Genomic DNA, 144,179 nt, shown 5'->3' on the forward strand with positions numbered 1-144,179 from the left:
GAGACTGCGAAGAATTTTTGGAGATTGTGTGGAGGGAACCTTTTTTATAAGTTTTCAGGCATGATTTTTGCCAAAAAGTGGACTCGCAGGCTTGTACTGACCTCTTGGCACCCCCATGGGAAACTTTTCTTCTAGGTCACGCATTCATTTATAGCCTTAGATGCTTTTTTCATCCTTTTTAATGGCAGTTTACATGTATTTTGTTTAACTAGTATATTTGCCAAGTAAAAGGTTTTATGAGATTGCATTAAGAGTGGCTTATGTCTCCTTTTGGTATAATGGATGCTTTTTTTTGGCCCTCATGCCCATGAGTTTAGTACACTTTTCTAGGGAAACTCTCCCAATTGTTCTAGTCAGCACTTTGTTCAATGCACAAACACAGTCAGTTCTATCTTTGGTGGAAGTGGGCAGGATTTGTGTGTGAAGCATTGTGTTGGTGATTATCACCAAATTTGGAGTTTTTTAAGGCACTAACTTTGTTGGTTTTGGCATAATCTTGGGTTCCTCCTCTTGACTTCCACTTCAAAAGAGCATTTTTTGGCAATGCGACCGGTCCCTACCAAGTCTACACTTTGTGGCTTCTTGTTTGGGCAAATCTTTAGGTCTTTGGAGATTGGCAAAATTACTCGAACCCATGCATGTAAGGACATGTTAGCACCTTGTGATCCCTCCATGACTGGCAGTCTTCATGAATGGTGGTTTAACTTCTGCTTGTATTTGGCTCCAGCTTCAGGCTCGCGCTCCTCCCTCCCTGCGCTATGTGATCTGTGGCAGTTTTTTTTTTCAAATGGTTTGGTGGTTGATGGGCACGTCAACTCATGATGCTTTATTTGCATTCAGATTGTTGGAGCCTGGTTCTATTTTTCACTAGTTGAGGTATTCAATTGTATGTTGATAAAGGACATCACCAATCTGTAGTCTAATACAGATTTCTTGCAAACATTGGCTGACTTACATGGTAGTAGACTGGGAAGACCTCATTTCTGGAAAGAAGTAGTTGATGCATATGCGACATTTCTTCATGTCTTGGCACCATTGACTGCATTTTTTTGGGTGTGCTATAGTAGTTTCTTTTCAGCTGTCGGTATGGGAATCTTCAAGGTTTGTGTGGAGATATTTGTAGATGATGGGGTTACACCCATTTGGATGGCTATTTATCTTCTCATCTCTCTCATTGAGTCAATTTTCCATTCCCTCCATGCAGATTGAGAGTCATGGTGATTTAGGAGCTCTTGCAATTAAACTTTGGTGGTAATTGTAAATGGATGGCATTGTACTGGGCCACCCTTGTTTTCGACACTAGACCAATCCTTCTGACTTTCATGCACTTATTGTGTTTTATTTTGGGGAGACACCTTGTATTTTTACTCTCAATGTGCTTTGTATTGTGGGGTTGTGGTGAAAAATGCTTCGACTACCTTCACATCAGTATTTTGTGTTAGCAATTATTGATGGATTTCCTTGTTATGATTTTATTTTTAAATCACAGGCAGTTATTTGTTTTTGCTAAAACAAATGATTTATTAAAAACAAATTATTTGTTGGCCACTGGTTTTTAATCCGGCACCAGCCCTTTGATCGACTTTTATCTTCGGTGGTTGGACTTTTTCTCCAACAGGGGTCATTTTTATGGCACTTTTTTGCCTCGACAGTCATTTGACCATCAACTTTGGGCTCATCCTTTGCTGATTTCATCACCATGTCACGACTGCATCACTACCTGTCACCTCCTCAGCCTCTGTTTGGACCTATCTTCGATTTTTTGCTCATATCTTGGGCATACAGACTCCTTTTTTGCAATCAAGATATCACTGAAAAGCTGGTTCTGAGTCTGTCATAGTGGTATAGTTAGCTTATAGTTTTGATGCTATTTTGATGGCCTTTTTTGTTATCAAAGTCCAAAGTTCAGTTTTGCACTCTAGGAGGCATATCTTGACCATCTGATCTCCGATTTGGGACTTCTTTATATCATTGGAAAGCTATTTTTGCGCTCTTTCTAGTGATGTTGGTCATTGTTCCAGATTCTGTTCTAGGCACATTCTATTTACTCTTCTATTTTTTTGCATTCTAGTGGATATCCTGGTTGTTTCAGGTTTGAGGATCGATTTTGTTGCTTCACATGATTTGTCATGAATTGTACTATATTTAGTATCAGTCTTATGTCTCTTTTGGCCTATTTAGACATCATTTTTATGCATTCTTACAAACACATTGAGATAAAGTGTCATACTACATATGTATTTTTGTTTCAATTGTTTGCCTTGTTTTGTCCTCTTATTGGAGCAGTGTCATCTTAGGACACTCGTATAGATTATTGTATTCTTGGGATTCATTATGTCTTTTGCCTTATTGTACATGCACTACTCTGATAAAGTGCCATGGTGGGGGGGGGTTGATGTTTTGCCTTTGTTTGCCATCTTCCTTTGTCTAAGTGAGTGTCCTTCTGTGACATTAGCCTCATGATGTGTCTGAGATTGATCACCTCAGTACACATTTATGTATTTTTTTGTGCATCTTGATCGTGGTTCCTTGACTTGCAGTTCTTTTTGGTCCACTTTCTCAGTTGCCTGTCACCTCACCCTTGTTTGCATTGTGGGGGGGGGGGGGGGGGGGGGGTTCTTCTATTGTTTCTCATGCTTCCTTGGTTCGATTGATCAGCTCTTGAGGCTTTGGTATTTCATGCCATCTGTATCTTCAAGTTCAGTTGTTTGCCTTTGTGTGCCTACTGATTCGATATAGATTACAGTCTTCTCTACCTGGTCAGGTTCTATTTCAGTGGATGTTCTTTAGATCAACAGTTACTTTTGACAAAGTTTTGTAGCTTCTACATGCTTCAGTGGTGTTCTACATGATCATCTTTGTTCCTATCTTTTGGGACATTCCCTAGTTTGGAGGCTTCTTCAATCCTTCACTAGTTTCTTTCAGCATGTTTTTCCATCTCTTTTTGGAGTAGAGTTTTTCCCATGTGGTTTTCTCTATTTCTCCTCTTTACAGAGATTTGGTTGTGCTTGGGTACCTCATCGGGCTTTGTTTGCCAGGACCCATTTCTACTTTTAGCAGTAGTTTCTAGGTTTGTAGCTACTCCCTAAGTTTATCTTAAGGGGGGGTGTTAGAGTAATTAGATATTTCCTAATTAACTCTAGTTGTTTAAGCTAAACTTTAGGCATCTAATAATTAATTATTTTATTAATTATTTTGATGCAACCTAGGTTAGACCTTTTTTAGGGTTTCAATCTCCTTTATAAGGATAATCTCTCATTGTAAACATTAACTTGAGATAATTCACTTTTGATTGTAGCAATCTCTTTTTTGCTCATCAAGAATGTCTCATCTATGGATCTGGAAATTCTTGCCTTCATAGCTTTTTGCCTCTCTCTTTTGTAAAAGGTGTTTGCATGCAGTTGATTCTTGGGAGTTGTGGGGTTGATTGTTCATCAACTTCAACAATCAGGCCATGTTGTTAGGACCCAAGTTTTCTTTTAGCATTGTTGTTTCCTTTCTTTTCTTGCATTGTTTGTAGTTGCATTATTGCTCATCTTGGGGGGGGGGGGTGGGGTGGAGGGGGGTGGTGGTGTTAGAATAAAGTAATATCTTAATTATTAAGTTACCTTGACTTCATCATTAATTAATTTTACTTCTCTCTTAAGATATCACTTTATGCATTAGTGACATTTAATAATAATATTAATTATTAAATGATTATCTTCTAGGGTTTCTTATTTTAGGTTACCAAATATTCTATACTAGAATTGATCATTATATACTTTATTTAGTCATTTGATTTGATACTATAATCTTTCATATTTTAATAGCCCAAACCCTTACTTTGTTATTTCATTCTTCCTGGTAACAACTTATCTTTGGATGCAGATGATCTTCGATTCATGAAGTTGGATTAACAACTTCTACAAATTCATGATAGTTTAGAGAGAAACCTATATTTTCTTGAAATCCTCCTCAATCTTAGAAAACCTATCCCATAATATTACTTGAGATTTTTAATGGCGGGGGAATCCACAATAGTGGGTTACACTTTTTCAGAGGAAGCAAATCCTCCAAAATTGCACAACCAAAATTGTTTTTCTTCAAAGTTTTGATAGAAACTTATTAATTTCTATCGAAACAAAAAAATGACATAGTTTTGATAGAAACTATTACCTTTTTTTAGTTTTGATCGAAACTATTAAGTATAGTTTCAATCAAAACTAAAACCCTAAACCCATGGTCAAGCTTTAAAAGTTTTGATTGAAACTATACTTAATAGTTTTAATTGAAACTATTAAGTATAGTTTCGATCAAAACTATGAAAAGCAAAAAGCTCACTCGCCCGACCGCAATCTGTCATTTTCGTCAATGTGGAGTTTCGATCGGAAGCGAGTTCAGAGAAAGGACATTCGAAATTTGACCTTTGAAAAAGGTATGGTTTTGATTTTATACGTTTTTTTTTTTTTTTTTAACGATTTTAGTTACATTTTATATGTTTTTGCTTCAATTTATATATATATATATATATATATATATATATATATATATATATATATATATATATATATATACATACATACATATATGTCACATGTATATATATGGATATGCATATATACATGACATATATATATGTCATGTATATATGCATATATGTCATTTATATATGCATATGCATATATACATGACATATATATCATGTATGAATATATGTTATGTGCATATATATATATATATATATATACATTCAACATATATACATACATGATATATATCATGTATATATATATATCATGATATATGTCATGATATATATATATTCAACATATATACATACATGATATATGTCATGTATATATATATATATATATATATCATAGTTACATGAACATATTGTGGATAGGTACACATATGTATTTAAATTTGTAATGTACACACATTCAAACAATGTAATATATTAAAATTTAAGTTCCTATACATGTATGGGCGCGTGAGTGTGTATGTGTTTCTGTTTTTAAATCCTCACCAAGTTACCTTCAATAATTTAATTTCAATGAATTAACCCTTTAACATTAGTTGGACAATGGTTACCTGTCATGTGTGTGTGTATATATATATGAACCCTAATTTATAAACTTCACCTTGACCTCCTCACCCTAATCTTGAAAGTCTAATTAAACTTTGACTAAATTTAACCTAATATAATTTAAATAAATATAATTGTGCAATCATAACCCTAGAAATGTCATGTAACACAATGCTAATCCACATGTAAATTTAATCCTAATCTTAGCTCTAATTCAAACTCATGTTATATATTTACCCTAGAATTAAGACAGGTTGATAGAATAACCATGTAAGTTCCATAAATTATAAGTTACTCTAGAAACATAAACCTTTAAACATAAAGTTATATCATTTTAACCCAAAAGTTATCACTAAACTTAAGCATGAATATTAATTTTCTAACTTTAAATTTTTACCTAGCACGATCCTCACTTCTTAACCCTAAAAAAAAGGCTAATTTATGAATTTCCTAACTAAAAACTTTAAGATTTAGAGATTTGTAAACTAACCCTAAACATTTAATCCTAAAGATCCCTAAACATTATATATTAACTTTCTAGGCAACATTTCAATCATGATTCTACATCAACATAAAACACTATTCTGAACACACGCTCCTTTAACCCTAGGAGCCAAGTAAATATTTACCTCAAGAATGTTGAAACCCTAATCAAATTAATTTAACCTAACCAAGTAATGTTTTAACTTTAAGCGTAACCCTAAAATTAACTCTAAATTCTTAGCACTAACTAGATAGAGTTAGATAACAATTTTATAGTTCACTAACCCTAAGAAAACACACTTGGACTTTAACCCTACAACCCTAGATATTTTCCTAACCCTAACTTAATGAAAATTTACCAAGTAACCCTAAACTTAACCTTATAACCATACATAATATAAGTTTCATAATCATGATAAAACATTAACCTCAAGAATGTCAACCCTAATCAAATTAATTTAACCTAGCCAAATAACATTTTAACATTAAACACGTGTGTATTATTTAATTAATGTTCACACATGTAGTACTGTACATGTATATATGTTATGTTCGAACTTCATGTTTGCACGTTTTATATATATTAGTTTCTTAAATGTCCTTGTACTTAATAAATTTCAAGTTTATTAAAAATGTCATATTTAATTTTAATTTCAGGTTTACACATTATATAGATGCAGGCATAGTACATACATTGACCGTCACATGGCAGATCAAGAGCCTCATATCCCCCCTAAGTAGCAGCCTCCTATCCCCCTCAAGCAACAACCTCCTATCCCCCCGAGTAGCCTCCTATCCCCCCCGAGTAGCAACCTGTCCCCCCCAGCAGTGCGCTATTCCCACAAATCAGCAACCTATCCCACCTGACATGCTCTACGAGCGCACTAACCAAGAGATTCATAGACTTCATGAATCCTTGCTAGTGGCACACGTTCTAGTGTGTATAGTAGTACATGTTAGTGCATCTTATAGAGTCTCACATATATTAGAGATGAGATTCATGGTGTTGCTCCATATTCTGCACATACTATATAGATTGTCCTTGACAGTAAGAGAGGAGAGGTCTCTTCAGGGCTCTCACTGCAGTAGGTACGAGGCTTAGTGTCCAAAGAGACATTGAAGAGGGAATGTTTCCCTCATTACTTCCACTAAAGTATGTGAAGGGTTATTCTCCCCTTAAGTGTACAGATCCATAGATGGCTTCACTTATATACCCACACTTCCTTGTTGCTCATGGTTGTTATCCAAATAATGACAAAATTCCACTCTATTTTGCATGACATCTTTATGTTGACGTTCCCTTATGTAGGGTAGTGAACTACATTGATTTACCATTGCATTTAGGACAAGGGCATGGTAGACTAGTTGATAGGTAGCTAGGTCATCCACCACTGACACATAGGTTGATTGTGGGAGAGAGGACACCTGCTATTTCCCCTATATTAGGTCTATTAGTTGATGAGGCCATGCATAGCACATAGTTGTGGGGGGTGATTTAGGGAGTTGGAGACATTGTCGCAGCTATCATATCTATTTCCATTGATGAGGTTGGCTAGTATTTGATGTCACGTCAACATTCCAGATCATCACCTGGTGCTTCATCTTCAAGAGACTTGTATAATGCAGTAGGCATCCCTTCACTGACTAGCTTAGAGGGTGTCATTGGAGTGTTGGCATGAGATACTATGAGTAGTCTTGCTAAGGATCTATTATATTCATATAGATTTATATTAGAGCATCTTGGCATACCCATATCAAATGTTCGTCATCGTGTCCATGGTGGTATTAGGTCACATCCTCAACCACATTCCTCTCCTTGATCAGGTGGTGCTCATGGTGGCAGTACACAACATGATCCACCCACTGACCACTCTTTTACTACAGAGGGACATATACATAGTAGTACTGACCCTTCAGCTAGTGTAGGACATGGTCAGAGTTCAGATGCGGGGCTTAATGATGTTGACTTCAGCTTGTCGACCATAGGATGGATGGACTTGTTGACACGGTGATTCTACTTCTATGCCATCTCATATAGTCAGTCCACTTGGATCGTATTTATTAGGACATGTGCTAGCCACCAGTCATGCTAGCATAGATGCAGTGATGGAGCTAGATGAGGCCTAGAAAAATCTAGATAAATTGGTGGACACGATCGATGCTAGGTAGTCTAAGTATTATTAGATGCCAACATCTGCATAGGTAAATCTATAGTTTTTTTACATTCATGTTAAAATTTCAATTTCAAGCATTTGTTCAACTAATAATTTATACACATGTACATGTTTTAATATGATTTGTTGCACACATGTATGTATGTATGTATTATAGGGGACATTCCTATTTTTACTCCATTTTTTATGCCCGATCATGTACATCATTGAGACTCATTTGATGATGTCAGTAGTGGACAGGTGAGTTTTAATTTTTTGAATTAGACACATGTGAGTTTTAAATGTGATATTTAAATTGCATGCAATTCAAGTAAATTTAAAAGAGATTAAATTAAATCTGAAATTATGTACATTGATTTTACTTTCTATTTAATATATATAGGGGTCAAAACATCCTAGTGAGCATCCAAGTGATAGTCAGTCTTCAAACCGCACTATGAGGAGACGTCATGATGATAGTCCTGCACCTGATGATCCATAGTTTTTTTATTATTATAGATTATTTGATCTAGACTTTCATCCAGATTTTACATGTTTGATGATTGACATGTACATATATAGTTATGTTCTTATATGTCACATTATGTTGGATTATGTTAGACTACATTCTTTTACATATTAGATTATGTTGTTTAGATAATGTTCTATTATATTGGATATTATGTTAGATTAAATACATTAGATTATGTTGGCTTATGTTATCTACTACATGTTATATTATGCTGGATAATGTTATATTATGTTGGATAATTTTCTAGTTATGTTGGAAATTATGCTAGATTAAAAGGATTATGTTGGATTATGTTCTTTGACATGTTATATTATGTCAAGGATGATGTTGTGCTCTCTTGGAAATTATGTTAGATTATGATAGATTATGTTGGATTATGTTAGATTATGATTATGTTAGGATTATGGTTAGGTAATTAACTTTACATAATTAATTGCATACAAGTACCTAATTTAAATATAATTAGTTATGAATCACAATTTAAACTGAAAACAAGTTAAATGAAAGAGTAAAAGTAATATATAATTAGTTACAAGTCCTAATTTCATCCTCTTAAGACGCAAGTCCTTATTTGATCTCCCTAAGACAATTGTTCAAATTTCTTCCCCTCGAGGCACATGTCCTAATTAGTTGCATACAAGTACCTAATTGAACTATAATTAGTTACAAATCACAACTTAAACTGAACACAAGTTAAATGAAAGAGTAAAAGTAATATATAATTAGTTACAAGTCCTAATTTCATCCCCTTAAGACAATTGTTCAAATTTCTTCCCCTCGAGGCACATGTCCTAATTAGTTGCATACAAGTACCTAATTGAACTATAATTAGTTATGAATCACAATTTAAACTGAACACAAGATAAATGAAAGAGTCCAAGTAGTATATAATTAGTTACAAGTCCTAATTTCATCCCCTTAAGACACAAGTCCTAATTTGATCCCCTTAAGACAATTGTTCAAATTTCCTCCCCTTGAGGCACATATCCTAAATAGTTGCATACAGGTACCTAATTGAACTATAATTAGTTATGAATCACAATTTAAACTAACTCACAAGTTAAATGAAAGAGTAAAAGCAATATATAATAAGTTACAAGTCCCAATTTCATCCCCTTAAGACACAAGTCCTAATTTGATCCCCTTAAGACAATTGTTCGAATTTCTTCCCCTCAAGGCACATGTCCTAATTAGTTTCATACAAGTACCTAATTGAACTAGATAATTAGTTACCAATCACAATTTAAACTAAATAAAAGTTAAATGAAAGAGTAAAAGTAATATATAATTAGTCACAGGTCCTAATTTCATCCCCTTAAGACAATTGTTCAAATTTTTTCCCCTTGAGGCACATGTCCTAATTAGTTGCATACAAGTATCTAATTGAACTAGATAATTAGTTATGAATCACAATTTAAACTAAACACAAGTTAAATGAAAGAACAAAATTTTAATATATAATTAGTTATAAGTCCTAATTTCGTCCCCTTAAGACACAATTCCTAATTTCAACCAAATTTCAAATTGTTGAACCAAAGTTTAGATTTCAAAATTACTTCAGCCAAATTTTAGATTTCAAATAGTTCAACAAGTTGTTTCTAGCTCATATCAAGTGGGTCAGCTCGTTGTTGGATAACATTTAATATTTTCATGTGATCGTCAATATCGAGCCTCCACTTATGTATTCCAGGTCCTTTGACTGGATGAAGAGTTCAACCAGTAGCAATAACATGGTTACTATACTAATATACCTTATTGTTAAATTGATAATCAGTGAAATGAATCCCATTCTTAAGTGTTTTATTTTGCTTCAAATATGTTCCCTGTGCAACAACAAAACCTGTATACAGGTCAATCAAATAAGTCAAATTCTGCCATGATTACAAAAACATTGCCTACACAAAATATATGTATATAAATTCCACGTGTCATGTACATGAGTATATATATATAATAAATTAACAAAAATTATGAAATACATACCAACTCTGATCAATCCTAAAATATGGTCATAATCAATGGAAATCAATGGAATATCATCATAGTTTTCGTCCTCAAACTCATTCATATTGATAACATCTAGTGGCACCAAAGTCCATTCACCCACATATCCACGTTCTTGATTAATGCAACCATCATAGTTTCCATCAACGCAATCAGAACAAAAACATGAGTATTCTCTTGTGTACAATGACCACACATTACTATCTATACTCATAACTGAATGCAACGATCACGTCTTCTCTACCCTCTTGCATGCATGCATTGATCTTCTATTGACACCTGAATGTAAGGTCCATAAATACATATACAAAATGAGTTTTAAATATGTGTGTATGTACCATAATTTAGTTACGACATAATGAATTAAATTTATAAAATTGATCCAATTAAATAATATTTAAAAATTAATTTATACCTAATACCTCCCAAAACACTCTGAATGGTATGACTCGCTTCACTTGTGATGACTCGTTATCTGTATTTGTTGGCACTGTAAAATGTGTTTTACACCACTCAACCACATCATGAGCATTATTAATGTGATATCCTCTATATTCCATTTGATACTTTCTTAAAGAATGTTTGATACAAGCTCCTGCACCATCATGCTCACCCTTTCCATGTTCACTCTAAAAAAAACTCCAAATGTGTGTTATATTAAGGTATCGATGATATCTACATAATGCATAAAATGGTCTTGTTGATTTAAATTGTGTTGCATATCCATCTGAACATACAAAATGTTTTTCCATTTTTATGCCTTTGTTTTTCAAATAATCAAAAAATGTCTTAAAACAATGTTCCACAAAGTGTGTGTCGCATTCTTCGTCATCACTAATGTAAAAGTGATACTCTATTTTTATGACTCATGCTTGATCTGTACTTTCCACACCATCCAAATCAATTTGTGCATGTTGATAAGACGCTTGAACCATAATAGTAACCTGCTCTATATAGTAGTATTCCGCTTGAAGTTGTTTTTGAGAAATGAATGAGTAATACTCTGCAAAGTCAACAATAGATAAAATTGTCCCGAGTGGGAAAGTTTTTGTTAGTGTTTGAAACTTTTCTGCTTGCGAGTTAGAAAAATAAGCATGATGTATATATGGTTGAATCAATTTATGAAAACTTGACATAAATTCTCTAGTAGGTGTGTCATCCTCAACATATTCTAACCTTGTTGATTCTTTTCCAACTTTTGTTTCTGACTTTATGTACTTGTATCTCTTACATTTTACTATCCTCTTCATATCAATATCTTCATCTCTCAAAGGAAATTTGGTTAGGTTACCACATGTTTCACAAGTTCCTCTTATGTAATCTATTTCACATATTGCATGATCATTTGGTTTGTCACATAAGATTGATGTTATGAATTGGCGCGATTGTTTATGATTTTTTTTTTTGAGAACCACCACTTTCTTCTATCATCTTTTTGAATCCTTGATCTATTTATCTTCACAAAATAGGCTTTCAATCTTTCAAACATTATTTGTCTAATCTTCACATCGAGATTTAAATTACAAAATGAGAGATACAATTCATGTTGTGTGACATCCAACCAATGTTTTGCGTGTTGAAGATACTCCTTAGGTCCAATCCTCTACTTGATGATATCTCTTCTATTTGGTTAAGGATGAGTATTATCAATCTAAAATTGAATGACTAAGTTCTTAATTGTTTCCACAATCCTATCAAATCGAGGAACTCTATACATTAGCGCCCAATTTCCTTCAAATGTATTATAATCCAAATTGTTTCTCCTTTTCAAATAATGTAATATTTTCTTTTGACTAGATCCAATATGAGATGACAATGAAGAGATTTGTCTTTTTTACCATAATTTCTTATTTAAAAAGATGTTAGTATCATTCTTCGTGCAATGGATTTATCTACAGATCTAGATTTTTTCCCAATGGAGTGTAACCCTTCCTTAACACTTTCAACAATATCTTTTTGTAGTTTAGAAGTATTCCTCTTTTTTACACTTGTATCTATACCCAATAGTTTCAATGGATCTTTTAATTCATCTTTAAGAAGTGAAATTGATAATAGTTGAGTTTTCTCTACTATATCAAGATTCTCAAATTGTGCACTTATTTCTTTAGACTTTTTATTCAATTTCCTCTTCATAGTTTGTGTAGGTTGACTAGCATATTCTCTCAATTTTTCCACATCCATTTCAATTAGATGATCTATGTTTCAATGATTAATTTTTCTCTTCATACTTTGAGCTAGATTAACATTCTCATTTGTTGTTTGATCTCGAGCTGCAAGAAAAATTAAAATAAAGACTTAAGAAACAACTTTTCTTTAGTGTCCACATATGTGTATATATAACATAACAAATGAACTATTAAATACAATTTTATCTAACCTTCAAATGGTCCTTCTTTGATATCCATTGCTTCATCTTCAATTTCCTCGTGTCCAACATTTTCATCATCTACTACTGCATGTGCACAATATAACAAATAAAATCAAGCAAATTTGTACTTGGGGATTTGTCTTTAAAATTAAAAATCAAAGATATAAAGTTTTCCTCTGCACCTAGGTAGAAATCTAAAATTTCTAAAGATTATAAGTTTGCGAGAGATGTGTGCATACATACATGTTTGAACTTGGGATGAACCTTCTCCAATCTCAGTAGGTTGTCCTATTTTACTATGTCCTAAATAAATTCATAATTTATAAAACCATAATTAAAATGTACCCAAATTCTAAATATATATTCATAATTAAAAAACCATAATGTAAGAAACCCTAATTCTAAATATTCATAATTTAAAAACCATAATGTAATAAACCCTAATTGTAAATATTCATAATTTAAAAACCATTTAATCTAATAAACCTAATTGTAAATATTCATAATTTAAAAACCATAATGTAATAAACCCTAATTGTAAATATTCATAATTTAAAAACCATAATGTAATAAATCCTAAAATTGTAAATATTCATAATTTAAAAACCATAATCTAACAAACCCTAGTAGGACTAAATATTCATAATTTAATAAAACCTAATGCTAAATATTCATAATTCAATAAACCATTAATATTAAGTTAATAGTAACCCTAAGTTTATATTTACTATATTCCTAATTGGATAAACACTAATTCTAATTGGATAAACCCTAATCCTAACTATATACATAAAAAAAATCTATAATACGATAGCACACTGTATGAACTAAATATGCATTGGAAAAATATATTGCACATGTACATACCTTGCCTCCTATAATATCTTGCTAAAGTTTTTCAACGATTTTCTTCTTCTTGTTCGTCAATTCTTCTTTGTGAATATTTACTCACCCTTTTACCTTTGTTGCCCATGTTGTAAATTACTTTTCCAAAACTTGAAAATAAAAGTTGGAAAATACTTCCTCCCTCCTAATTGAAGTGTGAATTATTTGAGTGGATTTGATTGTTAGAATTAAAAATAAATAAAAATTTGTTTATATGACAATTAGAGCTGGCCCCGACTCTAGTTTTGAAACTAGAGTCAGCCCCGATCGATCGAAACTAGAGCCAGCCACCTTAACCCACATGGTTAAGGTTTCTAATTTCGATCAGAACTAGAAACTTTAGTTTCTATCAAAACCGATAATTTTTGTTTCTATCAAAACTAAGAAGACTATGGTTTTTTTTAAGTGGGAGAAGTTTTACTATGATTTCATGGCTTCCAGGCTCCATTACCAGGTTCAAATGGAGCACTAAAGTCATGTATTTTTGCATGATAGAAGTACTTTGAATGAACTTTCTAATAACTATGAATTTGCTACATTTTGAATTTTTTAGATATATGTTTTTGCACGTGAATTGAACAGAGGTTTGTTATAAAAATAAACCTATATATTGGACGCTCATGGAAAAATAGTAACTAAGAGATTAAAAAAAATTGAAAAATAACTACGGTCTTCATATTCGAGTCCTCTTTCAATAAAAAAATTAATAAATTTGAAATCGGATAAATATATAATAAGTTACATGTATCAAAAGCCATGTATGTCCAAATTAGTGTTAGGTCAACTTTAAACTCTAATAAAATATGAAATAGGATAAAGACATCATATCACCTCCATGGTTTTGGTATGGATGTTAACAAACTAAATTCGAAAGAATCGCGTTGATATCTACTGTAGAAAAAAAGTTGTGTGTCGAAAACAATGTCACTTTTTAAAAATCAGGTTTTTGATAACATACCAATTTTCGTGGGAGAAAAAATAATTCAATCAAATCAATTAAAAAAAATTAAAAATATATTTTTCTTTAACACAGAAAATCCTAAAGACTCTAATTTACTTCATCTTCAAATTCCTAACCGCTAAATGACAATTTGCATCTGAAAGTGAAAGTTTTCTTGAAAATTCACAGTTCAGTGTCAGTTTAGGCAAAAAAGTATAACCCATTATTGTGGGTTCATAAGGTTATCTTGAGGTAATCAACAACTAAAACCTTTTCAACCTCTATCCACTAAACAAAGCTAACTTGTTGGCTAGTAGTAGAAGGAACCTCTTCAATATTCTTGCCTTGTACAAAAGATTCCATCACTTCTATCTTACTATACATTACTCTATGTTTTACTTATAATCCCTTCAACTTATGAAATACCCATTTAAACATACTAAATAACCTTAAAGTGTTCTCTATGGTCATCCCGATGACATCTAATAGTTTCTCACACTCAACACCAAGGAGATTAAATTTAAGGTTTTCTAGGGTCTTAGCATCAGCCACATCCACATCCACTTCCCCTAAAAAAGTTTGTTGGAAGCATGGGAAGGCGTGGAAACATGATAATGATGTAGGGAAAGGAAGGAGAATCACCAAAGGAGATATACAAACCCCCAGCAAATAACCACACAATGGAAACACAACAACAAAGCAACAAAAAGACAATATATGATAACAAATCACAACTCTTTATTCATAAATAACTCATTACATGCAATATGCCCGGCTATAAGGCCTTCAGGGTTAGGGCCAAATACAAACAACAATTACAATACTAGTTTTGCAAGATCCCATAAGATCTAATTACCACACACTAATTCCAGCTAGTCTAGATCCACAACTAGATAAGAACACCAAGAAGAATTTCACACTTGAACCCTTAGGTCCATCAAGAAATCCTCTAGTTCCTAAGCCACAACCCTAGCTCTTCAAAATTTGCATCTACACTTCATCCCCTTTTCCAAGCTGGAATGAATCATCATACCAAAAGACTCTACAAGATCCCTTCTTATACCCAACTAAGCCACAAGTCATCCCAATTCATTACAAACTAAATTAAATCCCTTACATTAAATGTAGGTCAAGCCACAAGTCGGCTACAACACTAAATCAACTACCCATACATAAATTGAATGCCAAAAGTTGGCTCACAAACAACTTGGCACCAACAAAAACCAAGATCGATTGGAGTGTCAGCAAAACCAAGCCAAACACTAGTAAATTCCCAAGCATTTCTTAGCTCTAGAGACCATGTCGAGTTCTAGAGACCATGCCAAGTTTCAAAGACCATGTTGAGTTCCAGAGACCACACCGAGTTCTAGAGACCATGTTGAGCAACCAAAGACCATGATGAGAAACACAGTGTATGCTAAGCTCCCAAAGATGTCGAGCTCCCAAGCATAAATTGTGTCCAATAGAGCCCAAGTCCACAACCAAAAATAAGAATTTCTCCAACATGCAGGATTGCAAGAAAGCCTAGGATGCTCCTGCATCGGATACCCTAGGTTTGAAAAGATGTTCTTAGTAGCTAGGAGACCATTATTTGAAATTCAACACATAAACCCCAAATTGGTTCTTCATAATCATAACCTCCAATTCTTCAACTTGTACATTCTTTCCCTTGCTCTTCTTCTACTTCTTTACATCCATTCTTAGTGTGCTACAAGTTTTCTTTCCATGTTGATCTCTAGCCTTCTCAGAATCTGCCAACTCAACTTGGCTACCAATACTTAGGTTCCTCCTACCGAGTTCTTCATTCTACAAAGGAATTAGGGAAAACTTCCTGCCACCTTTCTCAATAGTAAACATATTCTTGACACAATCATGCACAACCCTGCAATCATACTGATAAGGTTTACCAAGTAACACATGACAACTGTTTATGTCCACAATATCTTGCAACACTTGATCCTTATACTGCCCAATCTAGAAATCAACAAGGCACTGCTCCCTCACTTCCAAAGCATGTTGACCTTGTAATCAACCAATCCTATAAGGATAAGGATGTCTCGCACTATTTTCAAACCAAGTTTCTAAACCATCTCCTTAGCAACAAGATTATCTATACTACCACCATCCATAATCACCTTGCAGACTTTACCACCAGACTTACAACAAGTCCTAAAAAAACTAGTCCTCTGACAAGAATCCAATGCTCTCTAACCAATTAGTACTCATCAAGCTATCAAACTCTCTCCTTGCTCAAGTTGATTGTCTTGGACCACAACCTCATTCACAATAGAAGTTGTCTTACCAATCAAACATTCAAAAGATCTATGCCCTTCTTTACCACATTTGAAACAATTACCTCTAAATCCACCTCCACCTGTCCTCCTTTTCTGATCAACAAGTTTTGGTTCACCTTCTGCACTTGGTTTAGCTTGTGTCAAGCTATCTTGCTTCTCCTTCCCTCTAGCATTACTTTGACTTTTCCTTTTCAACTTATCTTCTGCCTTCAAAGCATACTGATAAACATACTCAACTGAAGAAATATTTAGCATACCAACCTTATCCTGAATATTGAATCTCAAACCATTAATGTACCGAGACACCTTCTCCTTTGACAATTCTCTATGCCCAGACCAAATAGTCAACTTGTAGAACTCCTCGGTATAATCCTTTATAGACATGTCTTTCTGTTTCAAATTTTGTAACCTCTTAAACAACTCAAGTTCATAATTAGTAGGAATGAGCTTAGCCTTCAATTTAGTCACCATCAACCTCCATCTAGTGATCTTCATTTCACCTTCTTCTTCTCTATCTCTTTGCAATTCTTTCCACCAAAGAGTAGCATGTCCCTTCAACTTAGTCTGTGACAACCTCACTCTCAATGGATCCTCAATATCCTCAAGCCCAAAGTAGTCTTCCAACTCACCAATCCAATCAATTAGGTCTTCAGGAGTCAAAGTACCTGAGAATTAGAAACCTCCATCTTATGCTTCAACTTCAACTGAGATCTAGGTCTAGCAAACTGACTAGCCCTAGTTCCAATAAGTCTCTCCACATGATCAGTTTTGTCCTCACCACTAGATCCAGTAACTTCAAAGTCCTCAGTAACTTCCTCATAACTTCCTTCAGTACCCACATGCCTAGGTACACCACCTAAAGCACTTACAATTTCAGCAATCATATCACTCTTCATCAATGCAATCTCAGATATGAACTCTACTCTAATCTTCTTTGAGATCCTTTCTTCCTGTTGCCCACTTTTTACCATAGTCCAATGTTGCAAAGTGGAGGATTTAACTCGTATTATGTATAAATTGGTGGAGTCAGTTGTTTCTTCTTTTCTCCAAGTGTTAAGTTACTCCATCGGGTTTCATCTTTTGTCTTTTCCTGCATTATATAGTCGGGTGGGTATTCCTTTTGTCATGAGTCATACGGGCAGTCTAGATCCTTACTTGATGGAGATTCTTGAGTAATTCTACATCAAATGGATTTACTTGCAAGTCATTTTGTTCCAAACTTATAGAAAGTTGGATTGGTGGAAAATCTAGTTCTATTTTCTCCTTGGCGATTTTCGCACCCCGAAGGTGAAATTCCGTCGAGATTCCTAAATGTGATTCTTGAGCTTAAATGAAGAGAATCAAATTATATTATGGATAAATCACTTGATTGTTGCCATGTTTTCACTACGGGAACCTTTCAAAACTCACTAAGATGATTAAAAAGGGGAACAACGAAAACCTTAGAAACGGCTTCTCCTCTACGGGTTTCGAACCAAGAAGTAAGTTTTCTGAAAAGGTGTATGTAAAAGAATAAAGTGAGCCAGTGGGTCCCACCTCTCACTTGCGAAGTCGATTTTATATTTTTTGAAGGCTTAAATTAAAGTGAATAGGGCAGAGAAAGTAAAACAATGGGCATTGGGAGAAAATCAAGTTTCTTCTTCTCCATAGCGGGTTTTGGCACCCAGAAGGTGAAACTCCACAGGGATCCATAAATGCTATTTGTAGGCTAAAACAAGGAAAGGTAAGCCATATTATGGATGAATCATTCAAATATTATCATGTTTTCGTAGTGGAAATTACTCATAACTCATCAGGATGATCAGGATAAGCATCAACGAAAAACTTAGAAATAGCTTCTCCTTTGGCAGGCCTCGAACCAAGAAGTAAGTTTTTCGCAAAGGCCTAAATAGAAGGGTAAAGTTACTAGCCAGCCCCATTTTTTGCTTGCGAAGCCTCTTTTATGTTTTCTGAGGGCTTCTAGTAAAGTGCTTAGGGTAGAAAAGGTAAAGTGAAAGCTTAAGCGAAAAAATGGAAATTGCCTTCTCCCTTGCGGGCTTTCTACCCTCGAAACCAATGTTCTGCATCTGATGAAAAATCACTACTGCAAGCATGGTACGTGTTTGAATTGAGCACAAGATGTGTTGGGACAAAAATTGAAGAAAATTAGTTAAATTTGTAAGGATGTTTTGAGCAGAATCTAGTCAAGCAAATTTTTCTCGAAGGAGTACTTCGTTCTTATTTTTTCACAACTTGGTGGAAAATGGGAAAGTAAGCTGTAATAAAGGAAAATAACCGTTGGGCCAACATAAGCAGTGAAAAGACAAGAAAGAATCCGTTGCAACTTCCACATTTACTAATCTAACGGATTTATCATTTAAGTCATTTGTGTGGTGTGGATTTTAAAGATTAACGGGTGGATTGGAGTTTCTATATAGAGATGAACATAATGGATTTTCAAACTACTGCTTACTCATTTGAACTGTTATGTTGTTAAATTGATTATTGAAATCCCCACAGTTACAAACTTCTTCTCTCTATCTTATTTCGAGTTTTAAGATTTCCAATTATCTCTATCTCAATCTAAATGGCAACAAGGTTTGCTGGATTTGATGGATTGGGTGGAATCAAGTCCACATGGCAAAATATTTCAAACACTTCACTCCGTTTCTTTGACATGCAAGATTTCCAAAGAAGGTTGAGGGCATAACCAGTTCATCCCATAATAGAGAAACTCTGAAGAAGTGGGTTGGTAGAAGCAGCAGGATTTCTCATAGCAGTGCAAGCCCCGGAGTTGATTATTGAATGTATTAATCACTATAACCCAGATACAAAGCAAATCTTGCTACCTGATCAAATAGTGTTAATCTCAATTGATAGGCAAGCAGTAGTTAATTGCCTGCGAATTCCAAAAAGAGAGGAGTTCTCTGAATTAACAATCAGTGTCCCTAAAGAAGATGGTGTGGTAGAAGGAGATCATGGGTTCCTGGTTCCAAAAGCCCAGAGGGGCAAAGAGTAAGGTCCCTAAAACTCTGTTTGGCATGGATCTTAAGCCCAAAATTGTGGATATTTTGGTCCTCTTGCATCGACTAAAAGGTGAGGTAGAAACATTCAATTTTATAGAACAATACTTCTTTATGGTGCAAATTATATGCTCAGACACACAATATGTTGATTGGGCATATGAAGTTAGTGAACATCTTTCTAGGGCTCTTAGTGCAGCTAAGTTTTACAATTCATTTTATATGTCATCTTTCTTGATATATATGTTGGCTTCCCTACAATTGTGGCCAGGACTCCCCAGAATAGAGAATTTTCTCGAAAATGTAAAAAGTTATGAGTTTTATCCATGCTTGCAGTTACAAAATAGTTATGCGGAGTATATCCGGGTTAATGATGCATTTACTATGAGAATCTGTAGGGAACTTCAAGGGTGTCCGGAGCGGAGGTTCAGCCTAGAAGCAATGGCATTCATCAGCCAGTTTGGCTATTATTTTATTCAATTCTCATCCTTTTCTTATTTGCGTCTTGCAGCATTTGACGAATTTCCCCTAAAGCTGCCCAGATATCCGGATGATATGATTGTGCTCATCGAGGTCATCAAGATTCAAGTAAATGTGGTGAGCACCAATTTGAAGAAAAAGGGATATGAATTTCCCATAAAAGTTGGAGCATACAGTTGTGAGTCTCGATCAGATGCTAAGAACATGCTCAAAGCATTCGAGAGAAAATATAGACTAATAGAGTATGAAGTGATAAGGCCCATGTTTGATCCAAATGGGTATGTTAGAGATGTGCTTCAAATTGGAAGTGTCATCAAACATGTAACTACTATAGAAGATTACTGGGCTAATTGAAAGATGAGCTAGGGAGCCGAGACCGTGCCTTTGATAGACTCACAATAGAAAAAATAAAGACATATGACATTAACTTAGAGGTGGAAGGCCTATAAGATGACGGGCAAAATATGTATAGTAATACATACTTGACCAAATTGAGAAATACTCCAATCAGTTCTGAGCCATATGTTGATGTGGAGGAAGACCTTGATGTTGTGATGGCTCAGATTATCAAAAGAACTAGGAAATGGGTCGAGTGGATAGCAAAAAAGGGTCAAAGTAGGAGCAAGACTACTCAAGCTTCACCAACCGCTACTACTCCCACTTCTTCTCAAAGTGCCACGCCTAGTGCTACAACTTCAACTGCTCCAACACTTGCTCAATCTGCAGGAGGAGGTGATCAACCCTCGGAGAAGAATATTCTGATAGCTCCAACTTTCCAAGGAGGTTCCCTACCAGTGATTGGAGCCCAAGTTGGTACTGAAGAAAAAGGGACAGAAGAGCCGAAGGATGGAACAACCATTCCAGCTTCGCCTCCTCATGTGGCTATTCTAGCTTTGCCTCCTCATGTGGTTGCTCCAGCTTCACCTCCTCATGTGGCTGCTACTCCATCTCCTCATCATAGCCTTGCTCCATCTGCAAGCGCTCCCCTTTTGAAGCCAACTAGTTCCTCCATTTTGATAGTAGAGATCAGGGATGAACAGAGCAGTAGCAGCGAATCCACTGAATCTAATGAAGCTGCAAGGAAAACTCAAGAGCAAGAGAAAGTCCCGAGTTCTTCTATGCTTCTATTTCAGGATCCTAAGAATCCATTTTTTGCTACTTCAACGCCAGTGACTTCGGTGAGGAAGAAGATGTTTAGCATAGAATCACTTGGGGTTGCTTCTAAAGTAATTAGCACAGAATCCTAGCTAGAAGATACTCTAGAAAGGAAAAGAAAGAGGAAAGAGGAGAGTATCCCTACAAATGATACTATGTCTCAAGCAGTTCACCCTAGATCTACAGTAGCAAAAGCTAAGAAGCAGAAGACTTTATCAATACTTGGGCAAGATCCAGAAACAAGACACTTGACAATGGAGGTAGCAAAGCCAAATAAAGCAGGGAGAATTGAGGACATGACACCTTAAGATTTCACTCTACATTCGATTGATCTCGGAGAAGCCAGGCACGATACAAAGGTGGGCCTATGGAGATCAAGTAACGAGGTGATAGAAGAACAATTGGAGAACCTCAAATTGTCAAAAATCAGAATGAAAGCTGAGATTGAAGAACTGAAAAGATTTATCAGGCAACTAGTTGTTCCATTGGCAACCATTACTGGTGTGCCTGCTACTGAGAACCCTACTGCAAAAGAAGTGCAAGCCTTCATCTCACAGCTTCAAAAGGATAGGCATTTTGGCCAAATTGAAAAAGAATGGATTGAGAAACTCAATGCAGATGGAGCTGTTCTGATTGATCAAATTGGGAATGTTATCCTTTGGTTAGAAATTGAGAAGGATAATATTACTTCTAATCACAACACTTTGGCCACAGAAAAGGAAAGGTGTGACGAATGTATTTCTCTCCTAAATATGGTCATCCAAATGAAGGCAAAAGAGGTAGTTGAAGCGAATATTCTGAAGAAGGGTACTGAGCCTCTATTCGAATGGCTTCAAAACATGCAATTCAAGCAGGAGATGATTCAAGAGGCTGAAGAAGGACTCATAGAAACAAAGGAAAAGGTGAAGAAGATCCAAGACAGAACATTTGAAATCATGCAAGGATTACACACTAACCCACAAAAAAATGGGCAAGGAAAAGCTCTCATTGGGATAAAAGTAATGAAAAATAACTTCTCCACATACTTGAGTAATGTATCTGGAATGACTTCAAGCGGTCAAAACAGAGTGGTAGAGTTGCAGACGCTGGGTGGATACGTACATGTGGTAGATGGAGAATTGACAAGTCATTTAAATGCAGTAAAGGAGTTGGCTCGGGAACATTCAAAGTGGCTCTTAAGATTCACTAATGTACATGTGCCTAGTCACGAAGAAATGATCCCAATTATAGTGGTTGCCAAAACATATAGGGCAAAAACTGAAAAGGGAAAGAAGTCTAAGTAATTCATTTGACACTCCCTTTTCGTTCTCTGATGTAAATTTTGCAAATTTTGTAAATTTTGTAAAACGACAAACTGGCATCTTGCCATTTGTCATCCTTAGAAGATGAATCGATTAAAATTCCTATTGTAACGGTCATCTCTCAACTCTATATGTATGAAGTTGAATGATTAATGAAAGGTTGACAAATTTTGGTGTGAAGTACTATTTGTTGCAAAGACGATTGAATGGTATTTTGTTTCAATCATTTTTCCATTCCAGTGGATATTGTTATTAGTTAGTATTTCCTTTCTGTATTACAGAGAACTAAGGAAGAATAGAGTTTCATTTCCCTTGTTTTGCAAAATACAAATGAATGTAATAAGTATTGTTATAATTCATTTGACGAAAGGATTTTGTTAGTTTTTCCCAATTTATCAGTCATAGTTTAGATTTGAATTTCAACTCATTCTAGTTTTATGCGAATAGATTTATGGATTCATATGAGGTGTGGATAAGTGAATTTGTTTCAGTATTTAGAAGTATTTTCTTGCCTAAATTAAGTTCTAGTTAGGCTTAATTTGGTTTGCCTCTTTTGCTCTTGGGTTAAGAGCATACCCCACATTAGTTTTAGGAATAAAACACAAATTCCTTAAACATCATTCACACAGGGAGCTGTACCTACCAATTCAGAGAGAAGCTAGTAATCAGAGAATGGCTTTTCAACTATTGTAAATAGATATTGTTCATCATTCAAGCGTTAAGAGTCATATCTTCACAAGAAACAAGAGAGGACAAATCTGTTTACCAACACTTCCACAACATCACTAATATGCTCAATTGCCCTAAAATCTAATCTTCTTGGAGGCATCTTCCAAAATTTTCGTAAACCCTCAGCAATAGATCCATAAATCTAGAAGATCAATTGACTCCACAAGATCAACCTTCTCCAACGCAAGATCCTAATGCCAACTACCTCAGCTTTGGTGATTTTTCAACACACACAAGAACCAACCTTCACTTTGATACCACTCGACACAGTGCAAGGAAGGAGAATTCCCAAAGGAGATGTCCAAACTCTCAACAAATAACTACACAACGGAAACACAACAACAAGACAATATCTGATACCAAATCACAACTCTTTATTCATAAATAATTGATTGCATACAATATGCCCAATTGTAAGGCTTTCTGGGTTAGGGCCAAATACCAACAACAATTACAATACAGTTCTGCAAGATCCCACTATTAGAGTAAATAATTAATTAATTATTAATTATTTATTCTATTACTTAAGCTTACTTAGGTTAATGCATTTATTTAATATTTAGTAGTTAATAGTTGTAGTGATGAGTTGTTGACAACATGGGAGTTTGTTCCCTTCTAGCATGTTCCACCCTTTTGTGGATGCTTAGTTGTGAACCTTATCTTCTACCACTTTCTAGCTTGTTCTACAAGCTTCCTTGAGGCCTTTATATTCAGTCTCTCTCATTGTAAAATCATCCATGCACATAGCAATTTCATTTTCCTATTGTGAAATATTTTCTCTTGCATTGTTTGCTTCAAGCTCTTGCTCTTTTGGTTTCTCTTCAGCAAGCTATTTGCATGCAGGTGATCTTGGTGAGCTGTGGAGTTGGATTTTATCAACTCTTACATGGTATCAGAGCCTCCCTGCTACTTCTTGTTCGAAGGATTTTTTTAAGCCGCGATTTGGAGACACAAATCCTAGTTTGTTTGTGATTTTTTCTTCAATTGGGAGGAAGACCATTTTTTCAGTATTTGGAGAAAAAGGAGAAAGAGGGTTTGACATAACAGATCTGATATTTTTTGGGCTTTTTTGTTTATTTTTTAGAGGTGCGACGACGATGATTCAGAAAAAATAATTGTAGAGGTGATTTTCAAACAACGATATCTCCCTCATATAGACTCGTTTGTTTGAGCAATTTTTGTTTTGTTTTGGGGTAGGATTTCGTGATCTACACATTGGTGCAGATGATTTGAGATCATTGTTCTTGAATTTTTTTGGAACTCACAATTCCCAATTTTTGCCACTTCAAATGTTTAGTACAGGCTCATCTGGACACATAATCAGGTTATATTTTTTTTGAAAGTGTATATTTTTTTGTCTACTTTCCAGATCTATAGTTAGATTATAGGTTTTGTAGATAGAAATACTACTTTCAGAAATAGGCCCTAAATTGGCTATTGTAATCGCACTAAGTAAAGAGTGCCCAATTTATACATTGTGGGGGGGAGCATTTTCTTTTCTATAATTTACTTCAGAATAAGACCCTTCTACTTTTGTCTTCTTCTCTCTCAATGGCGGATCCATTAGTGACCTGTCTCACACCACACAACTATCACACCTGGAAGGCACAAATGACTAGACTTCTCATGTCAAGGGGCTTGTGGTCATGTTTGGATGAGAATCAACCTATTCTTACACACCCTTTTGAGGTTGTTTAGCACAGGAATAAAATGGATGAGGCCATGGGATTGATTGCACTGAATATTTCAGACAGTATACTATTTCACTTGGATGCTTTGACCACTCCACGGGCTTATTGGCTCAAATTTCAGACTTTGTTTGACATAGTGAATGAGTTCTGGGCACTTTAGCTTGATGCAGAGTTGACTTCTTTGACACCTGACAACTTTCCCACCATTGAGGACTTCTTGATGAAATTCAAATCTTTGCATACACTTTTGTAGGGATGTGGGAAAACCAAGACAGATGATGAGTATATCTTTTTGATACTCTCAAAGTTGAGGGGACAGTATCAGATCTTCTCTTCTACTTTCTACTCCACTATGGATGCCTTGGGTGATAGACACAAGATGACTTCATTTGAGATATTTTATGATCAGTTAACTCATGAATAGTCCAAGATCACTCAGATGGATTCACTTTTAGGTTCATAGTCACAGGCATTGCTTGCCAAGGATACATAGGAGCAGAAGCCAAAGTCGATATCAGATTCCTCTTCTACTGGTTCATCATCTTCTTCTAAGAAGAAGGAGAAAAAGAAGACTGAGACTCCTACCTGTTCCTATTATCAGAAAGGATCTCATGATGAGGCACATAATTTTCAGAAGATATTTGATGGCTATGAGAAACAAATTGCAGATTTGCAAGCTCTTCTTCAGAAGAACACTATTTCTTCTCCATCCTCTTCTACCTCACAAGGTTCTACCTTTCAGTCTTCTTCCACATCTTCGCCATCTACATTAGATCTTGGAAAGGGTCATGCATAGTAGGCTTCCATTACATCTCCTTCACAGGTTCCTTGGATACTGGATTCAGGTGCTTCTCACCATATGACATCTTCTCACGGTGTCTTCTCTACTCTTGAGGCTTCTCCCATTCCTCATATTTGCATGGGGAATAACACTGCCCTACCAGTTTGTGGGAAAGGTTCAGTTAGCATTTAGGATGGCACCTTCAACGATGTATTGTGTGTTCCATCTCTATCTGCCAACCTTCTCTCAATTTCTCATATTACACGCAGTGGATTAGGGAATATAGTTGAGTTCACAACAAATTCAGTCTTCATTCAGGATTGTGCAATAGGAGGTCTTATTGCTACAAGGGCAGTTGATCCTTCCACCCGTCTCTACACCTTCTCACACTTTGGTCCACCATCTCCATTGTTGGAGCACACTACTTCTTTTTTACAGGAGCATCATGTGGTGCAGTCAGGATACTTGAACCTTTGTATTGTTCCTGAGATCCCTGTTTTGATTGCCACACCATAACCAATTGAGGGCTTTTCTCCTCTGCAAGATTCTTCTTTCACTCTACTTGATCCTCCAGCTTCATTGATTGAGACTATAGGTGCACTTGTTGTGGATACTACAGTGGACATTCATGATAGTGTCATCACACCTGCCTGAGGGATTTCATTTCCAGATCCTCATGCTTGTTCCTTTGGGCATCAACTAGGCCTTCTAGTTTTCCCTCTCATTCAGGGGTTCCCTTGTTTTTTCCCTTGTTTACCCCATATTGGAGTTTCATTAGTTTCAATAATTTCTACAGGAGCTCCATCATTCTGGGGGGCTTTGATGTCTATTATCATGGGGGGGTTGGTTGTACTTATGGTTTTGAGAGAGTCTCTTAAAACATTTCTAGTGGAAGTTGTCCTTGGGGGGTCTTATTGAGGTCTTCCTTCCTTCTTTCCTTCATTTTTTCAGCATGTTTGTACTTACCTCTTTTTGGGGGAGGATTTTTCCCATGAGGTTTTCCCTCTTGCCTAGTTTTCAGAGGTTGCATCTCTTTGCATTGTACATGGGTACCTAACATGGCCTCGTTGCTGGGACCCATTCTGCATTTCATCTTAGTTTTGTGAGCTTAAGGCATTCCCCTAAGTTGCACTTAAGGGGGGGGGGGGGGGAGGTGTTAGAGTAAATAATTAATTATTTATTCTATTACTTAAGCTTACTTAGGTTAATGCATTTACTTAATATTTAGTAGTTAATAGTTGTAGTGACGAGTTGTTGACAACATGAGAGTTTGTTCCCTTCTAGCATGTTCCAACCATTTGCGGATGCTTAGTTGTCAACCTTATCTTCTACCACTTTCCAGCTTGTTCTACAAGCTTCCTTGAGGCCTTTATATTCAGTCTCTCTCTCTCTCTCTCATTGTAAAATCATCCATTCACATAGCAATTTCATTTTCCTATTGTGAAATATTTTCTCTTGCATTATTTGCTTCAAGCTCTTGCTCCTTCGGTTTCTCTTTAGCAAGCTATTTGCATGCAGGTGATCTTGGCGAGCTGTGGAGTTGGATTTCATCAACTCCTACACCCACAAGAACTAATTACCACACACCAATTCCAACTAGTCTAGATCCACAACTGGATAAGAACACAAAGAACACACTTGTACCCTCAAGTTCATCAAGCAATCCTCTGGTTCCTAAGTTGCAACCCTAGCTCCTCAAAATTTGCATCTACACTTCATCCCCTTCTTTGAGTTGGAATGAATCATCGTACCAAAAGACTCTACAAGACCCCTTCTTATACCCAACAAAGCCACAAGTCGACCGAACTCAATATAAACTAAATTAAATCCCTTACATTAAATATAAGTTGAGCCACAAGTCAGCTACAACATTAAATTAAATACCCATACATATATTAAATGCCAAAAGTCAGCTCACAGACAACTCGACATCAATCGAAACAAAGACCAAGCCGACTGTCAACAAAACCAAGTCGAACACCAGTAAATTCCCAAGCATTGCTAAGCTCCAGAGACCATGCCAAGTTTCAAAGACCATGCCGAGTTCCACAGACCATGCTGAGTTCCAAAGACAATGTTGAGTTCCAGAGACCATATCAAGTTCTAGAGATCATGCCGAGCAACACAGTGTATGCCCAGCTCCCAAAGTATGTCAAGCTCCTAGGCATAAACTATGCCCAATAGTGACCGAGTCCACAACCACAAACCATAATTTCTCCAACATGAAGGATTGCAAGAAATCCTAGGATGCTCCTGTATTAGATAACCAAGGCTAGGAGTGAGATGCATAATAATCTCAAGACTTTGTACAACACTTTTAGCTTTACCCTTCCCTTTTATTTGGGAGTTTGGAGGTTGGGGGGTGATAACTTACACATATTCTCTATATTATAAACAAGTGTAGAAGTGGAAGAAACCATACTTTTCCTCTTATCTTTCCCTTTAGTAGCAAGGCCTTTAGCAACCTTCTTGAGTATAACCCCCCCTTAGGTTTCTTGGAGGGGGAAAACTCTTCCATCTTAGTATTAATGCACTCTTTCCCTTCTGACTCACCACTAGTTTACCCACACTAGTATCCCCCCCCTCCTTGAAATATGAATAAAATTTGAAGGAGAAATGAGAGCCTTGAAATGGTCATCGATTAAACAAGAAAACCCTCATGTAAAATAGGGCACTTTCTCGAGTTCTCCCTATGATTTTTGATACTTGCAGTAAGAGAAGTTGATAGATAGTAGGGGAGAGGAACCTTAGTATAATGCCTAAAATAATTCAAAAACACAAAGTGGTGACTAAAGGCCTTAATGAAATGACCATCAAAGGTTAGATATTCCACTAAGCACTTGCCTCCAAATGCTCCAACTCTCTATTTTGTGCTCAAACATCTCTCACTCTTTCATTGTTCTAGGAAATTTTTGCAACACGAGATTAGAGTACTAATGGTTCTTGTAAAACTTCATGCCTTCTAAGGATAGTCCCATCACCTCCTCAATTAGCTTCTCATCAACCATAACCTTCCTCCCATGCAAGGTGATGCAACCATCCTTCCAGTGCTCAACAAAATACTTTGTTACTCTCTTATTTGAGCCACAAAACCTTTGATTATATGGGTCAAGCCCACCCCTCTTCACAATACACCAAATGGTGGGCTTCTTTTTCCATTTATTGTAGTCCAAGGGTTCCACTTTGCATCTATCACCACCCATTTTCAAATCTTTCACACTATAGAGATTAGAAATAATAGAGGAAATAAAGAAACAAATAAGAAGAAAAATCTAGTCATGTATCCAAAATGCCCACAAGGCTTGTGAGTGATAATGAACATGACATACTTCTAAAGGGGAAATGCACTACACATCCTTATTGTGGATAATATCACCATTACTTAGTAATGTCACTTCAATCTCCCCCATGGGTTATGTCATAACAAAGGAGGGTTGTGATGTCAACCTCCAACTTGTCCCCAATCTTCCACTTAAGACTCCCATTATTGATGACCCCCTAATTGGGATAATAATCAGTAACCATATTCCCCTCCCTATAACCACAAGAGAGAATATATTTATCAAATGATGTATCTTCTTAGACAAATTAATCCATTTTTCTATGGTCCATTGATGATTACCCTCAAGTCATTAAGTTATGTTCTCAGAGTCCCCTTCCAACCATACAAACTTGAACTTGTGTTGTTGGGCCAAATCAAGACCCTGGAAAACACCTATGGCTTCAACCATGTAGTTTGGTTGACTACCCAAGGGGACTGGCATGATCAAAATTAAAACAAATTTGATCTTGCTAGTAATAAAATTGTTAAGGTGATTTGATAAAGTAAAAGTCTTAATTTCTGATATTGCTCTCAGGATTCAACTATGTAGTTCTTGAGTAAAACTCATTGGCTTAGATGTAATGAGTGCTGAGTGTTCCATTCATTCTTATGAGAGATGAGTTATTGTAAACCACTCTACTCATGAAACACGGGTCAGTGACAATTTGACTTATTGTGGAAAATATCTCGTACTTATCAAGAGTCATAGCTTTTTATCCTAGTAATAATATATATAAACATGACTCATTGACTATTAGAAAAATTAGAGGTAATGAAGATTCTAGAATCAAACTAGATATTTTTATCAAGAATATATATATTTTCATGCCTCGTGCACTATTTGATCATTGAATTGTCACTATGCTCATAGAATTTTAGACAGAAATTTCTGACATATTATGTAATCTCCTAAACTAATTTTAAAAACGTGTAAATTTGAAATAATTTGTCAATGGAAGTCTTTATTTCCTTGACGAATATAAATAATAAAAATCCCATGTTCCTATGACATGCTCCGTATTTGAGCTTCCCCGCTCTAGTGTAAGGTAACAAGCCAGATCGAGGAAGACTATTTGATGTGGTCATAGAGCATACAGAAAGGATTTCCAGACCAACAAATTCGGGCTCTGGTGTTCAAAAGTAAAACCAAGCGACTGGCAGTTTAATGCACGATGAAATTTGCTGGAGTACACTGAGAAAATCTTAAAAACTGAAGGCAAATAGAAAAGGACAACGATGGTTTGGGGATGGACGAAAAAGGAGAGTGCAGAGCAATCACAATCGCCTGAAAGTGATGATCAAATTCATAAGGATGTGCTTTTAGCTGGACGAGATGCTTGTTATAAGGTTACACCCACTATTTCCATGCATCTTATATAATTTCTATTTCCATGCATTTTATATAATTTCTAAATTATGCCACTACTGAATATCGTTTATTAAACAATGAATGAATAAATAAATATATGTTTCTTTCATGATGGATTGGGTTTTTGGTCTGCATTTGTTTGATTGTGCTTGGTTCAGGCTCGTGACATGTTCTACGCTTGTGTGGAGAAGAATGTGAAGAGTAAACCCACAGAAATTGCATCAGTGGGTCTCCTTTATCCCGCGGAATGCAAGCGTGCCAGAATCGAGTTTGAAAAACAATGCCGACCCACATGGGTAAGTTCTAAACCTACAGCTTAATTAGAAACAAGAAAGGAAGTGGCGGGTCCGAAATTAATTTGGGTATAGCTAGAATTTCAAATGAGTGCAGACAAATTTCAACTTGGAATAACCTCACGAACCCGCACGATTCAAACTTTAGAATATTTGGTAAGGAAAAATGGTTGGGAAACAGATTTTGACAATTCCGAGCCTGTATTTATTAGGGATTACATGAAAAATGTCTGAAACTCTTTGTAATGGTATTGGAATAAGTATTTATCAGGAAGCCGAGTATAATGGGAAATTTCTACAATCTTTTAGAGATAGCTCAGCATTTTTGGCAAACGGAGATTTTTTCTGGTAGCCTTGGTATGGAACATGTTTTGGAAATCCAGAAAGTATTTCTGTGATCTAGATTATTTTGATAAAAAGTAAATTCAAAAGTCAATCTAATTCAGTGTCTTTCGTGTTCATGTGGAGCCTTGTTAAACTTGTTGGCAGTGGGCCAGTGTCTCTTGTGGGGTTCGCAACATATCTTATCAGTCTCATGTGGCTCTATATGACTATTGGTTGTATTGGGCATTGATAAGTTGATCTTTTGGTGCAACAACCTTGACCATTCTAACAAGTGGTATCAGAATTTAGTTGCAAGTTCGAATCCACGCAGACTGCGACAAGTGACGCTGAGAGGGGGATTGTTGGCAGTGGGTCAGCATCTCTCACAGGGTTTGGGACATGGCTTAACGGCCTCTTGTGGTTCTATAAGACTATTGGTTGTATTAGGCATTGATAGGTCAATTTTTTAGTGCAATGATAACCCTGACCATTCTAACAAAACTGGTAAGAACAAAAAATAACATATAATTACTGAGCACCTTTTTCTTTTTTGAATGGTAAGAGGTCGAAGCCAAGGTTAATCATTATTATTTAAGCTTGAGTAGATTCAAACCCAAGACCTCCCAGATAAGAGGCTCACAATTTACTGTTGTGTTGTAGGCTCTTGCCTTAAGAACCGAGCACTTTATGCTCTATTAAACACTAATTTTTTTTCTCGCATGTTGTAAAGGTTGCTTGATCAGCTGTTATGTAATGACAATTTGATCTAATGGTCATCCAAAACTGGACCATACTTCATTCTAACATAGTTTTCTAGAGCTCTGAAATAATATATTAAAAGCTTATATTGATTAATCAGTCTGATCAAAGCAGATTGATATTTTTTTTTTGTGTCACTCTCCTTATCTCTGATATCGAAACTGTAAGTTCCCATTCTTTAACATCAAATGTCTCAATATCATTAGATTGTGGAAGATCACAGACGGCATGAAAGGTGAATGTGTATGTGAAACCTTTCTTATTATCTGAAGAAGATGCATGGTACAATAACCTATTGCATACTTTAGCTCTTGAAAAAAACTGTAAGAACCCTGTTGGTTCTACCTCTGTTCAACTGGCTCTGCTAGAAGGCGTTTTTGCAAATTTGTATTGTTTTTTGGTATTTTTGAGTTTTACTTGCAATTAAAAACCTGGAAGGAAATCACAGCTTTGAATTTTTACTCCAATTTGATGGCAGCTTGCAATGATGGAAAGATTTCCCTAGGTGGCTGAACTGTGATCAAATTTATGTTCTCAAATCTCACACGTGCCTTCTTGAACATTAGATGTCACCTTCTAAACTCATGTTGCCTCTCTAATAGGGTGCAGCTGCCTCAAGAATGCCAAACGCTGAATTCCATAGTCTGCAATTCGGTAATTAGCTGTTCCTTCAACCTCTGCATACAATCTGAAATAAAATTATGATAGCGATTCCCAAATTCATCACTTTCTAAACATTCATGACCTTTGTATGAAGGCATACCTCAATTGCTCAGTATCATTGGGTCTTTCACCAATTCAAAGTGCTCAAAGACCAGAAGAATTCACAGTTCTCTGGGAAAATGCAGAAACCCTTGGATAGAATGCTCAATTCCCACTTCTTGGTAACTCATGCCAAAGTCAAGACAAATAACAAATGCATAATAATTCGACTTTGCATTTTTGTCCTTTAATATCCTCTCACACCAAATACTTGCCTTTGATTTTAATTCATTAAATGCATTTCCATTTTTCCCTATGGTCATGTTGACTTGGGAAAACATTTAAATAATTGATCTCCTTTAATAAATGTTATTAAAAAGGCTAAAAGCATATAACTCAAGTCATTTTGGCCCTTCCATTAGAAATGACTTTATAAATTGTTGGATATTTGCCCAGAAAATAAATAAACAGCAATAAGGAACAACCAAAAATAGATACAAGAAACACACAAAATTACCTTGGAAAAACCCTTGCAAAATTGAAGAGAAAAACCTAGCCACACAATAAAATTCACTTTATTGATCATGAAATGTTCAAGTGTACAATGCCTTTCGCTAGATGTGATATATATAACACATAGAGAGAGTCTTTACATTACAACCAAATGTCTTTTGAATTTTTCAAAACACGACTGTTCATATTTCAAATACACAACTCTTTGAATTTCCATGCCTCAGCGCATGTCATATGACACATGCCTTTATATTTAATATTACAATTATTATCATAAATGTCCTCTTTAGCTGAAGGTGACCATAATGATAATAACGTCCATATTTCTAGAGATAAAGATCTCTAACACAGCTACAATCTCCAACACTCCCTCTTAGCGGGAGAGAGATCTTTAGCTAAACAATCACACAAGGCTGCACCAAAAAATGTCAGTAATAAATTTTGATCACATAGATCCAAAACATAATTCATGGAATCACTCAACATGAAAAACCTGCAAGAATCATAATCAGCTTTCATCACAGATTCGCTCAATGTGATGTTGTCATGGAATCTCTCAACATGACAAACCTGCAAGAATTATAATCAACTTTCCTCATAGACTCACTCAATGTGATGTTGTTATGAAATCTTCCAACATGACAAATCTACAAGAATCATAATCAACTTTTATCACATACTCGTTCAATGTGATGTTGTCATGAAATCTCTCAACATGACAAACCTGTAAGGTTTACAACAAGCATTTTATCTCAGATTTTCTCAACGTGATAAAATCATGGACTCTCTCAACATGGCTTCCAACTCCCATCGTAGAATCTCTCGACTTGATGGCATCGTGGACTCTCTCTACATAATGCTCACTATGAATTTCTCATAAGAGAAAGATTTATCAGGTTGTCTTACACATTAATAAGAACTCATAATCGACAAGAAATCACAACTGAGACTTGTTTCCAACAAGAGTCTCAAAACTCTACAATATCATTATCTTATCATAGAGAAGAAAACTCATTAGCAACATGTATAAAAATTATTGAGATACTTTCTCAACAACATAGATAAGAAAAGACGGGGATCTCATAAAGACTCCCTCTCAACAGAAATAATTTTGACAGCAGATGAACCCTCCCTCTGAAGCTGAGACATCTCCCTCTGTCACGTAATATACTTATCTGAATTTTTTGTGTCATCAATTCAGTTCCATGACTGTAAGAAATTTTTCCTTGCCTTCGCACGTACTCTCTTATCATCCCATTGCTTCTCGATTCATTTTGAAAGCAAAAAATAGTTCACAAAATCAAAATATTCATGAAGAGATCAGTGCAAGAGGTATATACTATTCTCAGAATAGATTAATATCAATATTCAGGATAAAATACTTATCCCTTGCACAAGCTGGGCTGAACAAATTCAGAAACTTTGATGGAAAACACTCCCCCTCTAAAGTCATGACCAACTAGAATCATCATAGAAATCTGCCAGAGGCCTCACATACAAAAAACTCGCAATTTTATTTGAATCTGCAGAATCTATTCCAGAACCAGTAAGATCAGCAACCCGTGTCTTCTAATGTGGCCGTGGTTTTGTACCAAGCATCATGGTAATCTTCAGAAATTTTCAACTGCGAATATGTAGAATGATAACTAACTATTGTTACAGCCATACTAGAAATGTCATCAGCCCCAAACTAACTCTATCGTTTTCTCCCATGGTAAGGCAAATTAAAGTGGAGACCTCCAAGTCCGAGGCACTGCCCACTTGTGAACAGATTGAGAGACGGAGGCGTGGAGTTCAATGGACAAGACAAAAAGCAGTCTCCCAAGGAGGAGAATGCTACCATTACATTTCGTTCCTTCAAAAGGTTGAAAAACTTCTAAATGTTGTTACAGAGGAAGTCGACAGAAGAATTTTTTAGACTTTTCAAGGAGGAACAATTCAGAGACCTGTGCAATTATTTGCTAGATTCCTCACACGATCCAAGCAAAGGGGCACAATATCCTTTCTCACAGTATAATGACCATGAACAAAATTGTTGGCAACTTCTTCCATCCATGGTTCAGTTGCTCAGGATAATACGGTTGCTCATAGCCCCATTGTTTGATCCTCATCAATAATTGGTCCCAGATTCACACACACAATCCGGGGTATATGCTTCCTTTTAATCCGTCCGCTAATAGTTTTCATTCCTCGGGATCACAAAAAAATCTTTTCGCCACAATATAAAAGTCTTTGATCAAGTATTTCTTCCACTTGATCCTTGAAAATATATCTAACACACAGAAATGCCAAGAGATGGGGAACCTAAAATCATAATGAATTTTAATCACTGTCAGCAGTTATTGCAAATTGACGTTAAAAATTGAATATGACAAATATTTCCTTAAATTGCAGCAGAAGATCCCAAAATCTTTAGTGAATCTTGAGTCACTGACGTGTTGATCTCCTTCTCCTCTTGAAAGAAAGGCTACGATTACTTGTACAAAGAGCAAGTAATAAACAGACGAACTTTCAAAATATGAATCGTAGAGCCCAAAACTGAAACTGACAAGAAGCAAGATGACACCAAGTTAGCGAACACAAGAAGACGAAAGGAAGAGCAATGCATCTAATTCCCAGAAAATCGAGGATGACAACTTCATTGCTAGCTTCAATTCAACATGCTTTTTTGAAGCCCTAGACGCCCATTGAACGCTACTTCTGTAACTCGGTCGACATACCTCACCTCAAAATGCTGTGTGTAAGAGTAGCCTGGAATGTCTTCGTGCATAAATGTTTTCAATGTACCATCAATCAACAGGGCACGTACTGGTGAATTACCGAGGGCTTACGATTCAAGCAACTAAGGAAGCTAGATAAAGAGAAGGGAGTCGAGCTCTGCCATTCTATTAGAGAATTGGCCAAAGAAAAGAAATAAAAAAACCATATGCGATTCACTTGGAACTCCCAAAAAATTTCACTCCTCAAACTCCCTTATATGGTGTTATATAACCTTGCTTTGATACCATGTTGGATATTTGCCCAAAAAATAAACAAACAACAATAATGAACAACAATCTCCAACATAAATAACCTTTATAATTGCTCTTGTTGTCAACCATTAGTTATAACGTGATAAAGGTGTAACATTTAATAATATATAATGACCCACACTTAAAAGTCACTTTATAAAGTAAAATAATAACTTTATAATATAACCATCAATCATCAATAGTATTAATTCCATTATAAACTTTAATATCTCCTTAATAGCTCATCGTCTCTTCATCATCTCTGAACTTGGGGATCAACTGTAATTCCCACCACACATCCAACTAAATTACTAAAAATAGGAAGGGTCTCTCTCAAAAAGAACTAACTTAATATAAATAGTAGTTACCTCAAAATAATGCTAGAAACCTCTGAATAACCTAGCCTCAAAACATAAGAAAGATTTGGGGATGTAATGGCTGACAATTGCCACTTGAAAAGCTTTGTAATGCCCAATCTTGACCCTCTAAACAACTCCATTAGCCTATGAGGGTCAGGAAATAGATCAATCATTTGAAAGTTGATGTTGACAAAAATGGGGACAAAACAATCCGCCCTTCTTCAAATTGCTTGTCTTCAAGCAATCTCAAAAACAAAGAAAACACCAATTGATAAGTAGGAGTTATTTTCCACAACAAGTCAAATTGTGATATTGCTATCAGGATTTAACTGTGTAGTTTTTGAGTCAAACTCATTGACCCATATATCATGAATAGTAATTCAGACATGAATCCATATCTCATGAGAATAAATGGAACAACACTTATTCCATTTATTCTCATGAGTAGTGTTCCATTTATTCTCACGAGAGATGGATTCATGTCTGAATCACTACTCATGATATATGGGTCAATGAGTTTGACTAAAAAACTATACAGTTAAATCCTAATAGCAATATCACAATTTGACTTGCTACGGAAAATACTTCCTACTTATCAATTGATGAGCTTAAGGTGCTTTCTAACGATTGGTTCATAAGGCACAACACTTGGTGAAGGTTTTGCAAATGGGGTTGCAAGCAGAGTGAGTTTAACCATGGAGGGAACTTCGTGTTAAGCGCACTTGGGCTGGAGTAGTACTGGGACGGTTGACCTCCCAGGAAGTCCTGGTGCTTCACCTCTGTGAGCATCACCTAGATCCAGTGAGTGCTATGTGTTCCATTTATTCTCATGAGAGATGGATTCATGTTTGAATCACTACTCATGATATATGGGTCAATGAGTTTGACTCAAAAACTACACAGTCAAATCTTGATAGCAATATCACAAACGAAACAACAATCTACCCAGATTCCAAGGGTAGAATTGTGTAATGCCCTTGTGATTATCAACTAGCTCTTGTAGTATCATCACCAATACAAGTGATATGACCTACCAAACTAAATATAAGAGTGAATATCTCATGGGGAAGCAACTCGGAAGGCTGACATAGCTTGCTTCCAAAAGTGCACAAATTGAGATGTCATACGCAGTCTATAACATGCATAACCAAACTATGCAACTGGAAGGGTTCATGCATAGGATGATCAAAAGGAAAAACTGTAGGCACTCCTCACTGTGTAAACTCTTGAAAACTCCTCAGTGAGCTCTGTTTGAAATTTTGATATAGTGGAAGGATCCTAAACCTAGAATAGAAGTTGGCCAAGAAGAGCATCCTCAAACTTTTGATACTCAATTTTGAATTCAACTTCATCGTGCTCAACGTGGTGAAGCGAATCAATGAGACTCGCATGAACTGTTGTGATAACCCTATCAACACTCAGGTCCCAAAGTAAACTAAACTCACATCCATTTGCTATGTGGAGATACGAATCACGCGAAGTGTTTAAGTGACAATTCGATCTATATAAATCATTTCTTATGATATAATAATTATGCATGTTAATCTCATATAAATAGAACAAGTGTCAAACACTTAGAGCTTTGACTTGTAAGAAGTATCCAATCTTATTCTCTATCTATGTATAGATTCCTCTTTTATAATTGCACAGATCTTTCATACATCTATTCAGTTTCTTCTTTACAATTGTATCTTTATGTGATTATTATTGAAATGCTCTTTCTAACCATTATACAATCACGCTACCTTTTATGTCATTATTGATAGTCACCTATCTTATATAAGAAATATTCACGGTATTGAATATGATCTCACTATTTGTCCATACACTTTTATCTCAACTTTAATTATCATCAGGTATTTGTGTTTGGGTAGTCAAAAGTAGTGATCCATATAGTAGTATTCAAGTCGTTAATGATTGTTACTTACTACTTTTGATGGTAAGCAACTGGTTAAAGAATTCATACCACCATTATTTACCTAGGTAGTATGAGTCGGTTCACTAATAATGAAATCAAGTAGTAACAATTGTCTTCCCACTAATCAGTGTGTAATGAAGGACATATTCATGTAATATTAAAGTTGACTTATGAGAACATAATGTAACTTAATTAAAAGGGGTTAGTTTAATACTATAAAATGGGCAAAAGTGACAAAAGGAGGAATAAAATGAAAAGACAAGAGAAGGCAGCTAAAGAGTCACTATTTTGAGTGTTAAAGAAGGAAAGTCCCTTTCATTTCAGAATGCTTGGATATTGATTTATTTGAGGTTTCTCTTGGAGAAATTAAGGAAGCTTCAGCTTCTTTTTAGGATCTGAGGACCCAGACCCTCAGGTTCTTCTTGGGTCGATTGCACATAGCCTCGATTCATCTTCTGTGGTGAATTCACCTTGGAGTTCATAATTGCATTTCAGGTTCTTTTCTGATTATCCAATTTCACTGCTAACCCTGTTTTTACGATTGGATTGTTATTGTATTACTGTTTTATAATGCAATAACAAAATCTGGAGTATTTGCTGGTTATTTACTGGTTAATGTTGCTGGTTATTATTGCACAAATTCTCTGTTTATGTTTCTGAAATTTATTTGAGAAAAAATGGAAAAAAATATCCGAGGAGGACATTACGGCGGTATCAGAGCATTGACCTTGCCATCCTGTTGGGTACAATCTGAGGTTTCATAGAAACATATTTACAAAAGGGTTTCGCAGAAATTAAGGCTTTTATTAGATGATTTTAATGGTTAGATTTTGAGCACAACTCTATCGAAAGTGTTATTCTCAATTCTGGAATGAAAAAAAGTGCTCTTTGGTTGAATATATTAAACCGAACTTTGGGGGATAAAAAATTCTTAGTATTGGTGGCTTCTGGTTTATAGTTTTGGGAAATAATGGAACCTGGCTGTGAGTTTCCGCTCTCTAAAGACTGAAATATTCCATTATTTAAGCCATAATCTAAGATTGGGTACAAATATTATTGTGGGGCTCCATATTAGTTCTGGAAAGGACTTATAAGGGAGGCACGACTGCAATAATTTATAAAGATTTAATAATTTGAGTGTATGTTTGCGCAAGTCTTTGTGGGTCCTGTTTCAATATTGGCATATTAATATATAGTTCGACTAAATATTGGTGTGTAGTATTATAGCCATTTCTGAAGTTGCATGGAGAAATATAAATTCATTTATGGGACGTCATATAAAGTTGGAGATGAGCATTTTAATGGAGGATCCTAAGATGTGGCTTCCAGACATTTAAATATGACTGCCGGGACTATAGTTGGGAACTATGGAAGATATTACATGAAATAAAATGATATAGCTTAAGCGCAATGTTATTTGCCATTGAAGTTCGAGATTATGAGATAGAATAAACATTTGGTGGTCGAAGATACAATTCTTTCTCATCTTTAGACATATTTTATGGTGTGTTGAATCCACTATTGGGGAAAATTTACTTGCTGAAGAGCATTTGTGCATACAATATTGTTTTGTGAGAACCTATGAATATTAGTGTATTTCCTTTGCCACAATCATTTCTATTTTTGTTATCCATGTATAAAACTTGTTATAGGAACCCACTATTAGGGAAATGCAAGGAGAAAGACAGGGGTTGTGAGCGGCATCCATAGCACAAGAAGGCTGAAGATAGTAAATGTATTGTGTGGGTCACTTGTAGTCTGTAAACTTCTGATATATGCTTAGTGTGAGATCTTTAGGATGCTATTCTTAGTAGCTTCCAGAATTCTGAATTCTGGGCATTGTATGGCTAGCTTCTCACGCAGGTTGTAAGCATTTGATAGAGAGACTTTCATATTCTATAACGACAATAGCAAGCAATGCAATCCAGAGTATTCTTTGAGATTTGTGGTGAGCTAATTCGGAGAGGGAATATATTTTAAATATTTACTGGACTGTCGAAGGATTTAGAAATTCTAATTGCATTATTTCCTTGTGTGGGGCTGCAGACGAATATTAAAGTTTGGCGATTAATATATAAATTTTTGGGCGGGACACATTTTTCCTAACAAAAAAAGTAGATGTGGAGTGTTATTTTGCCATGAATTTCTAATGAATGAAGGGAATAATAGTATATAGTTTGGAGCCAAATATTAAAATAACCACGGGAAGACAACTATTATAGGGCTTGCTAAATTATTCCGAATAATATTAAAGAGGATCGAACCATTGGCCCATGTATCAAGGTTGAAGTTGAGTCGTCCTTGAGCCAGGTAGAGCAAGCGATTTACACCGCCACGACTCTTCCAAATTGGATGTTACAGTGTACACTGATTGTGATCAGCAACAGGTGCAAAGGAAGTCTGCTATTGACCTGGAGATGCGACTGAGTGACAGTTCTTATCTGTTATTTGTTTGAGAAGACAGTGTTGTTTTCGGGAGATTGGGTAATGTTTGTGGCAGTTCCAAGTAACATAGCAGGGGAGCTTATTATAGGTGCAGACTGACCCATGTGAAGAATATAAGACCGGGAATTACAATTTCTGAAGCAGTTCTGCAGCCTCTCCAATTCCTTAAAAAATCACAGTGAAACCAATTGTTCTTTTTTGTGTTATGAAACTGACAGATTCCTGGTTTTTGGTGCAAAGTGGACCTCTTATGACTGGTGCACAATATTTCCTGAGAATATATATGTATTGAAACATATTGTCAGTGAAAAACTTCTGGAGTACAAACATGAACTGTCATAGAAGAATGTAGATAGGTGAACTATGTTGGGTGGTTGAAGGTTACAGTGCACGTGCAGGAGTTATGTTGCAGCATCTAAAATATAACCGGTCCAAGGTATAGAATTGTTGACTTCTTCCAGAAGCTTTGCAGAAGCTGCTTTGAGGTCAAATTGGATAATACTCTGATTAAGAGGTGATTTGAAATTGTTGCACTAATACTGAAAACAATTTCCTAGTCGAATGAAACATTGCAGTTATAATTTGGCACTATTGAATTACAGAGGCAGGAGTAACGTGATTGAAAATAGTTCAAGCCAGCCCTTATATGCACCAGAGCAACATTGAGCAGTTATCTGTCATGCTCTTGAGTTCTTGGAGTCGTTAGAAGACATAGATATACCTTCTTGTCAAGCTTGGATTCAAGTAGTTGGTGGAGGGAATATTTCTTTTTCCCTCTGAAGCAAATGGGTCCTAGTCATCTGTAATCTGAGAGTTTTGCGTGAGATTGCCTTGGGTGTTCGGTTTTCTTATCTCGACTCTACATTTTCCAATGACAGGAAATTGAAACTAAATATTTTGAAGATTAGTGGGCACTGAACTACATTTAAAGGGGAACCTTCGAAAAACAAACTTCTATCATTCTAAAAGAAATATACTAGCAGACAAACATCTTGCATGAATAGCTCCCAACGATGATAAATGGGAACCAAAAAGGTTGTTCTTTGCAAAGAAGATAGAAGAATATTAAATACTTTTGTTATTTTCTGAAGAGTGAAAATTAAGTATAAAATATTACTAACTGAAGTCATTCTTCACTTCTCAAGTTCTTTGGAGAGAACTCTTTCTGTGTAGAATGTTTGAACATAATAATACCATTCTTTGTGCACTTTCGGTCCTAGACATGCAGCCAAAAAACTACGGCAGTGAGGACAAACTTGGGCATTATTTCTAGACATTCAAGGGTCTTTGGAAGACATGTCTTGCTGTTTCAGTATGACTGATAATCTCTTGCATCACAGATTTATTTTCTAGACCATTCCTTAAAAGGAGTACGTAACAGGGGAAACTTAGTTGACGAATTGAAGCAGCTCTTGGTAATTGATAAAATCAAATAATAATGTGCAGATTTCAGTAGTGGCTCAAGCTGAGTTGATTGTGGCTAATTCAGGTTACTTGGGGGTGTTGCTGATTGAAGGGACTTCTTTAATAGAGGCCTGCCAACTGTTTGCCAGAACTCTCTAATTGAAATTGTGGTGTAAATCCTTGCAGTTGGTGGAGATTTAGTTTGGAATGATTTGGTAGAAACATGTAGAGGCAGATACCAAAATTTATTGCCAAGGACAAGGAACAAATCAAAGCTTAGATTACTTTGTGAATTGGATCACGTGAAAAATGTTTACCTATGATAGAACAACTAAGTTCTAAGAGTAAACAAGTGAACATCCTATTGGGCGGATATTTTGCAACCGACAGATTTGGGTAAAATCCAGTCGCAAAATAGGATGACCAGCTATAGTGTGTGAGACAGAGTCTCTCCTACCTTAAAGGGAAGGCTTCCCCTTCTCACCGTTCCTTGAATCAACTCAAGTTAAGCAAGAAGTTGAGAGATTTTGTAAGGGGTGTTACCAATATTTTTTCCTCTTAGCTTCCAGGAAAGAATCCACTTACCCGCAGAGCGAGTAATGGGCAAGATTAAATCTCTTAACTACACTTCTATCTATTAGCTGGAAACGGTGATATCAATAAACTAACATTAACTCAAAAGCTAGCTAAAACTGTACCGAGTTGGCTCTAAGTCCGGTCGTAATCTATTCTATAAGAATAAGCTTTACTATTGGGGCACAAAGACTTCTAGAAGTAAAGGATTCTAACTATTTTGTGAATCAAGACAGAGATATAAGCTAAGTCAAAGCTTCTAGTCTATATATCTTTATAACCGCTCCCAGTTAAAGCTTTGGTGCCAATTGCTTCCTAATTCTTTTTATACTCAATTATCAAATATGCAAAACAACACTTGAATCAAAGATAACAAATGCAAATCATAGTGAAAGCTTCCAATTTGCACAAGCAACAATTGCACTCAATCAAAGTTCAGCTTTAGTTGGATCTTTGTATTCACTTTTCTTTCAAAATGGCGCTACACAATCAAAGTTATGCTTGCACAATTTCTCCAGAGCTCTCTTGTATACAATAAAAGATAGATTTTACAATAAGAGAACACTCCTTTATATAGGCAAAGTAGTTGAGAAAAAGATGGAGGAAAAAGTGGGAGCAACTAAACCAACTTTGATCTAGTTTAACTGAAAGAGAAATTATTGGATTACATGTCACTACACATGCAAATCGTATTACATGTAATTACAAAATTTCATGCAATACATCCTCTTCGATCTACAAACATAAAAACAAAATAACAATCTTAAAGATTGTTCTATAGTGCCTTGAATTTGATGATGACATCACACATTGTAGGAAGATCAGAAATATCCATTGTCTTTGATATGGCTTCTATTGTTATTGCATCGGCATATGCTGATTTCACAATCTTGGAATTTGCCGATAGAGAATGTCGTAAGTGCTTTGCTAAAGATTTGTACAAAGCAAACCTATTCATTGTATGAGAACCAAAATCTTCAGAATCTAAATCAGCATTGATCCTGACTGTATATTTTGAAGTCATCCCTTCAATTGCAACCAAGTTACCATGTTCATCAAGAATTTGGCATCTCATTTGTTCCAAGTCATACGCGATTCTAGAATGTCGTAAGTGCTTTGCTAAAGATTTGTACAAAGCAAACCTATTCATTGTATGAGAACCAAAATCTTCAAAATCTAAATCAGCATTGATCCTGACTGTATATTTTGAAGTTATCCCTTCAATTGCAACCAAGTTACTACGTTCATCAAGAATTTGGCATCTCATTTGTTCCAAGTCATACGCAATTCTAGTTTCTATTGCTTGGCAATCTTCTAAGTTGGCTTGCAACTTTTCAATGAGCTTTCTTAGTGTCTCTTCTTTGTAACCCATGAGTCCATGGCATCTGTAGAACATTTCACAAGATGGAAGAATGTCACATGTGACCATGGCATCTAGATTAGATTTGGTGATCTCATCCCAATCATTCATAATTTCTTTCAAAGTATTAGCCTCCTAAGCCAAAGATGCAATCAAATCATGTACCATTTCTTCAACACTTTTGATACGTCCAAGAACTTTGGTCGAATCTGCAATGCCTTGTACTCCTTCAGAAATGACTTCTCCCATCCAAGACTTTGCAGCTTCTACAATCCCCCTCTTTTTAGGTGTCTGAGATACAACAACTGCATGTTGTGAGGATTGTTGTCGAATAACCTCATTCAAGCGAGCAACCTCCTACTTGAGCTGATTTTTCTTTTCCCATAATTCATGATTGTTCTTTGACACATTAGCAAGTGCGTCTTGAGCATCTTGTAACCAACCTAGTCATGACTGCTTTCCAATTTCCACTTTAGTGAACTTATAATCAGAATGAGTAAGTTCTTCAACTGGCTTGTCCACCAATTACTCAGCAATCTTTACAAACTTAGTCTTTTTAGAATCAACTAAGATCCTTGAAACAATCTTATCTTTCAAAGATTTGGACTAAGTTTTCTTAATAGGAAGGTCATTTGGGGGTACGACAACCTTTCTTCTCTTCAATGTAATCTTGCTCAACCATGCAAGCAAATTGAAATTTTCATCTGCGGAAACAGTTTCAGTGGAGACCATTGGCATTGATCTTGATTGTATCTCTGTTGTGACCGAGCATGATTCAGTTTGTACAGCTGAATTCATAGGTGCATGATAGGAGGATTCTATTATGAACAACTCAAAACCAGTTAGGGATGTATCAAGTTGAGAAACTTAACCTTCTATGAGGGTTGGAAAATCGTTGAACATATTCCCTAAGTGTTCGCATTGTTCAACTGTTAAAAGTGGAGGAGTTGCTAAAGATATAGGAAGAGCCGATGTATTTACTTCTGAGGTCGGGATGGAAGGTGTGAAAACAGTGGAGAGTGAATCCACATCATCATTATCTATCACACCCAAAAAAGGTGGTTCCTGCATTAGTGGTCCCTGAGTTTGTGTAGGCCATGGGGGAGATATGATCACGACTTCTCCTTCTTCCTCCTCATCTTCTTCATCAAGTTCTTCATCTTATTCTCCTTCTGACTCTTGAACTTGTTCAGGTGTCTGAGATAATTTTAATCCCTTTCCACCTTTCAATTTGAATTTGAGCAATTTCTTTATATCAGAGTAAGATGCACCATCTTTGCCTACAATTTCTAATTGTGACTTCCTTCCAGGCAGACCAAAACTTCCACAATCCAAACCCAACTTTGTATTGACCCTTTTGAGACCTTTGATTTTCAATCACTTGTTGGTGTTTGCTAGAATAGATTGAAATCGATCAAGAATAGAAGTACCTTCTTTTTGCTGCCATTGAATGGAAAAAGGGCATCGTTTATCAAAACTAGCCCGATGATATTCTAGATCAAGAATATTACCATCATCTTCAATTTGAAAATCAGATGGAATCTCAAGTATATTAAGATCAATAATCTGCTGCAATGTTAATCTGCAGTAGTCCATTTTCATGATATCCAACTCTGTTCACATATGAATCCAAATATCTTCTATTCGATGAACATGACTAAATGCTCTCTTGATTTTTGAATTCATTTCTTTGTAATCAAAATCATATCTGGCTTTGAACTTCTTCAAAGTAATCAACTGAAGTTCTTCTTCCATGGCTTTTGCTTTGTAGAAATGATCATATAATGACCGATCACCAAGGGTTTGACAGAAGAAATACCAAAACTTGGTCTATGCATAGTATGTTGATCAGATTGAACCTTTATGAGTTGTCTGGCCAATTCCATTAGAATGATGATCCTATCAGTAGCATACCTAGGTAAGGTATATGGTTTTCTTTTGAAATACCCAACTCTTAAATAGGTAAAAGTTGGAAATTGAATAAAGATGCAACCTTATTGATTAACCTTATCCCAAGCCTCATCAGACACTCTTTTGATAGACAACTACTTACCAAACGAGCATCGAAAACGCATCTTGAACTCTCCTATAGTGATACTTACTATTTGTCAAAGTAATCTGATCATAATACTCCCAAACTGGAACTTGAAGATGGTCTCCTTTGGTAGAAAGTCTTGCGAAAGATCCCATAGTAGCAACCATATAGACAAGATAAGAATTCATGTAGAATGGTGCCAATGTTCCTACTTTGAGTAGTTGCTCACAAAGTGCAGTGTTGATAAGCTCTCCCCAAAAGATATGCTCTTTATTATTAATGAATTGGAAAATGAACTTATACATCCATGGTTCAAAATCATTGGAATCCTTGAGACCACATATTCTACTGAGAAGGATAATTAGGTCTTTGTATTCTGGCTTAAAATTGGATCTGCGAATGTTTTTAGGCCATCTTGAGAAATTACTTCTCTTGGAATCCAACCAATACTAATTAACATATTTATGATAATTTCCCTTATTTGCATTTCATATCTCCAAAGATGTTGCGCTTGTCAAATCCACACACTTTGCACTCTGCTTAACTTTGAAAATCTGTTCAATAACCTCAGGATCAAGGCTAATAATGACATTACCATCCACATCGTTGATCGTTTTAGACTTCGGACTGAAATGCTTTGCACATCCTAGAAAAAATTCCAGTTCTAGGGCAGCCATAGGGAATGAAGGCACCAAATGAACATTACTCTTTTGATGTGTTTCATTTCATGATTAGCAGGAGCTTCTATCCTTTGCAATAAATCAATCATACCCACATGCTTGATCTCTGTATTTGACACACTATCAAGAATAGACGTGACTTGGGATGGAGTTGCATGGGCCAACTCTTTATCATATTGATATTTCATTTTGCCTTTCGATTTTGTAGATGAGGGCATTCCTTGTGCTTGTGCTGCAACATGAAAATTGCTAAATGTGAACACATCATCAAAGAAATTTGCTTCCATAAAAACTTTGATTCTTGATCAACAACAAAGTATTGGAGTATGGATTAGATACTTCAAGGATCTAATGCAATGGTGAGGAGATAGCATGCATACGCAAAGGCTGAAATATGACTTGAGAAAATGAAAACATGAGGTAGAAGTGAGTTTTTATGAATATGCTTTAAGTCATGAAAGCTGAATGCGCAGGAATGCGTGCAAATGAAATTTTGACTTTTAAAGAATGATTTTAAGCCAAAAATGGGTTTTCAAGATGTCATTGCACAAAAAGTGAATTACATGTATATGTGACATGTGATTGGGAACGAAAAGTGAGATTGCATGTAAATGCGGATGGAAGATGAGTTTACATGTAATTGCATGTAGAGAATGAGATGCAATGTGTTATGACATAAAAAGTGGAATTACATGTAATTGCTCATGAAGTGTAATTGCATATGAAAGGAATGGATGAAATGTGCCTTGGCATGTGATGGCGAATATGGAATGAAAAGAAGCACTTGCATGTGATGATGGAAGGTGGAGTGAAGTGAAACATGCTCAAGTTCGTGGGAAAGAATTTGTAACTTTCTTTCAAATGAATAAAAACGAAAAAGCAAGCAAACAAACAACAAAAACAAGCACAAAAGAAACATGTACCTTCAAACATGTCAACAAGCAAGATACTTCAACTTGCAAACTCGAATTTGGAATTTGGGAAAAAAAATCAAAAGTATGAAAATGAGACTTTTCATTGTTTTAAAGAGAAAATGCACTTTTTATGGCATCTACATCAACAAGTGTGTAACATCAAGCCAAAACATGCATCAAAACAACAAGATAAGTGTGAATTGATTAGCAAAATGGAAAATGTCCACTTACTTGAAGATTAATGTGCCAAGAATTAAGGGAAAGAAGTTCCAACTTTGAAAAATTGTTAAACAAACTTGGACCTCTTCAACCTTTCAATGATCGATTCAAAATGAGCATTCAATGAGGCATTTTTGGATAAGAATGCCCAAAACGTGCCCTACAATCCCTCAAGACACCAATGTTTTTAATAAATGCAAGCTTATGGGACCTTTTTCATCAAAAATGCGTTTCCAATCTGCCCCAAAGTGAATCCTTTTTGCAAATGAAGGGCAAAAATGTGTTTGCCAATAGCAAGATCATGTAGGGAAACTCCAAAACGCCCCTTCCTTAGCTGAAAACGTGATCAAAATTACCCAAGAATTGACGTTTTTGCCAAAAACGTGGCTTCAAATCTTCATGAAATGCAAAGATTTCTTCATGGATTTGGACGCCATATGAATGCATTCAAATGCAAAAACAACGCTAGGTAGAAGATTTCCTCGACTTGGAATGAAGAAATTTGGAGATCTCAAGCAAAAACGTGTTCTTGGAGGGCAAGTGCATTATTTTTTCCCTTCAATCTTCAAAATCGGGTTTCTTGAAGACAAATACATGCATTCGAGGACAAATCGCACCTTTTGGGTGTCATTACATGTTCTAAAATCTTCAAAAATGACTCTACAGGCAAAATTGCACCTTTTGGCTGCAAACACATGTTTTAAAAACATGTAATAGAGTCCAAGAGCAAAATCACATCTTTGGAGGTCACTGCATGTTTTGAAAACACACAAATATGCATGTCTCACCTTTTGGGAGTCATTGCATATTTTAAAACACATGTAATGACATGTTTTATGTGGTTTCAAATGACATTTTCATTCAAAATCGCACTTTCTGGGTGCAATTGCATATTTTGATGAAAATGTGCTTATAGACATGTTATGCACAACTTTAAGTGATGAATTAAACACATGTCAATTTAATTTTTGAAGAAATATTACTTAAATGGGTCATAAATAATATTTACACTATATAGTTCATATAGTATGTGCAAATATCATCTTGAAAGTAATATTTATTAAGATGTTTTAATTTAAAATTGAAAAATTAAATTAAATTATATAGTTAATATAGTCACTTTAGTGAAAAATTAAAAAACAACTCAACTTGAAAATATAACATAAAGTGCTCTATAGTTACTTTAAGTGAAAATTGAAATGATAAAGTAACTTAAAACGTATTTTTCAAAAAGTGAATGTCAACTTCAAAATATAACATGGTATTTTAATTCGTGCAGTTGCATTTAAAAGGTCCACTTTTTGAGCACTAAAATGGTCATATCTTTTGATTGCCAACTCTGATTAAGCCCTAAGATCAAATCAAAGGGAAAATTGAAAGCAATGACTTGAGCAAAACCAAAGGACCAAAAATTAACAAATACACACTGAAAAATGAGAAAAAGAACGTTGAAAGCTTAAAAATTTAAGTATAGGCTCAATAACAGAAAAAACCAAAAAGACTTGACGAAAACCCTAAGTGAAAGGATTCATTATATCAATTGGGGTCGATTGATTGATCAATACTAACTAATTAAATAATGAAATAAATTCAGAGAAATGTGAAACTAAATTGAAAAAGTTTCGAATTGTTATCTACATTTTGTAGTGGCAAAATGCAGGACAACACATCCTTATTGTTGTGATTCCATTGGTTAGACTCGTGTTGTTGAGACATCCTGATAGAGAGGTAAGACTTGCAGTTACTCAATGTATTTTTCAGATTATGAGGATAACAACACCACAAGATCCATACAACAGGGAAGTGATGAAAGAGGTATTCCACTTGATAGTAGAAAGTTTTCAAGGATTAAGTCATACCAATAATCCATCCTTTGGTAAGGTAGTTCAAATTTTAGAATTGATTGCAAGACTTATAGCTTGTGTGATAATGATAGATATTGGTTGTGAAGACTTAATTCTTGATATGTTCCATCAGTTTCTGATGGCTAGTAAAAAGAACTACAAGCAAAATGTTCTACCTTTTATGCAGTCGATTATGTCTTTGATCATTGAGGAAAGTGATGAATCACCACATCTCTTATCTGCCATATTGGCTGATTTGAAACAAACACATGTTACTTCTTTTGATGCGTGTAGTTTGGTTACCATTGTCATCAAACAATGTGATCAAAAAGTTAAAAATTGAAACCATTCTTAATGGGACAAAGTTGAGGGAGGAAGGAAAGAAGATTTGCTTCAGCCTAGAGATAGGGATGAAATGAAAGATAAAACTCAGTCATAAGGGAAGCTTAGTAGGGATGAAGCTAATTGTTTCATAAATCAGCCACCTGGGAATTCAAGAGAGTCTTGTTAGATTATGACACCATGTCCTTGGGTTGGTGACTATAGGGGTGATGAGGCATCCTTTGGATCAATTATTTGTGCAACAACACCTGAGGATAGGCATGAGGGAATTCACTTTTATGATGGTAATCATTGAGCCATCATAACGTTGATTGGATGAAACATAATAATTCACTTTTTTGGATGGATGTTGATTGGATATTTGAGAATCCCCTATTTGTATTGGATGATGGAATAAATCTTGGAATTGATCAAGAGTCTCAGAGGGATAGTGATTGTAACAAACAAGTGGTAACCTTGTCACATTTGACCGAGGGACACAACACTGACTACAAATCGGCCTTGGATAGAGACTTGGCTAACAGTATGTGCAAGAGCATAAGAAAGGAGAGTGCAAATGAGTTTGCATTAATTTATTCTTCTCATTTATCTAGACGTACATTTATTCTATTATCATAGGTGTTGAGCATGATGATAGTACTGGGATGGAGTCTACTCAGTATGCAATGGTTGAGTTTGGTATACCTGATAGTGTGACTTCTTCACATAAGGAGGTGCATTGTATGGCTCCTTGTATAGAAAGACAATTATGAAATTTGAGTGTTGATTCGGGATTCCTAAAGGAGTTGGTTTTCATGCATATTGGAGATATTTGGAGATATTGTTGGCATGGGTAGAGTGTTATACTTGTGCAATTAGAAGACACAGAGGGATCATGGATGAATGGACCACCATTTCTGCTCACAAGATCAGATGGGTAGACTTGTTTGAGATCTCAGTGTTGACAGGATAGGAGCTATTCCTTTCAAGGATCAAAATGAATGGGTTCACAGCTTGAGACAAAGAGCAGTTGGGTTCAGAGTAGCACAACAGGTAGAAGCAACAATATCTCTCAAGATGACATGGGATATAGGGATCAAAGTGATAGATGCATTTCATTCTTATTTTTGGTACCACAAAATTTTTGGTCACAAAGATTCTAGCAAATGGATAAGGGATCTTGGTATTGGCTTATGGCCTCATGATTGCTTGAGGACAAGCAATCTCAAGGAGGGAAGACTGTAATGTCCCCTTTTTGGGACATAGGGATTTAAGGACATATTCATGTAATATTAACATTGACTTTTGAGAACATAATGTAACTTAATTAAGAGGGGTTAATTTTATATTATAAATTGGGCAAAAGTGACAAAAGGATGAATAAGACGAAAAGACAATAGAAGGCAGCTGAAGTCACCGTTTGAGCATTAAAGGAGGAAAGTCCCATTCATTTCAGCATGCTTGGATATTGATTTGGTCTAAGTTGCCGGTTCGGATTCTAGTTCGTAGTGGGTTCGACATTCGGCTTCGAAATTGCCCAATTTTTTTTTGGCTAGGTTCAGGTTTTTTTTTGGGTTCGTCAATACAAGATTTTAAAAATAAAACTATTTATAAATGTAAAAATATGCTGCAGCAAATAAGTTCATACACCACTATGCTAATATTAAAGTAATTTAGCAAAATACACGCATGACAAAATGTCAAAATACACCATATTATTATAAAGGATATTCATTTAAGTTGTGTAATGTCCTCGGATCTGAGGACACAAACCCTCAAGATATTAAAGGAGGAAAGTCCCATTCATTTCAGCATCCGAGGACATTACACAACATTCAAATAATATTTAATCTTAGAATGTTGATGTTTTCTTCCTGTTGTTTCTTTATGTGCTCATTAGATATGAATGCCTTTCTTTGACTGTTAGTTCTTGATGCATTATGGTCTCCTATAAGTATTGCTAATGTTTGAGAATTGTTGACTATACACGGTTACGCTAATTGTGTTTGTTGACTAGTCACCTACTCCCTTGTAATGTGGACTATATATAACTTTCCAGAACGTCCATATTATAGACTATATATGTATTAACCCGGGAATGAGTCTGGTTGTCTTTTAACCATACTAAGGCTCCATGTTATCTATAAATATATTTAAATCCTCACATGCCAATTCATGGGCAATATAAGGCATTGTTACAAAAAATTGTTCAATAACCAATGTGTTGATCAAGCATTTTTGCTGTTGTATGTCGATGTTGAATATGCTTATGAGTTTATCTGATCGTTCTTTGTGGCTATATCTCATGCTGTGCTTCAAATTTATTCAATACAAAATTGTTACATTTGTTTGATGAGGATCTAAGATGTTTTTTTTTTCTTGTTTGTTTGTTTCTTTTCTTTCCATTTCATGCCAAGTCCAATGTTGAATATGTATGTGGTATCTCCCTTTGCAATGTGATCTTTGGTCAGCTATAAATAAATTTAAATCTTCACATGCCAGTTTATGGGCAATATAAGGCATTGTTGCAAAAATTTGTTCAATAACCAATGTATTGATCAATCATTTTTGCTGTTTTATGTCGATGTTGAGCATGCTTATGAGTTTATTTGATCATTCTTTGTGGCTATATCTCATGCTATGCTTCAAATTTATTGAATACGAAGTTGTTACATTTGTTTCATGAGGATCTAAGATGTTTTTTTTTGGGTTATTCTTCCCCTTTCATGCGAAGTCCAATGTTGAATATGTAAATGGTATCTCCCTTTGCAAACACGATCTTTGGTTGCTACTTTTAGTTTGGAGGTATTTAAACTTACTTATTTAATGATAATCTATCGAGTTTGGTATATGGAAGCTTAGTAAGGATATGATTGTAGCCATTCATTAAAATATAAAATTCAATTGAAATAATATCTCATCTTAATTATTTTAATAATATAATTTATTTTATAATTTGTATTATTATATTCATATCTTATATATAATATTACTTATTATAATTATTCAGATAATAATATAATAAAATATGTAATTAAATTAAATTAATGGAATTGTAAATATATATATATATATATATATATATATATATATATATATTGATAAGTAGGAGATAATTTCCACAGCAAGTCAAATTGAGATATTGCTACCAGGATTTAATTGTGATATATTATTTCATTATTTATTCTTATTGTAATTCTATACTATTACTAAACTTTGTTCTAGAGAGGGTACTTTATCCTACTCACAATAATTAGCCTAAGAGGGACACCATAATTTGCTAATATTTCTAACTTTGATGCTCATGAAATGGGGACATTATAGTTCACCCTTCCTAAAATTGCTTGTCCCCAACCAATCGTGTTTGCAAAGAAACTCCACTGCACCAAAGGTCCAAATGAAATCTGTGATATGCCCCACACTTCAAAAACACTGTTGAAGCACTAGAATAACTACAAGTGCACAAAAATGAACAACCCATTTGTCCAATCTCTATGCAGTGGATTTGTGCATAGGTGGATAAACCGTAGACTACTTGCCTAGCAGGTAAAACTCACCGAGTTTTCCAGAGAAAAACTCACAAGTTAAGGAAGGCGAGTTTTTAGAAAATCTCTCCAGAAACTCATTGAAATATTAGTGAGTTTTAAGTAAAAACTCGCGAGTTCTTGTAAAAAACTCTCACCATTGTTTCTTTCAACGTTTAAAAGCAAAAATTATCATTTTTGAAGCTCATTTCTTATTTGCAGGAGGATTTAGTCATTGCTTCAGCTCAGGGGTAGGAGGATCAATATAACTGTTTAACATTTAAGTATAAGTTTATGTTTAAGTTATATTTGTATAAATCTGGCAGGATGCTTGAGATAGGTTTCAGCTTCATAGAAGTTAAAACACAAATTCTAGATTTTGTGGGCTTTCGAAAAATTCTAGGGTTAGCCAAATTTCAGTACTCAACATGCCTTTAACAATGTTACCTCCCACAACTTGTCTTGGCTATTTGAGGTCAAGTTGACGTTGGAACAAGGATTTTCTAATGATTTTAACCCATTTTCTCACAATTCGCTTGGCTTCAATTCTATATTCTAGAGTCTTGACAAACTTAGCTTAACCACTTGCTCACACCCAAGACAAGCATTACTTTCCAGTAGGCCATAATTGCTCAAACTCACTCCTAGACTATTTTGCTATGTTGTATTTACTTCTAGTTTTGTAGAAACCATTTACTATGATGTATTTACTTCTAGTTTTATAGGAAACTAGCTGCGATGATGTATTTACTTCTAGTTTTATAGAAACTATTTTCTATTTTTCTTCTTGTCATTAGCATTTCGCATAAGAATGCAAATTTGCATTTATATATATCTAAACTCTGCTTGTTTCTTTTGTGTTCTCATTAATGAACTCATTGGATGCATCTTCTCATTGAATTTTGCAAAAAAAAATAATATTTTAAATAAAATTTAAGTTGTTTTCAGGTTCTTGATTTTTTTAAAAACTAGCTGAATTGTTCCCGATATTTTTTTTTGGGCTTGGTGAGTTTTTTTTGAGTGAGTTTTCCATGTATGGGATTGTGCATCGTGTACAATAATGCACATGAGATTCACAAATGAAATTGCAAATAATCCATACTATGTAATAATGTATAGAAGGCAATATATCCCATTGAACTTTGACTAAAATATACTTGAATCCCGTATCCTAAATCCATGCTTTCCAGAAGAATAACCCTTGACTTCTACCACATTGATTTTATCACACTATCACCATGTTGATAGTGGTGAAGCAATCCAATAGGATCCATCCAACTTGCAGTGCTAACTTTATCACCAACTAGATCCCAATATAAACAAAATTCACATCCATCCATCATAAGAAGGTAAGGTTATCTAAAAGCATCTATTTCATTAGATCTCCTCTACACTCTACCAGTCCACGGGTTTGGAATCCAACTATATGACGAAGATAACAACTCCCAAGGGTGTTTGTGTCACAACCACGATATCCATCCTCCTCCAAGTTGCCATGGATGTGTTGACTCTACAAGTGACCCAACTTTCAACTACTAATCCCATCTTTTGTAGATGACAAATACTCATCTCCCAAAGGATGGTACAACCTTTGAACCAATCCATATTGGTGCATCATCATATCCTTTGTGTGTGGATCAGTAAAGTGTTGAGAACTCCTTATAAAAAGCTTACACCTCAGTCAAGCATTGACTGTCATAGCTCTCAATATAGTCTTTGTAATCTGAGTCACCACCATCCACACTTGCAGTGGATGTAACTGTTGACACAAAAGTCTGCACCCTTGCCCGACATGTTATACCCAGGCGACCTTGTGTAACATGGAAACAATCTCAAAGTGTGGGACTTGGAATTAAAGATTGAATCTCTGGAGAAGGTCTACTTCCTCACTATCAGGGTGCACCCAAATTAAGACTTGGAAGGAAATGGGAGAAAGATTACAAAAATTAAAATGCTGAAGGGAAATACAATGATGCACCAAATGGTTTTTTGATTCCTGTGGATGCACATAACAACAATCTTTCTAATCTATCATCAAAGGACTCATATGTAGGTCAAAGCCAATGAGGTGTTACAAGGAAACAAGATTCGCAATGCAACATCCATAGACCAGATTGAGACAACGTATAAATATAAAGAATATAAAAGAAACATTTAGCAACATGCATAAAATATACACAAATAACTAAATGGGAGAAAAGATAATTTTTTTTTATTGATGCATGGCAAGACAAAGTTACAGTTGTAGAGAAAAGATTTTTGCAAAAGAACCAAAAGAAGAACCCAAAAAATATTTACAATTTTTGCCTATATAGATTGGGCATAACTTAGATGTTTACATGAAGTTCAAACCCCAACTAGAGTGGAGTTAGATTATAGAGGTGAGCAATTAAGAAATATCGGAAAGAAATCTGATCTTTGAAACAACTTGCGCATAGAAGTGACAGGAAAGACCCAAATGAATGCACTTAGCATATATAAAGATAAATGTAATCCTTGCAAGCAAGTATGAGGGATGGGAATACTTTGGCGTCAGGGTATAGGGCCCAAAAGGTCACCTGACATTAAAGAATTGGCCTTGGAAATGTGTGGTGGACACAAACAATCGGATCATGCTCCTGCCATAAAACGCAGGAAGGGATAACACAAAATGTTAACCCACCTGCGTACACCTGTAGAGTTGACCCGCATGGTAAAGATCTAATCTGCCAAGAAAAAGATGAATCGTTGATGAAGATGATTCTATTTGAAATGGATGGCTTAGATGCAACAAAAGATCTCCCAATGAGTGATTAAAACACAACTGTTGATGAGGAAATCCTTTAATTTTGATGGTTGGCGCAGTGTGCAACAAATTGTGGAAGAACCAACAAAACATTTCACCATTTCGCAAGCTGCCAAAATGACTTACTGTAAAATAGCGAAATGGGTTAACACGAAGGTTAACCCCCCTGCCACATGGCACAACCCATCGGTCCAATAGAAGGAGAACACATGGAACATTCATACTGACCTAGTATTGCTATTTTGCAAAGGATCAAAGACTCTTGTGAAATAGTGAAACAATGGAAGGTTTTGCTATTTTGCAAAGGCAAAATAATGACCTCTGCGAAATAACGAAATGCGGATAATGGGAAGGTTAGCCAAAAATCAGACATGTTAACCCACAATGAAAGAATTCAACCCATTAAAGATCTCGTAGATCGGTTATCTATGATGGGCTGAATGGGGGCAAAAATATCCAACGTTTCTGGTGACTCAAAGGTATGCCTGTCTTCTTAGCATAAAGGGCCTTAAGCAATCCATTGGGCATGGAGTCACCAAAAGGTAATGACTTGTTAGCCCACCTGTAACTTCACAAAATCTGCAACCTCAGCAAAAAACAAAACTCCAAAACTTGCTATCCCCAGGAGGGAATAGTTGTGCGCATGCACTTCTTTGAAAGCTGAAAAACCTCTAACCTTCTCTGAACAAACATTTACAAACAGAAATGAAATGAAGCCATTAATTGACTCATTGAAATAGCTCCCTTTCCTCCTCATCTTGGAGTACTTAACATGTCCAAGTACCATCCTCCCACCATCACTCAGCTGGCTCATCAAGGAGAGTACCATTCATGTTTTTAGGACTAATCATGTAAGGCTCTACATGATTGATGGAAAATGGTTTAGCTTCTATTGAAGTGTTTGTGCCATATCTAGTTCTAAAAAACATGCGGGACCAATCAGCCACATTGTAACCACCACTTATTGTAGCAGTGAAATTTCTAGATAAGCAAATGGAAAATTGTACAGGAGGTCTATTATAGATATGTCTTGTAAAATAGTGTAGCCAAGTGTTGTCCAAGTTTCAATTCATATCTTTTTGCTTTAGGGTTTTGAGTCAAGTCAAGCGTCAATGTCTTGAGTTTGAGTCTAGATTGCCCATAGGATGGCCTTTCTTCTCATCATTCCTTTGAAGCTAACCTAATGTGGGAAATCATATGAGCAATGCACCAGTCCAATGGTTAGGTGATTAGGTTTTGGAGGGTCTGTTATGCGTTTCCCTGATGAGAAGAAGGTCTGGATATTCGGTTGAGTCATCTTTCTTTGTTCCTAATCATGTTGAAGACAAGGATTCATGTTGTGTACTAGTTTTTTATTGAAGATATTGCAGAGGATCAAGATCGAATGCAAGAGAAGCAAATAAATCATTAGAAATGGTGAAAGAACCCGGTAAAAGGTGGTATGACTTTTTGAAATGAAATCGATGGTTAATTTCCAATCCGCGTGTATATGTTGCAAAGTGGACAAGTCAAATGGCTCAGAGACTAAATCCAGATCGTCGGATGAAGACCAGATCAACGAATGATGTTTTAATGATGGAAATATAAGTATTCAACAATGCATCTCCTCAACCATTAGATAAAAAATAAATCAATGCTCGTCGTCGCTATAGAGAGTTGCGGGAAGAATAACCAAAGCGACATAACGATAGCATGACATGTGGAACAGGTGGGAACTCCTTTCAGTCATGCATAGTAATTAAGAAACACAACGAGGATCGTTGATCTCAAGACAAATCTATAGCTATCGCTTTGTTGTTATGGAAAGATGGGGATGTTTTAATCTATGTGACATAACAATAGAGCAACACGTGTCATGATGGGCCCATCACATTCCATGAGATATAGTTTGAACCTAGTCACGAAGTGCCATGAAGCAAAGTAGGTCAATGTCAGATTGTCCAACAAATGAAATAGTGCCACCTATTTGCCACAATGTGCATAGCTGGAAAGTGGACCCACATCGCAAAGTAAACAAAGGGTTAAGATCTTTTATCGCCACCGTCAGATCAAAAATAGATCAACGCTTGTTGTTATGTCGCTATAAAGAGTTGTGCAAAGAATAATCATAGCGACATAATGACAATTTGACACGTGTACACGAAGGGAACCATGGAGGAAAATGCAAAGGAAGAAACAAAAAGATTTATAATGATTTAATCTTGACTGTTGATTTGAGATTAACGATGGAAATTCAAAACTACAGTGACTGTTGTATTATGAATTATACAGACTTGGTGCGAAACAGTAGAATATGAAGAAAACAATGATTTTCTACAGGATTCCTGAGATTGCATGAAGTTGAACAGTCATCGTGTGTTTTTAGAAGTATGATGGATTCATAATTATTGATCGAAAAGATGCCATGTGTTTGTATCATTGGATAATTTCATATTTTATTTTCTTTTCTAGTTTGTGACTGTTGCTTTGCTGTACTGAGGGATGACAAAAAACTATAAATGTAATCTCATTTGACAATACAAAGGTTGGCAAACTTGATGGTGAATTGGACCTGTAATTCCATTTACCCTATTTGCTTGTCATGTTTTGTTGCCTCTGCATAGATTAGTTCTGCATTAAGAGTTGAAAGACAATCATATGTGATTCCGTGATAATCATATTGATTCTATTTCATTTTTGTAATTACAGTAAAGGTGATTCCATTTACTTTCTTCATATATGGTTATGTTTCCTCTCTTGCTGGTTTCATAACATGTTAGATAGTTTCATTGGGAAGTGAAGGATAAATGTGTATGAATCTATTAGTTACTTGTTGGATTCCATTTCAGTCAAGGCTGATAGTTAAAAACAATTTCACTTTTCTTCATATGCATTTCTTCTTCCATTCCTCTTCTGCATTTAGATGGTTAATCTACATTTAGAATAGAAGTAAGAGTCAGAAATCTCAAGATAATGTACTACAACCATTCCATTGGGTGTGATAGGTTATTCAAATATATTTTGCCTGAATTGTTTGTGTCTACAAACAATTTGGTTATCCTTTACTGCTCTCGGGTTAAGAGCTTATAATGCCAAAACTTCTGATCTCATAAAAACATATTCATTGTATATCATTGCAAATCATAAGGGAGCTGTACCTAATTCAGAGGGTAGTGATAGAATACATACACTGACCCATTTATTGGTAAACATCCTTTTGTCCCTCCCAAACATTGGGTATCAAAGTGTCAGGTTATAAAATCTAATAGAAGGACAAACTGCTAACCAACACCAAGACATGCATGCAGGGCCCATTTCAAATCTTTCAATATCCCTATGGTCTTGCAAGACTAGCCATGTAATTGAGTAACCCCTTGAGTCACAGGCTGATACTTTATGCCCAACTGATCAATAACCCGCTTAGGCATGATTGAGGTACTAGAACGGAAGTCTATCAAGTAATTATGAACTATTTTATCTCCTATGACTAAGAGATATAAATGGGAGGTGGCTTTATTTCTTACTTTGATTTTCCTCCTCGTTGGGTTGTGTAGGGATGGCTGGATCTGATGGTCCTTTTTTCATTGATATAGGAGCAACCTTCGACTCCTCTAGCTTCTTGCAGCTGTGCACTTTATTCTGATTCTGAACTGGGGCAGATGATATATTCAATGTCCTTGGGGTCGTGGCATCTATGACTGCAGCACTATTGCTCTCTTGGTTTCTACCACAAAAATCCTTCCTACCAAAAACAGCATGAGAAGCACTTCCATGCACTTGAGCTTGATATCCAACCTCGAACTGATTTGTATCATACTGCTGTCCTAAAGTTGTTGGTTCCCCTTGCAATGTTAGAGCTTGAGGAAAGGAATCCTGATCATGAGATTGACAACCAGGTATGTACCCTCCTTGCTCTTGGGCAAGATTATCTTGGGAAACAAGTGCCTTGGTCTGATTTGGGACTGCATGGGGCACATTATTGAAAGATTTTTTTCTGGCCCCATGAAGCTTGCACTTGATGTGGTCGCCTATTTGATGGTAAATTCTGATTGTAAGGTTGAGGGGGCCTACTAATTTGAGCTTGTTGTTCTCTGAGTGTTTTCACTTTATTCCCAAGGGTTTGCATTCGCTGCACCAGAGTCTCTAATATGGTTTCAATATTACTATTTGAAGATGCAGAGCTTGGTGGAGCAGAAATAAGAGGTTAACTTGTAGACTCATGGAATAGGAGCCACAACAAGCTGATGTGTAGAAATATCTGGAAATAAAGGCTTTGGAGACCTTGGTGTTGATTCCCCACCTTGTATCAGACAATTTTTAGCCTCTATGGCTATATCGTATGCAACTAGTAGAGTATCTCCACACATTGTTTGTAATGTAGTTGCAATATGACTAACAAAAGCTTTGATATAATGCAAGAAAGCATTGCCAGGAAGAGGTTTCAGTGCAACAGGAATTCTATCCCATGTTTTCTGAAGTCTGTCATGCACTGATGGGGTGCTCTTTTAATTGTAGTCAGCTGCTTCAAAAGTTAGAAATGGTCACTTTTGTCTTCAAAATGTTTGCAGTTGCACAGTCTTTCACCTAACTCATCCCAGCTATGGATGGAGTTGTGTGGTAATCCTCTGTATCATTGCAAAGCCTTTCCTTTTAACAATGAAGCCAAAAGTCTAATAACATCATCATCCTCTGTGATACCATCAATATTATAGACATTTGAAATTTCTTGAATATGCTCTATGGGGGAAATGGAGGCTTCACTAGTAAAATCTTGTATACTTTTAAGTGCAGCTATTGGTAAATCATGCCTTTGAACCAATATGAGAGGGGTGCCGCCATTAAAGGTGCCAAAAACTTGATTTCTACGGACAACCATGTGAAATAATTATCTATTCCAATGAATGGATGGAACTCTAGGCTGTGATCTAACAATTGGAGGAGTAGAGAGAGATCTAGGAGATAAGGCAGTTATTTCTATACCTCTTTATGGTGATAAAGAAAGTCTATTTCTTCGTCTTCTAGAGCTTTGAAATGAGAGTCTTGTATACTGAAAATCACCTCTAGAAGACTCCCTTGTTTGAATTATGGGCATGAATCATAGCAAATCTGGTCTGAAAATCAAGATGTAGAGATAGAGTCGCCAAGTGCTTAGATGTGAGGCTCTTGAAGGCTGAAATGCTAAGAGGAACACTATCTTCTTAGCATCGAAGTTGAAGTCCTTTAATTGACATTAACAAACCAATAGATTTCTTAGTAAGCTTGAATGTAGTCCCACTAGGTATGCCAAAAACCGTTGACACAAAAGTTTGCGCCCCTGCCCGACGTATTATCCTCGGGCAACCTTGTGTAACATGGAAACAGTCTCAAAGTGTGGGTCTTGGAATTAGAGATTGAGTCTCTGGAGAAGGCCGACTTCCTCACTATTAGGATGTACCTAAACTAAGACTTGGAAGGAAAAGGGAGAAGGATTACAAAAATTAAAATGAAGGGAAATACGATGATGCACCAAATAGATTTTTTGATTCTTCCTTGCCTTTGGATGCACAAAAGAACAATAAGCACTCGAACGAATACAAACCTCACTCTAATCTATCCTCTAAGGACTCATATGTAGGTCAAAGCCAATGAGGTGTCCTAAGGAAACAAGATTCACAATGCAACATCCATATACCAGATTGACACAACATATAAACTTGAAGAATATAAAAGAAACATTTAGCAACAGGCAAGAAATATGCATAGATAACTAAATAGGAGAAAACAAAGATTTTATTGATGCATGGCAAGACAAAGTTATAGTTGCAGAGCAAAGATTTATACAAAAGAACCAAAAGAAGAACCTAGAAAATATTTACAACTTTTTCCTTTATAGATCAGGCATAATTTAGATGTTTACATGAAGTTAAAACCCAAACTAGATTGGAGTTAGATTACAGAGGTGGGCAATCAAGAAATATTAGAAAGAAATCTGATCTTTGAAGCAACTTGTCCATAGAAGTGACAAGAAAGACCCAAATGAATGCACGTAGCACATAGAAAGATAGATCTAAAAGATTTGATCCTTGCAAGCAATAAAGAGGCATGGGAATACATTGACGTTTGCTACAAGGCCTAAAAGGATACTCGACATTAAAGAATTGACCTTGGAAACGTGTGGTGGATGCAAACAATTAGATCACGCCGCTGTCGTAAAACGCGAGAAAGGATAACACGAAGTTTTAACTCACCTACGTACACTTGTAGAGCTGACTCGGGTGGAAAAGGATTTGATCCACTAGGATAAAGATGATCCATTGATGAAGATCTTTCTATTTGAAATGGATGGCATTCACAACTTCTTGTGAAATAGTGAAATGGATTAACACAAAGGTTAACCACCCTGCCACGTGGCACAACTCGTCGGTCCGACAGAAGGAAAACACGTTGAATGTTCAAGCTGAATTGGTGTCGCTATTTCACAAACGGTCAAGGACTCCTGTGAAATGGTGTAACAATGGAAGGTTTCACTATTACGTAAAGGCAGAAAAGTGACCTTGCGAAATAATGAAACTCTGATAATGCGAAGGTTAGCCGCAAATATGATGTGTTAACCCACTGTGAAAGAATTCAGCCCATTGAAGATCTCTTTGATCGGTCATTTGTGGTGGGCTGAATGGGGGCAAAAATAGTCAACAATAACCATAGGAGAACCTGGTGCAACATCTAGATCTTTGCTACTCCCTACAGATGCACTCATCTAAACTATATCAATTGCACCCATGATAATGATAAGTGTGGCTACATCCTCAAGTGACTCATAACTAGAACCCATGGGTATAAGGTCATTGCCTACCCGAACTGTTGAGAATTGCTCTTGACCTATAGTCGGTGAAGACTGTGCCCAACTCAACTCCACAATAAGCTTCTCAATCTACGGTGAAGACTCTTGAAGAGGCAACTGGGTGCTCTCTAATATGATTGAAATTACCTCAAGCTTATGAGTGAGCTCATCTACTTCCTCTTCCTTTCCCCTCAATGCATCATAGCAAGTGCAACCCCACTCGAGAACGTAATCTCTGTTAGCCAATAGTCGTGTTTCATTATTCTGATGGCTTCATAGAGTGTATGAAACTTTGTAAGGAAAAAAATGCCATCATAGTGCTCATCTATCACAAGAGTGCCCCAACCATAGGTGGCTAACATTTGGTTAGTAATGTCAAAATGCTCAATGGCTGTAGCAACTTGACTGTCATCCTCTATAAACTGCCCAACCAATTGATGTCTGTGAAATACATGACACTTGAAAGTTTTTTAAATCCAAATCCACACTATGAAAGGAAGTTGTTTCACAACTTTCATCTCATGATCAACATCATGTGTGCTATCATCATCACACACATCAACAAACAAGGTACTGCTGCTAAGAACCTCAACAAGTGGCTCGTTTGATAAAGTGGGAACCACTGCTTCAACAATCTCCTCGCACATTCCCACTTACCATGCATCTGCAAGTCCTTGCAAGTCACGATCGTGGGACCAAACGCCAACCAATGAATTCTATGAATCGTTTTCCTAAATCTCATATGAAAAATCAGATTTGCTATAGAATGAGTCTTCCTCATAAATTACATCAGTAGTAACTGAATCATGAGTAGCAACATCATTCACCTGTAAACCCTTTGCTATCTCTTGATGATGCAAATACAACCCACTTCTGTCATAGAAATCAGAACTGTTATAGCATGTATTTTCCAGGCAATCCTCATACATGACTCTCTCATTGTGTGAGTCAACGTTGAAGGATTCTCCACACTTGCCAGGAATCATCACCATCATTAGGCTCAAACTAGGAATTGCTGTCATAAAATGTAGTACCTTTATCATCACTATCTTCATGACTAGTAATGGATGCAGAGCTGCCATAAATGGTGGATATCTTATCATTAGTTTTCTCATGAAAATGATGGGACTTCCTACAACTTTCCTCAAACGAACCAATAATAACATCATTCCTTTGTGAAGAGTCTCCTTCATCATACATATAAGACATACTATTCATTGAGTAAAGTCTCAACAACCACATCTACTTCTTATCCCATTGTTTCTTTTGCACGAACAAAATCAGTAGAATACGATGTTGCGTTTTCCTTCCAATCCAACAAGGGATATGGAATCTCTGGATGTTAAAGAAGCCTATATAAATTTCAATTGTAATCCTGAAAGGCTTATGATAATTTCGTAAGGCATGCATGAGCTGTGGCATAAGAACCTGTATGCATTTTGTCTTACCCATGTTTTACACAAACCCTCTGTTGCCTCCCCCACAGGATGGCAGAAAACCACTGTGATACCACTGTAATATCCCACACTTGGATATTGTCTCAATTCTGTTTTATGTTTTCAATTTTGGTTGCTTGACATTTTATCAAACACTTTGTATGCAAACTAATGAAGCTGGTTTCACCAATAATCTGATTTTTTTTAATGAGAATGACTTGGAAACAGCTATGCAATATCATTCAACTTGCTCAATATTCAACATGGCATTTTGTCAAACACTTGGCAAACATACTACAATACATAAGTTCAAACCATCTTTGCAACATCATATAAATATGTCCTTCAATTTTAATTGTGCAAATGAAATTCATTCATCAACTAATATAATAAGGAGAAAACTTATTGTGTTAGGGAAACCTGTAGTAGTAATGCAGCTATGAATTCATTGTCTCAGAATGATTGCAACTTAACCTGTCAATACATATCCTTAGACGCCAAGGAAGGGAGGGGCCATTGGCACTCAGAAAAGCTCTAAATGTGCCTGCCCCAACACTCACGTCGAGATTTCATATGTTCACACAGCTTCTTGAATCCATGCAACTGCCCTATGTGATTTATCTGCTGGTCTTGATAGCTATGATTTTGTATTTCTAGCTGATTCTTAACCTCTGCAAATTCAATTTTTTGTAAATAAAATTCAAACCCAACTAAATTCAATTCTAGTCGAGCACAAAAGTAATCTTTGGATGAGATTATTCTTAACACTCTTCACCTGGCCTTTTACAGGCTCAAAGTGCTATAAAAATCTGGAAGAATTTCCAATTCTTCAAATCAATCTTCCTAAACCCTCGACTCTAAGCCTGAGGCAAGTCAATGAGGAAATAAAAAGCATCAAGGAGGAATTAATCTTTGAATTGAATGCATTTATAATATCCTAGGAAAATCGGCTGTAAGCTTCAAGTTTGCTCTCTGCATCACATTAAGAACATATGTGCTTTTGTTACAAAGTCTGAAACATAATAATTTATTATATTTCCCTCCATTTGGTGCACAACTAAATAATAAAAAGCCTATCTTAACAAACACATAGGCCTCTCTTTAAATTGACACTTCACATTATTCCTCATACGCACTTTATAATCATTAAATAATCCCTTCTCATGATGTGCACTTTTGATTATGCATTAATGAAGTAATACTTTATTAATAATTAAATGTCATAACTCCAAAAGTACTCATAAATTTGATGAAGCATCTGAACCAGAGAGTCAACCACTGTATCCTCTGTTCATATGACAGCCTTGCTAAAATTAAAAAGTGCCTATGTCTATCAACCTCAGACTCACTATAGATAGTAATATGAAATTCAGCCCAAAAAAAGTCCAATCTGACCCAAGCAAAGACCAAACTTGAACATACCGAATCTGGAGAAGACAAGAATCTCGATTAACCAAGCCTCTGCCTCAAAAGACCCTCTATTCACAATAATTAGCGTACGAGGGACACAATAATTGGCTAATCCCTCAAACTCTGATGCTCATGAAAATGGGGACATTACAAAGTGTGGTTGATTATCATTTTCTTCTCTACATGCAGATTTACGGGTTGCTTCTTCCGTGGATGGAAACCTGTTGAAGTAGAGAGCTCGTAGATGTAAAGCCATAAGCACTGTATGAATAATGGATGGTAACCCTTGTTCACAGGGGACATCCTCACTCTGAGGTTGTATTTGGGCCGAGGGAGAAATGGTGGCTTTGTATTGCTGCTTTTATAGTTTTCAGGTTTATTTTATGTGTTGTTCGGGGTGGTTTTGAAGCATTGTTTGTGTTTTTTCTGTTGAGTGAGCCTTATAAATATGTTATAGCAGCATGCTGCTGTAATTGAGTATATAATCAGTCCTTTGAATTGCCATTTTCATTTGATGAACAAGCAATTACTGTTGGAGAAGTTTGGAGTAGAATGAAAATATTGTTTTTCGTATAATTTGGTGGTTTGTGTAAAGGAGCTTGTTGTATAAAGCCATAATTTGATTTTCTGTTATACATATAAGTCTCAGATCTGAATTCTATTTCTAAATCTTTGAAGACAAGGACATTACAATGTCATGCTTCTAATCCTCTTCTCAATAAATGGGATGTTCACCATCTAGATACCATAAAAGGTTGTTGATGCATAACCTTACTGATTGGCACTTTATAAATGCTAGGGGAACTGAAAAATAGTTGATGGAATCATTTGCCTGTACTTTCACTTATTATAATTGAGACCTCGAGTGCTTGCAAGAGAAAAACACCAATACTTTTTGAACCTTTGATTCCTTTGTAACAAGATTTTACAGGGATGACCGAAATGCTATGACAAGGAGAATTTAGAAAAACAAGTATTTTATAAGTATTGAAAATTTGAAGCTTTAAAATCTCAAAATTCCTGAACTGGGTTGACTCATAAACTGGCCACATTGCATAAACATCAAGATTGGTCCTATAAACAGATTTAACAAATTGATTTGTAGTTTTCAAGATATAACCTTTTTTATACTTTTCGTTGACTCAGGAGGATGCTTATGACGCTATCTAGAAACACCTGAAGTGCACATTTGTAAACTTGACTCAGGAATTGAATCATGTGCAAGATGTTCGACAAAACAACTAGTTGACTTCTGTTGGATTTCTTATCTTTCATTTTGACTGTCTTGGTATCAAAGTTTGAGAAGTTTCAGCCCCTTGGACAAGAAGATGTCTAACGTTCTCTCAAATAGGCGTCAACCTAGATGGCGTTTAGATGAGTTTGATATATTAGAACGTATTTGACATGTCTAGAGGGAAGCACTTCCCATCATCTTTCAATATGGACGTGAACTTGAAGCCTTGGAGAAAGCTAGATGACGGCAGTATCAACATCGACATCATTTTTAGTGTTGAAGATTGTACGTGCGATAGAGATCTTTATCTCTGATTTTATGAAATATAACTATGTTTGTTATGAGTCATGATCATTATGGTCATCTTCAGCTGAAAGAGACATTTGTAATAATATTTAAAGATAATATTATGTAAAAAGACACTTGTCATGCATCATGCGAAGAGGCATGCGTATGGAAATTTGAAATGTTGAATATTTGGAAATATGAAGGATGTTGTATTAGGAATTTGAAGAGACCTTCGTGTGTTGTTATATGAAGAGTCTCATTCCAATCTGTTTATATGATTGCTTAGCGTATTGTATGAATCAAGTGAAAGCTTTGTACTTGAACATTTTATTATCAATAAAAGAAATATTTTGCTGGTGTGGTCAGCTTTTTCCCTTCAAGTGGAAGGGTTTTCCCAGGATTATCTTGTGTCTCTTGTACCTATTTTATTCTTCCTTATTGCATTTTATCTTTATTTCTGGGCAAAAACTTAACATGGTATTAGAGCCTCATTTGGTTAACATCAATAAGGGAGGTTCTGTAGTTTTCTAATTTTTATTTTTAGGCATTCTGTTTGCAATGGGAGCTCGCTGTTTTCAGCATATTTTGTTAGCCTCATACTCTGCCAAAGATTAGAGATTCTCTTGATTTCAGTCTCTGATAGTAATCGGGACTGGAAACCAGACATATGAGGGGGATTCACTTCTGCATGGAGTAGGAGGAAGAAATTTGCTGCATCTTGGGGACTGTTGTGATATCCTCTTGGTTAGTTGAGCTTTAAGCTTTTCTTTGTTGGCATTTGCGAATTGCATGTTACCATAGCCAATGGTACCGGGTATTCATCCCTTAAATTTTGTGCATGGTGATATATTTGTTGTTCCTCTGTTGAAGCGGGTAACCGTTTTATTAAGGAAATCTAGATCACAAGTTTGTTCTCCTTTTGCATTGAAGCTTTTGAATTTATTGTGACGTACATACCTTCTTATATTCAATTGTTTTATACCATTGATGATGACGTGGCATCAATATTCATCTTGTTGTATGACATGGCATTGAAAGTGTGTCCCGTCATTTATCGAGCTTCTATTGTTTTCAAGATTTCTCACCCTCCGCTTCCTCTCGCGTGTCTTCATTTCTACGCACAAAAATGCATGTCATAAATTCAAAATGTTCATGGCGGAACTAGAAGTTAGAAGATTCTTCTATTGGCGATGGAAAATTTTCTATTGATAACGCAAAAATTATTTCTGTTGGTACTGAGAAATTTATAGAAGAGACATTTGGAATATGTTCTAGTTTGAGCAAATGTATGTTTGGAAGAACAAATTCTCATTGTAGTGATGTTGATGAAGAGAGAATGAGATTTGTGCTTTAGAACCTTTTTTTTAAATTGTCGAGTAGATGTCGGAGTATGTTCTCAAATGCCTCAGCTATGTCTTATCAAATTCTCAATAGTGAAGACTAGAATATAATTTAAAAGAGAAACAACATTTAGGAGAGCTACGCGTTAGTCGTTGGTAATGTGTGCTAAGCCTTGATGGGTTGCGTCTCTTGTGGTCACTGTTAGTTATTTTTCATATACGGTTAGTAACTTATAACAGTCAAAGTCTTGTCGCTTTTGTGTTTAGCAGAGAATGAAGAATCCTAGAAGATGACTTATTTTCGATACTTTGGGTGAAACTCCCGATGGACAATAAATAGAAGATTTCTGAAGGATGTAGTTTAGCAGCTCGCTTTAATCATTTTTGTCTTGGGGTTGTTCATAGGTTTTAATATTTTATCATTTGAGAATTTATTTTTTAAGTTTTAGTTTGTCTCTTCATCATGTGTGTGATCTTTATTCTTTTGAAGCAACAAAATTTTGCAAAACTTTCATGGCAGTGTTTATGTGCTTCGAAAGCCTGTATTCATTTCTAGATGTGTTGAATCAATGCTTGAGTGGGAAAATGAGGGTCGGGAGTTGGAAGGTGGGAACGACTTAATCCATGGCAGAAGAAATGTGAAGTTTGGAGAAATAGAAGAAATATCCAGCTGTGAACTATTCAAGTTGGTTGCTGCAATAGAAGGGTGAGCAATTGCAGAGTAACCACTGGGTTGCGTTATATTCATCTCCATCTTAGTAGTTGTATTTAGACAGAGTGACCCTCGAAAATACTAGGAAGTCTGAGTTAGTGCGTGTTCATTTGAACGAGGCACATTTGTTGACTGCAGGGCATCACATTCTTTCTACTGGTTGTGACCTTGTTATCTGCTTGCTGACATTATTACTGTGTGAATTTCTGACATAATATACTGAGATTGTAAGTATCGGATGATCAATTTCCATTTGAATAGTCTATTCCATCATAGGTGACAAGGGTCATTCCTTTAGTTTGCATTTGAGAGTTCCGTGCAAGAGGGAGGGAGTCAGGCTAACAGGTGTTGTCGTAAACGTATGAATTGATGACAGAAAATTTTCACTGCGCAAAATTGTGTCGCATTTATTTTCCTCCAATTTTGACCTCTTATTTTATTGAGCTTCTGATACTCGCATTGTTGAGGTTTGCTGGCAAAAGCTCTTGCTAGATCTGGATATAATTAGTTAATTTTTCTTAACAAAAGTCTCTTCCAAGTTGAACAACTTAGCCTAAATGGAGTTATTCTAGCAAATTCTATTGGGCTGTAATAGATGAGACAGAGTAATCTCTCAGGCATCTGATTTACAAAACCTAGATAGAATGAAATCTACAGATTGTTAAATCTCCATTGTTGTGTCTTGGGAAAGTTGTAACTGTTCATGCAGATTGTTACGTCTACCCTGATTCAAAGCTTGCGGGTCTGAGATGTATTTTGACAATAATGTCACTTGTAGGAGGAGTCCAGTCTAGGATTGCCTTAGGATTCAAATTGGATTTATTTGGCATCTGTGAATCTAGAGCAATTGGTGACAAGATGCGTTTGACATATAAGTTTTTGCTACTTTACTCATCGTTTTTAAGAGTCTGGTTCCTTTTTGTTAGAATTTTTATCCTCATCATGTTTGGTTTGTTTGATGATATCTTGGCAGACATTTTGATGAATTTGATGTGGAAGTAGTACTTTAAGATGTCAGGTGTATTGGCAATGGCCGCTATTGTTCGTTGACATTATGAAGGAATGTTGTTTTTGTTCATCTCCTAGCACTAATTGTATCTATTATTTGCAACAAAGAATGGAGTACAAAAATATAAGTATTTGTCTTGACATTTTGTTATATTAATAGTAATAGTGTATAGCATTGATCTCGATATTTGATCTCTTCTCGTTGTAGGACAAATCAATGGGATAATGAGAGAATATAGAGCCTCGATTGAATTGATGATACAAAAAACTCAGAGGAAGTATATTCAGCTTCAGAGGGAGGTTATATGACAGAGGGAGATGTCTAACCCCTTTGCAAGCTCATTGGAATTAGCTATCTTATTTTGGTGAACAAAATTGTGCCTACTAAGAGGGAATCTTTGTTGAGAGATAATATCAGTTGTTAATGTGTCCTTCCCTGGGAGAAGTTTGAGGTGAAAGCCCTTGTTCCACGCTTTGCAAGTATGTATGGTGGAAATACATTCTTCATTGGGAGAAGTTTGAGGTGAAAGTTCCACCCTCTTTGAGTGGGGATGGTGGACCACCCTCTGTGATAGGTAGGGTGAAAATGCATTCTTCTCTTGGAGAAGTTTGAGGTGAAAGCCCTCTTTTCACCCTCTGCAAGTAGGCAGGGTGGAAGTCATGTGTATGACTCCATGACATTAATTTATGTGCTTATGAAGTAACTAAGGTGAATTATGTTATGCTGAGATAACATATGAGAATATATGTGATATTGACATCTTTGGTTGCAGCTATGCGTGCCTGCCTGACTAAAAATCTTTCTCTTACTAAGGAGTGTTGAAGATTGTAGCTGCGATAGAGATTTTTATCTTTATTTTATGAAACATAAATATGTTTGTTATGACCGTTATGGTCATCTTCAGCTGAAGAGACATTTGTAATAATATTTAAAGATAAATGTAATATCCTAATAGGATATTATCTCCAAGTTTTCTCACAAAACAATTTTCAGAATATAACAAATAAACTATGCAATGAAACCCAACAATATTATCCAGTAATTGTTCATATAAATTTTTAAGAAATGTATTATTGCATTATACATCAGCAATACAATAACAAGCATCTAGTCCAATCTTAAAAGAAAAATACAGTCAGATTGGAAATATAAGAAAGTGTAAGCACAAGTGAGATACCTGATGTAACGTCTCCACGGACAATGGGGTTGTGTCCACTGTCTACTAGCATGAGTTTTTCCTCCCTCAAGCTAGATGGAAGCCAAAGCTTTCCAAATAACTCTCCAAGAGAGAATAAAGTCTGATCCATAAACCAAGCATGCCCAAAATGACTCTCCTTTCCTCCTTTTAATACATCAAGTTGTGACTCTTCCGTTTCCACTTCTTTGTCTTTTGCCATCTTCTTCTTTTGTCACCTTTTAACCCCCTTTATAATATTAAATTGATCCATTTTGTAAATTTGCTTTAAACACTCATAAGGCACATTTAATATTATATGATTTCAACTTTGAAATTCCTGATGTCCCTAAAAGGGGACATTATAGTCCTCCCTCAAGATTGCTTTTCCTGAAGCAATTAGTACCAGGATCTCGTATAAATTTGTAGGTAGCTATATAGCCCAATCTGAAAACACATCTTGCCACATTATGAAGCAAGGTGTCCAAATCAACTCATCTATCAATCAAATCCCTAGATTCCATGTCAATCTGTGAACCACTGTGTCTGTAGGCTGTGAGGCTTTGATTATAACTGCATCAACTCTCAAACTATGTAGTACTACAACATAATCCTCAAAATGTAAGACATACATTTTGTTAACACTTGGATCCCAAACCAACCTATCAACACAATCTTGGGTGTAGAAATAGATGATTGATGAATCTCCAACCTCCTGAATCAGCTAGTTGAATAAATAGATGCCCAACACATTGCCCATATGCAAGGAAACCAACTCATCATGACTCAAGTTGTCGCTGTCATAACTTGGGTCATCATCAAGAATCTCAACATTGTCATCAACATGTCGCTGAACTAAAAAGGTAAACATCTCATATGGAATATGTCGCAACATGTGTAGTTCCCACTCATTTGTATGCAGCTCTTAACATTCCTAGTCCAAACTGAATCTGAAAATGTACTAATAGTCTAAGCAGGACAACTGCTGATAATTGGAGTATGCAAAAAAATAAAATTAAGTAGGTAGCTGCCATATCATAAAAACTTGATGATGAATCTCTAGGTAAGTTGTAAAAGCCCTCAGGGCACACTAAGGACAACTCTGAACTCTGTACTTCATCGCAAGTATCATCACTAAAATCTTCTCCATCAATGAAGATATCATTGTCAAGTGAAATCTTTGAATTAGTTTCACTTGATTTATCTCTATCCATGTGACAATGTGAAGATAGACAACTGCTGTCACAAAAATTAAAGTTCTCATGGTTTACTTCTTGCTGGACCTTAAAGCTTTCTTCAACATAATGAGCCTTATATTGATAAGGTGAAGTGTATATATTGTGCTCTCCTTCACTCTCAGCAAGGGTGTGAATCCCATATATTATTTGTATGATCTCCTTAGCCTTAAGTTCTTGACCATCATCTTGGTGAGTAGTTGTTTTACAAATCTGATTTTCAGCCTCATGTAATGAGTATTGTGTTATATGAAGTTGGAGACATAACTCATCTATCTCCCTCTCTTTATCTTCAGCATGTTTGATAGCCACATCCCCATCTTTGAGAAACTTCAAGTGATCTGATTTCATTCTTTCCAATGCTTTCTTTTAAGTGTGAAAGTTTGCACTATTGATTCTATTCATTGTTCCCTTCTCCTTTTCAACACCTTTAATTTCCCACATGTTTTCTTCAATGTTTTTATGGGCTTTGTCAAAGTGCACTAAGACTGCAATCACCATATCATTTGATACTTTCAATTTATCATCCAAATTATATGCCCCAAATTCATCAACTTGAAATGGAATTTTTGATTGGTTTTTCAGTTCAGCCCCTATAGTAACATCTTGCTCTAGATTTTGAATACTAGATACAATCTCTGCTGCACCATTTTCAGAATTTGCCTCTATCTTCATTTGTTTTGTCTCATCAATTATTGCATCATTGTTTTCAAATAGTGCATCCCCATGAAGAGCACATTTCCATTTTTTGACATATCATGTAGATAGACATTTTCATCAAAATGGTTGTCAATGAGCACTTCCAATTCACCAAATAAGATGCTAGAACAACCCTTACCATCATCTATTGCAGGATCTCTCTCATGATCTTCATCACGTTGAAGTTGGACTACTGTGTCCTCAACTTTGTCAATGCTGATCTGCACTTCTTGAGCTGATTCTTCTTTCTTGTTTTCCTCACAAGTGTGACCAAGTGACCAAGTATGCTTGTAAGTAAAACAAATCTGCTCTTTCCTCATTTGGTTCTTGCTCATTTTCTGAGATTCTACAACCTGTAATTGCCTTGCCCTTAATTCTTCTTTAGCCTCCTGTTGCTTATACTTCTCAATTTTTGGCCAACATTGTTTGAGCACCTTGTTGACCGACTTACAAGCAACTTTTTGAAGCCTTTTGTTCTCTATTTGAAATTGGCAACAACTTTTGTACGAGTGGCTTAAAAGGAGCATCACACTCATTAATTGTCATGACCTTAATGTTTTCCATGGCTGCAATAACATCTGCATTGTGTTCTTCCTTGATTGTGCCTAATAGATTTTGAAACATGGTATACATTAAATCATACAATCCTAATTCAAGTAGTAGATTACACAGTTTGATATTTGCAAATGATTCTAGTATTGTTGCCCTTTTTGGGAAGTGACGATTGCTGCTGTCACCAAGATGTTGAAACTATCAACAATGAGCTGAACTACCCCCTTCATAGTGTCTTCTTCATAAGGTTCTTCTGGTGCTAAAATTCTTATGACCTCCACCAGGCAAGAAGCCACTAATAGTTTTATCTTGCTATCTGAATGTTTCGGCCTCTAATCCAATGTAGTTATTGTAGGTTCAAGAGCAATCTGCAACAAGTCATGGGGTGATTGCTCCACCATGGTCAAGCATCCTGTTGGTTATCAAAATCGATGGTTAGAAACCTACGAGCCTTGCCTGCTCGATGCTGGGTATCTAACTGATTTTGATCAACTTGACAGGATTGACTCCAATCCTTTGCGCTTTAGGCTCCGCTGGACCAGGGCCTGTTTACCCAATGCAAAACTCGGACACAAGATGTATTATAGCGGATTGCAAAACAAATTCCTTCAACTGACAAGTGTTAAGGAAAGCTTCTAGACTTGTGATATATGACTTCAAGTTTGGATTGCTTATTAGAATTATATTTTGCTGAAAGAAAAATGTTAAAATGATTTGTTTAATCAAAAAGTCTTTAAAGAAAGAAGATGAAAAATGCCAGCATTTGATTTATATAACCTTGAACAAATTTATGATCAGTGTCAAATTCCAATTGGTTAATAGAGTCAAATATATATATTTTTACATACAACTTTATGACATTGATAATATAACCTTTGCCTAAAAATTTACTAATTGTGATGCCACAAGTCGTTATATTTTAACATATTTCAGACTTTTCTATTATGCTTTAACCATTAATGGACACAATAGATACAAATAACAGGAACGAACTTATATCCTATGCTATTTGTATTTGTCAAATTTGAAGAACAATAAACAACTTAGTGTGCTTATCAAATTAGTAAATTATAAACAAATAAATGATCAACACCATAAAGGACGAACTATATGCATTCCAACTCTAAAAACAATTGAAATCCTTACTATTTTTATTTGCTGGATAAATTATACTGAATACACTCAGCTTCCTGGTGCTCTGTTCAGCACAATAAGATCCACAAAATGCCTGAATTAGAGCTCAAAAGATTACAATCTCTTTGCTTAGTTCACGGATCCAACTTCTCCTTTAAAATTAAACAAATTTCAAATATGTATGCTTGACAATGACAAAGCTCTTTGTTTCAAAAAAAATGAATACTGTATCTCCTTTAGCCCAGCTTTACACATATTTATAGAGTATGAAAAGGGCAATCGGTTGCCTCCCAAGTAACACACCTTTTCATAACTACAACTAATCATAACTCCTTTGTAACAATATTGTGAACCTAATATTTTTAAATAAAACAAAATATGACTCTTAAACTATCGGAGATATATTTCTGACTTGTTAAATCTCCTGGATAAAGCTTGAACCATCGCTCCTTAATTGGACAAAATTAACATGTGGAACCATGGTGGTTTTTCTTCAATCCCGTGAATTCCCACGGGCATTTATTGCTCATATATTCTCCTGCGCTGAATGCTTCCATGCTTTCGCACAGCACACCGACCTGGAAATAAGCGGAGGAGCCCGTGTATAGCATATGCGAATAAAAAAGGTGTTAATTCCCATAGACGTGGTGCTTGCTCCCGGTGATGCCTGCTTTCCTCTTCCGCTTGAACACCTGCAACAAGAATAATAAGACATCAGGTATTTAATGAATAACTAACACTACTTCAGTGGCTCTGCAAATTTATCGAGCTCAATATTATCGCGTTCAAAGGGTTTTGCTTTGTTCCTTAGTGCTTGCACTCATAGTTTCTTACTTTGTTAGCGGAGTGATAAGCCACACTGGTTTTTTCAAATGCTCCAATTTCTTGTATGACAATTAACATATCTGATATGCCCTTTTAGACTCACGTATTCTTCATTTATACTGCTATTGTCTTAAGGCAGTCCCAGTGCATCGGGATCATAATTATCATCTTCTATGTCTTCAAATGGTATGTTCTCCAAGTCGAGGAGTTCCACATTTTCAACTGCAAGAGTGGCTGTGTCAGCAAAAACATTCTCCCAACTATCCTTAATTTCAAATTCTGTGCCCAGTTTTTCATTGACTAAATCTACACAATCAAGTTTTCATGTATACTCCAGTTTATCCTCTGAGAAAGGTATTGACGCCTGCAATTTGGGCTGAATGATCAGTTTAATTGGAGGTTGCTGGGAGGAGATAGGAATACCTGATCATCTCTGAGTTGCTGCCAACACTTATAACCTGCACTGATGACCTGGATTGAAAGGTATGCTGGGAGTTGTCATTATTTGCAAATTTGGATGCCAATTGTTCAGACATATATATTATTAACTGGGGTCAAATATAAGTAAGGTGTGCTCCTCTTTAGGACTGAATTCTGTCTTTTAACAAACCTTACAATACCACCCAAAATCTACTTTGAATATCCACATCTTCAATCATCAATTCTGATCCAGCGAAAAAAAAAAAAAAAAAAACCTGTAGCTGTTGATAATAAAGCTGACATTGCAAGTGCTTCATATAAGCTGTGAACAGTGGAAAATAGAATATACGAGAGCCAATGAAATTCATCCAGAAACAAATAATCACATGTGCTTATGAGAATAATTCGGTTTGAACATGTTTTTCCGAGACTCCCCTTATTTCCTATAAGTTATCTGCTTGCTCAAATGTGCTTCAAACCATGAATTTAAATTTCCGCACTTAATTAATCTTTGAACTATAATTCAATAACCACAATGACAAATTCCATTTAGGACCTCTACCACATTTCACAAATGGAAACCTCAAATTTTGAATTTTTTTTAGAGTTCCATCACATCCTTCCAATTGAATTAAGGTGATGATGGGAGAATTTTCCCTTGTTTGTGATTTGAACTCTAGCTTGCTACTTGTCTCATAAAGTAATTGGGCCAAAGTTTTATTTGATGCCATTTTTGTTTTTATTTTGCTACACTAATGTCACTGCACTTTGAACCTTTGACTTCCCCCACTACTGTCCCGATTTTTCTAGTGCTTGCAAAAGTATTATATTCGGGAAATTGCCTTGTAGTTGTCTGATTTGTAAGCAAGCAATTGATAGAAAGTTATCACTTCTAACTGGTAGAAATTTGCCCAGTAGCATCCCATTGGATATTTTTACGTCCTTCCATCCAATGGATTGTGTTGTTTGAGGTATGCTATCAATTGTTTTCACAAGGTCCTCCCATGCAAATCATGTGCTGATATAAACAGTCAAACAAGATGATTAATCCAGCACATAAAAAATCAACTCTGACCTGTACTAAACTGCAAGTAATTACATTTGACTAATTTAGAAGTATGTGAATTCCGAGTTCCACAATATTTTGCTGCTTTAAATTTTGAGGCCTGAAAGAATAGACACCGATTCTCTCAGCAAACTTCCTTGTTTGCTCAACAGATGTAGTGTTTCCAATGGAGTATTTGACCCAATTTTCAGTAATGGTTAATTCAATTAGCATGTTATTTGCAAATGGAATCTATGCAGAGAGAACATCACAATTTACCAACAACTTATACTATTTCTTAGTTCTTCAAAAATGATACATGGAATATGCATATTACTACTATAAACATAAAATTAACTCAAAATTATTTTCTCAATTATCATTCATTCTAACCTTTAGATGCTGTTAGTTACTCTTCGCTCAGTAGCTCCAAGGAACTGGTCCAACCCTTCCGCCCGACACTTCAAGTCTTTGAGTTTGTTTAAACTCACAAGTTTCCCTGAGAGATCTATTCCCAATTCTTTTCCTCTCTGAATGCCTGGAAGCTATTGTTTTTGTTTCATTTTCAAGCGTTTTCTAGCAATTTTGTGCATAATTACATATCAAGTCTTAGTCAAATGCTCCTCAATTTTTTGCATCTGTCCTTTCAAATAAGCCCTGCCGATAAAGATAATAATAATTTGTGTTCAGAAGAACACATGCGTCAAGCGCTAATGATGCATCTTATTCAATCAACTCCTGCACGTCTTCCAATCAAATAATCCAACAACACAATTTCTTAAACCATTGGCTCAAAATAAACATTTAGCATTGAGTTATTTAGAAGCTCTCCTAGACAATACCAAATATTCTCTTCAGCATCTTTGTTATCCTCTGTTCTTGATTATTTATTCGTGGCAAAAATTAGGATGATTGTCGTATCTGGACCCTTATAACGATAGTTTAAGACAAACCCGATCCTCTATTAGTATGATTCTTGGCATTTCAAGAGTTAGTTGCAAGTAACGGCTCACAAATCTTTATTCTCCTTCGATATGTATACCACCGTTTCACAAATCTTTATTCTCTAGCACAAAGAATAGTAGTGCAGCAAGGAAAGAGTTCTGCAAACTTATTCCAAGGCTTTGATTAAGATTTTTGTCGTTGCTAAATGTAAATTGGGAATTCCTTTGTGAAATGAACCTCCTTCAGAAATTATTCAATCCTCCTATCTCCGCTTCCCCAATTGTAATGCCAACTTCAAGGAACGTTCACATACCACTCTTCAATTTCTCCCGCCTCTATTGCTTACTCCAGTTCTACCGTTTCAACATTTATGAATGATTCTTCATTCTACTTGCAAATCTTGAACCTCCAAATGTATTTTGTGATTTGCCTCCCCTCATGAATGCTCGCCTCTCGACTTCCATGCACTAACCAACAAAGCCACCAACTTCCCCGTGACTGTCTAGATTGAAGCTCAGTCTTTTACTGAGTTGGATCAATATGTAATCTTCAGCAAACTCTAGTAGCTACAATTGTGTCCAAGGTTACACTTAATGGCCGTTGGGGTTATGTCCAGTGTGCCTTCCCATACTGCTCTCTCATTGACTCCTTGTGTGCATTACTATCTACGTATCATGCCAATGAATCTTAAGGAGCTTTGTTGCTAGGTGTTCAACTACAATGCACATACAATAATACCCTTTCAAGTTGACAATTTTGAATTTCTTGTCTAGCGATAAACAAGGCCCGATAATGTGTTTAAAAAATTCAAATTCAAATTCAAGTGATGTCTTTATATTAATTTTTTTTCCAGCTATGGTATGCCGCCTCAGTGGAATATATTATTACTCCAAATATATTGCATTCCGCTGTTGAATTTGCGACTTCATAATCCAAATTAAAAAATGTTGCCTTCTCGAAACATCCAACCCAAATAAAATATTCTTGGCTTCTAATATGATTGTCCAAAGTAATGAAGGGCTCCTTATGATAAATTTTCCAAGCTGATAATATAGTATTCAAGCAATTTTGGCTTTTATAATATGACCACAAATGAGTTTCAAAATGTAGGACAGATTTATGCTTATAAATCCGGTTTCTCTGGCTAAATTATTATTTTCAAACCTTGAGACACAAAAACATGTAAATGTGTATGATAAAACCTAGAATATTTCCCCAAACTGACTGTTAAATCCTCATCACCAGTTTTATAAACGACACCTATATCTTCTAACAAATAATTTCCCTCTCGCAGGAGAAGACTCAACTCTAAATAAATCTTTTCTAAATGTCTTTGATTAAGATTCCGCAGGCTAGTAAGAAAACCAACTCTAATACCACTGTAATATCCCAATAGGATATTATTTCCAATTTTTCTTACAAAATAAATTCCAGAATATAACAGATATATTATACAATGAAACCCAACAATATTAACCAATAATTGTTCATATAAACTCTTTAGAAATGTGTTATTGCATTACACATCAACAATACAATAACAAGCATCAAGTCCAATCTTAAATGCATAAATATAGTCAAATATAAGAGTGTAAGTACAAATTAGACACTTGGTGTGAATCAAACAAAACTTTTGAAAATAATCTAATCTAAATCATTTGATGGAACCTTGTATTATTTGACATGTGTTTATTTAAGGTTTTGTGGTATTTGTTTTGTGATGGGTTTTGGAAATTTTAATGTTTTTATTTTATGATGGCTTTTATGTGAACTATTTAGTTGGCCAAACAAGGATGTGCACCAAAGGTGTCTTTAAGATTTCTTATATGATGGTTATTTGACTGAATGTCAGGATGTACTTTATGATTCAAAATTGAGGCTTATGTTTATGATATTGATTTGGTGAGCATATATGATGACTTGGGTTTTGCGAACCAAACTATTTTTGGGTTGCTTGTTAAGGAATTGAGTTCTATCATTAGGGGTGTTGTGGTATGGGACACAATTGTGGTTAATGTGCTTAGGGGAGGTTGTCTAGGTACGTGTCTTTGGGAGTGGCTTGCAATAGGGGTCTGGGACCCAGAGTGGTTAGTACTAGGGTAACCTATTGTAAGTTGTGTAATAAGTGATAACATAGTAATTAAAATATCTTGCCTAGCGCTTTTCCTTGTGATACATTAAAAAGATAAGTTAGAGATATGCTTCGCCCATGCCTTGAGTGCTTGCATAGGCTAAGGATGGGAATGTGATGATACTTAGTGAGAGGTATGATTAGTTTTCCTCATCTTCATGAGAGGGTATTTTGGTTCCGCATGTGTCACATTGAGGGTCTGGGGTCCAGAGTGACCAGCCTAGGATAACTCAACACTTGAGGGTTCGCAGCCTAATGAGAGACCAGTCCAGGGTAACTCAAGTAGTTTGACCATGTGATGACACTCCCTAGTATGTATCCTGACTCTCCTCCATAGATTTTATATTTGCCTCTAGCAGTGTAGTTATTGGTGTACTTTCATTGATGGTGATTGGATGTATTTATTGTTGGTGTTTACTTGTATTGATGGTGATTGTACTTTTGACATGTGTCTTTTGACTTAAGGTGGATATCTTTTGTGGACTTAAGGCAAGAGTATGGAAATATGAAATGTTGAAAATTTGGAAATATGAAAGGTCTTGTATTAGAAATTTGAAGAGACCTTCATGTGTTATATAAAGAGTCTCATTCCAATTTATATATATGATTGCTCAATGTATTGTATGAAACAAGTGAAAGCTTTGTACTTGAACCTTTTATTATCAATAAAAGGGATATTTTGCTAGTATGGTTGGGTTTTTCCCTTCAAGTGGAAGGGTGTTACATCCTAAAATTTTGACCTAATTTTAAACTTGTTCATAACCGTTGGATTTAACAAATTATTCTTTCATGATCATGTGAAATAGGTAGTTATTTTTATATGTTGTATTAATTGTTAATGAGATAGTCTTTAACCATCAATTGTTATTAGATGATTAGCAGTTGCTTGATTTAAAATAATGATTATTATGTTTATATGAAATTATTATAGAATTATTATTATGGAGAAAGTGTTTTCATGAGGAGAAGATGTAGAGGGGGGAAGCATTGCTAAACGGGATCATCAGAATGAGATGTTCACTTAGTTCAGTCATTAGGATCGGCAAGTATGACCTTAAACTTCTTTTGAAAGGACACAACGACTTGATCACAGGATACATTTATGGGACCCGCATGAGCTATTCAAAAAATAATTTAAGAAAACATGAAATAATCTAATTAAAATATAAAACATACCTCAAGAGATTTTTAATTGATCTTCATCATATTATTATAATAAATATTTACATACATACATATAAATATAAAAATGAAATGGCACCAATAAATTATAAAAACGTAATTTAATAATGTCACCCCATTGATATACTTACATGAACGTATGTAAATATATATTATAATAATGATTGAAATTATAATCTTTCCAACTCTTCTTTTCAACTTTTTATTTTTCTTTCCCTCTCTTTTCATAATCGATTTAATACTTGGAATTTTGAATTGGCTATAATCTTTTGCAACCGACGGAAGCCAAGGAGTCATGATCGCTCTCCGTATATGGAAGCCGTGAAGGAGAGATGGGATCACCTTTTTCCTTGGTACCTGAACTTCTTCCTACCTTGCTAAGTTCCAGTTTTTCCTTGTCTCATTAACCAATTCAACCCTGCATTGTTACGTTTGCAATCTATCATTGTCACGTTTGCAATCTGCCATTGTTATGACCTTGTTTGGATAGTGCAATTTTACCATAGTCGAGCAAGGATTTTGGCTGGAATATAGAGATATAAGCGCTAGAAGTGACATTTTTAAGTAACGAGAGGGAGCCGATTAGTTTGCTAGTTCCTCAAGCAACACATATTAGGTCATGAATTACCTTTCAATGTTTTTGAATACATATTTCATTGCGGCCGACTAAGTTTAGGAGTCTCCTTCTCTATAACTGTGATCATACTATTTAACTTGCTGAACATTCTCCGTGATATACATTGAGCTTTTTCTTTTTATTTCATTGTATCTAGAACTATCTTAAAAGAAGAAGAGTAGTAACTCTTAAAAGGAGTCTCAAAATGTAGTAAAAACCTTATGAAGTTATTGATTTCAATAATAAGTTTTATGTTGTCTCAAACTATGATAAAAGATATTAAGAGCAGATTGCTCATAACCTTTCCAAAACACCTGGGAATCACCAGCAAGATAGCCATGATATGGTGAAGAGGTGTAAAAGGGCAGAGTGCTCATAATTTTAATACACTGGGAATGACCGACTGTGTAGCCAAGTATGGTGAAGAGGTGGAATGAATCTGCAAAAAAAAAAAAGAGAAATCAGACAAGAATACCTTAAATGAAATATACTTAATAGCTCATGCTCATCTTTGTAATGAATCCTATTGTCAAGTCGAGCGGTGGTGATCGGGTCATTGAACCCATTGGAAATCCTTGGCCAAGGTAGTTTATAGGCATGTGTGCCATCTAATGATCACTTGATGTCAGTAGCGCTAGTTATGTATGCATGTCCATTTCATAACAGAGCAAACATTCAAAAGACCAGGATGCTCAGGTGGCTGGACTGAAGAACATTCCAAGCCCGATGCTGAGGTAGGGAGGGCCATTCTAATTTGATAGAATGTGTGGGGATAAGTATGGTCCGAGGTTGGTAGGTTAAGCCTATGTCAATGGTTCTCCTCTCACTAACGCCGAGGCTTGCACAACCAGCTAAAGATCTTTTGATGATACTTGTATGTTCCATTCCTTCTTTTCTTGTTAAGCATTTACTTTACTTGTATGCAATTTTGTTACTTAGTCGTTAATCTAGTTATTTCAGTTGAACATGAATACAGTTGTGAATAGTTAATCATTTATCGAGTTATTTCAATTGAATGTGATTTCAGTTATTTTTTGTTAATTGTTAAAATTAGTTAATGTCATGTGAAAAGGATTCAGTTATCTATGTAAAAATGCTAGGAGATTTTAGTTTAAACCGTCTTTGATTTAGATATGAAAATCCGCTTGTTACAAAGGGTTTTCCTAGGATAATCTTGTTTTCATGCATTTGCTTATGAGATTAATATGTTATATTTTTATGATTATGGACATTGTACTTAAGACTTAAACAATTAATATAAAGATCTTAAATGTGATTCAATGTGAAGAAACCCTTGTGGAATGACTGTCTACTGCTATGAGGGTTTCCATCCACAAGTTGGATGGAAATCAAAGCTTTTCCAAATAATTCTTCAAGAGAGAATGAAGTCTGATTTATAAACCAAGCATGCCCAAAATGATCTCCCTCCCTGCTTTCAATACATCAAGTTGTACTCTTCAGTTTCCTCTTCTCCGTCTTTTTCTTTTGTCACCTGTTAACCCCCTTTCCAATATTAAATTGACCCATTTTATAATTTAGCTTTAAACTCTCATAAGCGAAATTTAATATTATATGAATTAAACTTTGGAATTCCTAATGTCCCTAAAAGTGGACATTACATAATATTATATAAAAAGACGTGTCATACATCATGCAAAGAGGCAAGAGTATGGAAATATGAAATGTTGAATATTTGGAGTTATGAAATGTCTTGTATTAGAAATTTGAAGAGACCTTCGCGTGTTATATAAAGAGTCTCATTCCAATCTATTTATATGAATGCTCAGTGTATTGTATGAAACAAGTGAAAGCTTTGTACTTGAACCTTTTATTATTAATAAAAGGGATATTTTGCTGGTGTGGTTGGGTTTTTCCCTTCAAGTGGAAGGGATTTCCTAGGACAATCTCGTGTCTCTTGTACCTGTTTTTTTCTTCCTTATTGTGGTTGATCTTCATTTCTAGACAAAAACTTAACATTTAGTTGGGAAGTACAGAGGCGAAGATGAGGGGAGGTAATTAATGTTATCTAAGAAGCTACTCATGCTTAATGATTCAAGTGAAGGTGTAATCAAGATCAAGAGGTCCTAGATCAATACACCAATCCTTGGTAGTCAAAAGCCTGAAAGGGAGGTTATGATAGCATATGCTCTTACTAAGGGTACTATAACTATTGATTTAAAAGACGAAGAAATCTACACTCTAGTCTACTAATGTGCTACAAAATTAGGAGACCCAACTTGTGAATGGTGTTAAGTTTGTAGTTGCAATCAGATTGATTCGATCATGAGATACCTTATTGATGGTAATTCATCATTAGATGAATATTCTTATTATATATATATATGGTTGTTTATATTATTAATATATTAACTAATGATGATTAACTATAAAGACATGTCTTCTCTCATACTTATGAGTCTTCAAATCTGCATTTGGAAGACATCAATTACATTGACGGTGTAAGTACATTTGCAGGAAACGATCCATGTTACTCAACATGGTATCAGAGTTGGGCTGCCAATAAATAGAAAGAAATGAAGGCAGACTTTGATTACAAGTTTCCCTGCATTTACCATCATATTTAAAAGAGGAACTCTCATTGGACAGGAAGACAGCAAAATCAACATGAAAAAGGGAATCGAAAAGATTTTATGAGATGAGAGGCCAACCTTTATTGGCTTGACCCATCAGAGGCATATAATCCAGTGTATTTGTATTGGCACCCACATTGCATTAAATGGAAATATCCCATGGAGATCCTAGATCGTGAAGATATATTGTTTCAATCAGCTAAGGTGGCAGAGTATATACGAAACTACTCAGGAATTATTATAAGAATAGAATATTAAGTCTGCTACCTACGGGAATAGATCCTGGTGCTTGACCCAGTTTCCGCTGTTAGTGGATGAAATTCCAAGTATAAGTGTGCAAGCAAATATATATCCACAAAACAATCATGTATAACGAGCAGCCCAATACAGCAGTGATTCTCTTAGAACCAGCAATGTAAGGCATTTAATTCAATAGAGGTTGCTGCATCGTGAACCATACTCTGCTAACTTTGATCATAACAGATTAGGATATGGTAATATCTGAAGAAGTTTTGTTTCTAAGTGTTGTTTAATATCATCAATCAGAATTAAATCTATAATGGGAAGCTTATTAAAACATGGGGCTGCTATAAACTAAGGTTGTAATTTATAAATGAGACGTGTCTCTTTTGCATTTAAATGTCATAAACTCTCTAAACTTCCACAATATTTAAGACGGACTGCATAGAATTTGGGGACAGGACATGAATTTTAAAAGACATAATTGAAGGAAAAGAATGAAGAGAAGCAACAGCTTCAGTGATGATCAGAATATTATGTTTTCAGAATTGTTCAATTAGATTGAATCACCCTTTGCCACGATCAGTTACATATAATCTAAGGATTATAAAATCAGAAACAAATATAGCACCTGACATATGAGAGTTGAAAACATTTACAGTCTCTCATCAAGACGGATGGATAATAATATATTGGGAAGAATCCTGCACTCAAGATTATGGAATCTGAATATATATATATATATATTTTAGATACTAATTCATATATCATGATTCCCAACCAAATATAACTTATATCCATGATTATTGAAGATGGCATAGTACGGGAATGGGAATAAATACACGCGCCTATATCAGATAGGGTATCTTGGAGGCTGCATGTGAGGCACTATTAACTCAATGCATTAATCAGTCACAGGAGATTATTGTCAGATTAATCAGCAAGACCAAGGAAAATTGGTGATTTGAGAGAGTATCAAGTATGAAAAGTTAATAGAACAAGAAGCATACTACATATGGTGCCGCCACTGTAGAAAATATATTTTGGAAGCATATTACATAGTGTCATCATTGTAGAAGGATATAACTTGGTATCAAATATAAGGACGAGGCACGAAATGTTTTTTATCAAAGAATGTTAAATTTCTTATCAAATAAATTAGTCAAAACCAACAATGAAGAAAGGTTTTGAATTATATGAAAACAAGGGAAAATTGTATAGCCTAAGTCCTTAATTGCATCTTCTCATTAGAGCAGGTACCTAATTGGCATAAATCAGTTGCAAGCATGTCATCACAAATCAGAGATGGTGCCAGCAATCAGAAACAACATCAACCATACTCTTATATTAGCCTATACTCTATTTGAATCATGAGATGCCCATGCAGAGAGGCGTGAGATGCATGAGGTTGGGAAGATGGACTTCTAAGATAAGAGAGCCTGAGAAGTAAGGTCTGAAGATGGAGTTATAATACTACCTGATTTGTTGTTCCAATACCGAAAGTGAATAAAGCCATTTGTAATTTGAATGCATTAAGCTCGATAATTCCTGTATCTTACAGATTACGTGGAAAGGGATAATCATTTTGTAAAGTTCTGCAAATTCTTTGTTCTTTGAATCAGACTTTTAGTTTAGTTTTAAATGGCTGAGAATGGTCTTCTAAATAATATGAATATTCAGATTGTTTGAAGAAGTTATCACTTATCTTCAATGCATGTCCAATCCTCTATATTCGATCTTGAATGAATAAGAATATCTCTGCTTTATAATTCGCAGGAAGTAGAATACTTAGAAGAGCAGACTGCTGTGTGTTTTTGCGTGTCTTCTAAACTGCATTCACAACCCAAATATATACCCTTTCTAGAGGGTAACCCTTGGCACTAACAAAATTATTATTCCTAAGTCGGTGATCTAGCAGATATAGTTTAGTTATGACTAACTAATTTAATCAAGTACCAAACAAGGCATCATCTAGAAATCGCTGGCACCTCTAGGAGCAATATATATTTATGCTAAATGCCAATCATTAGGGATATATATATTAAGAGAAGGTACGGTCTGTACCATCAGACCTGTAGGTTTATCTAGGTTATATTCTTAACACTCCCTCTTAACCTGATAATCCTACAGAGAGATATCATATCTAGCAACACCAATATAGATGTTTAAGCAAGAATTAATACTCTATATCTGTTTGTCTCTTCTTAGTATGTGGTATCATAGAACACATGATACAAAGTCATATTACTAAACCTGTGATATGACAAATCTCTGCTACTAGTGATAAGACACATGTTGTGACTCATAGAAATTGGTATTTCTATATCACAACGAGATCCTGAGTTTAAGATCTACCACAATACAGGATAAACTTGGAGAATACTAAGATTCTTCCTTTATCCAATTTGTGACCCATGAACATAGCAATGTCAACATCACAATATGATCTAAAACTCATATGGATCTTACAGTAAAATCTACAGTTTAGTACATTATCTAAGAGATCGTCATCTCTCATAATGCCTTTTACACAAGTATTCTTTATTTCAGAGATCGTCACCTCTTTAAATAATGATTACACATGGTGGAGCCCATAATAGTCAATAGCCTGACAAAAATAAAATTATTTTATTAATAATCAAAAGAGTACAAATGGAATTACAACTCAACCATACCAAGTCTCCTCCTAAAATGTTCTATCTTTACTCTAGATAGAGATTTGGTGAGTATGTCTATTGTCTGATCTGCAGTGCAAATGTATTCCAATTTTACAGAATTCCTATCTACCATATCTCTTACATAATGGTAAGTAATTTCAATATCCTTGGACCTATCATGGAAAACTGGATTCACTGAGAGCTTGATGGAACTCTGATTATCACAATGAATAATCGTAGGATTCATGGCTTGCCCAAATAATCCCACAAGTAACTTCCTCAGCCATACTGCTTATCTGGAGGCCATCGCTACTACAATGTATTCGGCTCCTGTGGAGCTCTGAGCTACTGAAGATTGCTTTTTACATATCCATGATATCATAGCTGATCTAAACTGAAACAACATTTTGAAGTGCTTTTCCTGTCTTTAACACTTCTACCCCAATTTGAATTGGTGAATCCATGCAAATCTAAAGCAACTTTCTCATATTTGAGTCCATAATTAAGAGTGCCTTATAAGTATCTCACAATGTTTTTAACAACAACTAGGTGAATCTCCTTCGGTTCACACATAATCTGACTTAAGGCATTCACAACATAACAAATATCAGGTCTTGTATTTACTAAGTACATAAGGGACCCAATCATCTGTCTGTAGAGAGTAGAATCTATGAGAGGTGATTCTGTAGCTGCTTCTTTATGTAAATTAGTCTCCATTGGAGAAGACATAGACTTGCAATTCCACATTCCAAATCTCTTCAAGATATCTGATGTGTACTTTACTTGATTAAGTATGATACTATCAAAATTCTGTCGTACTTTTAATCCTAGGAAGTAATGGAGAAGCCTAAAGTCTTTCATCTCGAATTCCTTAGTTAGAGCTTTCTTGCACTAATCTATAAGATGATCATCACCTGTGATTAATAAATCATCAACATACAATATCAGAATTACCATATCATCTTTATCTCTTTTACAATATAAGTTTGGATCGGCTTCATTCTTGTAGAATCCTAAGCCGGTGAGATATTTATCAATCCTTTCATACCAGGCCCTGGGAGCCTGTTTAAGCCCATAGAGAGCTTTCTTGAGCTTGCAAATAAATGCGTTAGGATCATGGGTTTCAAATCCTTTTGGTTGCTCCAGATAGACTTCTTCTGAAATCTTTCCATTTAGGAATGTTGTTTTTACATCCATTTGATGTACCTTCCATCCCTTTGATGCAGCAATTGCTAAGACTGCTCATATGGAGGTATATTTGGCAACATGAGCAAAGGTTTTTTCATAATCAATCCTTTCTTTTTAAGAAAATCCTCTGGCTACAAATCTGACTTTACATTTCTCAATACTACCGTCAGCAACATGCTTTATTTTAAATATCCATTTGGAAGAAACAACAGATTTTCCTTTAGGTCTTGGAACAATTTCCCAAACATCACTTTTCATAATTGATTGATATTCTTCTGTTATAGCTTCTTTCCAGGCTGAATGTTTAATAGCATCAAAATGATTGGTTGGCTCTGTTTTGGATAAATCACTCATATTTGCTGTATAGCTAGAGAATCTTTTAGGTCTTTTACTTTCTCTGAATTTTCCTGAAGGTGCAACAAAGTCTTGAGCTGCTTCAACTATTTTTATGGCCCAAAGTGGTCTTTTCTTTGAATTTTCTTCAAGGTTCATATTTTGAATTTCATCTTCGATCTCTTCTAAGTTCTCTCTCCGGTATTCAGATTCATTATTTCTTTTAGAACTCGATAAAGGAGAAGGTTCATCAGAACTTATGGCTCTTTTGAATGCAAGATCTTCCTCAAAGATTAGATCTCTACTAAGTTCAATAGTTTTTTGTCTAGGTATGAAAATTCTATATGCTTTAGAAGTTTCACTGTACCTTACAAAGATACCTTTCCTCCTAGAGGGTTCTAACTTGGTTCTCTTTTCTTTTGGAACATGAATATATACAGGACATCCAGAAATTATAAGATGACTTATATTGAGTTTTACTTTAGTAAATACTTCTTCAGGAGTTTTATCTTTAAGATAAGAGTGAAGGCTTTTGTTTTGAATATATACAGCAATACAAGAGGCTTTTTCCCAAAGATAGTATTCTAGATTTTGGTCAAAAATCATAGCCCTAGTAGCTTCTATAATTGTCCTATTCTTTCTTTCGGCTACTCTGTTTTGTTCTGGGTTATAAGGAACAATGTACTCCCTCTTGATCCCTGATTCTTTGCAAAACCTTTTAAATAAGTCTGAGGTATATTCTCCTCCATTATCTGTTCTAAGGGTTTTAATTTTATGTTCTGAAAAATTTTCAGTTAATGCTTTGAATCCTTTAAATCTTTGTAGCATTTCTTCTGATTCCTTGCATTTTAAGAAATAAATCCATGTTTTCCTAGAGAAGTCATCTATGAACAAGATATAATACCAGAATCCTTCAAGAGAAGGAATGGACATAGGTCCACATAAATCTGAATGAATTAATTCTAGTACATTATTTGTTTTCCTAGTACTCTCATGAAAGGGACTTCTGGTGCTTTTACCTAGAGCACACCCTTTGCAAATACTAGCGTGATCTTTATTTAATTTGGCTAATCCAGTAACCATTTTTTCCATAGTTGATAAAGTTTTAAAATTTAGATGCCCTAATCTTCTGTGCCATATTTTGTTTGAATCTTCAGCTTCATGAACTAGGGCTTGAATGGATCGACTAGATTTTGTATTCAATTCATACAAATATCCCTTTCTTTGACCAATTAACTTTGCTTTCTTGATGGAAGAGTTCTTAGCCCAAGTTAATACTTTGCCATCCACGAATGCAACATTGTGTCCATCATCTTCAAGTGCTGTAATTGAGATTAGGTTTCTTTTAATCCTTGGTACATAGAGTACACCTTTAAGAAGAATAGTATTTCCTGAATTTAGTTTCAAAGTACAATTTCCAATTCCTTCAACGGAGTGTGCAGAGTTATCACCAATGGTAACTTCACTGTTAACTTGATCTAGAGTTCCTTTGTATCCCATTATATGTCTAGAAGATCCACTATCAATTACCCATGCTTTGTTTGAAATTTCATTTGATAGAGAGGAATACAAAACACGGTTCTCAGGATCATAAGTATCTTCTCTAATGAAATTTGTACAATTTGCCTGTTGTTTGGAATTTTTAGGACAATTAGATCTATAGTGCCCAAAATTTTCACATTTGAAACACTTTATTTTAGATAGATCTTTTTTGGGCTTTCCATTCTTTTGATTTCTCTTTTTCTTCTTGAAATGTTTCTTCTTGCCTTTATAGGAGTTTGCATTAAGAACGTGAAGCTCTTCATCTTCTACTTTTGGTTTCCCTCCTTTCTTTAGTTTTCTGGATTCCTCTTGAAGACAATCATTCTTGAGTTTGTTAAAGTCCGGAAGCTGATCTCTGGCACTTATTCCTCGTGCAAATGTTTGCCATGAATCTGGCAATCCACCTTTAGCCATAAGCGTTAATTCTGTGTCATTAATGATGGTTCCTATGCTTGATAGTTCATCTTTGATGTCTGCAACTCTTAGAAAATAAGAGTTTATCGATTCTCCTTTCTTTATTTGAATGTGATTTAGTTGCCTTTTTAATGCAAGAACTCTAGTTGCATTGTTTACTTCATATGCATTTCGTAATGCATTCATCATATCAAAGGCAGTTTGATGTTTCGTAAGCATAGGTACGATATCATTTTTAACTCCATCCAAAATGATTTGAATAGCTTTTCTATTTCCATTGCTCCATATGGATTTGTGAGGTTCAACTGGGGGTTGTTTGGATGCTCCATCAACGAATTGTTTAACATTGTTCTCTTCAAGAATCATCAAGATTCTGAATTTCCAGGCTTCAAAGTGTTCTTTCCCATCGAACCTGTCCTGGGGTCTGATTGTGTATGCCATTGAAGATAGGGGAAAATTACTGAATATATATGAAGTCTGATAACTGAATTTTGCTGAGCCCTAGATCTGATAACTTGGCTCTGATACCATGTAAAGTTCTGCAAATTCTTTGTTCTTTAAATCAGACTTTTAGTTCAGTTTTGAATGGCTGAGAATGGTCTTCTAAATAATATGAATATTCAGATTGTTTGAAGAAGTTATCACTTATCTTCAATGCAGGTCCAATCCTCTATATTCGATCTTGAATGAATAAGAATATCTCTGCTTTATAATTCGCAGGAAGTAGAATACTTAGAAGAGCAGACTGCTGTGTGTTTTTGTGTGTCTTCTAATTTGCATTCACAACTCAAATATATACCCTTTCTAGAGGGTATGTCCCTCAAGGGACAACCCTTGGCACTAACAAAATTATTATTATTCCTAAGTCGGCGATCTAGCAGATATAGTTTAGTTATGACTAACTAATTTAATCAAGCACCAAACAAGTCATCATCTAGAAATTGCCAGCACGTCTAGGAGCAATATATATTTTTGTTAAATGCCAATCATTAGGGATATATATATTAAGAGAAGGTACGGTCTGTACCATTAGACTTGTAGGTTTATCTAGGTTATATTCTTAACACATTTTAGTAGATTTTAGGGAGAAGATGTTCACTTCTATATTATAGAAACTAGCAAGCTCCATCTATTCAGAGAATCAAGATTATATTGCACCATGTCTTGTTAATCTTGCACAGAAGTAATTCTCTACCACAGGCGCAAATAAAAAAATTAAAATTCTTGGAACAAAATTCAGAGATAGGAGGCGTACAAGGTAGAGACAACCATGGTAATCCAAGCTTAGGCTATAGTTGTGATTGGAAATGATTCCACCCTTTGGCAAGCCTAAATTACCCCTAAATATTCCAACTATATCCCTACGACCAAGATGTCTATTGGAACCATGTGCCTACCCAAAGGTATGTTTGGGTCGGGAAGCCGCAAGTAAGGGATGGGAGGCGAATCTGTAATATCAAATTAAAGATGATTTTTTTGATGATAAACTCAAAGCTGCGGATATGCTATAATTACACAAAATACAGTTTGAAGGAAATATTAAAGAGTGAGTATATGTAAAACATATATGTTATAAACTCTTAAAGCACTTTGATATTGTCACAGTTGAAGAAGGTAGTAGGACAAACACAATAAGGAAGGAAGTATGAAATATGTTGATTCAATGAATAAGAGTGTACATTTATTGTCAAAATAAGATATATTGACTATCGCTTTAGATGAAATCAATAAGAAATTGAGAAAAAGAAATTGGGAATTAAGTGGAGAGGAAGTTAGAGAGCTGCTGTATACCTTGCCCCTTTGGTATTTGATTCGAACAAATGGAGAGCGAAAATTTTATTTCATTTAATTACAAAATGTGCTAGGCATCATGGGCCCATTTTTTAAAAACTTATCAAGGGGAAGGGGTCATCACAGTGATAGCTGAGATAGGAAATATGTGATACAGTTGAACAGTGTTTTGCCAACAGGGATGGCAACGTTCATGTCCATGCAAATATACATTGGGATCAAAGAGGCATTACAAACTCACTTCTAAAGAAAATTGGAAGAAATGTTCCCGTCCATAAAATGGAATGAGTTGGAATTCTACATTGTGGGGTAAATAATAATGTCAATGTTCCATTCCCACTTGAACCATCTTTAAAGGGAACATTTCAGAGAAGGGACACTATTAGCTTTCCAAATTGAACCATCACTTGATTTGATACATATGGACCTTCATTGGAGACTCTTGTATCAAGGATGTTGATGTTTAGATAAGTATTTATTGAGTATTACATTTATTTACTTATTGCAGTCTCACTTGTATCTATGAGCAATAAAAGCAAATCACCTTGATATACTTTTGTTCTTTTCCTTTGTCTTTGAGCATGCTCTTACAAGAAAATTGGTACATTAGGCATGGTACCAAATATTGTGCAGGACTCAATCTTGTAACAGTAGCTCTATAGAAGTTGTGATCCAGAATTCATTAGTCATCTGATGATCAAGATAGATAAAGTGAGGCTCTTGAAGAAAATATCCTTGATGATTGAGATAATGAGTAATCTTCCATGAAGAGGGAGTCTGACACTTCTTCAAAGGCAACATAGAAGGTCAGAAGATTGATACTAGATTTAGAGGGAGTCTGGGAGTTTATCATAGGCATCCTTGGATGAAGAGTGAAGAAGCCATAACTTGAGCTTCTAAGGAAGTAACTAGAGGACTTGACTTCCCAGTATCGATGTTCAGAGGGAGAATTTTGAGGTGCAATCCTTTGTGAATGATATCTTCTCTATGAGGAGAAGTTCTAAGTGAAATTCCTTGAAATGCATTCCTCTATGTGAGAGAGAATTGAGATGAAAGCCTTTGTAATGAATGGTGGTTACTATTTCCCATATGATATGTAATGAAAGGCAATGATCTTTCATTGACATATATAAATAGAAGGTAGCCATTGTAAGGTGATGATCTTATAAATGGTAGACTTGTTATCATGATAGAGACCATGACATTGTGATTTTTTGTAATCTGATAGACTATATTAAATTATTGTCCTGGAGTGTCGGAAATCAGATAACTCATATCCTTCTAGGATATAACATATTCTTTTGGTAGGCGTCAAGGATTTGATGCCAGTGCACATAACAAAAGAATATACACATGATGAATATCATATGATTGATATTTCTTGTTGAATCATACTTTGGATTATATTGAAAGATAACATCTAAGTTGATGGATTTATGTTGATATCCTTAAATATGCCATTCTAGAAATATCATACTAAGATGATATCTCTTCATATACTCGAGCATAATGTGTTCTATAACAATCCTCCTTAACTAAGAGGGATTGTTAAGTTTGTAGTTGCAGTCAGATTGATTCGATCATGAGATATATTGTTGATGGTAAATCATCATTAGATAAATATTCTTATATATATATATATGGTTATTTATATTATTAATGTATTAACTAATGATGATTAACTATAGAGACATGTCTCCTCTCATATTTACTAGTCTTCAAATCTGCATTTGGGAGACATCAATTACATTTGTAATATTAGTACATTTACAGAAAATGATCCATGTTACTCAACAAATGGAAGGTCTTAGGTTTGAAACTAGTGGGTCCATATTTCTCTTTAATTCTATTAGATCCAAACTAGGAAGGCCTAGATAATAAATGTGGGTGAAGGCGGTTGAAAAGAGCACTTGTGTACAAGTGACATTCCAAACCACAAATGGGTTGGTAGCTCAGTGATTGAATGCCTTGGCATGTTAATGGGAGGTCCTAAGTTCAAGTCCTAGCTGTTCCATGGAAAATAACATCATATCAATACTAAAGTGGTATTTCCAAGAAGGCAAAGTGCGGTTTGAGGTGGTTGTTGATTGAGAATGAAGTAACCCCAAACCACAAAGGAATTGGTAGCTCAATGGTTGAGCACTCCATCATGCTTACGAGAGGTCTTATCTTCAACTCCTTGTAGATATATATTAAATTGCTATAGATTGTATTAGAGCGAGACTAAGATCCTCCAACAAATATGTGTCTTGTGAGGGGTAGTAGAAGAACAATCCATAACATCAGATTGATAATGGGTTGGTTAAGATGTTGGAGTACACCAATGTGGGAATAGAACGTCTTATTAGGTTCAATTCCTAGCTGATCTACGAGGAATAAAGATTCTACATAAGATTTTTTGTTTTCCAGTGAGTTCACTAAAGGTCACTTGTTTAGATTTTGGATGCAAATATCTAAAAATCAAATAGTGATGGTTGTCACAATGGTAAGGAATTTATATTGATATGAACACAAGGTTGCAACAATTCCTTCAGTTGATTCTAAACATGCCAAATTGTATAGGTATCTAGCATATCATAGGTAGTTACCATCTTTGTAGTCTACCATACAAGAGATCTGAATTGCTAATAACTTTGTCGTAGAGTATGAGGTTGGTGTTGTTAGCATGAATGCTGATAGTATTCCTTTTGGGGAGTCTATGGGCATGTTGGAGAGATGTTTGAATGCTTATGTGTTGCATTCATGACTTTGTTTGTCATTGATGTCAACATATATGCTTTCTAGATGGAACAATTAGAGTTACGGTGAGAGTTTTGGTCAGCATGTTCAGCAGTTGCAGTCTTATGTTCTGCGGGGTTAGATTCATGTTGTTGCATATGTCTTTATGATGTATCTATGTTCGCAGAAAGTAATTTAGGTTTGAGTTAATTATGGCAGATTTGTGGAAGACTAGTTGCAGACCAGTGTGTAGGGAATAGTGTACCGGTAATTGAGTTTTATCTATTCGACGAGGTTGAAGCTTGTTCAACGGGCTTGGATTTCGGTTGAAGACATGTTCGTGGTGATATGTTCGAGGTAGCAGAATCACATGATCATTTTGTGAAGATTTGTGAAAGATATCGTATGGGTTATTCCTTGGAAGCCAACTTTTGTTTATATTCTTTTGGGAAGTTATATTTTCAAGGTAACGTGTAATGTAATATCTTATCAGGGTCCTATATTATTCATTGTAGATTGTGGAAGCCTTAAGGCTGGCTGAACTAGTTGTTTTAGGACTTGGTATAAAGGAAAGACGTTTTCTTTGGTTGTAATTGTTTCATTGTGAAAATTTAATAATATGCGAGCTTTGGATGTGAAATTGATGATATCAGAGCAATGGATGATGTTGATGATGTGTTGAGAACTTCAAAGAAATTGTATTGACAAGAAAATTTGTTGTATTAGTCAGTTCACCCTTGGATATGTTATCCTGAGAATTGTTTAGTGAAGTCAGTGCTGAAGCAATTTGGATAGTGGGTTCAGTTGACTTCCTATCAACACCTAACAGGGTTGAAGCAGCTCCTAACAAGGTTGGAATCTTCTATCATGGATTCAAAGTCTCCTAATAGGGGGCTACATGTACTGATTATATGTAATTGGCTCCTAACAGACTCGTATCCTTTCATAAGGAACTTTTATATTAGTATAACATCTTGTGGGTGTCATTCCCACTGAGGTTTTTCCTCTGATCAAGGGTTTCCCTAGTCAAAAAATCTTGTGTTATTGCGCATGGTTGTCATTTTATAGCTGTTTTATCTATTGTTTACATGTGTCAGATTTGATAAAGTTTATTTAAGTTGTTTAAAGAGACAACTAATTTGCCCCCCACCCTAACCTAGTTGTGTTGGTGGACTTTACCTTCTAGCAATTGGTATCAGATCGTTAGGTCCTTGAAGAGAAAGTTTAACAGCTTAAGGAGATCCATGGCTACATTAAGGATAGAAAGTCTGAAATTTGATGGAGATAATTATGACAGTTGGAAGGAGAAAATGAAGACTCATTTGCTATGCATAGGAGTTGACTACTGGATGGTTACATGGGAAAGTAAGGTAGTGATAGATGAAACGAAGCTAGATTCTTGTGCACAAGATGAGAAAGATCTATTCATGTACAACATGTATGCTAGAGAAGCATTGTTGTTAGCTCTTCTTGAATCAAAATATGTTGAGGTTAAAAACTTACAACTTGCACATGGAATTTGGATCAAGTTACAAAGTCTTTATGAAGGTGATGTGTTTGGGAAGAAATCTAAACTTCAGAATTGGAAAGATATGTTTGATAGTGATGAGATGCAGGAAGATAAATCAGCAAGGGTATATTTTGCAAGGATATTTGAGATTGTGGTAGGAATTAAGAGTTGTGATGGAATTGTTATTGAAGATGATGTTGTGTGGAAGATTCTGAAATCTTTACCACTTGCTTTTGAAAATAAGGTACAAACTATTGAGGAGATTATTCCTATCACACCTAACTTTACCAAAGAGAACTACTTGGGAAGTTGCAGGCATTTGAACAAAGATTGAAGCAGAAACAAGGAGTAACCGGGATAGAAAGACAACTATATTAATCAGGACAGCAAGCACAAGTGGAGATTATGCTAGAGAATAGGCAACTAAGCAATAAGTCAAGAAGATTATTGCAGGTCTTGCATTACTTATGAGAAGAGAACCTAAAGGTAAGAAAGCTTTTGCTTGTCGGACTTGTAAAGAATTTGGTCATTTTTCATTTCAATGTCCTAAGAGAGAAAATGAGACAAAACTTAAGAAGCCTTATAAGTAAAAAAATTAGAAAAGATTGCTTCTTTGCCGATCAAGATGATGAATTTGATTTAAGATGATAAATTTCCTAGAAAGTGATGACGAAGATGATGAAATTAAATTTGCTGCTATTTAAGAAGAGAGTCCTGAAAAAGAGATAAAAGAAGAGAAAGCTCTAGTGTTACATGTAGAAAATAAAAAGTCTGATTGGATTATAGATAGTGGATGCTCTCATCATATGACTGGAAATATTAATAAATTTGTTGAATTTAACAATTATGATGGAGTAGTTAGAGTTGGAAACAATGCAACATGTCCTATTAAAGGAAAATGATCTATTACTCTTGATGGAAAAATTAACACCGAGGATGTCTATTTTGTTGATGGATTGAAACATAATTGTTTGAGTGTTGGACACCTTATTGATAAGGGATATCAATTGTAATTCATAGAGAAGACTTGTATAATCAAGGATAAAGATGGTAAACTGATTAGAACAGGTACAAGGACTACAAGCAATGTTTTTCAATTGAATCCTACTAAGATTACATGTTTGTTTGTAAAAGTAGATGAGAGTTAGTTATGGCGTAAGAGATTTTGTCACATTAACTTTGATAACATTATGAGGACCAACACAACAAATGCAGTAAGAGATCTACCTAAGATTATGAAACCTTCTACCATGATTTGCAAAGAATGTGTGATGGCAAAACAAAACTCTTTTCCAAGCAAGATATTGACATTAGTGAAATTGGAGATTGCGCACATAGGATTATGTGGTCCTATAGGAACAAGAGTATTCTATGGTGAAAGGTATTTTTACTCTTTTCATTGATGATTTTACAAGGATGTTGTGGGTAGCATTTCTAAGAGATAAATCTGAAGCTTTTGAGAAATTTAAATTATTCAAAAGTAGTCTAGAATGAATCAGGATTGAAGAAAAATGCTTAAGATTAGATAGAGGAGGAGAATTCATTTCAAATGAATTTAACATCTTTCAGCTCCTAAGACACCACAATGGAATGGAATAGCAGAAAGAAGGAACAAAGGAGTTACTGAGTTAGTTAGAGCTATAACGCTTAAAGGTAATGTATCACATATCTTTTGGAGAGTAGCAATGAACACTACAATATATACATTGGACAAACAAGGTAGTGGTAAGACGCCCTATGAACTTTGGGTTTGCACTTTGCACATACGCCTATTGTGAAATACTTCAGAATTTTTGGAAGTAAATGTTATGTCAAAAGAGAGGTTGATATAGGCAATTTTGAAGAAGTGATGAAGGTATGTTTTTTGGATATTCTGTGAAAGAAATGCATATAGATGTTTTAATCAGAGATTGAGAACTATTGTTGAAAGTACTAATGTGAAAGTTGATGAGAAATTAAAAATTCATGAAAGGATACTTGATTATAATTTAGACGAGGATACAAATCAAGGTCCTAACAATCAGAATGTAGAGCAAGAACTTGAAACTGGCAATGATTTGCATGCAAAACAACCAAGAACATAACCTGGAGTAGAAGTCAAAACAAAACAAGAAACACCAAGATATGTTGCAAGGAATCACCCTACGAGTTAGATCACTGGAAGTGCAAACAAGGGAGTGATGACAAGGAACAAGGTAAGTGAAGAGTTGTTATGTTTGATAGCACAAGTTGAATCTAAGATTGTAGATGAAGCATGTAAAGATGAATTTTGGAAAAGGCTATAAATGAAGAACTTGAGTAAACTAAAAAGAACAAGACATGAGAATTGGTCCCTAGACCTAAAAACAAAAATATCATTGACACAAAGTGGGTATTCAGAAACAAGACGAATGCACAAGAAGTGGTAAGAAACAAAGCAAGGTTAGTATGCAATGGTTATTAGCAACAAGGACTTGATTTTGAGTAATTTTTTGCCCTTGTTGTTAGATTCAAAGTAGTAAGAATGTTTTTGGTATATGCATCTAAAAAGAATTTCAAGGTATATTAAATGGATGTCAAATCAACTTTTCTAATGAAGAACTTGAGGAAGAGGTTTACATTGAACAACTTGATGGTTTTCCATTGACAAAAGATAAAGAAATGGTTTGTAGATTGAGAAAGGCTTTGTATGGATTGAAGCAAGCACCTAAAGCATGGTATGCAATATTGGACAAACATTTACAAAATTTAGGATTTAAGAAAGGTAATGCAAACAATAGTATGTATTTAAGGACAAATTCAAAAGGATTACTAATTATTGTAGTATTTGTTGATGACATTATCTTTGGAGGAAATGATGAAGCTAGTGATAAATTTTGAGAAGAGATGAATGAATTTGAGATGAGTATGATTGGTGTGTAATGTCCTTGATTTAGCAGGTCTCTGGAGTATGGTTTTGTCAGCTCATCATTGTGACCCTCGTGAGCTAACATTTGGATTTGGGGGTCTTTGTTGAGAAATTGCTATTTTTGGACTTACTATTTTTAGTAAGTCACTCATGGCTAGTTACTATTTTTGGTTGAGCAATTCAGGCTGGGTGATCGTCTGGCTTTTGGATATTTGATCTCTCAATGGATTTTTTGATGATGTCATATTTATTGGGAAGTATGTTGGTTATAATGAATATTTAATGTACACTTAATTATTATTGTTCTTTATATTATAAAGTGTCAAGACTTTATATTATAAAGTTGCTTTTAAGTGAAAGGTGTATTGGTGAAGCTAATTGGCTCAAATTGTATTATAAATATGGCTTTTTAGAAGAATTAGAGACATCATGATTATTATATTGATTCTATTGTGAATATTGGCCGAGGGTTTTTGCAGCAGTTTCTTGAGGAATTTTGAGAATTGTCCTGAAGGTTAGTCGCAATTCGTTGCTGAGGTATAACGATTTGCATATTCTCCTTCTGTTTACACCGTGGCTTGCAGATTGGGGTTCAATCATTGTTTGAATTGAGGAAGGAATCAAATTATTTCTTTACATTGGTGTTATTGCACTTTGTAAATTCGAGATAGGTCATTTGAGGTTGCAGGTTGACATCTGTATGCAACATTTTGGATCAGCTTGTGGTTTTAGTGAGTTACGAATTAAAACACACTCCTTATAGAGCTGGGCGGCATATATAATAGGGCTTGCATTTTCTGCCAGCCGTGTGGGGAGCCAGTTATAACTCACGTGTGCAGTCCCAACATAACGTCCAACAAGAAGGAAAGACTTGCGGCCTGTTTGGTGAGAATGATTTGCTAAAACAAATCGGGTTCTAGTATAGACTAGCTGCGATTTGATATTAGGGCTTTCTGGCATTCACATGGAGCAAGGAAGAGCTAAATCGCATTCAAAGGATAGCTCCAACATATTTCAATTCATTCTAATTCAGGTCTATGCCAAGAGATTAGTTACAACATTGCAAAGGAACTAGGTTCATTTTAATTTTTCTCATTGTGGATTGTGCAAGCAATTAAATAAAATCAGTGATATTTCAATTAATTTTGGTGTGGCTTTAGTTAAATGTTGGTCATTCTCTTTAACAAGTTCTTTAAATCCAAAATTCAAAAAGGTGGTAAGTATTGTTCACCTAACAGTATTGCAGTCAAAGGACAATTAGTGTCTTTACATGGTGAGATGAAATACTTCTTAGGATTGCAAATAAATTAGAATAAGGATGACATTTTCATCTCATAGACTAAATATCTTAAGGAAATTTTGACAATATTTGGATTAGAGAATTGTAAACCAGTTGGAACACCTATGGTTATAGAATGCAAATTATCAAGATGAGTTTCCTAGTGCAATACAAACAATATACAGATCTATGATAGGAGGATTACAATATCTGACATATACAAGGCCAGACATAGCTAATGCAGTTGGCATTGTGGCAAGATATCAAGCAGATTCTAAAGAGATACGCTTAGCAGCAGTAAGAGGATATTTAGATACTTGAAGGGAACATCAGATTATGGATTATGTTATGACAGATCACACAACTTTACCTTATGTGCATACATTGATGGAGATTGGGCAAGGAATGTAGATGACAGAAAGAGTGCAAGTAGTGGAGCATTCTTCTCGGGAGGAAGATTGGTTCCATAACTAAGTAAGAAACAAAATTGCATATGACAATCTATAGTAGAAGCCAAGTATGTTGCAGCAATAAACAACTATAATCAGATTATTTGGATGAAACAAATGTTGCAAGACATAGGTATTGAGTTTCCAGAACCTATTATGATACATTGTGATAACACAAGTATAGTTAGTATGTCAAACAATCCGGTGTTACATTCAAAGACTAAGCACATTGCAATAAAGTATCACTTTTTGAGAGAGAAGGTAGCGGATAAGGAAATCAGATTGGAGTATGTTAGCACAAAGGAACAGATAGTAGACATATTTACTAAACCTTTGTCTAAAGACACTTTTAAGTATCTTAGAGGCATGCTTGGGGTTATGCCCCAACCTTTTTTAGAATAGTTGATGTAGGATTACATCAGTCTAGTAAATTCAAAGCTTATTCTTACCTTTGGATTGCATGTTTTGTGATGCTTCCTTTGGGGGAATAATCACCTTGGGCAGAGTTTTTGAGAACTCTTTTGGTAATGTGTTGTTTAAACAATGTCTTTTAGCACTTGCTGTTTTTTTAGATTGTTTTGGAGATGATTGAACTTCGAGAATCGACATAATGACACCTTTGTCATTGATGTCAATGGGGGAGTGTAATACATGAAAAACCTTATACACCTATGGGGGAGAGTAATATTATTGTATGGGGGAGAATATTTGAGGTTGAGGAGTACTCAGTATCTGTTGATGTCAATAAACACTTGTTGATGTCAATGAATGAATGAATGAAAGATTTAATAACATCCGCGAGGCCAAAGCAGCCTATGGGACCACCTAGAAAAGCACACCCCCCAAAAAGGGCGAGAGAACATTAATCCTTTTGAAACAACTTCTTTAGTTCCGCTCTTCAACAATGGATGTTAATCATTAAATTTGCTGTCCTGTCTAGCTGTGTTTCCTCAAAAAGAGTATCTAAATTGCCGGTTGCTAGGATATCCCCATAGCTGGAGTGAATGTCAATGTATGTTGGGCATTCCATGATAAAATAATAGAGGAGTTTGGTATTTTTGGTACTTGTAGTTTTTCATCATATGTTGCCAGAATAGAGTTTGGTATTTTTGGTTCTTGTTGTTTTTCATCATATGTTGCCATCAATGCCTAAGGGGGAGATTGTTAGCAGCTTAGCATGAATGCCGATAGTATTCCTTTGGGGGAGTTTGTTGGCATGTTGGAGAGATGTTTGAATGCTTATTTGTTGTATTCATGACTTAGTTTGTCATTGATGTCAACATATATGCTTTCTGGATGGAACAATCAGAGTTGAAGTGAGAGTTTTGGTCAGCGTGATCAACAATTGCAGTGTTAAGTTTTGCGAGGTTAGATTCGTGTTGTTGGAAATGTCTTTATGATGTATCTATGTTTGCAAAAAGTAATTCAAAGGTTTGAGTTAGTTATGCCAGATTTGTGGAAGACTGGTTGTAGACTAGTGCGTAGGGAACAATGTGATATAGAAGTTGTCATTGATGACAAGCCATTTTGATTGCTATTAACAAGTATTCATCTAATATCAATATAAGTATAGTCAAGCATACATACAAAGAAAATCTTAAAAGCAACATTCCATATAAGTGACAAACATTCAATGCAAAGAATATGGTGCTAATACCTTTAGAAATAATTTATGGTGACTATCATACAACAATAGAAACGTATGCAACAACAACTTGGGAGTATGGTCAACATGTAAATAAACACAATTTTCATCATATATTTATCATCATGGCTTCTCAAAATTCAATGAGCAACAAGCAATCGGTCCTGTACACTACATATTCAAATTATATATGAATGGCGGTAGTATGAAGAAATAACATGTTCAGACGGTGATGAGCAAGACGTTGGACTTGATATGGCAAAATGACTTCAACCTTCCACATTACTGGGTGTGAAAAAAACCCATCCAAATACTATGATGAAGTCAAATTTATATGCAGAGAACGATACTCAATGGGAGGTTGAACTAACAACATGATAATAAAATTGAGAGTATACAAAATTCTTGTATGGGTTATATTCCCTAGAAGCTGACTTTTGTTTACATTCTTTTGGGAAGTTATATTTGTAATGTAATGTGTAATGTAATATCTTATTAGGGTCCTATATGAAGAAATAACATGTTTAGACGGTGATGAGCAAGACGTTGGACTTGATATGGCAGAATGACTTCAACCTTCCACATTACTGGCTGTGAAAAAGACCCATCCAAATACTACAATTAAGTCAAATTTATATGCAGAGAACGATACTCAATGGGAGGTTGAACTAACAATATGATAATAAAATCAAAAGTACACAAATTTTTTGTATGGGTTATATTCCCTGGAAGTCGACTTTTGTTCATATTCTTTTGGGAAGTTATATTTGTAATGTAATATCTTTTTGGGGTCCTATATTATTCATTGTACTTGGTATAAAGGAAATATGTTTTCCTTGGTTGTAATTGTCTCATTGTGAAATTGTAATAGTATGGGACATTTGGATGCGAAATTGATGAGATCAAAGCAATGGATGATGTTGACGATGTGTTGAGAACTTCATAGGAACTGTATTGGCAAGGAAAGTTGTTGTATCAGTCAGTTCACCCCTGGATATGTTATCATGAGAATTGTTTAGTGAAGATAGTTCAAAAGCAATATGGACAATGGATTCAGTTGACTTCCTATCAGCTCCTAACAGGGTTGAAGCAGCTCTTAACAGGGTTGGAATCTTCTAGCAGGGATTCAAAGTCTCCTAACAGGGACTGTATGTGCTGAATGTATGTAATTCGCTCCTAGCAGAGTCTTATCCTTTCACAAGGAACTTTTGTATTAAAACATCATCTTGTGGGCATCTTTCCCACTAGGGTTTTCCCTCTGATCAAGGGTTTCCGTAGTCAACAAATCTTGTGTTATTGTGCACGATTATTATCTTATGGTTGTTGCATCTATTGATTTGAGCAAGTGTTTCTAAAGTTGTTTAAGCACACAACTGATTCACTCCCCCTGCCCTCTCAGCTGTGTTGGTGGACTTTACTTTCTAAAAAGTTATATTCTAATAACTCTTCAAGAGCGAATTTCTGTACCCAAACTTGGCCATCTAATACTTTGTATAATGTGGATCCACATTCATTGGAAATGCAATTTAGTGAAAATTTGTGAAGACAGACACTTTTGTGCACTGTTTGCTGATTGTGATGCATGAGAATGCATGATCCTAATATAATCAAGATCCTAAAGATACCCGTGAATAAAACATGATTGGGAAAAAATGGTTTCCCACAAACATGTTCCGGGGGCAAGGGGCAAATTGTAGTGCCGTTGCAAACAACTATGAGCTGTTAAGAGGACATAGAAACATTTTGTGGAGCTTACTGTCTGCAAGTCAGTTTCACAGTGGGTTTTAGAAGGTACACATTAATTAAACTATAACAAATAAGAATTAAAGAAGAAACAATCATGTTCAAAAGTAAAGTTTATTTTCCTTTTTGATGAAATAAATGAAAGAGCTGTTGTACTCGGTGCAATATAGCCAAGAGTTCTCTGGGTCCATTTCTTTGGGTGCCATATTGGGACATCGCTTTTGCTAAAAACAAGTGCAATCTTGTGAATCTAGACGAATCTCTCTATTTTATGTTGGTATAACAAACCCAAGTAGACGTGTACAACTAATAGGGGTTTATTGCTCCGATTTTCAATTATGCCCATGATAGTCTTATCACAGCTATCTTCAACACGTCTTGCAGATTTGGGTGAAATGTCTAATAGAAATATCGATTGCTTAATTTGTTTTTGTTTCAAAAGTAAAGTTTCAACTTCAGTTCGGTTTTCTCGTATCTCATGCCTTCTTGATGGTTGCAAGTGGTGGAGATCTTTATGAATCCTCTTAATCTTCAAAAGTAATCGCTTTGGCTCTCTATAATCTGTTGATTGACCAACTCTCAGTGGTTCTGTTAAAGTGTGGACAAAGATGTAGCTGGTTGGGTCCATGTGAAATCAAGGAGGATATTCACTTTGAGAACACTATCGGTAGTCACACACTTTAAGCTTCTAGGTGATTTAGACTAACATCAGATGGCTTAAAGAAGTTTAGCTAACTTGTAGCATATTTTATTTTCATATCGTCTTAATCCTAGTATTAAAATATTCACAACAATTTAAAACGATCAAATAAGTCTGGACAAGATGGTCTGACCTCTTTCTGGCTCAATCAATTCTTTCATTTGTTACCTCAAGGAATTGCCTTTGTTTTCTTCAATCTTTTTGGTGGACTGATTTGTTGTTGTCCTTCATATTCTTTTTTTATTTTGTTTTTGTCTGCAGATGTTTGATTGCTTTCACCACTTTAAGGAAAATTATTCTTTTGCTTCCTTATTAGCACAGCAGCACCATTCTTCCAAGCCTCAAGGTTTTCACATTTCTGATCCTTGTAGGGACAACTTGCAGCATATATTATTTTATTTGGTCCTTTTTTTACAACAATACATGTGCCATGGGCAATGCAACTCCTCAAGTTTGCCTTTGTTCATAGTGAGTACTGATAGCTATTTTTTCTGGTAATAATTATGCTGTTTACAAACTTGGCCTCTTTTTGTTGTTGTTTGCCTTAATGTCTTCTCATCCTTTGCTTCATGCTCTGATGTCAATACTGCATTTCATATATCCTTCCTTCTTATACTATGTCTTATGATCTTGTGTATAGCATACCAATCTGTCATCATGCACGTTTGGTTTAGCCTATTTTGAAAATATGTTGCTGTCGTTTTTCTTATGACTTTTATAAGCTTTTAATATATCCCAGTATTGTTTTATCTCTAAAGTTTGTGTTTATGATTACGAGTCCACCTGTGGGCCTATGCATATGGTAGCACATAGTCTGATGGAACATTATGCTTATAGACACAAGAACAGTACAGCTCATCTACCAGAATTTATGCTGATTTTTCTTCAAAGTGAATTATTTCATGAGCATGCATATAATTAGCATGCTTTTCTAGCTTGTTGATACAACTGCTTATCATTACATCCACTGTGTTGTAAAGTTAAATTGTTGACTTGGGAGCTTCATGAGTGCATGCTAGGATTCTCTATCAAAGTTGTTATAGACATTTTTGGTGTTCGACTACTTTGAAGGAATTGCCTGTTACTGATGGGATTTAGCTGAGTAGGGCTTAAATCTCTGAGCACGGTTTGAGGACAATCTTTCTCTGGTGGTTCTGAATTCTTTTATCCCTGGGAGTGGCTGAGGACTTCAGTGCTCATGTATAGGATATTAAAATGTAGAAGCTCATATTTTCGTCATAATTTTAGAAGAGTATTGGTGATATATGCTCCTGTATTGCCTTAATGCAATATTTAAGGCTTTACCCTTCAGGTGGCTCCAAATTGTATGTGAAGTTTTATTTGTTGTGCTTTTCACTTCTGAGATCGTTCTATATAGGTAGATGTGTTTTTCTTGGTCCAAAATGCCATTGTTATTGTGGGTTTCGAGTGAGAATCATAGCTGTGTTTAGTCAGAACTAAGCCTTGGGTTATGTGCTCAGCAATTACCACCTAAATTTATCTGTTGGACGGTGTTTGGTGAGAAGGAAAGTTAAAGTTACACTTGTTGGGGGCCATTTACCTGCAAGGAACTTGTAGAAGGAAGTCTGGTTATTGCTAATTCTCTGTAAGGTCTGGAGGACATGCTCTCTGGAAAGGATGCAGTGGTGAACAGCTTGGGGGATGCAGTGTTGGGGATCTCAATTGTAATATCCCTGTAGGATATTATCCCCAGATTTTTTACGCAAAAATTCAAAAAAATGTTTTGCATGCAGTTGATTGCAATTTATGCAGAAAAATACAAAATATGTAGCTGAAATAGAGTCTCAGAAATGAATATTGCAATTAAATCTTCAGAAAGAAATAACAAAGATCCAATCATAGTTTCAGAACTTACAGTAAGATTGGATTCCAGAAATATGAATTTGAAATGCTAAGTGAAACACCTTCACGATATCTCCAACCAAGAATGGTTTACGTCCACTATCTCCAAGTTCAAGGATTTCCATCCTCGAATCTGCTGAAAGCTGAACCTTCCAAATTCTCCAAGAGAACAATAATCAAATCATAAATCAAGCATAAAGAGAATGAGTCTCTGAAAGTTCTTTTATAACATCCCTGTGACCCTTTGTTTTCCAAATGCCTGTCTTTTCATCTACTTTCTTTTTGTCCTTTTTCAACCCTCTATTTAATATTAAATTATTTTGTGAAGATGTCAATCGATTTCCAATGTATAGGACATCACACAAATTTCAAAACTATGATCTAGCAATTGAATTATTAAAGAAGGCTGTACTTTATTATTTGATTCTTTGAAACTAAAAGCTGCATAATCAATTGGTAAATTTTTTCTCTTTGAATACTCTGGATCATTTTTTCTTTAATATCTTTTACTCCAGTTCACTTCTTTATAAGGATGAAGTTATATCCATAGAAGACTCCATTGACATTGCACTTTGTAGGCACCCTCTCTCACAACTTGTGAAATTTGCTTCCTTTTTGGTTCAGTTAAGCCAACCTTCTTGGAGTTCTTCCTGAAAAAGTATTAGTGACATATTGTTTTTTCCTGGTTTTGTGGGTTTGTCTTAGTTCATTTTGTTATCCATTAATCATGATGTCTGTCTAGATCACTTGGCTGTACCTTTTTCATTATTTATAGTTTAATTCCTATCTTAACTGCATTATTGGGTGTATCGATGGAGAGTTACAAGTTTTCCTTCAAGAATCGTTAGGGTTTCTTAAAATAGTGTCTTTTCTAGGCACTGTCCAGTGGTCCTCCTTTTCTATAACCTTCCAACGTGATGTCCAGCTCCAGCCTTGCTCTAGATCCTCTCTTGAGGCCTCTCTCCAATGAGCAATCTGATCTTCAACAGGAGATACAAATCCTCACATCAAAACCCCAACCCTTAAAAAATTCTCAAGTAACCAACTTCACTTGCAAATCAAGGATCTCATCCCCAAAACATGAGAGACATGTGTGGGTGTCCTGTTATGCCTTCACAAAACAATATACTGAACTGACCCACCTTGTGGTGTTGAGAAAGACCCACAATGTATTTGGATCCAACTAGGCCTAGCAAGAGACCTAATACAATTAGCCCTCAAAATTGATTATTTTGCCTTTTTCTCCCAAACTTCCTTAACAAGGCCCAATTAAATACCAGATTCAGACACCCACTTGGACACACTATGGAATATCACAAAACAGGAACTGGGTTTTGGGTTTGACTGGGTCAACCAGGTCTGAGCCAAATAAGCCTATTAGGCCTAGTAGTTGAGGGTTTGTGTACAATTCAACACCAGTGGATTGATCTGGACAAATGGCTTATGATCCCAACCTTGTTTGTGTCTAAGGACTCTAGAACAACAACTTCTTCACACCCTCACATCTATTTGTCTCTTCTGCAACTTCATTTCCTTTCTTGCCAGGCTTTTCACATCTGAATGCCAAGCCTAGGGCTTCACGACAAAATTCAGGTACTGCTTTGTTTGCCCTAAAACCAAATGCATCTTATAGTACACACAGGGCCCTAACATTCCCCAAGCGATTGGCCAGATGCTACGGTGGAATGTTAGGTCAGGGCCATTACAATCCAAAACCCTTGGTTTGACAGGCTTTCTGGACCAGTTTGCACAAACTTGATGGATCTTCCTCCAATGAATACCATAATTTAAACCAATTATAGAAGGAAGCTAACTCACTAAGCTAAGTTTCCGTGACAATAGCTTGAGTGGCCCAATCAAATTGAATCTGTATAATCATAGTGAACAGGGAGAAAAGCATGAAAAACACAAGTTTTTGCAAAGAAATTCCTTCTCTCACGCCAAACTTCACCAATACATGCCAAATCAACTCAACAGACCTTAAACAACCCTTCTCCAATAGATCCAACCAATTTTTGAATTAGTTGGCTGTTGAGATGCAACTAATCAAGTTGTTTGCAAAAGTTGTCAAAGTTGCACTTTCATAACATTTGCAACTTCAGCAACTTTTGACAACATAATGCAGTTTTGCACTTGTCACATCCAAGTGACTTACAACCTTGCAAACATTCTCAAAGGACCATGTAGGACTCAAAGACACCATTACCCTCCACTTGCCATGGTTTGGAAGGGTTTGATCCACTTTGACCATAATTGCCTAATTAGGACCACTTAGGCCTTTTACATCCAAGTTGGTCATCATGACCGTATTAGAAAGAGTAAGAATGACATTTCCAACCTTGTCAAGGTTTTATCACAAACAAAAGACAATATGATCAAGTGATCTGTAATCACCCTTGAAGTAGGGGGTGTGCTCATGCACCATACTCCCTGAGAAGGACAGAACTCAAGTCCCTTGAGTTGCCAACTGTTGCAGATTGGTTCCATGCTTCAATATATCAGCTTTAGTCATCTATGTAGCCTCTGATTTTGGCAACCCTTCCCATTTAATTAAATATTCCTTATACGCGCCTTTCCTTGTTTGCCTCAATACTTTTTTATCCAAGATGCTCGCTAATTCAACTAGTTTGGTTGGTGGTAGGTCCTTGACCCATGCTTCATCACTTTCTTCAATCTCTGCAGTATTGTCTCCATCTGTTCTCATAGGTGCTTTGTATGGAAAGAGGTTTGCAGCATTGGAAACTGGGTAGATTCCCAATCGTGGTGGCAACTCTATCTCATAGGCATTTGGCCCAAACTTATGCACAATCCTGCAAGGCTCTATCTTCTTAATGAGCAGTTTCGTGTGTTGTCCCTTGGTTAATCTTTCTTTCTTGAGAAAAGCCATGACCAAATCTCGTTCTTTATACTAAACATTCTCCTTTTACGATCTGCTAGTTTCTTTATATTTTGTGGCACTTTGCTCCAATGCACCCTTCATTTGGTCATGCGTCTCCTTCATGATAGTGGCAAAGTCTTCTCCTTGCGTGCTTCTTCTATCTGATCCTTGAAGATCTGAGGTCCAACACCCCTCTAGGGTGGAAGCCATAAAAAACCTCAAAAGGAGTCTTCCCCGTGCTTTTGCTAAGTGAATCGTAGAAAACAAATTATGCTTGACTAATGACTAAATCCCATGCCATGCCATGTTTGGTGAGACACCTGAGAAGATTCCCCAATGCTCTATTCACGACTTCAGTTTGATCATGAGTTTGTGGATGATAAGCTAATGGGAAAGACAGTTGGGTGCCAATTCTTTTCCACAATGTTCTCCAAAAATGTCACACAAACTGAGTCCCTATCAGTCACAATAGTGAAAGGTAACCCATGCATCCCTACAACCTCCTTGAAGAGTAGACCTTCATTACGGAATGCATCATTTGTGCACCTACAAGTTTACAAATGAGCGATTTTACTGAATCTGTCAACAACTACAAAGACACTACCAAATCCTCTAGTAGTTTTGGGAAGTCCCACTATAAAATCCATGTTCACACTCTCCCAAGGTCTATTGGCAATGCATAGGTGGCTGATACAACCCTGCCAACCCTGCATTTGATGATGTACCTATGGGTTTCTAACAAATTTGGCAACTTGCAACAAAGTTCCTAACATCCACCTGCACTATAGGCCTATAGTAGTGCCTAGTCACTTGCTCTGGGGCCTTATCAAGCCCAACATGACCACTTAGAGCCCCATTGTGCTTCTCTGGTAATTTTCTCCCTCATGGAACAATCTGGGGACCCATAATTGGTTTCTTTTGAACAAGAGCCCCTCGTGCAACATATAATCAGAGAAATCAACATGAAAATTGTTAGAGAAGTTCAAACAAGCATTCTAAGCATCCTTGAAGTCAAGATCTTCCTTATAGAGCTCCTTAAAGGATGTAATCCCAATGCTATGCAATTGAACCTCCTGTGTAGGGAGTATCCTTCTGCTCAAAGCATCTGCAACTTTCTTGGTGATTGTAAGAATTTGGCTTAGGCTAGAATTCACCCAAGACCAAGGAACTCAAACACAAGCACAACAGTAGACCAATAGAGAGAGTATGATCAGAATGACGATATTCATTCAATATGCCAACTTGAGAGTACACTAGGAGTGCCTGTATATAAAGGCCTCGAGAGAGCTTCTAGAATACATAGAAGTCAGCATCATGATAAGTCATACAATCAGACACATGTCCACCAGATATGGGTTATCCTCAATTAAGCACGGGATTAAGTGCAATGATGTGAGGATAAGACTACAACGGTGTAGCACGCAAATCAGTGGTGTAGACAACATGTGCTAAATTAGGAGTGCGAATAACTATGTTGTCAACATGACAACTCGGTGAATAATGCAAACTTCTGTGTTGTAGACACCATGTGCATAATTAGAGTTGTGTACATCTATGAGAGTACACAAATTCCTTAGTGTCTCACCTAAATAAATAGTAAAATAATGTGAAATAATTAAATAATGCATTAACCTAAGTAAACTTAAGTGTAATAAGTAAATACTTATTTACACCAACATGTTGAAGCATGAACGGTCTCGAACGGCTATATGTAGACAATCTTCCTCAACTTTGATACCATGTAAGAATTTGGCTTAGGCCAGAATTCACCCAAGGCCAAGGAACTCAAACACAAGCACAACAGTAGACCAATAGAGAGAGTATGATCAGAATGACAATATTCATTCAATATGCCAACTTGAGAGTACACTAGGAGTGTCTGTATATAAAGGCCTTAGGAGAGCTTCTAGAATACATAGAAGTCAGCATCATGATAAGTCATAAAACCAAGCACATGTCCACCAGATATGGGTTATCCTCCATTAAGCATGGGATTAAGTGCGATGATATGAGGATAAGTCTACAATGGTGTAGCACACAAATCAGTGGTGTAGACAACATGTGCTAAATTAGGAGTGCGAATAACTGTGTTGTCAACATGACAACTCAGTGAATGACGCAAACTCCTGTGTTGTAGACACCATGTGCATAATTAGAGTTGTGTACATCTATGAGAGTACACAAACTCCTTAGTGTCTCACCTAAATAAATAATAAAATAATGCATTAACCTAAGTAAACTTAAGTGTAATAAGTAAATACTTATTTACACCAACAGTGACCCCTTTCTTGTGTTTTATGGTAAAATTATTTGCTTGCAACTACTCCATCCAAATTGGTTATTTTGCCTTTTCCTCCCAAACTTACCCAACAAGGACCAATTAAATACCATATTTATACACCCATTTGGACACATTATGAAATATCACAAAATAGGAACTGGGTTGACCAGGTTTGAGCCAAATAAGCCTATTAGGCCTAGTAGTTGAGGGTTCGTGTACAACTCAACACCAGTGTATTGATCTGGACAAATGGTTTATGATCCCAACCTTGTCTGTGTCTAAGGATTCTAGAACAACTTCACACCCACACATCTATTTGTCTCTTCTGTAACTTCATTTCCTTTCTTACCAGGCTTGTCACATCTGAATGCCAAGCTAATTCAGGTACTGCTTTGTTTTCCCTAAAACCAATTGCATCTTATAGTACACACATGGCCCGAACATTCCCCAAGAGATTGGCCAAATGCTATGATGGAATGTTAGTTCAGGGCCATTACAATCCAAAACCCTTGGTTTGACAGGTTTTATGGACCAATTTCCACAAAACTTGATGGATCTTCCTCCAATGAGCACCAAATGAATTTAAACCAATTATAGAGGGAAGCTAACTCACCAGGCTCAGTTTCCATGATCATAGATTGAGGGGCCCAATTAAATTGAATCCGTACAATCACAGTTAACAACGAGAAAACAGGAAAAACACAAGTTTTTGCAAAGCAATTCCTTCTATTTCATGCCAGACTTCACCATTACATGCCAAATTGACTCCACAAGCCTTAAACAAGCCTTCTCCAACAGATCCAACCGAATTTTGAATTAGTTGGCTGTTGAGATGCAATAATCAAGTTGTTTGCAAAAGTTATCAAAGTTTCACTTTGCAAACATTTGCAACTTTTGACAACATAATGCATTTTTTGCATTTGTCACATCTAAGTGATGTATAACCTTGCAAACATTCTCAAAGGTCCATGTAAGACTCAAAGATACCATTATCCTCCATTTGTCATGGTTTGGAAGGGTGCGACCCACTTTGGCTATAGTTCGCAATTGGGACCAATTGGGGATTTTATATCGAAGTTGGTCATCATGACCTTATTACAAAGAGTAAGAATGACATTTCTAACCTCGTTAAGGTTTTATTACAAACAAAAGAGAAAATGATCAAGTGATCCCTGATCACCCTTGAAGTAGGGGGTGTGCTCTTTCACCATGTATTGTCCATGAGTCCCATATGCTTGGATGGATCATGGGTATGTTTTGAATAATGGCATAGACACCTCAAAATGACTAGTGACATTTGGTCAATTTACCCCTTTTTGTTCCTTTATCCCGTTGTCTTGTTATTCAAATAATTCATGAGTTAATTAATTTAAATTAATGTTATTTGTCTATAACCTAGTTTATCAAGCCAGGTAAATTAATTTACCTATTTGACTATATACTACAACCTTTCATCGATTAAATTGAATATATTGCTGTATTTGTTTAAGTAAATTCACTTTTGCCCTTTCCTCTAGATTTGAATTAAAATAATTTTTAAATCCCCCGTTTTCTCTCTATTTGTGACATCTCCCTACTCTCTCACTTGATATGTTTTATGAGGATCGCTACAAATGTAATTCCATTGCCTATACTTGGTATGTGTTTTCCAAAGGCATCAACCTCTTATATTTATATATAGAGAATAATCCAAGAAGAGACATGTCCCTTCATGTGACATGTTTATTCGTTAAACATATAATAATAAGTTTTAATTATTGTTTTGTATATATATAATTTCCATGAATTATTATTATATTAAATTCTCTCGCATAATAATACTTACATATATATAATTTATATTCCACATATATATTATACCTCACATATGATAAATATATATATGTATCTATATCTACAATAGTATTATCTCAAGATTTATTTGACCGAAGCTACCAAACATTAACACTCCCTTTTAGCTTGGGAGGATAAACACAGGGTAGATATTACACCATTGGTAATAATAGGAATGGAAAATTTAAGGATATCTATGATTAGAAGATCACCATTTGATATCATGAGTATTGGTCTTTCAAAATATCAACAAATGATATTCACCAAATACTCTTAGTATTAGCCTTTCAGAATATCAACACATGATATTCACCAAGTACTCAAAATATATCTATACAAGCAACTCATAGACTATCAAGTGAATGAGATCTAACACTTAGTTGTTGGTTTACAAGATATAATCCATCATGATTTGTTTCAACATTTACATTAATTGTATATCATGATTTAAGTTATTGTAAGATTGTCCCCTTCCAATAAAAATTGCAAATACAAGCGATAATCATTTGAAAATTGTCACTTCCTCATGATGTACACAGGGTGTAGGTCCATACACACATGAAATAAAAACGTTTACTTGAAGTCACCATGGATACTGTCATGTGGTGTTGTCATGGCATTTACCATGGATCATATTAGAGAATAAGGTTTTCACCTCAAACTTATCTCTCATAGAGAAGAATGTATTACGAGGAACTGCACTTGGAACTTGTTGACGAAGAAACACTAACCTTTTGACCTCTTTATCAAGGTCACTACTTACAAAGTGTCAAAAATCCCTTTGAATGTGATATTAAATTTTGAGCTCCTCATTTAAAGTTGCTTCTGATGGAGAGTCCGAGGTCACTCTGAATCTGATATCAATCCTCCTTTCCCTGCAAGAGCATCCTCGGAAAAGATCAAGGCAAATGGCTCTTATAATACGTATAAAAATACAAACAAGGAAGAGACTACAATGAGTTAATAAATGTAATACTCAAGAATAATAAGTACTTATCTGCACATCAATTTTACATTTAATAATGTCAAATTTATGAAATCTCATTATTAAATAAAAATATCATCCCTATAAAATATGTTTCCATATTTTTTATTTAAATGCCAACCATCTATATGCTAATATATTAACTGTATAACAAACATATGTGATCTATTTCATAAGAATGTGCAAAGAAAGCTTAATTAATATACCATTACTTACCTTAAGGGGTTGGTATCCATGTCCTTACCTTAATATACCATTGAAGCTACCAAACATTAACATCAATTTCTTCCTAATTATGCTTCCTAATCAACTTAAGCTTCCCCTCCTAATCAACTTAATCTTCCACAAATCATGTACACACCCATAATCCATATGATTAGGGAGTGGGTTAAGCCTTGGCATTAATGGCCACTCAAGTTGCCCACTTTTGGGAGTGTACCCACATTGGTCCCTTCCCATTTGTCCTTTTCCAAAAAAAATGAACTTATTAATTCCCTTTCCCCATGTAATTGGACCTTGGGGACAAGAAATGACTTTATGGAAAAAATCTTGCCCAAAGTTCAAAGTACCCCTTTTCCAACCATCTGTTCTCACCTCTTCATCTAGGTTGGCACTTGTCAACCTCTCACAAGGTGTGAGGATCAAGTGGTTCTCCACCATTGATCTCATGCATTCAATCTTGGTCCCCCATTCCATCGACCTTTGTTCAACCACAACACTAAGCCAATTTTTTCTCATTCTACTATTATCACTACATACATTTTGAGCTTTGAGCACCCCTGTGCTGCTAAAACCGTGAGTACACAATGAACCTATTATCGCTGGGCAAATCGTTGCATCGAGGGGATTAATATACTATGTTCTTGATGAATTTTATTTCGGGTGGATTCTCTTTTGCTATCACGAGTCTTTCTTTTTTATTTTTTATTTTGTTATTTTTAGTGACTTCGTTGCTAATTTCATTCCTTTTGAGATCACAAATTACTGCATGCTGATGGAATGACTATATCTTTTCTTGTTGGTTTCTCTTCATTCGTGTGTTCCTAATCTATTCTTTAAATCTCCAATCATTTTCAGTTGTTCTTGTTCAGGTCTCCATCATATGATCATGATTGTGCACTTGCATTGCAGGAACTCAAACTCTTATTCTATTTGTATGATGTGATTGCACCAGTTGTTAAACTGTGTTTGTGAATTCACAACTATCATTTGTAAACATCTGTGGATTGAGACCACAACATGACCAAGTATTGTTATATTTATGCCTTCGTGAAACTCTATCTACCATGACCTTGGACATATATTTGTTACAATGATTTGATTTGAATTTCCCAGGTTCACTAACTTGCACTGGTATATGCACTGCTTGAAGTGATGTTAATTCATTTACTGCAATATTAGTAATTTCTAGTGTTCTGCAAATGCATTGTCAACTGTTTGCCTGGTTCAGTAATAACCCACTTCCTACTTTTTACTATTGAACTACACAAATTTTTAATGCCACCAGAAACATATGAAATAGGGAAAGAATGAGGAAGCGAAGATGACTTCCGATATGACGAACTTTAATGAGAAGTTATTGAATTAGCAAATTACCCAATAGTATCTTTTATATGACTCTGACCCTGCAGCACAGAATGTTTTGTTGGAAGTTTTTTGGTCCTTGGAGAATTTTAGGGAGTGCTTCGTAGCTGTTGGAAAATATTCATTTTGTCAATACTGCAGCCTATTTATATATGAAAACGTATCAGATTTTTCTTGTTTTTTTATTGTAAACTGACTTTTGGTCAAAAACATCATTGTAATAACTTGGTCAACATATACAATTTGTTCAGCCTAAATATTGTTTAATTTAATTTATATACATGATTTTTAGCTCTCAAAGTGCTTTTCATCTTTGCTATGGTTTCTTGAATTGGTTTTCTAGGAATGGGTCTAGATTTAAGCCATCTCACATGTCAATTTTATACTGATTAGCGTGTTATCTGCAATTTCATTTATCATGAAATTACCATTTTCTTTGTAATTGCTGTATCTCTAATCTTGTATCTTTTCTTTAGAATGACAAGCATCAATTATAATCTCTATGCATTTATGTAATATACATTTTTTTTGTTATTCACATTGTTGAACAGGTTAAACACTTTGACAGACAGTATAGTTCCAAGAAGAGAGTAGAGCGATTACTGGAAACTGAGGGTTCTCGTAGAGGTCCCATGTCATTACCCCAAAGATAACCAATTTTGGGTTCCTACAAAAACGAGTTATTGAGTGAAATGATTTTCTCACAGGGTTAAAGTCTATTTTACACTGGTTTACATTTTTCAGTCCACACAAAAGATTATCTGCCTGGGCGCTTGCAAGGGGCTGATAAATTCCTACTTGATGGTTTACATCTATTGATGCATCTTGCCTCAGTTTTTTCTTGGATCTTGATTCATCTGGCATATGAGAAGGCACTGGGAAGACAATATTTGCAACTCGTAAGTTTTGTCAGGCACAACTTTAATTAGTGCTGTGCAGCATCTAATCAATTAGGAATGGGCGGGAAATGTTTACAGAACACTAATAAATAGTGTAGTCAGTGTAGTGCACAACTCTATCTATGCCTTGTGGCTAATTGAGCTTAATTTGACCTCTGCTTCGAATCTGATACACTTTCAGAAAGTTCAAATGTGCATTGCAAGTTCTCAAGTTAGGGAGATGACTATTTTGTTAAGAATGGGACTCTGCATGAATAATGCAACAGTATTGAATATTTTGTGATTATGTGTTACAATGAAAAGCTATTAAAACAAATGTGCATCTTATATGTTTTATAAACAAGAGCAGCTAAGACAACACACCAGGTAATCGAAAAATACTATGCTAGGGTACTTTTGAGTCTTACCACTCATGTACAAGGAATGTTGACATTTTAACATCATCAGCAATAGGAAGGGAAGGTAAATCTTCCCTGAAACCATGAAATCTGGCTGAAGCCCAAGTGGGATAAAAGCAAACAGGTTGCAGCAGTTAGATAATTGCAAACCTTTGGTGGAATTCTCAATCAGTTTATGATTGTCACTTTGGTATATATTGATCATAGTAAATTTAAATTTTGCTAGCCCATTAATGAACCATTCTTGATGGTGATATATGCTGCTTTTAAAGGAAATTTTGCCTGAGGTTTTCTAAATTTAGTTGTATGCCTAAGGATTTTTTTGCAAAGTCTTTCTTAATCTTATTTATCGATGTGTATCGGTTCCATCTTAGGTTGTACTGAAATTTACTAAGGAGGCATTGCATAATTTTCCACAACAATTACACTACCAATTTGGGTAAGACTTTAGTACAATAGCTCTCCCTACTAAATGGTTGCACTTGTTGGCTCCCAAAGCCACAGATTGGAATCCTATGAGTCTTGCCTACTCAATGCTGGGATATCCAATCGGTTAAGACCAACTTAACAAGACCAATCAGTTTGATCCGAGTCTTCTGCACTTCTTACTCTGCAAAGCCAAGGTGGGTACACCTGATCCTAAACCAATTACTTGAGTCCAAGATTATTTATTGCAGATGATCTAATCATAAATGCAATAAAAGTCCTCCAAATGGCAAGAAATCTAGAACTTTTAACTTGCACCACTTAAGTAAAATTGCAAAATATGCTGAAACTATATTGGCTTCGAAACTTTGCCAACTTCATAATATAAATGCTTTGGATTCAAACTTCAATATTCTAGACTTATAACAAATATGAATGAAATTATTTTCAAGTAAAATGCTTGAAATATGAATAATACTGAGTGGACGAGTTTACTGGGAAAGGAAAAGGACAATTATTGCCAACACCCAAGCTTTGAATCGAATGACTAAGACCAATGCCTAGTTACTATGGGCAAAAGAGTCAATATTATGAAAAAACTTTTTACGTACGACTTTGAAGACAATAAATTTTATTACTATAAGCAATCCAAATTTTGTAAAGGATCAAAATTTATATGCAATTCTAAGTCAGTCCATAATATGATTCAACTCCTATGGACATAAGACAAACTTGACATATATAAGGAGACAAATAGTATTCACTAATCTTTGTTATTCATACTAAAAATGCTTTAAATGATTTGCTTAGCAATCAAACTTTAGATTACACACATATGTTCAAAGGACTTCAAAGGACAAAGCTCATTTACAATATTATATCTTTGCTTTAGCTTAAAAAATATCTAATTTCTTACAAATAATACTAGCATGCCATATCAATTGACCATGTCGGATTTGGAAACTATTCTTAGGTTTTTCCTTTAGAGTTTCTTATGTCTTTCGAGAACTTCAAAATTGTTGGTCCTTACATTATAACAATCATTGTATTCATATATGTACCTTGTGATTTTTGACAATCGTATACAATACATAGAGTCACTTTGGTTGGTTGCCAACTAAGGTGACTTTTCAAAACAAAAACTAACATTGTTATTGTCATAAAAATATAATTTACTACACCATTGATTCCATTACTACTACTTTAATTCATTTACTAGTCACAACTGAGAAATATTAATGAATCTTTTGGAGGAGATATTGGTCATTTTCTAAAACAATTTTCACATTCAAAATTGTGCCACTTTGAACCTTGTGATGGATTTTAAATGTCTGCTCGTGCATACATAAACTTGGAGGGAATATCCTTTGTCGAATAGGTTTATCAAATTATCGTGTTTTAGCCATTTACATTCTTCATCATACATTCCATAGACTTGCAACAAATACAAAGTGTCGTTAAACTTCAATTTTTTGAGTAAGACATGTTTTAAAAACACGTCACAAAAATCTCTGTGTTTTCTTCTAGACGAAGGATGATTTCCTAGATAATAGTGAAATGGGAAGGTGTGATTGCAGAGATGTTTCAGTAGTGTTTTGATGAACTTCCAGTGTTCACTGATGATAGTTATTTCTGCTTTTTGAACGTGTGTGTGCATACTCAAAATTTGTGTAAAAACTCAATGATGAAAGAGAAAGAGGTCGAAGATGCACAAATACACTTCTATATTGGAACAAATATTTTTGATAACCTTTCGTAGATATAGAGGTATATCTGTAGATATTGTCTTTAAATTCTATTTACTTGATACTTGAAGAAACTTTTGCACTAAATCTTATCGTTCGAGTTTGTCATTCTTTTGATACTCATCTAGTCATTGGAAGTCTATGCTATTGGGCCCTTCACTTTAATTGCACCCACTATTGATAGGCTCTCCTTTTGTCTTCGTATTTGAAAGGTTGTTATAATTATTGGAACATATCCTTCAATGCATCCAATTCCACACGTGTTGTTAAATTCTAGGTTTATCCTAGAGATAACACACATTCGCACATGCATGCACACGTACAAACACACACACACACACACACACACACACACACACACACATCTTTGAATAGTCACAAGATCTCATTACATGTGCACCAAAGGTATATTGTTGAAGGAAGACTTCACTATTTTCCGCATCGACTTCACTATGATCCACCTTTAATAATGACCTCCTTTGTATTCAAGAGGCATCTTTGCTTGGATGACTCCTTTATTCTAGTCGTTACTCTTTGCTCTGTTGTCAATTTTTCTTATTTGGCACTTCAACCTGGCACCATTATGAGTTCTCTCATCATTGATTATTTTCCTTGGTCACACTTGTTAATATTGTGTCCAATTAAGATGCAAACTCAATAGTGTGCGATGGTTTATAATCACAATTTTTTTCAAAGACCTATGCATTTGATGCATAATATCATTTGGATAAACTAACAAACTTCTCATTTTACCATCCTTGCACAATTTATGACTCCAGAATATTCTTTCTATACTACTAAAAAAATATTCTATTGAAACGGTGCTGCAAATTCATTATTGTTGGATATGTATATTGTTCCATCATTAGACCCTAGTATGTCAAGTAGACAATAAATGCAAGAATATAAGAAATCAGTAGCATTTTTTTCATTAAACCATCTCTTTCCAGTGAGCCTTGTATGTGAACTTAAATCTCTGGATCTCTTCTTTCTTTGGATTTCATATCTGCTATGCCATGTTCACTTCTAGACAACTCCATTTATATGACTGGGATATTTACATTCATCATATGCAGACCTGAGATGTATCTATATTCAGGGTGAGTGCCACCAATAGCACAAGTCAATACCGATGAATAACTGTGCGTGTGAGCTAAATACTTTTGAAGGATTAGGCTTAGACAAATGAAGACCTTGATTTTATAAATCAGGATTCCATCAATGACTCTTGTTGGGGACTTACGCCCCTTGTGGGCATACAGAGATTCCAACTATCTCTAGAGAAAATAGACCTTCAAAACAATGAAATAAAACCATAATTAGTCCATATAATATTATCAAAGAAATTTCAAATAAGTATGAAAAGGATGATAGAAAAGGGAAAAGATAACCCCTTGAATGTTCTTATGAGAAGAATGGCTTCAAGTATTGTCCATGGATAGGAGAGTCCTGCATTCGTCCATCTGTATCTTGCAAAAATAAGAATGCTCTCCAACCTTTTCTAAAATAATAAATGACCCTAACCATAAGTCCTCTATTTACCTTTTATCTATTTCTAGCTTTCTTGTCACGGAGAAATTTTACCTGCCTTTGTTTGTTGATGCTTTGCTCTTGCACGCTTCTCCTAATTTCACCGAAATCAAAAAGTGTGTTCAACCTTTCTTTTATAAAATCAATATCTTCAATTGCTCTTCAGTGATGAACTTATATACTAGGAGCAGGTTGTTTAAGGGAAGTCTTGCTTCCTTGCCATAGACTAAGTTGAAAGGGGAGAATCCTATACACTTCTTTATTGTAATCCTGTCAACCCATAATGCCAAGTTTAACTTAGAATCCCAAGCACACTTACTATTACCTAACATCTTCCTAATAATCTTCAATATGTTCTTTTTGCTAGATTCAACTTGTCTATTTCCTTGAGGGTAATAAGGAGATGAATATGGCACAGTTATGCCATACTTCCTAAAAAAATCCTACAATCCATTAGACCTAAACACATACCATTTTCCCTAATAATTTTTTGTAGAACTCCAAACTTGGTTAAGATATTCTTTGTGAGAAACTTAATCACAACCTTGCTCATGGATTGCTGGGTAGGTATGGCTTCCACCCATTTAGTGTAGTAACCAGTTGCCAACAAAATCCAATTATGTCCACCACTTGACTTATCACTGATCTCTCATACGATATAGATCCCCCACATCTGAAAAGGCTTCTTTGCTTGCAAAGTTCTCAAGAGTAAAGTATTGCCATATTTTAACTTCCTAGAAAACTTTAGGTAGGCTTCACATCTCCTTAGGCGCGACAACCTTTAAAGAGTTGCGGCCAATAATATCGTGGATGTAGGATTTTGTGCGCTATAGTTTTGGCTAAGAAGTGACCAATAGAAAATCGTTTATGCATTTCTTTGAGAATAGTTTCAAATTGATACACATCTAAACCAAATAGTAAAACCCCATCACAATTTTTCCAATATAAATCTCCTTGAATTAGGACATATTTCATAGCCTGAAGCTTATTATTCCTTTTTTGGTTTATAAGTAGGAGATATTTTTCCATAGCAAGTCAAACTGTGATATTACTATCAGGATTTAACTATGTAGTTTTTGAGTGAAACTCATTGATCTATGTTTCATGAGTAGTGATTCATATGAGTCCATCTCTCATGAGAATAAATGGAACACTTAACACTCACTTGATCTATGTGATGCTCATAGAGGTGAAGCACTGAGACTTCTCAGGAGGTCACCCATCCCAGTACTACTCTAGCTTGAGTGTGCTTAACTATGAAGTTTCCTCCATGGTTGAACCCACTTTGCTTGCAACTCCATTTGCCAAACCTTCACCAAGTATCGTGTTGTATGAACCATTCATTAGAAAGCCCCTTAAGTTCATCAATTGATAAGTAGGAGATACTTTTCCACAAGTAGTCAAATTGCGATATTGCTATTAGGATTTAACTATGTAGTTTTTGAGTCAAACTCATTGACCCATGTTTCATGAGTAGCGATTCACATGAATCCATCTCTCATGAGAATAAATGGAACACTTAGCACTCATTGGATTTAGGTGATGCTTAGAGAGGTGAAGCATCGAGATTTCTTGGGAGGTCACCCATCCCAATACTACTCTAGCTTGAGCACGCTTAACTTTGGAGTTTCTTCCATGGTTAAACCCACTTTGCTTGCAACCCAATTTGCAAAACCTTCACTAAGTCTTGTGCCTTATGAATCATTCATTAGAAAGCCCTGTAAGCTCATCAATTGATAAGTAGGAGATATATTTCCACATCAGGTCAAATTGTGACATTGCTATTAGGATTTAACTGTGTAGTTTTTGAGTCATTACATTTCAGGTGCCTTAAATTGTAAACTATTTTGCTGTACCAATGGCATCTTTGAATACTAACTTGGGTGTGCTCAAGATTGACTTGGTTTGCCTGTGCGGCTTCCAAATTTGTCTCTACCACGAGTCTAGCTAAGCCCTGTCCTTTGACCAATTTTGTAATTTGAATATAAATGTTGAATTCTTGAATCTAATTTATCCATCTGGATCTTCTTCCAATAGTTTCCAAGTGTTTGAAGATGTCTTTAATAGCCTCATTGGGTACATAAGCAATTATATCCGCTCCAACAAGGTAAGGCCTGCAAGATTTGATTGCTTTGACAAGAGCATAGGCTTGTTTTTCATTGATGTCATAATTAAGCTCATCCACTTGCAAACACTTGCTGAAGAATGCAATCGGTTGTTCATGACCCTCCTCATTCTTCTATAGCATCACTGCTACTATAGTGTGGCAAGATGCAAAATAACAGATTTGAAAGAATTTCTTAAAATCAAGAGATTTAAGTACCATAGCTTCTTTAGTTGTTTTCTTTATTGCTACAAAACACCTGTAGCTTAATTGTTCCATGTCATTTAGCCTCCTTTTTCAACACCTTAACCGTTTTGGGTATTTGAATGCTATCAATGACAACTACTCTCTTTGGATCTATCCTTACACCTTCCTTAGATACAATATATCCTAAAAGCTTCCCTTCTGTGAAGTGACATTTTTTGGGATTGAGTGAAATTCCATATTTGAGGAACTCTTGTAAATTTTTCTTTATAACTGCCAACAATGCTCTTATGCTTTCATAGAGTAAGCAGTAAGGGCATCCTAGTACACTACCAAAATAAAATCAATCAATCCTTCAAAAACAATGTCCATTGCTCTTTGGAAAGTAGCCTCTACATTAGTCAAATTGAAAGACATTTTCACATAATCAAAGGTACCCCATGGAGTAGTGGATGCTATTTTATATTGCTCAGAATCCTTGACTTTAACTTGGTTATAACCTAAGAAGCCATTCATCATAAACAGTAACTCATTTCCAGTTGCTTTTTGTAGTAAAATCTCCATGTTGGGCAAAGCTTAATTATCTTTTAAAGATGAAACGTTTAAGTTTCTAAAATCCGCGCATAGCCTAATGTCGCCATTTTTCTTCCTGACTAAAACAAGATTAGACATCCAAGTCAAATGCTTGATAGGTTTGATAGTTCCAACATTCTTAATTAGTTCTTCCTTCATCTTAGGGGCTAGAATTGGGTTGACATGTCTTTGTCTCTGCCTTAAAGGTTTAGCATCAAGCGTTAAAGGTATCTCATGTTGGAACAAATCCTCTCTATAGGCTTTCAACTCATCATAACTCCAAGCGAAGTCATGCCTATATTTTCTTAACAACTAAATCAAATCATACCTTATTTTAGAGGATAACTTCTTACCAATGAAAACATTCCTAGGAGCATGTCTAGTTCCTAGATTAATTTCTGCAACATCATTTTGAATTTTAGTAGACTAGCTAGGTTTGATACCATTTTGTTCATAAAAAAATCTTTCTATAGTTGCTAATCCCTTGAGTATCTTATTGGTTTTAAGTTGAACTGTCTCTTTACCCAATAAGACTTCCTTACCATCTTGTTCCTCAATGTACCCATTCCAATCAATGTTTTGATCTTCATATTTTTCTTCATAAGTCAAGAATATGGGGAGATCTTTATCATCTTCAAACACCTACCAATTTTACACATTATTAGGTATAGACGGTCTATTCTTCATCTCCACTTGCACATTCTCATCAATTGGAAAATCTATTTGTGTAATAGTAAGATTAGTCATTATATCAACAAGAAAATTGCTAGATTTATCTATCCATTTAATGGAAAACACATCAAATTATTCTATCAAAATCCAAACACAATTCGCCTGTACTATTTTAACCTAGGATTCCTAGTTGTAAATTTGTTTATCATTTAAGATACACTTAAATTTGAATCTCCTAGAACATAAAGAAATTTAATCCCATATACTTTTGCAACATTAGACTAATGATTAATGCTTTGTAGTCGGAGATATTATTCATGCATTCAAAATTTAGTAAAAATGAATATTTGAAGGTCTTACTCGATGGCGAAACAAAGGTGACACCAACCCTATTACCTTTTGTACTGTAGGCCCTGTGAAAGTACATTCACCATATGTTTTCATGATCTTTTTGTGTATGCACTTCAATAGGGTCAATAACCTTTAAAATTGTTTTGGATATACTTCCCTGAAATTTGTCCATGTCAGATTGGCAAAATTTAACATCAGAAACAGGATTAAAATCTTCAACTAAGTAATATGATCTTGGCTATCTTTTAATTCTGATATTTCTTTACCACCTACTAATATAGTAGCATAAGATAAATCTAGTTGAACATGTCCTCCTACCAAGTTTGACCATTGTCAAGATAGTAACAATGCCAACATTTTCCAAAAATTCTAAAAATACTAATGCCAATTCTATATGAAATATGAGGGAACCAAGAAAATCTAAATTCAACATTCTTCATAATACTGACTATAGGAACAAATCTATTATCCAAGGCATAACATTTTCCATAAGGAGTGTCAACTTTTAAACCAATTTCTTTCATTACATCAAAAAAATTTATATTAATTGCTGCTTCAAAATCAATCATGCAATTCTTAGCTAACTTATTATCAATCAAAAAAGTTAAATAAAAATGATCCACTTGATTAGGGTTTTTATTTAATGTAGTTCCTAAATATACAATAGGAGATTACTCATTATTTCTTTTATCATTTACATCTTCTATTCTAGACAAATTTTCACAGTCTCCTTCCTGTAATCAAAATTTCATCATTTCCATTAGCAAGACCACAATTTTTAATTGAGATAATGCATGATTCATAAAAGAGTGACACTTAGAAACTTGCTCACCATTATTCTACTTGGTTAGTCTCGTAGGTTGTGAAGTGTCTACTTGTTTGCCTTGAACTTGTCTACTAACCTTTTTTGATGTATCTTCTCATTGTGGGGCTTTTTCAAATATGCCTACATAATTACCTTGATCCGTACCCATGAGTTTATTTCTTCGTTGCTATGTAAGTTTGACCTGCTCAACAAATGTGATAGTATAGGCTTTTCTTTCTTCATTTGTCAACCTTCGAAGAGTAGGTACTTTTTCTTCATCAGAATACACTTGGTAAACATGGTGTTGATCCATTTTCCTAAGTAAGAATCTGAATTATGGTCCTCATCTAAATAATCATCACCATCTCTTTCCCATAAAGGTTCAGACAACAAATCATTAATAGTAGGCTACTCTTCTACCTCTTGATTTTCTTTTCCTAAAATGGATTGGGCAACAACACAATGGTATGGTTGCATGAGGCAACTTGCAAACTTCACTCTATGGCCCATCTTCCACCATGTTGACTTTCTTCAAGGGGTCAGAAGTATCCTTTACATAATTAGACCTTTTTGGTTTTCCATCTTTCCAATTTGTATGATAAGGCATATCCTATAATTTCGGTTTGCCATTTCTTTGAAATGGTTGTCATTCACTTATGTTTTGCCTTATTTTAGAATCTTATAATATTTTTTTGATTTCTTTTAACCAGCCTCTTTTTGGGGCTTTTGTATTATATAATTTCACATCATCCCTTTTGTTCACTCTGCCAGTTGCCTTTTTGTCATTTTCTATTGTCGTGCCTTTCTTGAAAGTTTGTGGCAGAGAACTTGGCCTATGAGACCTCATCTCATAGTGATTTTTACTATCAAATGCACTTAGATAAAAATAAATCAAAAAAGGATCCACCATTTTGATTATTCTTGGGATTATGTTTAACACCTTATTGAATCTTTTATTGAATTATGAGACTGATTCATTCACATTCTTTTTGATGCTCGTTAATTCATGTGAAGAAAATGATGTATCATTGCAATAGTTGAACTGCTATATGAGTTGATCAACAAAATCACACCTTCTAGTTATGGATCTGTCAGGAAGACTCATGTAGCACTCCGCTACTTCTTTTGTCAAAGATTGCATAATTTTTTTCATGAAAACATCCTCGTGATCCTCATCCGTTTCTTCAATTGTACTTTTCAGATTAATGACATGTTTATCAACAGATTCAATTCCATTGCTGAAGAACTTTGGAATGACAGTTCTTAGCTCATTAGGAATTGGATTGGGGTACCCTCTTATCCCTTCCAAATCCAATTGTCTATACCTTTCGATAACCATAGGTTGTCTTATGATATGATTCCTCATCCCTTGATTTTGCATCTCACACCCTTGGCTATTGTGGTTAATACCTCTATTGTTTTGATTTCCACCACAAGGCTACCTCAAGTTTGTGCTATTGTGTAGAATGCCTCCAATACGCTGTCTTGAATTTCCAACAAGTTGGTTGTCGTTATAATGTCTTCCAAAACCCTCATTTTGATTTTTGATTTTTTCAATATCATACAAAGGATTCACATGGCTAGTGGCAAAAGGTGGGTCTAAGTTTTTTCTATGAGGAGGGGCATACTTAGATGTTCTATTTACCTCTTCTTGAACATGTTCTCTTCTTTCTTCTCTCCACCTTTCTTGCCTTTGTTTTTCCATTGTTTGATTTATTTCGTGGGGAAAACAATATCCACTCTTGATATTCCTATTCTCTCTAGGATATGATGAAGCTACCTCTTAAGTATTTTTACCCATTCTTTCATTGTTGTTGTGAGATACTTCAACCATTTTTGTAATGATTGCATCCCAGTATTGTAACTCTTCCTTTTCTTCCTCATCTATCTGAGTTACTTCACATTGTGGTTCTTCATCAACTCTAGGGATTTAAAAGAATGGATTAAAAATTTCATCTTCTTTCTTAGGACTACTATGATTTGAATTACTTCATTTTTCCTATTAGTGCTCTCATGGAAATCCCTATGTCCTAAATAGAGCAATTTTTATTTTTTACTTTTTACTTTTCTTCTTCCTTGGTTTCCTTTGAAAATTATTGGTCTTTGATTGACTGACCTCCTTCCCCACATAAACTTTTAAAATAGATGTCTAATTCCTTTATCTCTTTTTATATAGATTTACTGATCATTCATGAACAATGTATATATGATAGAGTCATCACTATTTAATGGAAATAAAATAAATATTTAGGTTCTTCCTCAGCAAAGTATATGCCACAAAATGCTTGAATTGAAATATATAAATCTGAAAACAAAATCTGAACTTTAATAGGAATTAAAATTTTTATAATTTCACATTTAAAAAGCTATAATGTTTATGTGAAATCAAAACTTAAAAATCTGAATAATGTCAATTATTGAAAAACTTTTAACCAGCAAACAAATATCAAATGTTGAATTAAAATATCCAATTTTTTTTTTGAAAATAGTTTCAATTATTCAAACACTTTGATTAATAGGAAAATATTGAATACTTAAAAGAAAAATATGAAACTCACCAATGTCTTGATTAAATGAATCTCTATGTTGGTTTGAACAAATAGACAGTGTAAAGCTTACTTGCAACTCTCTTCAGTAGAGTCATCAATCTGTTGGTTCCGAAAATTGCAGATTGAAATCCTACGAGTCTTGCCAACTCATTGCTCCGAGTCTTCTGCACTTTTGGCTCTACAAAGCCAAGGCGGGTACACCCGATACTGAACCAATCACTTGAGTCCAAGATTATTTATAATAGATGATCTGATTATAAATACAGTAAATGTCTTCCAAATGACAAGAAATCTAGAAAACTTTTAACTTGCACCACTTACATAAAATTGCAAAATATGCTGAAACTATATTGGCTTCAAAACTTCACCAACAACTTCATAATATAAATGCTTCATATTAAAACTTCAATATTCTAGAATTTTAACAAATACGAATGGAATTATTTTAAAGTAAAATGCTTGAAATATGAATAATTCCGAGTGCACGACTTTTCTGGAAAAAGGAAAAGAACAGTAATTGCCAACACCCTAACTATGAATCTAGTGACTAAGACCACTGCATAGTTACTATGGGCAATAGAGTCAATATTATGAAAACACTTTTTACTTACAACTTTGAAGATAGCAATCCAAATTTTGTGAAGGATCATATTTATACGCAATTCCAAGTCAGTCCTGAATGTGATTTAACGTCTATGAACAAAAGACAAACTTGACAAAGATAAGGAGACAAATAATATTCACTATATCTCTGTTACAACTTAAAATGCATTTTTTCTTGCGTGGCTCCTTTATCATCATCAATTATTTTCCTTGGCCACACTTGTTAATATTGTGTCCACTTAAGATAGAAACTCATGAACAGTGTATGATGGTTTATAATATTTTTTTTTAGCAAAGACTTATGCATTCGATGCATATCATTTGGATAGTTTATCGTGGGAAACGATATTGGCCATATAATAATCAAGCCCTACATACTTCATCCATAATATATGCATCTGTATTATATTAATACCATCTACTAAATCTGGAACATGGTTTCCAAGAAAGTCTTATGATAAACGAACATACTTCTCATTTTACCATCCATGCAAAACTCGTAACTCCAGAATATTCTTCCTATATCACTGAAAAGAGGTTCTATTGACATGGTATTGCCAATTCATTATTGCTAGATATGTATATTGTTCCATCATTAGGCCAAGGTACGTTAAGTAGAGAATAAATGCAAGGATATATGAAATCAGTAACATTTTGTCATTAAACCATCTCTATCCATCGAGCCCTACATGCGATCTTAAATATCTGAATCCCTTCTTTCTCCAAGTATCATATCTACTATGTCATGTTCATATTTACATTCGTCATATGTAGACTTGAGATGCATCTATATTCAGGATTAGTGTCACAAGCCAACACCAATATACAACCATGTGTGTGAGATGAATACTTATGAAGAATTAGGGTGAGACAAATGGAGACCCTTATTTTATAAATCAGGGTTCCATTAGCACTTATGCCACTTTGTGTATTGTGTCCTTAGCTGTTTTTCGTTGGCAAATAATTTTACACTTTTGGACATGTATCTCTATGTTCTCAGTTGTCTAATATTAGATTATCTAGAATTATATAGTTTTCCGTTATCCTTTATCAAACTTACCTATCACAATTAACATTCTTGTAAGCATCCACTTATAGCTTGTATTATGATTCACTACTCAATTACTTAATACATCATCTTGTTTAATGTCCTATCATTTCTAGATGCATGGGCATTTGAGTCTAGAAATAATCTTCCATCACAATATCTATAGATAATAGATCACTAGGTTTCAAAGTTTTGGTAGTTTTTCTTTGTAGACTTATTCTCATACTTGCGTACTCTTGGAAGGCGACTACATGTTATTTATATGTTGCTACAAGTGTTGTATAGATTGTTGTAGATGCTAATGGGTAGCTACAGACATGTTGGAAGTTACCACATGTCCATTTGGAGCTTATTGTAGTGTGACTTCCCCACATAAGCCTTTCCTGCACAGTGCCCACATGGCAAAAAAGGTAATCTTTCGGATCAGATATGGTTGAAGGATAGAGAGATGGAGCATGACATAGACATCATCAATGCATTTAATAAAAAAGGCGTAACATTAGGAAAGGGAATTGCAACACCGTTTACCACTTAGGAAGCTTACAGGTCAAACAAAAAAGGGAGAAGAGATGCAGTCTAAAGGATTTCAACAATTGCAAGATATCCATGAAATTTGAAAAAGTCTTTATAAAAACCTTCAAGCACACTTTAGTTGACATGCATGTAAAAGATAAGAGTCGACAACCACACTCGTACCGTCCCTTCCTATGCTCAAATGAGAGCTTTGAATAGGCTATGGATTTTCATTAAAGCTTAAATGATGGAGAATTTCAATAGACAAGGAGATGCTAGTGGTAGAATAAAGGAATGTTAATGATTGGTAGCATCGGTCAGATTAGTCAAGTTGACGAATTCATTATCTACCATCTGTATTCTACTCAAAGTTATTATGAGTATTGTTGACATGACATATAATTAATAATTATTTGTATATTTAATGTGTCTATATACACATACACATACACATACACATATAAAAACACACACACACACACACATACATATATATAACTTGTTATTAAATAATTACCAATCATTTCAAACAACTTAAATTGATATTATATATTATTATTTTTTGAGTAAGATAATCTCTTCTAGTCATTTATGTGAGATTGATGAAATATGCATAGTAATGATTGTTATTTGATATATATTCAACATCAACTACTTTAGTCGATGCTTATACCTATTCCATGTATTGTTATTAACTGGGATTTTGTATAATAGTCAATAATATGAAATATCATCAAATTATAAGCATCACATTATCTGTAATTTCTAACAAATCAAATTTGTTATGGAGGATCACCCAAGTTGGGTGAGACATGCTTCATACAAAGCCATGTCCCTACGTGGAGTATGTCCACGTAGGGACAAGTCTCTACATGAGACATGTCCAATGTAAAATATATCAATATCAAACAATATCAATCTTGGAATGTACAAAAATAAACAAGTGTGAATACAAAATACAATAGCAACAATACTTACTTCATCAAGTGATAAATATTACTAAATCAAAATAGTTTTGATCGTTCATCCTAGTTAACATTATATTGACGGAAACAATAGAGACATTGTAATTAAGATAATGCTTTAAAAAAAATTTAAAATTCCTTACTACCTAAATCCGATGTAAATTTAACATGGTATCAAAGCATTGTTTTGATAAAGTAAAAACAGGTTTTGAAAGGACCTGAAACTTTTTACAAAGGACAAGAAAGATATAATAATGATGATCTTAAAACAACTGTGGAAAACCACCCAACAAACAAGAGGGACACACCAAAGTTCCCAACAAGAGGGCAAACAGCCCAAGAAGCCATAAACCATCAAGATTTACATTTTGGTCTAGTCTTTTGAGAATGTAAATAAATATCAAATGAAGGTTTCAAGGATTTGCCTTTTTCTCCTTTAACAGATGTCCAACCATCCTCCACCTTCCCAACAGCCTTCTACCAATCCCCACTAACCCCTAAAACCCCTGCAGTAGGAGAAGCACCAACAACAATGTTATGGACAGAGTTAGTAGCAGAAAAAGGGACAACATCAACATTTTGACCCAAAGTTGCCAAAGGGATAGCAATCAAATTAACATAAGCAACAATAGGTGATGGGTTAGAAACAAAATTCTGATTCAAATCCATCATAGGGACATCATTCAAATCATTAAAAACAACAATAGGATCCTCAATCAATGTAAGATCAATATGAGAAGAGCTATCCAACCCATCCGCATTAGTGGATACTTTTTGAACCGTATAGTGATCATCCGAAACCCCCAACCACCAAGAGGATGATTTCTTCAATCTAACCTTGTCAGAGGAGCATCGTGCAACAAGATGGCTGGTCATATGACATTTCTTACATTTGAAAGGAATACCCTCATAATCAAGAAGCCCATATCATATTTATTGAAAGATCATTTAAAACTGCATTTAGAGTTTTATTAAACTTACTAAATATACAAAATGGTGAAAGATGTTACATTTGAATACTGACTTGAATTAGCATCAAACTTTGTATCTTGGAAATTTAGAATAATGCTTGCCCTAAAAGAAAATGAGCTAGAATCCTTTGTGGAAAAGGAACCCTCCATTCCTAATAAAGAGAGAGAAAAACATCAACAGATGAAACAATAACAAAGCCATGAAAATCGTAGTAGATGATGCAAAAGATCATATAGTTGCAGTTATATCAAAACTAGATATTGCATATGACATGTTTACATTCCTAGAGAGTAGAGCTCTTTCCTTGAAATGATAATTACATCATGTCGAGATGAGAAAATGTGAAACTATTACATCATACTTCATAAGGATAGTAGAGTTAAGAGACCAACCATCCACCATTGATCATATAATTTACAAAAAAGAATCAATGATGCTAGCTCTAAATAAACTCCCTACATCTTGGAATCATTCATTCAAGGAATAAGCACATCATCTAAAGTCCCTAGGTTTGATCATTTGAAATTTGACTACATTCAAGAAGAGTCTAGACTTATTACCAGAGACATTGGCTTGAACTCTCAAAATGATGATATGCAAGTTCTGAACTCTCATGCGTACAAGAAAGGAAAGAAAAATAACTTCAAGTGGAAGAAATTAAAATACACAAGTGGAAAGTGATCCTTTAAGAGAAAGAGGGACGTATCTAAAGTATAAAGTTATAGACATGACAAATTTGATCATCTTGCAATGAGGTGCCTTGACAAGTCGAAACCTCAAGCTTCCTTTGCAGAAGTTGATAAAGTAAGCTTAGATAAGGACTCAAAAAGATGTGTTTTGTTTAGCCCTTTCAAGCCAAGTGACCACGAGTCTAAATACTTGGGTTATAGAAAGTGGAGCATCATGTTGGAAAACATGATTCAAAGAACACTTAAATAGCATTATAGAAGATTTAGAGGAAGAAGTCACCACTGGGGATGGTTCTAACTATCCTATGAAAGGAATTAGAACTTGCATCATACAAATGAATTCAAACATCTCTCTCCAACTAACAAGCATATTATTTGTGTCTGACATCAAGCAAAATCTGGTTTCCATTTCATCCCTTGAAGACAAAGGATATCGAATTATCTTCATGGATGGTAAAGTTGTAACTTGGACTAAAATTTCAAACATTTAGAAAGCTCACACTGTAGGAGTACGAGATGGATGTTTATAAACTCTTGCAGTTCACCTTCGCAAGCATTAATTCACAAATCCTCAAATTCATGCAAAATATGACATAGAAGATTAGGACATCTTTATTATCATGCTTTACCCTCATTGGAAAAATTGGTAAGAAGGTTAACTAAATTTAAACAAGAGCATTGAGGAAATTGCAAAGGGTGTGCCCTGGTAAAGAATACCAGAAACACATTTCATAGTAGTGAAAATAGATATAAAGATGTATTAGAACTTGTTCATTTAGATTCATGTGGACTAATGATAGTAACCTCCTTAGGAGAATTTTTGTACAATGTTATCTTTGTAGACAACTATTCTAGGAAAACTTAGATAATTTTTTTGAAATGCAAAGAGTCTAATGAAGTTCTAATGAGGTTCAAAGAATTCAAGGCCCTAGTAGAAAATATTATAGGCAAAAGAATTAAGAACCTAAGATCACACAATGAAGGGGAATACATATCCAATAACTTGAATTTTTTAATATAATAATGCTAAGATTAAGAGGGAGTTTGCCATTCATTACAATCCTTCACAAAACAATGTAGCAGAAAGAAAAAATAGAACAATTGTCGAAGCAACCAAAGCCATGTTACATGATCAAAACCTTAACACTTCTCTTTGGGTTAAGGCTGCCACAACAACTGTCTATATTCAAATAGATGTCCTCACTCCCTTTTGGATAACAAAATTCCTAAAGAAGCATTCTAAAATGTGAAACTTAATATAAGCCACCCAATAATCTTTGGTTGTTCCATTTATATTCATATATCCAAAGAAAAGAGATCCAAAATTAGAACCTTCATAAAAAAGGGAATACTTGTAGGCTACAATGAAATATACAAAATCTATAAAATTTACATCATGAGATGAAAATCAATTGAATTAATAAGAGAAGTAATTTTTGAAGAAGATGTTGCATTCAAAAGATCTAGAGACTCTAATGATATAGACTTGACCAAAGTCTTCTGTACTGGACTAGGGCTGGTCTATAAATCAACACTGGCACTTCAGAAATGATCCCCAAACCTAGACTTGAAAATTCCTTCTTTGTCTAGGCTCCGATTTGGGTGAGACTACTAGTGTTCTCTTCAGAGTTTTGGCATGTAGATATTTTCAATGACATGTTTGGTTCATTTGGGGAGCTTTTATCTATAGACCTTGTTACTCCTATAAAAAGATTAACTTTTGTGAAGATTTGTGTTGGGGTTAACTAGGACATAGATGCTTGAGACTATTAAAATATATTCAAAAGTGGGTAGGTTATTACAACACCTAGAATATGAAAGCATTCTCTTTGCCTTCTTCCATTGCAAGAAGGTTGGCCATGCAACCAAATAGTGCCCTATTATAGTAGAAAAAGAAAAAGAAAAAGATAGGAGGTTACAAAATAAGATCTTAAGAAAGAAGGGACATCAAGTCACTGAAGATAACCAAAATGGTACAAAATGAGAAACAAGTTTCAACTCAAAAGAAGGTAGAAGATAATACCCAAAAGGCTTTGGGTGTTGCTCCTCAGATTGGCCCATTAGAGAAAAGTATTTCTTCCCCCTTAACATAAGATAACGATGACCACTCAATGATTCAAAATGAAGAAGTAAAATCAAAAGTAGTAAAATCAAAGGTTAAGGAAGGGGAATATGTTGTTATCCCTAATATTGAACCAATTTGGAAGGCTCTCCTTTTCAGCTATGGAGCTCCTCAATGTCAGTGGATATGGAAAAATCTACCTATCCCTCGCAGATGGTGGAATCGAATGCTATGGTCAAAGAAGAAAAACAAAGTGGTGGCATAGAAACTTTAGTGGAAGAAGAGGGTAAACCATTCTTAAAAGTTGTATGGAGAGGGACAAGGGGTACTATGTGTTGTTCTTTGCCTACTCCATCTACACTTGTCAGAACTAGAACTAAACATAACAAGGATGTTGGGGGAAAACAAAATAGGTAGGAAATCTGCCAACTAGATTAGAGAGGAAGAGACAATTAGGAATATTGTAGATGACACTCAACTTACCATTCCAGAGGTATGTTCCCAAAAGAAAAAATGAAATTTATATCATGGAATATTCATGGCCTAAATGACCCACACAAAAAAGATGTTCTTAGTAACCTGATTAGGGATCAAAGATATGACATTGTTTCAATTCAAGAAACTGAGATGTCTAAAGAGAAAGTTAAAAAATTTAGTCTTCAATTTTTTTTGGTGCTGTTGGCACTATCAAAAGGAGCTTCAAGTGGCTTGGCAATATTTTGGAATTGGAGTGTGCTTAAGGGCATGATTCTTTTATGAGATGGTAATATTTTGTTTATTAGATTTGAACACATTAAGGATGGCTATTCTTTGTTTCTTGCTAGTGTGTATGCTCCTAACTCTAAGAATGGAAGGAAAAAGTATTCAAGCAAGTTAAAGGAAAACAAAGATCAAGTCAACCAAGACAATTGGATTATCATGGGGGATTTTAACACTCCTCTCATGGAGGAAGAGAAGGTGAAAGACTATTCTAAGCAACCATATAACATATTAGATCTTATGAACTTCATTAACGATTATGATATGTAAAATATGGACTTGGTCTAATCATAGAATGGGTGTCAAGTTTGGGTTGTTAGAACTCCAATGTCAACTATCTGGCTATCCTCTCATTATTTCTCATTACTGACTATGTCTATAGTTGGATTAGATCACTCTCCTATATTTGTACTATTGTATTCTATTAGGAGGGGGAATTTTTGTTTCACATTTGAAAGAATGTGGATGACATACCCTAAACTTCATGATTCTATTTTGGAATGGTAGAAAATTAAAATTCAAGGCATTTTTATGTTCAAGGTAGCTAAGAAGTTGAGATATATTAAGAATTAAAAATAGGTACTAGAATATGAATGACTTGGGGATATTTTTTCTACTAATTTCTCTTTTCTTATGGAATCAAACAAGGTCAAGGATGAAATAAAACATGAAGGTTAGAATAAAGATAAAATGAAAGAGGAAAGCGATACCTTGGTTAAATGTCATGATATCATTTCAAAAGAAGACAAATTTTGGAAATAGAGATCAAGGACTTAATGTATGAAGGAAGGAGACAAGAATACCAAATTCTTCCATATGACAACTTTGAAGCATAGGGAAGCTAGTAGTATTTCCAAATTGATTATTAGAGATAAAGTTTCTAGAGACAATGGGGAAATAAGCTGTGAGAAAAGAAGCTTCTTTGAACATATTCTCATGGTTGATAATAATCTCTCTTTGTAGACTAGGATGTTCTATTGAATAATACTCCTTCTCTTATCTTCAAAGAACAAAATAGATGGTTGTTTTCCATCTCTAATGTGATGGAAATCATAGAATTCTCTTTTTATTTGAAGGAAATAGTTCTTTTTCTAGGACTTTGGGATATTGTCCATTTTGATGTGATTAAGGTTGTTCAGGAATTCTTTAGAACTAGAATCATCCTTAAGGAGATTAATGCTACTTTTTTGGCTCTCTTTTTGAAAGTCTCAAGGGTAAATGCTATGGATTGGTTTAGACCTATCAATCTTTGCAACTTATTTTACAAAATTATCTCTAAGGTTCTTACTAATAGGCTGTTGTCTATTCTGCCCACCATCATATATCAATAGTAGAATTGCTTTGTTTCTAGCCGTCAAATCTTGGACCCTATCATTTGACGCATGAAATCATTCAATCCCTAGAGGATTCCTATAATGAATGATTTTTGATGAAACTTGACTTATCTAAAGCTTATGATCAAGTGGATTGGTTCTTTCCAAGAAAGTTTTTTTGGCATTTGGATTTGATAATAAAGTGTGCCATATTATTCTACAACTGGTTACCTTCTCCACCCCCTCTATTATCTTGAATGGATCCCCATCAACCTCCTTCAAACCTTCCAGGGGATTAGGACAAGGATATTCTATCTCCCATGCCTTGTTTGTTACTAGGGAAGAATGTATGGGAAGACACATTTCCTCTCCGGTTTTGGAGAGACAACTCTTGGGCGTCAAGACTTATTTGGCAAATCTCACATTTTCTCATCAGCAATTTTTTGATGATACCATTCTTCAAGGTTCTTCTTCCATAAAGGAGGCTAATAACATGAAGAAGGTTCTTAACTGCTATAGTGAAGAAATGAGCCAATTGATTAATTCAGAGAAAAGTTCAATATTTTTTAGTAACACTTCAAAGGAGATGAAAACTCTCATAACTGACATAATGGGGTGCCATATCTTTTTCCTTCCAATGGCTTACCTTGGCCTTTCCCTCTTCTTGAAACCCCCAAACACCTTATGGAGGAGTTTGGTTGATAGATTTCATAGAAAATTAGTGGGTTGGAAGGGTATTCTCCATAATCAGGCTGGTAAGTTGTAACTTATGTATTTTGCAAAATTTGCATACTTATGCTATGAGTCTCTTTAGGATCCCTTCTAAATATGTTGAAACTATTGATAGAATTCAAAATCACTTCCTTTGGTTAGGGGTGGAATACAAGAATATACTTCCTCTTATCTCTTGGGATACGTTGTTTTACTTAAAACATGGGGGGTCTTGGTCTTAGAAGAAATAAAGTTACCAACCAAGTCCTCCTGGCCAAACGATCTTAGAGAATCTATAATGGAATTTGTTAGTGGAATAGAATCTTTAGATCTAAGTGTTTTAATTAGGAGCAATCCATTAAGGCATATATTTTATTTGACTAAATTCCACTTGGGTTTGTAATCTGTTAAGTTTTTATTTTGCACGATGTTGAACAAAGGAATCCTTTTGAACTCCTCCCTTGAAAAGCTAATCGATGATCAACTCCAAGGTTTTGGGTGATCTTGCAACCTACTAAAATCCGCTCAATTGAAGATAAATGTGTATGTTCATGAGGAGGCCTTTGCTGGTTCTGAACAATTTCAGATAATCTGTTTGATCTATTGCTGTTTGAAAAAGTAACCACAAAAGAAATATATTTTTGGTGTTTTATGTTTTTATGATGAATGCAAGTTATTGATGCAACTAATATGAATTTATATTTTAACCAAGTGTTAGAAAGGAAAATAACAAAGATAAGGTAACAAGAGATTAAAGAAAATAACTTGAAAGGGAAATTCCTAATGCACATAAACCACGGTAACAACATGTCTTCAAATTAAATCGTCAAAAAGATAAGGTAGGAAACCAATGAAATTAAGAGCAACGCTTCCTCAACTCCACTGATGTAATTGTCGATGGGAACACAATAATAACTGAAAGATGTTTCATGTTTCATAAAATTTTAAGGCCACAAAAAGTGTGCTCATGTGATACAAGACACTATACAAGAATAAAGATGATCCTTTCTCCAATTTTTTATGTCAGTGAAAATCATTAACATGAGGCAAACACCAGAACTAAAAAGGTCACATAATAATAATACAATAAAACCATTGGCTCCATTATTATTCATGAACACACATTGACAAAAATAACACACTTCGACAAGAATAACTACTCTCAGAATGAGAGCACCAATAACATGTATTATTGCATCAAAATAATGACCTAAAGTACATATTACATCCATGTATTTATAAGAAATCATCTCCTCCTTTTGTGTTAGGGGAGAGAGTTCTTAAAATGTAACTTATGCTAAAAACTAATAAAACAAATCTAATTATATACAAATTGACTCTCTAAATGGTGCTAAGTAGGTCTCCACCTTTGTTTATATCAATTTATGGGTGCATGAACATTTACATGACACAAAAGACTAAAAAAATGAGAAGATTAGAAGAATGAAGTTGTGAGATGATCTGGAAGCTCTAAAAATGGAAGCTCAACCTTCTTGAGGCATTTCTAGTAGTTGAACTACCATCAAAATGCATTTTCTGTGCATAGAATGCTCTAAATTAGGAACTGGCTATTAACTATCAGTGCACCTCTGTGAAAAATGCACCTATGCACCTTGGTGATAGGTTCCAAAAATCCAAAAGTTTCCTAAGTGTCAAAACTTGATTTCTCGCATCTGGGTTTTTCCCTCTTTACACCAAAATGATGTCTAGATGTTTTCTTTTGAACTTCTCTATAATCTCTGCCACTTGGGTAGCTTCTAGCAAATCTAAACTCTTATACTTTTCCTTTACTAGTTGTTGGAAATTTCTTACTTCAATCCTTGTTTTTGCAACATCCTCAAGCTTGGTGTCCAGTTCCAACAATGCTTCTTCGATTTTCAAGGCTTGTTTGATGTCATCTTTTAACGAAGCTTCTTCAAATGTAGCTTTGAATTGTTGGACAACTGATTACACCTCAAAAAGCTTGGTCTTTGACTCATCCTCAAAAATCTCAATGCTAGCGATGTTGTAGTACCTCTCCACTTCTAAAAATTGCTCTTTAGCCCTATCTTGAACTTGTTGAATCTCATCGTACAATCCTTCCATAACCTTATTACCTGCCGATATTTTTTCTATCTAATCATCAAGCTTATCAAGCTCCTTAGCCGCATATATCTCCATTAGCATACGATACCTTTGACCTTTTATTTCTCTCAAATCCTTTGCGTCTTTAGCCCATGTATGTACTTCATCCATTAGCCCAAAATATTGGTTCACAATGGAAACCAACTTGTCAACACTTGACTGGATGTGGTGTAACAAACCCAAATTTCCCTGTATGATCTGTACACCTTTCTCAAAATTTTCATGCCATTGCTGACATGCTTTTAAAAATGGATCTAACTGTGTTGTCCATGCTTCTCTTCTCTCTAATGCTGCCACAAGAGTAATCTCTGGATTTTCCAGGTCGATGGGGCCCAAAACTTCATGCAAATAGTGTCTTAGCATCACATTTTGCTTCCACAAAATTATCAACTCGGACTTCTCTTGGTCCATGTGCTTGAACACCTCTTTTACACCCTTAGTCATCATTACCTTTGTTGTGTCTACTATGGGCCTTCTCAACATGATCTCCTTGATTTGGTAATCGTTAGGAGTTAGTTCTTAGGTGTTAGCGTGAGGACAAGGAATGACAATATGTGCAAGCAAGTCTTGATCTTGATTCTTCATTATGAAGGCCAATGTTCATGCATCACCCTTAGGTGGCTCAGGATTCTTAATTGTTTTTACTAACTCCTTCATTCCCTCTTTGGATGTCATGTCCAACTACCTCTTCTAGTGAAACATAACCTCCCTCTTTAGCCATGTTGGCGTGGTACCTGTAGACACTTAAATTTGATTACACCGCTTTGGTAATCTATTTAGTTATCTCTAAAGGCATCATTAATTAAATTTTTATTTAATTAATCCTTTGCCATCTCCTAGCTGATTAATTTAATTAATCATCTATAGTCCTAATTGATAAATCAAATAACCTATTATTTATCAATTAATCCTATTCTTCTATCTAAATTCCAAAATCCTCATTTATTAAATAAATCTATTTGATAAATAAAGCCCTCAAATCTAATGACCCCTAAACTATCTTAAACCCCCTTTTTAGCCTAATCCACCCATACTAACCAAGCTTAGCCACTAACTCACCCACCCTCATGAATGCCATCCACTTGCAAATCTCTAACAAGCTTAATCTAATCCTAAATCACCTCTAATTCCCCCCTAACCTTGTCACATTCCCTAAGTAAGTTTAAGACTTTCCTAAGCCAAGCAAAGTCAACAATCTCAACTCCCTCCAAAATATCCCAACCACTAAGCCATGAATGCTCTTACAAAAGCCATAAAGACTCTTACAAGCCCATTCATTGCACTTACAAGCCATTATGAAGGGTCTTTATGAAGATATTATCCCTTGAGCCTCTTTTGTTGACTCATCCTTGCCCTTTCCTCCATCCTCTCACCCTGTGACATGTGTCACTCTCTGATTGGCTGTAAAGAAGCACAATCCATGTGCTCTCCTCTCATGCAATCCTAGACCTCCTTAAGCTTTCATCTCTCCTTGCATCTTAACCCTCCATCCCTCAAGCCCTTAGCCTATAAATTGAATCCCCTCCCAAGCCATTTCATCACAACCTTTAAGCCAAAGTTATAATGCTAGTTTGAGAACCAAAAGCCATCAACCATACCCTTATAATGCCAAATTGAGAGCTCACAAAGCTACCAATTTGCTATTTACTCATCCCCACCATTGAAGCATAGAGCAAGTTTTGAGCATACATACCAATCCTTTACTTAGACTCATCTCTAAATCAAGTGACCATCCTCATTGGGAGAGCCATTCTATGGCTCATATTCTTATTTGAGGGTTTCACTTTGTCTCTCATATATGTTATGATTTTTATACTAGTTAATGCTTTGCTCTCTTAATAGATTAGTATTTCTTGCTAACATATTTCTCATATACATTTTGGCACGCTCAGTGGGACCCCACTATGGGTCATTTAATCATCCATTTCTATCTATATGTTATTTTTCTAATAATCTAATGTTTCTTGTTGTTTGAGTGAGTTGTAGGGTGTTTCACTTATTTTTGCAGGTTGAAGGGCGCACTTGGGAAGAAGACATACCCTCTAAAATCCGAAAATAACCAAAAAATTAAATTTTTTTGGAAAAAATATCTGCATTTCAGTTTTTTCACGCAGTGTCATCTCCGCAGATTGGCGTCTGTGCCTGCAAACTGTCGTCTTCGCAGCTACTCTGTCATCTCTGCAAGAAAATTGTTGTCTCCGCAGTTTGACTTCTCCGTCTGATCTTCTGCTATTGGCGCTGCCACTAGACTATCGTCTCTACATCCTTAACTGTCATCTCCTCAAATTAGCATCTCCACTAGATACTCTGTCATCTTTGGCAGA

At 35.3% G+C, this 144,179-nt stretch overlaps 1 protein-coding gene across 2 annotated transcripts; it reads left to right on the plus strand.

The window, feature by feature from the left end:
• Positions 1–30,191: 30,191 nt before the first annotated feature.
• Positions 30,192–119,055, plus strand: LOC149534245 (Cytochrome c oxidase, subunit Vib family protein). Of its 2 annotated transcripts, none has more exons than XM_089804857.1 (3): positions 30,192–30,538; positions 30,719–30,856; positions 66,378–66,764. In XM_089804857.1, exons 1-3 carry the CDS (start codon positions 30,428–30,430, stop codon positions 66,414–66,416), a joined length of 288 nt encoding a protein of 95 aa, XP_089660983.1. In that variant the 5' UTR covers positions 30,192–30,427; the 3' UTR covers positions 66,417–66,764. The 2 variants fall into 2 exon arrangements, with proteins under 2 accessions (XP_089660983.1, XP_089660982.1); XM_089804856.1 differs by lacking the exon at positions 66,378–66,764 and adding an exon at positions 118,392–119,055 and having other exon boundaries at positions 30,194–30,538.
• Positions 119,056–144,179: the final 25,124 nt, after the last annotated feature.

This window comes from Cupressus sempervirens, chromosome 10 (assembly GCF_028749045.1).
Source record: "Cupressus sempervirens isolate cs-2001-9-10 chromosome 10, ASM2874904v1, whole genome shotgun sequence".
Lineage (NCBI taxonomy): Eukaryota > Viridiplantae > Streptophyta > Pinopsida > Cupressales > Cupressaceae > Cupressus > Cupressus sempervirens.

Excerpts from the sequence above, each read along its gene's own strand:
- LOC149534245 (XM_089804856.1), top strand. The coding sequence starts at position 30,428 with ATGGTTTGGGGATGGACGAAAAAGGAGAGTGCAGAGCAATCACAATCG. Across the intron at positions 30,539-30,718 it reads GACGAGATGCTTGTTATAAG|GCTCGTGACATGTTCTACGC; the intron begins GTTACACCCACT and ends TGCTTGGTTCAG. Across the intron at positions 30,857-118,391 it reads AACAATGCCGACCCACATGG|GTTAAACACTTTGACAGACA; the intron begins GTAAGTTCTAAA and ends ATTGTTGAACAG.